The 121,896-nt window shown below is 40.6% G+C and overlaps 9 protein-coding genes across 16 annotated transcripts in view; 5 read left to right on the forward strand and 4 right to left on the reverse strand.

Annotated features, from left to right (window-relative positions):
• nexmifb (neurite extension and migration factor b) overlaps window positions 1-49,321 on the forward strand; it is a 58,422-nt gene extending 9,101 nt beyond the window's left edge. For 2 of the 4 annotated variants that reach the window (XM_037779705.1, XM_037779706.1), the window contains exons 2-3: window positions 36,076-36,206; window positions 41,839-49,321. In XM_037779705.1, the coding sequence (XP_037635633.1) occupies window positions 36,125-36,206; window positions 41,839-46,061 (4,305 nt within the window). In that variant the 5' untranslated portion in view covers window positions 36,076-36,124 and the 3' untranslated portion in view covers window positions 46,062-49,321. Of the gene's footprint in view, window positions 1-29,633; window positions 29,743-36,075; window positions 36,207-41,838 lie in introns of those variants that run through there. The other 2 variants (XR_005208114.1, XM_037779707.1) reach the window with 2 other exon arrangements.
• A 6,391-nt stretch (window positions 49,322-55,712) lies between these two features.
• Window positions 55,713-65,897, forward strand: rlim (ring finger protein, LIM domain interacting). Its single transcript, XM_037779708.1, has 4 exons — window positions 55,713-55,911; window positions 59,052-59,278; window positions 61,741-61,854; window positions 61,945-65,897. The coding sequence occupies exons 2-4, from the start codon at window positions 59,110-59,112 to the stop codon at window positions 63,933-63,935; spliced, it is 2,274 nt and encodes a 757-aa protein (XP_037635636.1). The 5' UTR covers window positions 55,713-55,911; window positions 59,052-59,109; the 3' UTR covers window positions 63,936-65,897.
• glod5 (glyoxalase domain containing 5) lies at window positions 63,661-69,580 on the forward strand. Of its 3 annotated transcripts, none has more exons than XM_037779710.1 (5): window positions 63,661-63,798; window positions 66,930-67,086; window positions 67,854-68,009; window positions 68,899-69,054; window positions 69,169-69,580. In XM_037779710.1, the coding sequence occupies exons 2-5, from the start codon at window positions 67,030-67,032 to the stop codon at window positions 69,310-69,312; spliced, it is 513 nt and encodes a 170-aa protein (XP_037635638.1). In that variant the 5' UTR covers window positions 63,661-63,798; window positions 66,930-67,029; the 3' UTR covers window positions 69,313-69,580. The 3 variants fall into 3 exon arrangements, with proteins under 3 accessions (XP_037635638.1, XP_037635639.1, XP_037635637.1); XM_037779711.1 differs by lacking the exon at window positions 63,661-63,798 and adding an exon at window positions 66,571-66,664; XM_037779709.1 differs by lacking the exon at window positions 63,661-63,798 and adding an exon at window positions 66,640-66,789.
• Window positions 69,581-71,837: 2,257 nt separating this feature from the next.
• On the reverse strand, window positions 71,838-76,237 carry irg1l (immunoresponsive gene 1, like). Its single transcript, XM_037781209.1, has 6 exons — window positions 76,050-76,237; window positions 75,578-75,632; window positions 75,244-75,431; window positions 74,788-74,880; window positions 73,824-74,029; window positions 71,838-73,231 (listed from the first exon to the last, which is right to left on the reverse strand). Exons 1-6 carry the CDS (start codon window positions 76,065-76,067, stop codon window positions 72,304-72,306), a joined length of 1,488 nt encoding a protein of 495 aa, XP_037637137.1. The 5' UTR covers window positions 76,068-76,237; the 3' UTR covers window positions 71,838-72,303.
• On the forward strand, window positions 75,342-82,328 carry si:ch211-153b23.3. Of its 2 annotated transcripts, XM_037781208.1 has the most exons (13): window positions 75,346-75,482; window positions 76,109-76,370; window positions 76,490-76,528; window positions 77,487-77,672; window positions 77,758-79,272; window positions 79,357-79,449; window positions 79,548-79,652; window positions 80,482-80,591; window positions 80,696-80,893; window positions 81,017-81,179; window positions 81,276-81,441; window positions 81,607-81,701; window positions 81,797-82,328. In XM_037781208.1, exons 4-13 carry the CDS (start codon window positions 77,516-77,518, stop codon window positions 81,880-81,882), a joined length of 2,688 nt encoding a protein of 895 aa, XP_037637136.1. In that variant the 5' UTR covers window positions 75,346-75,482; window positions 76,109-76,370; window positions 76,490-76,528; window positions 77,487-77,515; the 3' UTR covers window positions 81,883-82,328. The 2 variants fall into 2 exon arrangements, with proteins under 2 accessions (XP_037637135.1, XP_037637136.1); XM_037781207.1 differs by having other exon boundaries at window positions 75,342-75,475; window positions 76,109-76,528.
• Window positions 82,329-91,412: 9,084 nt separating this feature from the next.
• si:ch211-153b23.4 (uncharacterized protein LOC335392 homolog) lies at window positions 91,413-97,808 on the reverse strand. The gene is made up of 10 exons (XM_037781071.1): window positions 97,667-97,808; window positions 96,668-96,805; window positions 94,828-94,941; window positions 93,061-94,722; window positions 92,876-92,975; window positions 92,638-92,786; window positions 92,405-92,517; window positions 92,217-92,306; window positions 92,013-92,135; window positions 91,413-91,909 (listed from the first exon to the last, which is right to left on the reverse strand). The coding sequence occupies exons 2-10, from the start codon at window positions 96,720-96,722 to the stop codon at window positions 91,703-91,705; spliced, it is 2,613 nt and encodes an 870-aa protein (XP_037636999.1). The 5' UTR covers window positions 96,723-96,805; window positions 97,667-97,808; the 3' UTR covers window positions 91,413-91,702.
• Window positions 97,693-99,491, forward strand: si:ch211-153b23.5 (uncharacterized protein LOC321177 homolog). Of its 2 annotated transcripts, XM_037781073.1 has the most exons (5): window positions 97,693-97,833; window positions 98,219-98,331; window positions 98,539-98,710; window positions 98,806-99,007; window positions 99,107-99,491. In XM_037781073.1, exons 2-5 carry the CDS (start codon window positions 98,224-98,226, stop codon window positions 99,297-99,299), a joined length of 675 nt encoding a protein of 224 aa, XP_037637001.1. In that variant the 5' UTR covers window positions 97,693-97,833; window positions 98,219-98,223; the 3' UTR covers window positions 99,300-99,491. The 2 variants fall into 2 exon arrangements, with proteins under 2 accessions (XP_037637001.1, XP_037637000.1); XM_037781072.1 differs by lacking the exon at window positions 97,693-97,833 and having other exon boundaries at window positions 98,174-98,331.
• A 1,462-nt stretch (window positions 99,492-100,953) lies between these two features.
• zgc:174917 (uncharacterized protein LOC565650 homolog) lies at window positions 100,954-103,537 on the reverse strand. Its single transcript, XM_037781135.1, has 6 exons — window positions 103,382-103,537; window positions 102,852-103,089; window positions 102,681-102,772; window positions 101,878-102,017; window positions 101,214-101,318; window positions 100,954-101,110 (listed from the first exon to the last, which is right to left on the reverse strand). Exons 1-6 carry the CDS (start codon window positions 103,509-103,511, stop codon window positions 101,024-101,026), a joined length of 792 nt encoding a protein of 263 aa, XP_037637063.1. The 5' UTR covers window positions 103,512-103,537; the 3' UTR covers window positions 100,954-101,023.
• Window positions 103,538-106,448: 2,911 nt separating this feature from the next.
• Window positions 106,449-113,511, reverse strand: si:ch211-153b23.7 (TNFAIP3-interacting protein 3). The gene is made up of 7 exons (XM_037781259.1): window positions 113,244-113,511; window positions 108,803-108,956; window positions 108,249-108,392; window positions 107,992-108,120; window positions 107,675-107,911; window positions 107,296-107,421; window positions 106,449-107,168 (listed from the first exon to the last, which is right to left on the reverse strand). Exons 1-7 carry the CDS (start codon window positions 113,393-113,395, stop codon window positions 106,941-106,943), a joined length of 1,170 nt encoding a protein of 389 aa, XP_037637187.1. The 5' UTR covers window positions 113,396-113,511; the 3' UTR covers window positions 106,449-106,940.
• Window positions 113,512-121,896: the final 8,385 nt, after the last annotated feature.

The raw sequence follows: 121,896 nt of genomic DNA on the forward strand, positions 1-121,896 counted from the left end.
ATGTTTGGTTTTGTTGTGTATGGTTTGTGTTGTCTTATATGCCAGGGCCAAAGACACATTTCCATTTATGCCAATCTGATGGACAATAAAGTAATCTGAATTAATTGTTTAGTGAATCAACAGAAAAAATATATTTTTTTCAAGCGAAATTCCCAAATATTATCAAATTTCAACACATAAATTGCGAGGATCTGACGTTTTTTCTTGTCTTATTTGATAAACAGAATATCTGAAGGTTTTAGACCGTTAGTCGGACAAAACAAGCAATCTGAAGACGTTATCTCGGGTTCTATGAAATTTGAATGGATCCCTGTTCTCTGACATTTTATAGACCAAATGATTAATTGATTAATTGGGGAAATAGTCATCAGATTAATGAAAATAATCATTAATTTTAGTCCTAGTCAAGACAAACCTGTTGAATTTGAGAAGATTTATAAGAATTTGACCTTTTTTGCAATAGATAAAACAGTTTTGAAGGGCTGCAACTAACGATTATTTTCATTGTCGATTAATCTGTTGATTATTTTCTCGATTAATCGATTAGTTGTTTGGTCTATAAAATGTCAGAAAATGGTGAAAAATGATCGATCGGTGTTTCCCAAAGCCCAAGATGACGTCCTCATATGTCTTGTTTTGTTCACAACTCAAAGATATTCAGTTTACTGTCATAGAGGAGTAAAGAAACCAGAAAATATTCACATTTAAGAAGGAATCAGAGAATTTCACCTTTTTTTTCTTAAAAAAGTACTCAAACCATTAAATTGAATATGAAAATAGTTGCCGATTAATTTAATAGTTGACAGCTAATTGATTAATCGTTGCAGCTCTACTGTTTTGTATAAAGACCTTTTTATATTCCTCAAAGTAAAGTAGTGCAAAAATCATAAATACACTTTTTTTATGGTAGCAAACCTCAGGTTAAAAAACACAGTTTAACATGGGAAGCGTACAGTATGAATATGCAGCAGAAAGTACATCTTTGTCCCTCATCCATAGTGTCCAGTAATCTCGCTCTCATTTCTTTTGCTGTTTCTATTATACTGTTGTGATACAACGACGTTTCTGTCACTATGGGCTAAATACTTTGGGAGCATCACAGCAGCAGGTATTTTCCTTTTATATTCAAATGACGCTGTGTATAACCTGCTCCTTTGATATCTGTCTCTGAGGTGTGTATATATGCTTGCACGCCTTTTTGCCTTTTGTGTGCACTATTTGGGATTTGCTTATGGTTTATTTATGTGGGTAATTCCATTGAGAGAAAGTCTTTGTCAGGGGAGAGCCAGTGTACAGTCTGCATGCATACTTTATAGCCATATGATCTAATAGGTTTTAAACTCGCTATCAAAGATGTATGCTGCTGCAGTGTTTTGGCTCCAGTGATGAGGCCTCTGGAGAGGTGGGTAAGGTATCTATGTGTAGCAGTGTGTGCGTGTGAATTATCTGTTTAAGGGGCGGCCGGTGCTTACAGAAGCCCTCTGTGCTGACTGTTAATCCCGCGGTGCAGCGAGTCTACCTGGACTTAGTGAACCGACTGAAAATTTGCAATAACAAACACTCGTCTGTCTCTCTCCCTCTTATACTCGTACAAATCTGCCTCCAACTACCGAGACTCCACAATGAATGCAGCCTGCCAAGCAGTTGGAAATATGAATGTGTACGTACGCATGTGCACATGTTTATTTGGCCGTCTGAGCTTTAATGTGGGCATGGAAGTTGTTTTTTGTGTATGCACGAGTCAGTCTGCATTCATATAATGATAGGATGTTTTTCTAATCTTACACTGTACAAAAATGATAGCGAGCACAGTTATTTGGATAACACAGAGTGTGCGTATAGTACACACATTCAGAGGACAAAGGCTCCATTGTCGAGAGAAAAGTAAAAAAAAAAAACTGTAACAATTTACACTTTGACTCCATCTCTAGGGGCTTTAGGAGATGTTAATTTAAGTTCCCATTATAAAATGTATTTAAATCACACTAAGAATTAATTCCATTATTCTTGGAGGCAGCTGGGGGTTTCTGTATCCGTCGAGACGGTTTGCTGCTCCCTCCTGAGACCTGTGGGTTTTTCCATCACTTTTAAAATCAATTACCTTTCTGCCTCCCTCGCCTCTCCAACTCTCTCTAAGTACTCTCCTCATATTCTTCATTAGAAAACCCACCACTTCACCTATAGCTTCACTACGAACACCTCAACCGGAACTCTGTATTTTTTTAAGCGTTCATCAGATGTGAGTGCCTCTCTCTGATTTATTAATATGTCTTACATATAGCTGTTGGCCGGCGTGGATTGTTCTCAGCCGGCTTTTTTCGCAGCATTTAGACAACGTCGCTGCCTCAGATAAAAATAGGAGGACAATCTGCGGCTGGGTAAGACCTGTTAGCCCGATGTGACACTAAAGCCACAACAAAGACACTGCTGTGCCGCTGCCGAGGAGCGGCTGCAGCCCTTCGGGAGGGATCATGTTATTCTCCCCTGCGCGCCATCTCACAAACATCTCACCGCACTAACTGAGGGGAATGAGCATGGATGGGCTTGACGGCTGCTTCCTATTTTAGTCATCGGCAGGTAGGCGGATGAGTTGAACTGCGGAGGATCTCTGTGCAGCGAAGTCTTCGTCTAATTAGTTTGTCTAATTATGTCTTTGTGCTGGAAATTTCTCAAATTAGTGGTATCGTGCAGAATGTGAGCATGCTCATTATGGTTGTCATGAGAATTGTTGCGGTGGTTAGAGAAGAGAAGAGAAAGGGAGAGGGAGAGAAGGAGTGTCATTGGAACCAAACGCTCTCCACGGTCCAAATCCCCTTTATCAAATACAAATATCTTGTAATGGGGAAACGTGGCGCCCAGCTTCGGCCCAGGAATTCACCGGGAAAATGGTACATTTGCCTGTGAAACACTCCCCCCCTCCTTCTCTTCGCTCTTGTGCAGGAGGTGCACCTATTAATGGCAGACCACAAAAAGGTCCCCTTTGATTTTCCCACCCTGTGCGTCAGCTGCAAGAGTGTCACAGCATCAGGGATGTGAGTGTCTCACATGGAGACACTTTTTGATTTTCCCTCCTTGTGAGGTGCCACAGCGTCAGGGATGAAGACCCCCCCCCCTCTCCCCTCCTCGTCGTCACCCACGACTCTGAGCTTCTTCTCTCGGCCACCAAGTGAGGACAAGCCTCCTGGATGGCTTCCCCTCTTTCTTCCCCCTTCCTCCCTCTTTCCTTCCTTGTCCTCATTGCTTCCCCACCATCCCTCTCTTTCTCTCATTCTCCCTTTCCTTCTATCTCTCCCTCTCCTTCCCCCACTCCTGGGCCTACAGTAATTGGTATTCCGAGTGGCAGCTGGGATCCATACAAACATAGCAGACAGAGGGAGAGAGCGAGCGAGCGAGGCAGAGAGTGTGTGTGTGTGTGTGTGTGAGAGGAGAGAGAGAGAGACATGGAGGCAGAGAGAAAGAGAAAGCCAGCAAGTCAATACGCTGGTTCATTAGAGCACTGAGTCACAGTGGCCGCTGCCTCGTTTGTTTGTGTTTGTCCAATACTCTGTCTTAAGCAGAGCCCACCGCCTCTGTCCGCTCACTCTGGCAAACCTGACAGCAACACACCCCAGGCCGCCTGGCCGTCTGTGATATGGCGCTTTTCTGTGCCTGTGAGTATTTGGACATACCGGCTTATGAAATAATTACCAAATCAATAGCTGTGAATTAAGCGAAGCGAGGCCTTTTCTGCATGATTCTCACCAACACAAGTCCAAGTTCACGCCTAGAACGGGGGCCGGTATGGAAATTGCCGTGATCTATATATACTTGCCCTGTTATTCCATAATCATGCTGTGATTGAGTTATATTTTCCATGACTGATTATATGTCAGCAATACGTGATCATTTTATCTACCGAGGTGTTGATGAGACATGCGGCGGCAAAAAATAGCAGGTTGTTATTATGGTGGTGGATGTAAAGAAGACGGGCCAGTTCTCTGAAATGGAATTTAGAGACGAGAAAAAAACAGAGCGGCTCCATTAGAAAACGAAAATAGGATTCTGCAGTTATTGAAAATATGAAAGTGGATGTTCCAAAAAAACAAGAGGGAGGAGTGTTCTCCGGTCACGGCGAGCTGAGAGCAGACCACTTGTCAGGATATTGAAAGAGAGAGAGAGAGAGCGAGGCAGGTTAAGAGAAAGGGCTGAAACGACCTGTTCCTCTCTTCAAGGCCTGTTTATTTTGGAGGAAATAGTAATATGACGGTGGCGGTGCTGTCGTCTGGCCGGGGCCCTCGTGGTGCACGGTGACCTCTCATTACCACTGCTTGAGGGAGCGTGAAACGGAGGAGATCACTCCAAAGGGCAGCTGTGTAGATGCGCCTAACCTTTTAAACCATCCGAATACGTCAACCATACAAATAACTCATTAACCTTATCCATTTAAATGAAAAGCTCCTACTTTTATCCCACACCGCCTTCTTCTCTCCGGTATTAGATTTTGTTTAATTGGCCATTGAGCGTGATGAAAATGGCAAGTCCCTTTTGCAGCGCGGTGTGGTCAAGGCGAGCCATGCAGCAGGGCAACGGGGATTTGGCCCCCTTTGGCCCCGACACTTAACGAAGTTGGTTTAAGATTTGAGGGGGGAGGGAGAGGAGAAAGTGATAGTATGTTAGCGTGTGTGTGTTTCGGAAGTGGCCTCCGGCTCTGTCCAGCAGCACAGGAGGGCATTGATTGGAGGAGCTCAATAGCTCGGGCCTTTTAATCACCTCGCTCAGAGGCTGCATTGTCCCACCGGCCCGGAGAATAAGCGCCGTTAATACCCCTGTGCATATGCACACAGCCACCGGCTCCCAGGCTTCTGCGGCCCCTCGCAGACCCACACAGCCACTAATCAATAGGCCTGATTACCAACAGGGAGGCTGAGCGGCCCTTTGTTCTCAGAGAAGCTCGCCCCCCCTTCCAAACATCTCGCCAACTTCTTCTCCTTCGATTAGACACAATACGCTGTCGTTCAAAAGACCACGCCTGTGATGTGTCTGTTACTCTGCTGAGAAATGTGACCCGCTGCACCGAGAGTTGGATTCGTCAGTGTCAAATGACTTAAACGCTCGCTTGTTCTCCGAGTCTGAAATAATGTGACCCAGTTGTAAAGAAAACATTTAGACTAACACATCAGGGCTTCTAAAAATGGCACTTCTCTCACTCTCTGCTTTGCATTCTGTGTCTCCGTGTCTTCTCTCTCTCTCTCCCTCGCTCAATCTGTCTCTCTGCCTCCTTGGCTGTCATATCTCTTTATACCGTTTAGAAATGCTGTACATTGTGTTACAGGGTTGTGACTGATAGCCTGCCAATTTCAGCTGTGGCACATCAGAGAGGCTAACCCCCCCCTCCTGAACACAGAGAGACACACATTAAAACCGTGACAGTGTGCTCCTTTTACTGCTCTCACTGATTCCATACCGCCTGATTAAGTGTTTCACAGGAAAAGCTGGGTTCTTGTTTATTATCGGTGAAGTCCACTGGAAACACGGTGGCCTAAAACTGCAACGTGCAAGAGTGTCTCTCGACGCGAGAAACTCCCTCCCGGCATGTAGTGTTGTAGATGTGCTGCAGCTTCACACGAGCGATAGACACGAATTATTGTTCTCTCTCATCACAGATTCTGAGGCCATTTATATTTCCATCTGCGCAGCCTATCAATAAGCCTCTAAGCCGGGTTTCAAAAACTAATAACATCAATGACTTTAAAAGGGAAAACAAATATCAAAGGAAGACGGCGTATTAGCAACCAGAGATGGCGGCTGAATATTGAGAGTTTGTAGACGGTCCAAAGGGCAGAGCGGGGCTGCTGTTGTGTCCCGTGCCCTCCCTGTTATTACCCCCCCAAACACATACAAACACATTGTGCACACTCTTTCTCTTTTCACCCCCTTTCTCATCCCCCTCTCTTTCTCCGTTTATCTCCTTTCTTCTCCTTCTGTCCTCTACCACCACCACCACACCCTCTCCCCTCCGCCCCACCTGCCCCCCGTCCTTTGGTTTTTGAAGCCAAGCAAAAGGAGTCGCCTTCTGAAGCAACAGGGAAATAATTTGTGGCTCAGAGAACAAAGGGAAAGCTCCACTGTGAGAGTAATGGAATGGATTTTTGTGATGTGGATGAAAACTGTCTTCATTTTCGACTCTCTCATTTTTTGAAAAACAAAATACTGATGAAAGATCGTGATTTAAAGAGGGGGAAAATAATAAGAATTTGTAATATGTGATGGCTCAGATGTATCCCTCTCTCAGGATCATCATTATTACATTTAAAGAAATATATTTTACAGAAAAACCCTTAGTGTGCATTAACTATTCATCAGCTGCTTATTATTTATAACTCTATTTTGTCTTCGTCATTGTTATTGTATTGTGGTGGGGTTGTAGAAGTTGGCAAATTGCACCTACTGCAATTTCAGGACTAAAATACTGTTTTTTAAAAGGCCATGTACAATCCATTATGGTCACATATTGACTGGAAATTCCTCAAAGCCCTCGACAGACCTCCATGCTCACTTATTGAGCCGTTATCAATGAGCTGCTTTTGTCTTGGCTCAAGAGACTGTGGACGTATTAGCGGGACATTTATTGTGCTAGAAAAGAGGGAATTGGGAAGCCAAAGACGTCGCGGATCTTTCCACTGAACACTTATCCGTTAGTCTCTGCGACAAATTATGTTTTATTACTTGATGTCTCAAACTGTGTAGATTTCTTGTGGCTCCTTATCTCCTGAAGTTATTTTTTCTCCGTAGTATGGCCGATGTTGTCTTTTTCTGCACTTTCTTTGAGATAAAATGAAGAAACTCGAGAAACCGAGCTCCATCTCTCGCCGAAAAGAAAGAAACGTTACAATAGAGATGCCTCCACTTTTTAAAAATGTGCCTCCATTACTTGAAAAATCAGTCATCACTCTTCTGTACTCCGGATTCTTAAAGTGAACCTGAAAGTGTGTCATTATCATCATCAAAAATATTTGAAAAATAACATTTGCAATTATTTCCCAAGAAAGCGAAGCAGTGCACTCATGATGCATTTAATGACCCCTTTCACTGTATTGCTTGTTGGCTTTCTGTTGGCTGCTGCACATCTACTGATCTTTCTAGTGATAATGGCTGACTAGCTTTTCAACAGACAGAAAAGAAGTACACTCAGGAACAACTGGACACAGTGACTGATGAATGTGAAAGTGATTTAACCAGCCGTCGGTCTGTTCTTCGCCTCACAGCCTTACACAGTATAGAGGAATAGCTGAAATGGTTGTTACTAACATGTTAGCAGACAAATACCTGTTCTCACATCAAGACATTGGAGCAACATTGGCATTGATTTGGAGTTTCTGTTCGCCTGACATGTACGTCTGATGTTCAGTCTTGTTTTAGGTCCTTTTGTCTCCATCAACTCCTGAGAATAAATCTGGTGCCGAGCAGGTGCTAAAGCATACCGTTTTATCAGAGCTCTTTAGCCTAAAGGGACAGTGTGCAGGATTTGGCGGCATCAAGTGGCGTGGTTGCAGATTGCAACCAAATGAGTACATCTCCGCTCACTCCTCACTCATCCGCTGAGTGCAAAACCGTGGTAACGCCGCTCTCCTCGCTCAGAGGCGGCTGGTGGTACCACAGCCACAGGCACAAGCGTGTCCCAGAATTATTACTGTATATACTGTATTTTATTCCATTTCTGCTAATAGATCCCCTGAAATGTTACACGCTGTTCCTTTAAATGATGTTGGTTGGCACATATTTGAACTTTGGAGAGTACCAGGCTAGCTGTTTCTCTCTACCTGCAGTTTTTATGCTAAGCTAAGCTAACTGCCTCCTGGCAGACGTGAGAGTGGCATCAATCTTTTCAACTCTCAGAGAGACGATGATTAAGAACATTTCCCCAGAAATGACAAACTATTCTTTTAAAGCATGTTTTAATTCCTTCCATGAACTAAAAACATGATATCCAAAATAATTGTACAATGAAAAGTTTTATTAAAATATGAAAAAATACTTAAAAAAATGATGATAATTCATCTGTGACATTATCTTAATTAGAAAAACAAAATATCACTTATGCTAAACACTGATCCTCAATGTTGAGATGTTGAGAAGCAGAAAATGAAATCAAAGAAAAACAAAATTTGCAGTCCATTAATGGCATTAACCAAACCAATATGACCCCCCACAGAGAAGCTATAGTATTGAGCGTTATTTTATGTAAGGAAAGAAAAAATCCCACTTATTGAACCTCTAAATGAAACAAACTTGGGCTGATTTGTGCAGCTAACAAAGCGGAGGGAGACTGTAATCCTTGTAGCAGCAGCAGCCTGTCCTGCGTCTCCTCTCCTGCAGCCTCCTTCCCCCTTGACACTGGCTTTCACAGAGCTGATAGAGGCGGTGTGGGGGGATGACCTCAGCTTCCTCTCCGTTAGCTGCTCCGGTCACAGTGTTAGTCATCTTTATTTCTCATCCATCAACACAGTTGTCAGGGGAAACAGACCGTACAGTATAACAACTTTACTGTCCTTTTGTCACCAATGATTACACCGGATTCTGCAGTGAAACATTTTACTGCATTGTTTACAACTAAACAAAAGTTACACAGCCTTAAAATACAAGCTTGTAATTATTGCATTTAGTAAGACAATTACATTAAGCCTGAAAAATATCTTCAGTACAATTAATACATGATATTAAATTGAGACAGCTGCAATGCACGTTTACGTCTTCAGTTTGGTTTAAATATTGTAGTGTGTAAAAGGTGAGGCTTTCGTTTGCCATCAATGATAAACAGTAGACACTGACCCATGCATCATGCTGCAGTAGTAAAGAAAGTCAACGTAGATTACAGCGGTTTATTTTTTCTACTTACCTGTTCCACACCGAACTCTGTAAATCAAGTTTTAAAGCATGACCACAATCATTCCCTGACCTTAACCATGTGTTATTATTGTAACCATGACGACAAAGGTCCCCTTACCTTAACGAAGTCTTTTAACCCAAAGCATGATATTTCCCTAACCCTAACCAAGTTGTGTTAAAGTTGTGCCTAAACTTAACAAAACCTCACTCATATCGTTGTCACATCATAGAAACATCCTGATTTGTAACAGCTGGCCTGCCGATAGCGATGTAAGATCAAAAAACACTTATTACAACATATATTGTTGTTTAATTCAGAGGACTAGTTTGACATAACAGAGATACTTAATTTGTCACAAAGAAGCAGCATTTTAGAGCATCATGTCCCCTTAATTTCATATATTTCCTGTCCAGTTATGATGATAGAAAGCAGTTTTATTTGATGGAAGGGGCGAGATTATTCACAAATCTGCTTTTCGTTGTTGTCCTGTGAAGATCGTGCATCTCCAAATTTGATTAAAGGACCAGTGTGTAACAATTATTGGCAGAAATGGAATATAATATTAATAAGTAAATTTTCTTTAGCGTATAATCACCTGATAAAAAAAGAAGCGTTGTGTTTTTGTTACCTTAGATTGAGCCGTTTATATCTACAAAGGGAGCAGGTCCCCTCTCCACGGAGTACACCATGTTGCACCGCCATGTTTCTACAGTAGCCCAGAACAGACAAACCAAACTCTGTTAACTTTTCCTGCTTTGGCCAGAGTCGATAACATTACTCGCTCCCGTCGCCGCCGCTCTCTCTCTTTTGCTTCACCACTCACTTCCCACGTACACACACACTCTACACACTGGCTCTGCTCCAAATGGTCTATGCTACTTTTACAACAAATGGCTCTAGAGAGGGTCATGTGCGTCTTTGCGTCGGCCACTGTAGCTCTCCAACACGCTTGGCACACGGGCGAGGCTTCAGTTGGTTGCAATCTCCTCACCTCACCGCTAGACACCACCAGATCCTACACGCTGTTCCTTTAAATGTCCTTTTATGGGACGAGAAAATGTTCTTACCTCTTATGTTTTATAAGCCATTTAAAAACCCAGCGGACCATCTGAAAAAATGCACTGTCATGGAAAACGGGGCTGTTTTTTTTAGAAGTTGACGTGGAGATACATGGTTTTCACACCTACTAGAGCAGCTTCTTGGACCAGTAAAGATAATGGGGATGAAAGTTATGATATTTTGAAAAAAATGTATATCATTTTGTGAAATATTTGGCATTTATTGTTTTATTTGTGTATATTGTGGCATGGAAAATTAACTATAATAGTGAAAATAATCAATAATTAGTTTCATTGAAGCTATTATGTAAAAGAATCCTGGAGTGTTTTAGATCATTGCTGCATCGTCATCCAGTTGTTAAAGCTGCGAAAGCAATGTGACGTTCTTATCGTAATATGACCTTTTTATGTGTTTTGATATTAGACACTAATTTGTCATAGAAGGGGTCAGGAGGTCAAGCTGCTCATGTCCTAAAAGATCCTACCGGAGCATTTAGAGTCCCAGCTGTCATTTTCCACCACATCTCTTTCACCATCTCTGAGCACGAGCAGAGGGGATGTGAGGTAGGAGGCTGCCCGTGCATACAGCCATTAATCACAGGCCCAGAGCTAGTAAACACTCTTTGATGGTCATTAGAAAACAGTTCTATTACAGAGGTTACGGTGTCTAGCGGTTAACCTTCTCCTCTTTGATGTATAGCAGTGTGGGTTTTTAGAGCAGGAGGAGGAGGACGAGGAGGAGGAGGAGGGGGAAGCATCCTCACCTAGGCTGGAATGTCCCCCTTCAGCAGCTTTTGAATCGTTGTGCAATCATAGTGCAACCTTTTGTTTCCTTCCCCCAATGCTCCTCCTGTTACCCCCCCACACCACCCATCATTCCCTCCCTCCCCCCTTTTCCTCCCTCCCTCCTGTCATCTGAAATGTGCCCTGCATAAGTGGAGGCAGCTGCTTAAGTGCTGAGAGAGGGAGGAGAAGGGGAGAGTGGAAGTGGAAGGAGGGAGGTAAGGGCCGAAAGAGAGAGAAAGAGAGAGTCTGACTCACAGTTAGCTTTGCTTTCCCTCCCTGAATGCTGCAGCATCTACTCCTCCCATTGCACTCAAGGTCTCTCTCCCTTTCTCTCTCTTACATGCACTCATATGCACACACACACACAGACACACACACACATGCACACACTCTTTTGCAAGCATAAATAAGCTGGGTTCAGTATTTTACTTGAGGTTTCTGGGTTGTTTAAAATATATTTTTTTGTATTGTGCCGCCTTGGTGCATTATTGACTTGAGCGGCTTTATTGTCATCTTGTTTTTTTGTTATGAAATTTTAATGCGGACCCTCATAATTAGGGTGGCTGTATTTGATGCAGCTACCAGCCTTATCTCTTGCTGTTGTGCTTCATTGTTGGCGGTGGTATGCGCAGGGCTACTGATGCAATACAATAAATAGCACACACGGTTAGAATAGTAACAATTGTCTCTGTCAATAACATGTCAGATGAAATGTCTCTGGAGCTTAAGGGCAATTTGGCGAGGGTTTGTGCCTGTATGTCTTTAGTGCTCTTGTGGCAGTGGGCTTCATAGCTAAAAGCACACTCCCCTGCAGTGGAATTACACAGTGGCGGTGACGCCAGCAAAAGCCCAGAGCTTTTATCAGCTGTCGTTCACACAGGAGAAGCTGTATACAGGCAGCAAGGCCATCAGGCATGGCACAGGACAAAAGCCTAATACTGGGCTGTAATTGTTGGGGAAAAGGGCATCTAACAAGGTCAGAGAGGCGCTGTGAAGTTGATGCACTGTTGCAGTGACAAAACCGCAATGTGGCCTTGAATTTGATCAGCAAATGCACTTTCAATGAAAACTGGGATAATATTCTCACATCTCTCACATCAGTTGGTTGATAATGTGTTGATAATACGTGGGATCGAGACAGGTGAATAGAATATTAGCCTATGTATCCTGATTAAAATGGCAATGTGATTTTTAATATTGAAACTGACAGCTTTTTAAATTCCCCAAAATGTCGCAAATACAATGTCGCTATAAGCACCATGCATGTGGGTCATTAGGGGCCTACTACGCCTACTACGTTGTTAAAGTGAAAGTGAAACTTAAAAGCAACACATTCCAACACGTTGTAAAACTAAATGAAACGTTTTGAACACAAAAAAAAAGGCTTCTTTATGTTTAGGCAACAAAACCACTTAGTTATGTTTAGGGGAAAAACATGTTTTTTATGTTTTTTCTTATAATAACTATGTTTAAAAAATGAGAGGGAATCTTGACGCTTGTGAACACAAAGACAACTACACGTTGGTTTCACATGGGATGTGAACCCCGACCCATCCATCACACCAACCTCCAACCCATATGGAGTTTCACGCTGTCTATACTACAGCACCTGACTTCCGGTTCTGCTCCTGTCATAATTACTACGGTCGCTAGAGGTCGCTGTCGTGTTCTTTTACACCTTCTTTCGGTGATCTACCATGTGAATAGATGATAAAACCTACTAGTAGGTGTAGTAGGCCCCCATTGACCCAAATCCATGGTGCTTATAGCGACCGATAACGCCTATTGAATGGCCTGATAACAGTCTTATTGGCTGAAATATCGGAATACCTCAATACGACACGGTAAGTATTCACAGTTGTAACTAACGCTCAGATTGACAGGTACTTCAACACGTCAAATTCAAATACTTTTTAGTCAGTTAATCTATTATTTGAACAACAGGAAATTAATCAGCAACAATTTTGTTGATTGATTTTTTCTAATGTTTTAAGCAAAAATGCCAAAATGTCCCTGGTTTCTTTATGGTTGATGGTCAGCACCCAAATGTCTTCCATCATGGCACCGTGGGTTTTGCAGTTTTCTATGATAATGAACTGATTACCTTTTGGCTTTGGGCTGTTTGAATGTTTAACTATTTTCTGACAATTTATAAAACAGCTCATTAATCAATTAACCAATAAAATAATAGTCTGATTTATTGATAATAGAAACAATTGTTAGTTGTAGCACGATAAATCCTTTTTTTCTTTCATTCCTCCACATCATCTTTGTTTTGAATGATAGCATTACTATCTGTGCGTTATCATCTGTAATATTAATATCAGCTACTTTGTGGATGAGAAGAATTTCAATCAATGTGCTGTAGGAGAAACACACAGGTTGTGTGCTACTATATACAGTAGCTGCAAAATCCTATAGTGAATGTGTTTTGTACATCAGAGACACCAGTGAGTTTGACTCAAACAGGTTTTCTGTCAAGTTGGAGGAGTTTCATTGAGTTTTTAGTTTTGTAATGCTCATCTGTGAACTTGTTTAAGAACCAAGAGGCAAAGAGGTGTTATACACAGAAACTCAATGTTTCTCAAATGTCCTCAAATGTTTGTCACAAGATAATGAACTCACACTCCACCTGCATTTGACCTCTTCAGCTTGCTGATATTCCTGGTCGTCACTATTCATAGGTCAGCAGTTCCATAACAGGCCATTCTCATACACCGTTTGTAGTTATACCTATCCCCTGTAATTCATTCATTCATATATCCCATGAAATCAATTTGTAAGTAATTCATGTAATTGTGAACCAGGAAGTATAAAGAGTGACAAACACTGCTTAGTGAGGAGGTCGGGGTGGATGGGTGGGACAAAAATCACCAAACTTCCGCCTAGGACATTGATGTTTGTTCCCCTTGTGAAACCAGAGGTCAACGTTGATTTATCTTGCCACGTAACTTCCGTAGCTAAATTACGCCACTTCCGAAGTTATTTTAACCCAGACCACCATCTTTTCCTAAACCTAAGTAGTTTTGTTACGAAGTTGTTTCCTGTGAAGATGGAAGTTTATTTTGAAAAGACTGTATGCATGTAATTAGCGGAAGTCGACACCTGTGTCACATAATGCTGGACATTTGTAGAAAAACGCACGGAAAATTTTAATAATTTTTCGTAAGATATCATATAAACCATTGTATGAGGATCCTTTCCCCATAAATACCACCAGCTAATCTGATAATCATGCCACCTTACATTGTACTACTTGTAACTGCAGCTTAACTTTGTATAAATTCTTTATTTGATCACCAAATGAAAAGTTAATATAACAAACTAAATGAATATGCAACAATATAAAATTGCATTGCTATAGATTGAGGAGAACACCATTTATTATTAAGACCATCAATTTCTTTAGAATTAATTCTGTAATAATGATATAATCCTGTATTATTATCATTATGTTATCCATGTTAATCCTTTCACACCAAAGCCAAGCAGTATCAAGTGCTAAACACAGTTTGGGAGCTACATCATGGATGTTTGGACTGAAGGTTAATGTGGGTTTATACCATGAGGTCAATGGGAATGCACTGTGGAGGTATTGCACTGCTGCAACAACAGAAAACTGTGGTTATACACCCAATGAATGTTGTGCATGTATGTTGAATACGTGCTAAAAACAACTCTATATATAGTAATGAATAATTTAACTGCTGTTTTATTAAGCTCATGTTGTTTTTAGACCAGAGGTGAATTTAAATCGACATGCTAACATTAACATCTGTGTTTCGACCAGAGATGATTAGGGTCAAGGTTTCTGGCTTTGCAACATCAGATTGAGACACACTCAAGGTCTGTGGGATATTATTATGGATGTTTTCTCTCTCTTTGTTTCCTCATAAATATTCTTGATCATCTCTTGAAAATAATTGTACATGCCAAGCACTGTGACATGCAGGCATACTACTCTAAAGTACAAACTGATTTTTCTTGGGCTGTTTCATTTCATTCATAGGTTAATTGCAGGTACAGAAATTCAGTTTTAAAAGGCTATACAGGAAGCTCAAGCAAGAATGAATCACTGAAACCAGTTTTTCCCTCCAAACAATCCTGTTTTCTTGAAACATACAAGTGCAAACTCCAGGTACCCATGGGTGTGCCTCAAAGCAAATTACACTCCCATACAACTAAACTGCATTCTCAATTACGTTCGAAGGGAAACATACTTTGTCGCGGATTATGTTTGTCTTTGACGTATCACAAAAAGTCAGCGGAAGGCAGCAACAAGTGACGTAGTATATCGAGCGACCGCCAATGAAAGTTACCTGATAGTGGGAATTACTGGAGAGGAAGTGCATGGGCTGTCGAGAGAGGCTTTCAGGCCCTCTCAGAGTCTAGATTGATAGGGATAGTTTATTAGGGAATGGGATGAGGGATGGGGGAAAAATCTTTATTTAAATTTTTTTTTTTTTTAAAGTTAGATTAGATATGAGAATTGAGTCTTATTTTTAATCCAGTAGTAGGCAATAATGCATTTTTTTGGATGCAAACCACCTCTAAAAGCAACGAAGAAGAAGAAGAAGAAGAAGAAAGTTACGTGATTTAAGCTGTGTTCCAAAATGCATACCTTTACTTTTTACTTTTAGTACATACTGCAGCTGCCCTAACAAAGTATGTACTGTTGCATGCAGTATGCATACAATTGGGATATACTACTTCGTCATAACATTGTGCCAAAATAGCCAAAAGAGCATGCTGGCTTGTGTACTGCAAAATGCAACCGGATATAGTAGTAGGACATCCTGGTATTTTGGGCATACTGTATTTGACATACTATGTATTGGGACATACTAAATCCTTTTCTGGCATACTAAATAGTATGGTAGTATGGGGTATTGGAACACACAAATAATAACAAGAATAACAAGCGAAAAAGTCCACTATTGGCGGGCGGGTTGGTGGATGGGTCCAACAAACACCGACCTTCCCCTCAGGAGACCGCTGTTTGTGTCCCATGTGAAACTAAGTGTTGCTTTTTTGTTTTGTTTCAATGTCACAGTCATTTTAAGCCAAACCATGATATCTTTTACTAAACTAAACCAAGTAGTTTTTCTAATTTTTTTTGTTTTGTTTTGTTTCAACTTACAACATGAACCACATGTTTAAAACTGTTTCAAACGGCGACCCTAGAGAAAATATGTTTCCCTCAAAACGTAACTGAGAATGCAGTTTGGTTGTATAGGAATGTAATGTTGTAGGAGACAGGGTTGCCCAAGGGCCCAAGTATATTATCAGTATCGGTGATCAGTGCTGCACAGTCTGGATGCAACAGGACGATCAAAAGCAGGCGATAGTTTCCTGATGAAGACAGTCCAGGTTGGCTTCTCCTATGAGAAAACTGAGGAATATAGAGCACCCTAAATATACATCAAAGGACAGATGATGTTTCTTTCCATGTAATGATGTACACTAAGCTATTTCAAAGAGAGGGATGTCTGCACAATTGTCTCTCTGCAATTTTTGATTACTAAAATGATTAATAAGTAGTCTGCATTCAGTGAGTCAGATCATTATATTCTGCTTGTTTGTTGGCGAATTTGGATCCCCGTTAGATGCTGTATCACACCAGCTATTCTTTCTGGGATTTATATAAAATATAGGCTATAGTGACACAACAAATAACATAATCACAGTACATATCCTGTGTGAAAGCAATTGCCTTGTTTTTACTGTAGCAGTTTACATGATTGCATTTCTGCTGTTGGTACAACAAATCTATGTTGATGTTGGAAAATCTTAAAGCTGATACATAAGAAAATTATGTTTGTAGTTTTGGGATTTGAGAAAAACTGTCCAATCGGTTGCTCGTGATTTGCACAGTATGGCCTTGTGGAACAACTTCTTCTTCTGCTCTTGTGTGCAGAAAGGTGCATAGATTTGTGTTTTCACTTTCCTGGATGTGTTGTGTAGTTGCACAATGAGATATGGTGTAATGCACACACCAGTTCTACTGCCACCTGATTGCTGCCATCAAGTAAAAGAAAAGGCTCTCATATATCCTGCCAGCTCTTTGAAGGACCTGACCTCACCAGACTCTGCCAGAAATGCATTAAAATAGTGCTAAGTGATACTGATAAGCATGTACTAAATTAAAGGGGACCTATTTTTTGTTTCTTCCCTTGAAGAGTGTAGTTTTTTTTGCATGTAAAAGGTCTGCAAAGTTACAAAGCCCAAAGTCCACAAAAACACTGCTCCTGAACTGCCTGAAACGCCTTGCCTTTTCTTCCGTAATGTGGTGATGTCACCAAGTAACACATTTGTATAATACCTGCCTAGCAGCAAACAGAGCGTTTCAGACAGAGGGTGATGGGCGGTGCTGAAGCACAGCTGGTATGAGAAAAATAAAGCGTTTTTTTAACATTAAAGCAGGTAAACATATTCTAGTAGAAACCAAAAATATAAGTATGCACCTGAAAATTAGCATAATAGGTCCTCTTTAAAGATTTACTGTGAAGGCTTAACATACACTTACAAAGGATTCTGAAGAGGTTTGCATGTATGTGTCTACCAATGAATGCCATGATAATAGACTTGTGTTAACATTAGTAAAATAATAGAGTAATGGAGCAGAAAGTGGAACTGGCTTGTGATGTCATCAGTCAGGAAATAGTGAGCAGCTTGGGTGCTGCTGGATAATACTCTTTTTTTCTGAGCAGCTAGTGATCATGCTTGTATTGGACTCTGCTTTGTTTTGTGTCAGATTATTTATGGCACTTACTCAACACGAGCCTACTCACTGACATGCCCCTTCTAAACACAACTTCATCCACGTTTCACAGACTCATGCCCAGTTTACACTCAAAATGTAATGGGACATTTTTTTTATAATAATGTGTTTCGGAATCAGGACGCTGTAGATGAAATTATAAAGCCACACTTTCATTACTCTGTTGTGATTATTTATTTCAATTAATAGAGATTTCTGTAAACTGCCTTCATCAGGATGAAATACAATGTCCACATATCAAGAAGCGAAAAACACAAACTCGGAAAGAAGACATTACATTTAAATTAGGGAAGGGAATTTACAAAATACAAATATATATATATCTATACATATAGTGCTTCAATTCAACATTTAAGACCATTTTGGTAGATTCCTTCCCTAATTTGAACGTGAGATGTTTTTCTTTTGACTTTTATCTTTGTGCTGCTGATATTGACATTTTGGTATCAGGCTTTCCTTGGACTGGCCTCTCAAGTGGATTGCTCTGATTTGAAACCGTATAAATTTAGTCAGTACAAATTCCAGTCAGGTAACTGTTTGCAGAAGAGTTGATCTCTGATTTAACTGTGAGCCAGCACCTCACAATAATATGTGTTTCCCTCAATCTTTTGTTAGATAAATTGTAAACAAAATGGAGATTAACAAAGTCAAACATGTTTGACATAAGAAGAACTCGCCGACAGCAGTGTTTCTACCGGTGCTGTATGCATAAGACACATTTTGATATCACTACTTCTGCTGTTACTACCACCCTGAGAAAACAGTGTGTGGAATTTGTACCTTTTGACACTTTGCAGCACATTACTGTCAGATTGACGGCCCCCCTGTGACAAAAGTTTTTGTACCTTGTTTTCTGACACTGTACCACCCCCAGTACTTGCTGAATATATTCAAAAAGCAAATAATAGTAAGACCGTCTGTATTCACAAGCACAATATAACCCTGTTAAAGAGGAAAACAAGATAAACGTAATTGTTCAATTAAAGGGGACCTTTTATGCTTTTGTGCGTTTTCCCTTTCCTGTGGTTATAAAGTGTTTTGTGCATGTAAAAGGTCTGCAAAGTTACAAAGCCCAAACTCCAAGCCAAAGGGAGTTACTCTCCCCCACAGAAACACTGCTCCCGAACTGCCTGAAACGCCTTGCTTGAAGTCCCGCCTTTTCTTCCGTAACATGCTGATGTCACCAAGTAACACATTTGCATAATATCTGCATAGCAGCTAGTTTGGCACACCCTAAAAGAAAGCTAGTAGAGCGGAGCTGGAGCGGAGTCTGAGGAGTTTGGTTCGGTTGACCAATCACAACAGAGCGGGCCAGCTGACCAATCAGAGCAGACCGGGCTTTTTGGCGGGTGCAGGAGCTCAAACAGAGCGTTTCAGACGGAGGGTGAAAACAGGTCCTGCTGCACAGCCTGTATGAGAAAAATAAAGTGTTTTTTGAACATTAAAGTAAACATGCTGTAGTAGAAACCCAGAATACAAGGATGCACCTGAAAATGAACATAAGTCCTCTTTAAAGCTTACAAACAGTATTGTTCCCCAGTAACCTGAGTTTACATGATTTTTATTTTTTGATGACCAGGTTTGGTGTTTTTGGAAGGGTTTGTTGCAGCCTCAGATTAAGAGCAGAAAAAAGGAGGGTCAGTGTTGTTGTAAATGTTTTTTGATGTGTGTAAGAAAGACTCTTCTCTATGATCAGAATCAGAATATAGACCGAAGCTAGACTAAGCTCTATACGTGCTGCAGTAATTCACAAGACTGACACGTAATCCAGGTTAATCGGGTTATTTCTACCTTAATTTGACTAACAGGAGCCTGGATGTTTACATGACATTTGAGATAATTGTAGTATCGCCTTAATCTGGTTATAATGATAATGGAAGGAGGCAAAGGAGGAACAATTATCTACTGCCCTACATTTGAACATTAGAATAAACCAAACCTAACAAAAAACTATGCTGGAAATGTACTCAGAAGGGCTAATGACAAATAAGGTCGCAGTGAAGAAAAATGTGAGCCTTCTCCTTGAAATTCTCTACCTTGGGTGGGTTTTTATTTTTTTCTAAGGGCTCATCAACAACAGTGCCATTTTGTTGGAGGAACTATTTGGGATATGAGAGTCTGTCTGTGCTGTTACTGGGGGAGAGTCTCTGAATGGCTGCCCTGGGCATTGAGCAGAACAAGGCACAGAGTGAGCTGAAGCAAGCAGCTCTGGAGAAACAGCAACACTCTGTTATTCAGCCCTTGGCCTGTGCTCCAGAACATTGTGTGTACATCTGTAATCTTACCTACCCCCTGGGCTCACAGAGACCCCCCTCCTCCTCTCTCTCTCTCTCTCTCTCTCTCTCTTTCTACCACCATGTTCTCTCATTCGCTCTCAGCCCTCGTGTCTATACTCTTTCTCGCTCTCATCACCACGTCATTCCCCTTTTCTTCTCTTATGCAAAGATATAGTCAAGCAAATACACCCACACACTTTCTCACATTGACACCCATACACAAACACACCAAGGGCCTTGAAGATACACCCATGTGTGAAGATCACACAGTCTTAATGTGTCAGAGCCACTACAGCCTGCTCAATTTTTCTATTAATTAAAACGAAAGTATGACGTAAAGAAAAAAACATTCCGTTTTGGGGTCACCTGCGGCTTCGTTTTCTCAGCTCACTGCTATGTGAGACTCGCCCTGGTATTTCATATATATATATATAAATATGCGTGTGTGTGTGTGTGCTGTAAAAGCAAATGTTTTTAGCTGAAATTGAACTAGAGCTGCGAGTGTTTAAATATACATGAAGCAGAGGGCTACATGAATGCGATCCTGTCCTGGATGGTGAGCAGTTATGAGCTGTGTCATGTGTTGGCGCTTTGGACCGCTCTGTGCAGGGCTTTCATCAGCCTCCTCTGCCTCTCTCACTGAGACGTTCCCTTCTCCCTCCCTGCTCCCAGCTCCTCTTCACACACACTGTAATAAGGCATTCATGCTCCCTCTCTCTGTTGCCCCGGCTGTTCTGCCGCACCACTACATGTACATGTCTAAAAGCCTGCTGTTGTTGTGTCAGTGGACGTGTGCAGCTCTTTCATATTTTGCCCCGTAGATATATTTATAACCAGTTACATTTTAAAGCATTTTTTTTTTTTACATATCTTTTAATCCTTTGTCTTTTCTCTGACACTTCAGACGTACAAGGTGATCGGCTTGTCGCAACAAGAATATCTTGTGCATTGACATGTTGTGATAATCCATGTGATGTATTGTCATCATCCTGCTGGTTAATATGTTTCTTTGGGGATTTGATGTGCTATCATGAGATCACACCTCTGCCTGCGCAAATCCTTATTGTTTTCATTGCATTACCAATCAATCATCATTTGACACAATTTGCATTTCTCTTTTACAGCGTTAACTATTTTTCTGCTTTTAGGGTTTGTGTGTAATGGGAGGCATTATAAAACACATCTTTTAAAGCTCCCACAAAAGTTCAAAACAACGATGTGTTTTTCCCCTATTCCTTTTTCTTTTCTCAGACGGTAGCAGCTCTCACAATTGAATTTGAATGCCATGCTTTTAGCGCCAGGGATGTTTGATTATCCACAGACAGGGAGCTGTGCTGGATTCCATTCCTTTCATCACGCTTTAACCAGTGTGAGCTGGCTCCCCCCCTGTCGTATTTTATGAGAGGTGATTTTTAGTGCCTCTCCTTTATGCAGATGATTTTGGCTGCCTCTCCCCCCAGTCTAGTCTTCAAGAGGTGGATATTGGTTTTGACAAGAGAGCTAACCCCGCTACCTCCGCTCTCACCGGGCTGTCTTCCTGACTGCTTCGCCGGGCTGGATATTCTGGGCCATATGCTAATGCGAATTACTCTTAGTGAAAGGGAAGATGCATCTACAGGTGTTTTCAGAATGAGGCTCAGTGACAGGAATATTACACCGGGCTGGAAACCTCATTGACCCATCGCACTCCCACATGGATGAAAGTGGCTTTATATACTGCCACTGAGCCATATATGCTCTTTATATGCAGTAATACTCCCAGTTAATACCCACATCAAATGACAGGGATCCACATGGGTGAAGAATTCATTCAAATATATGGATTACATTACACCATTTACAGGATTTTTTCCTTCCACTGAAAAGTGTTCATGCTTACTTTGCCCACTGCCACTGCATGTGTGCTCATAGACTATGCAGAACTTTCTCCTGTTAGATAAAGCCTCTGGTGAGCAGCACACCTCCTTCATGTCCCCACACAGGAGGCATTGATGGCGGTTCGTAATCTTAATGAATAGGGATAATGAGCAATGTTAATGGTGGTATTTCTGGTTCTGGTTCGGCTCTGCCAAAGCCTCAGCATAAAGCCACATATACAAACTCTTACAACAGTGAATGGAAATCTCCTGCAGAGCTCTGCACTACAATGACTGAACTTAAAGAGCAGCTTGCAGGTTAGAGCCCCCAGTGAATCAATGTGTAGGGAAATGATGTAGACACTAGATTTAAAAAAAATAAAAAAATACATAAATATGCACTACAGTGACATCTGGAGGCGTTTTTGCAGGATATTTCTTACTTTCTCATAAAAAAACAAACCGATCCAGAAGTGATGTGGGCTGAGGGAGGGCGGCCGGTTTAATTTAAATAAATATGGATCACATGCTAATTGTGATACTGAAGAGGTATATTCATACATCTATGATGGACAACAGTCTTATAATTATGAGCCTGCTAGGTGTCCAGAAGACCAGCAACAGACAAGGATTAGGAGAAATAATGGATCGGCGAAAAAATTGAGTTGTGTAAGAGCCAGTTGAGCAGCTGTCTCGGCGAGTGTCCGGCATTAGCTAACGATAGCTATCGCTGTTCACATCACAACATTGTAAAGTTTGCTATCATATATCAGGGCGTCAAATACTGAGACTTTGTCACGGCCTTCTGCGTTCGGTACCGACGCACAAAGCACCCTTTAGCGCCGGTGTGAAATGCATTGGGCGTTCCATTAACTATAATGTAAACCCATCCACGGCAATAGTAAATAATCCGAGAAAGTGCGCCGGGGGTGTGGTAACATAGTTTTAAGAGCGAAAAGACACACACCTGGCGGGCGGGAGGGGAGGTGGATGGGTCCCAAAAACACAATGCTTCATGTTACAATCAGCTGTTTGTTCGTGTCCCATGTTCACAACGTTCAGTGTCATATTCACTGTAAAAACGTAGTAGTTTTAAGCCCAACCATGTAGTTCTTTCGTAAATATAATCATAGTGGATTTGATGCCTAATCCTAAAGTGACCCAAGGGTAACTATAGTTGCTTTGATGCCAAAAATAAAGTGACGCCATGGGCGTGATAAAGCAGTGGTATACGACAAGTTGGGATGAGAATGTGTTGTAGAGTGGTGCAGGAATGAGTCCTAAAACCAAGATATGAGTTAGCATTTTAGCACTTCCGGTTCCCTCGCCTGGAAGTTAATGGGGTGTTTTTAATGGGTTTTTAGTTAGATGCCTGAAATAAGGTTTGTCGTTAACACAAGCTTAAGAGATTTTAACGTTTTGTTCTACGATATAAATTACATCCGTGAATATCCCACTTGTGAATTTTGAAGCTTTTACGTGTCTTAAAAAAGGCGGTTGCTAACAAGTTGATAAATGAGCCTACAAAATGTCATCACGTCGACTCATCCGCCTTTACAGCCTTGTTGTGTATACTCGCGTTCATGCGACCGCAGTGTAGTTCGTTTATAGCCTAATGTTATCTTTTTACTTCTGGCGGTTATATTCACACTTCAAAAATCATAAAAGTGGTGTTCATTCGTGAAGATTATCTTGCTGAACAAAATGTGTAAATATCATAAACGTTTGTTTGCCACAGAGCTCATTTTCTGCAATAATCCAAAACCCAATGGAAAAATCCCATTGGCATTTTGTGGAGGGAACCCAGGGCCTTCACCGATCTACAACTAAACTAGTAATATAGGTAATATAGTGCTGGCAGGAGGTAAAGAAGTCACAGCATTCACACAGGAGGGTGATCATGTTTCTGTGTTGATGCCGAAGCCTGAACTATGAAGTCACTATGGTAATCACGTCTGTCCTTTCACTCTCCCTCTATCCTGTTTTACTAACTAAGTAGAGGGCTTTGCATGATTGCCTGGATGAGTGTTTCCCCTCAACGCTGCATTGCTATTGTCCACTTGTCCCTCCTTCATCTGTGTAATTGTATGCATGAAGTTTCAACTGTAAATCCCAGCTGTTGGCAGGTTGTCTGCTCCTGCAGTGCTGGGTATTCTGGTAAGCCATTGGCTGAGGGCTATTGGTTTTTCTTAAGCTGGCAAACATCATGAAAGATAACACAAAGAGGAGCTAGGTAGGTTATTTTTCCTCCAGTCGAATAGATTGGAGGAAAAAAAAAGCAGGCGGCATTTGTCTCTCCTCTGTACCCGCTGAAACAGATAGAGTAGCTGTGTGGAATAAAGGAGATGCTTCTCTCTCTATCACACTCCATCAGCATTATTTACCAGACCTGCCAGTTGCTTTGTACAGCACCTCTCCCTGCCAAGTAGGCGACTGGCGTACGACCAGGGGCTAGTGACAACAGGCTACAGTGGAAAGCAAGGAGAGCTGTGTGGACGAGCCAAGTCTATTCATTCCCCTAGGCCGCTGAGTGAAGCACAGAACTCTATCTGCTCTCGCTAAGGAGAACATAGCACTTTATGGATTTATTTTTTTTGTATCATACGCTATGCTAGAAATGATCATAAACCTATCTTTTTGAATCAGTGTAGAAGTGCCACAGAGTGCAGTGTTGTAACATTGATAGGTTTGTAATGGCTTTGAATAACCGTATTTGTTAACCCTGAGCTGAAGTTAAAAGGCTTTGAATACCCGTGAGCGTGTTACTGTATGCAGCCTACTGAACTGGAGGTGAATCACACGTGTCAGAGAGGCTGTAATAAATGCATGTTTCATTTGTCATCCCCCAGCCACACTCCCATCAGCCCCCCTCACAGAACCTATGGAAACATCAGCACTCGGGGCTTGGAAACAGAAAAGTGATTTTTTTTTTTCCACTGCGTGTCACAGATGGTGGGAAAGCCTTTGTAATGCTAATATAATATCACACTGTGTCGGCCTAGCTCTGCAGTTCGCTCTGTGTGCCAAGCAGCCTGGCTGTGGAGTGATTTACCAGTAAGGAGAGAAAAAGACCTCCCTCGGTTTACACTGAAAGGCTGCGTGGTTGGCGGGTCCTGTCGCTCGGCCTGCTGCGAACTGGGCCCGCCTTTACTTTATTGATTCCGCGATCCGTCCAGCGCTGTGCACTGTTAATTAACTCCGTCTCCGAGTATTTGTCACATTGTGTGTGTGCTTATTAAAAAGGATATTACTAAAAGGGTCTTGGCATTAAAAACAGCAGGGAGGATATAGTAGATGATTTTCAGAAACCAAGAATTTAGGCCAGTTATTTTTGACAAAATGAAAAAAAACCTGCACACCATATCGTAGCATAAATACACAAAATGTTCTAACATTAAATAGGATTTCTTTGTCCTATAAAAAAAGCAGGTGTTTAGAGTAAAAGGCGCCTCACTCTAAAATTGTGCCTCTTACTACCAATGTTATGCCACCTCCCAACAAATGAGCCAATGGCAGGCCACTTCCTCCAGCGTTAACCAATGACTTTGTGCCTCCGTCGGTGGCAGCGAGTCAGCTGCCGGAGGGGAGGAGACGGGGCCATTGATGTCTCTCTCTAGCTGCGCCACGTCACATTGTTGTCTATTCGATTTCCAGCCCTCATCCCTGGTATTTGAATCACAAGGGGGAGCGTTTCATATCCTTGCTGGGAGAAGAAGGGTGATCTTGTCTATCTGAAAGAGCATGCTGGATTAAGGGGGTTATTTCCCCAGAGGGGGGGATATGAGAGTGAGTGTCACTCAGACAGCACTCACTCTCACACTGCCTCTGCCTCTGCATGTTGCCAGGGAGCCCCGGCTTTGACTTCTCCCCCTGTATCCCCCCTCCACCCCCCCGCCCCCTCTCCTCTCCTGCATCATGTAATCCTTGGCTTTTTGCTTCCTCTCCCTCTCCCTCTTCCACCTTCTTGTACGCATTCTCTACCTCGTCGTCGCTACCATCTCGTCTACCCCTGCTGGTTCAGTGCCGCCCTACAGGGAATGGAGAATTGCGTGGCTCGGAGGATGGTTGTTATTCCAATCACACCTCCGATGCAGCGAGGGTCCAGTAAAGTACAGAATAATTGCCAGGTTCCAGCAGCTACAGACTGGCATTCTACTCCAGTATGTGTGTGTGTAGCTGTGATGAGAAAGGGCTGCTGTAGGTGCAGCATTCAGAGGTCATTTCGTTAATTACTAGCGCTTGTGTTGGGTGCATGTTCTCACATTCTGTTTGTCAGCCTGTGTAGTGATGACATATACGTGCTAACAAAAGAGCTTGATGCTGACAAAAAAGAAATATCAACCAAAGGACAAACTATGTAAAAAAAAACCGATACCCACATTTTCACAATTTAGTTAAATCAGCCAATAACATATTGGGTAGTTGAAATTTGGCTGCAGTTTTCTGTCTGTTAGTAATCTCGCTCAATATTTAGCCCACTTCTGCATCATAACTCACTAATAGTATTTGTGTCTGTGTTATAAATGTGACTCTATTTTTCAGACAGTAAAGTAATGGTGCAAGCGGAGCAGATGTTTGGTAAACACACACACCTAATTATCTGAGGGTCATCCCGGGTCAGAGGTCAGATGTCGTATGTGCTCACCCTCTGTCTTCTGAGAGTCACTGACTGATAGGACTCCGGGGGTGACCACTGATACGTATCAATGGAGCCAAGCAGGGCAGCTAATAAAGCATGCGGGGTATTGGACTGGGGGACAAGCGTCAGGGAAAATAAACCAGTGCTATCTGCTGGCAAACACATTGACCCGCAGACTTAATGGAACATGTCTCCCATAGGTGCACCGCTCTATTGATTAGCCATTGATGGCAGTTGTAGCCAACGCTTGATATCGAGTGTGATTTTGCTTCTTTCCACCATCTCCGCTGTAGGCACAGATCTGTTCTTGCAGAGGCTGAATTAAAATAGGTACAGCATAGCTCTGTGTCACTACATGTGCTGTGCTTTTTTTTTTTTCTCAGCTGTGATTGGTTACCGCGGAGGCCAACACCATAGCGACCATCATCACTTCTTGTTCTGATGCCCTTTCCCTGTGATCCAGTCTCACCTTTATGGGCTTCTCATTATGAGGGACTCTAACTTTAAGTTCTTACATGAACAGACGTGCACGCACACACGCACGCGGTATACACACAATATCCAACACTAGCGCACACAGATCAGTACACAAACACAAATCATATCTCTTTAATACATAACCACATGCTGCCACATGTTCATTTATAGAAAGGAACACACACACAGACACATGCACAGACACATGCACACTTGTGTAGAAAAGAAAGGCGCTGGCCCCGATAATTGCATAAATGTCAATTATTCTAGAGCTTATGTGCGAGAGGTAGAACAAAGTGGTGGTAATAAAAAATATTGATCACTTCAACCCATAATGCGTCTGACAGGCATTGTTGTGGGAGAAACAGGCATTGACAGAGTGCCGTTGTAAACCTGCAGGACATTATGTCGCTGTATTAGCACTGATCACTGCGCTGTAATGGCCCCCATTCCCCCCCCCCAAAGCCTGATTTAGATTCAGTAAAGCAAACGAAGCGTAGCTCTAATAAATGCACCTGTTGGAAATATGATAATTGCATCTCTGATGGCTGACCTTTTTTTTCAGCGTTGCAGTAAAGATCAGTTGATGCATGCAATGCAAGTATGTGTGTGTGTGTGTGTGTGTTTGTATATGTCAGTGAGGCGTTCGAAGGGTTGGCCATGATTGGTAGTTTTGGCTCTGTGTTTCTGGGGGGTGGATGCATCTTCTGTCTTTATCAGCAGTTACTCATACATCAGCATGTTTTTAACTGTACTGAGTGGGAGCACCGTGTACGTAATGAGTGTGTATGGGAGTGCGTGTGTACGTGTGTGTGTGTGTGTGTGTGAACTTGTGTGTGTGAGCTGCTTGTATGCGGAGCCTCATTAAATACGCAATCGTTTCATAAGACTGACCCTTCAAGAGCAGTGGGTGGACCAAACATAGATTTGCTCAAATGAGCAAATGAATCTGTAATGTGAAAGTTTATGGTGTGTAAACCTTTGTGTGTGTGTGCGTGAGCTGTGTAGTACATATGCATGTTAAAAACCTACATTGCATTCCCAATTTCTGTGATTTAATAATTTCACTTTACATGCCTCAGCCAGTCTTCTTCTGCACAGTGTGTTCTTGTGCAGGGCTTGTTACATTAACCTCAGGCTAGTCGAGATGTTTTTTTTGTTATCGTCATCACATTAACTTCGTACTGGCGTGCACGCTCATGTACCATCAGAAGATCGCTGTACATGGGAGCAAGATATATCCATATGTTAGTACGGATGCCATTGCTTCTGTCTCATTAGCAGCAGTGCTGAGGCCCTGAGCTGCTTCCTGTGCTCCATTGGGACAGCTGATGAGGCCTGACTATGTGACCTTTAACAACCTAATCAACTTTTAACACCTCGCCTACTACCTGCCTCATTGCCATTCTTCTCTCTGCCATTCACCGGCAGGGCCTCATCCCCATTTAGACTCCCATCACTTTTTTTTTTTTTTTCGTTTTAGGCAGCAGCAGCAGCAGCAGCCTTGTTTTGACTGATCATGTGTGTGAATGAAGCAGCACTGTAAACACATGCAGCAGCAGCAGCAGCAGCAGTCTCTAGTGGCATGCAATGATGTATTGTAATCGCTTGTTTCTCTCCTCACTCTTGACCTTCCCTCTGCTTATTTCTCGCCTCTCCTTATCTCTCTCTGTCCTCTTCTCCTCGCCGTCGAAGAGCTCAGGTTGTGTAAAAGATAAACAGAGAAACAGACAGTTATCAGCTAATATATAAAGTTATATATCATGTACAGCGTGTGTTTGTTTCTGCACTGTACACAGGAACTAAATTAAATATTGTTCATTAAATCTTATTAACTAACTTACAATACATGTATCCGCCATCTCCTTCAGTCGTCTATATTTTCACGATAATAAATACTTAATAACAAATTTAACTGCGCAAACGCCTTCGTAAAACATCTTCATCATCAGGAGCAGCATTTCACTGTGCATTGATTAAATATATAAATGTGCTGTTTTAAAATAGCTTCAATAATTTTAAATGAATTTTCTCATGTTTAAAGCACACAGTGTCTCAATTTTAAAAAAAGAGAATGTAAAAGACATTGCAGTATCTTTAATTTGTTAAAAGTTAAATAGCCGACATGCACAGAATTGGATGATGTAGCTGTAATGGCTTTTCTCCATTAAATTTCAATGGCTGACACAATAACACAAACATGTTTAAAATACACTTGGAAAATATAATAAAATCTAATGCAATCGTTGTGAAGACAAAGTAATAATCAGCCTGCAATTTAATACAATACAAAACAATACAATACAATTTTAATTTAACAATAAGGTGTTAATGTTACTGTATTTTCTCCAGGGATCAGTAATGCATGGAATCATATTTTACAAGTGTTCATGTTTTTGTGTCCACCCCATTACTAGATTTGACCTTCTGGCTAATGTTGAGAAGAAACAATAAGTACTTTATTATTGGTAACATGTTGTAGCAAAACACCATGTCCTTAAAATATGCTATATGCATATAACTTTGCACAGCAGCTGGATTCTTGCGATATCACGATGTTACACAAAAATCCATTGTCAGGCTTCAAGTAATGGGTTTTAATTTTTTAATTTATTAATTAATTTGACAGGGACAATACATGTAGGCATTGCTACACTTAATTAAAGTGCAACCGATGCAATGTATATAGGACTTCTAGCCGTAGTTAATTTGCAGACCATGTCCCTGGTTTTTAAGAAAAAACATAAAAATAGATAATATCACATTACACATAAAATCACATTTTACATTACAATCAATTTGCATAATGTATGTTCCCAATCAGTAATCAGTGATCACAGGTTTGGTTTAGTTCCTGCCAGTGTTTTACCTTTCCATTAAACGGTTTCAGGTCAGGTTGTATTTTTATTTCCGTTGGTACGGCATTCCAAAAATGGATTTGTGCCAGAACACGGACCAATCGGCATCCTGTGAGGACCTACTGCAGCTACAGGCGTAGCTTAGGTGTGTGTGAGACGACAGGGAGAGGTGAATTGCTCTCAACAACAATGGGGGCTCCTGAAGAGGTTAGCGTCATGGATGTATAAAGAGAACTGGATACAGCGTTGGATACGGGCTCCCGTTCATTCCTTGAGAGTTGCTCAGTGATGCATGAAGCCAAAATGGCTCGACTGCAGTGTGATAAAGTAACCGCATCATCCGGCGATCTTCCGCATTCATTGGGCCCAAAGTAGCATTTCCTCTCATTCACATGAACTGAGGAAGGGAAAACTCTGGATTTGGCTATTAGTGCATTTTTACAACTTTTAGGACCTAATGATTTAAATAACGGCTATTCAAGTGTTCGTACTGGGTAGTTGGTTTAACTAAAAAAAAATTATCCGTCGATTTACAGACGTTTATTTCCATCCTTCCTTTCTTATGTATCATAGTTCTACCTACTAGCCCAAGGAATAAATAATCCAAATTGTGCATAAAACCCTTACCATATATATTGTACATACATACAGTATCAAGCGGCTCACGGTCTAAAAGAGCCTCATAAACAATGGATGCTATGCTTGGAGCTCTTAGTGCCCCACAGAGGCTGAAGGTTCATTGTTGACCTTGGAAATAGCAGCTTGACAAAAAAAAAAGAAATCTCAACACAAGGTCCAACTTTCTTGTTTCCACATCTCGCGCCCTTCCTCTGAGGATAGAGCTGCTCAGTTGTCATGGAGATGGCTTGATTGTTATCACGTGACTTAAATATGGGATTTCAAAAGACGTCTATAAAACGAATGACTCAAGAGAATTATGGGAAACAGATTTTATTGCTGTTATCACATGACTGAAATTACAACAACACATTTATGAACAGTATTTTTATTGTGCATGATTCACAGTGCAAATATTATTCAGTCAGTTAATGACAGTAACCAAAAACTTGACTCCCTTAAAACGCTCGTGAAATGTTTCCATTAAATTGAGAAAATTTCAACAGATGTTAACTAAAAGATAAATGAATGCAGATGAGAGAGCTGAAATCCAGTCATCTCCGAAGCCACATACCAAGCTAGGATTAAACTGTCAGTCATATACTGTATCTGAGCAAAACCGTGATCTCATTAAGAAGAAAATACTAAATGACAGTACATTCTCCTGACAAAAAGCCGGATCCTGACATACGAGCAGAGGCCTGCACCTCTGGGCTTTAGAGGTAACAGTGGTTACAATTGTCCAGATGTGGCTCTGCAGGTTTTGCTGTGCAGATAAAGATCCAGTTCTATAATCCTGATTCACAGTGAATCTCTACCTATCAGATGCTTCCCGGGCTCTTCAGCAGCCTGTGATTGACGATGGTTATCTCAAGCGGATACCATATCTCTGCCATCGCAGTGGCCGTGTCGGGGATTTTAGGTGAGGATGTTTGATCAAATACAGCACCGAACAGCTGACAGGGAAGACGCACAGTGGCAGAAGCACATATAGAAGGCACCATTGAATTAAGATATACAGATAAAGACTTTTTTCTCTCTCTCTTCATGTGTCAAAATTATTGAGATATATCTTTTGCTGCAGCGCAAATATTACCTGACAAGCAATCTTCAAGCTTTGTGTGGAGAGGTGGTAGAAACAAAAATATAGGCATGATTCAGGAAACACCTACATACTGTAGATCTGTTATGGCCCTGACACACTAGCCACCTGTCGGGTCAGGAGCTACTGTGTTGCTGAGCATGTGTGGCCATTTTTTCCTTAAATCCCCAAATTGGAATATTAAAATACGATTTTTTTGTTATTTAAAGCAGCTATAATCAATATTTTAATATTAAAAATTAAAGGACCATTTTGTAACATTTTGGGGTATCTATTAGCAGTGATGGAATATAAATGTTCATAACTATGTTTTCATTGGTGTATAATCACCTGAAACTAAGAATCGTTGTGTTTTCGTTAGCTTAGAATGAACCCTTCATATCTACATAGGGAGCGGGTCCTCTTCATGGAGTCCGCCGTGTTTCTACAGTAGCCCAGAACGGACAAACCAAACACTGGCTCTAGAGAGAGCGTTCCACGTTTTCCACCGTAGTTAGTTAAGTAGTGTTATTATGGTAAGAATAGCCTCTGAGCAAGGCGCAAAGTGTTACCATGGTTGTGCACCTGGCGGCTCACATTACCGCAGTCTTGGAGTGAGCGGAGGGGTACTAAGTTGATTGCAATTTGCAACCACACCACTAGAAGCAGCCAAATCCTACACACTGTACCTTTAATAAAAATGACTGCATGTATTCTGAAAGGAGTCACTTGCAGTGATGAACCAACGGAGCATCATTAACCGACTCTAAAGCTTTATAGCACTTTTAACTCATTGTGTTGGATTTCATGGCCCCCGACTTTACTGCTTTGGTTCACTCTTACAGCAGAAGAAGCTCTGCTAAACGCACTGTACACTACCTGCTCAGTACCAAGCAAAATAGTGATAAAAGGAGAGTGAATATCAGACAATGAATGCTGTTCCTCCGTGTCTGCTGGATGTGTAATTTGGCAACTGTTTGCTAACACGTTCACCATATTAATTTTACAAGGTGTTAATATGTCAGTCTTGTGTTTACAGCTTGTTAAAGTGTCCCTAAGTGGCTAAAAACAGTTAATACAGGTTTGAGTTCTGGTTTACCATCTGGCTGATTATTTAATGTAATTCTGATGTGATGTACAGTATATCAATACTGAACAAAACTCTTATTAATATTATGCTATTGATTTCATCCATCGTCAACCGGCTCTAATTACAAACACTGACAACTCATTTGTTATTGCAGGCACAGAACATATGCTGGCGGTCAGTCGGCGGTGGCCTGTGCGATATGTTCGAGTGAACAAGTAATAACAGACGTGAGGTGATGCAAAGTGTTTGATCTGTCGGTCATTGACAGCTCCGCTGCGTCTTTGAGGTTGGCTCGACGATGTGTCAGCGCCTTCAGAAGAGGAGAGCTCTGACATATCGGTGGTGAGGAGGCCTGTTGACCTTCGACGGAGCAGCGCTCGTGTTTTTGAGAGAGAAGAGAACCGTAGAGTTACTGCTTCTTCTGCAGCATGGAAGGAACATACAGAGACATAATGTACCCGACACAGACAATAGCAGGAGGATGAGGAGAGCTATACAGTCCACCTATCAGTTAATAAGAGAATGACTGGGATGGAGAGACCAATGAGGTGGCATGATGGCTTAGTGGATAGCACAGCTTGTCTCTGGGTGTTGGAGAAAGAAACCAGGTGAACTATGTACTGGACATGAAAGAGTCTCTGCTTCTATTGAAAGGAGAGACTACCATTCATAGTGAATTTCTGAGTGAAGGTTTTCTTCCCAAATTTAGAAACTCTGGCCTTCCAACTGAAAGACAAGTTCATACCAGCTAATTCTGTGATCTAGTCTATGTATTTCTGTCTAACTGTGTCTGTACTGGATTTATATGTTCTCTGTACTCCTACCACGTATTGCTGCAAGCTCACAAGCTCAAGAGTATTACCGTGAGTTGCGTGTGAGGCAGGTTACTCAGCGAGCCGGTGAACCTGCTCTGAAACTGTATACCTGTGCTGAAAAGAGGAGTCGCCATTTCAGCGCTGTCTGTATTTCCCGTGGCGCTATGCCCTCTTTGAGAGCTCCTCTGTTGGGGATCTATTCCTCGGCCCCTGACTCTTTCCCTCTGTTGACACAATGGGCCCTTTGTACCTACGTATGCTACTGCTGTGGGACCTTGCTTCAGATTTTTGGCAATTATACATGATCCCAGTCCAGCCATGCCTCTTGTTGTCGCTTCACTGGAGAGAAATGCAATCGAATCGAGGAGAAATGCGGTGAAACGGGGATCCGGGAAGAAGCTTGCAGGAATTAGATTGTGGTGCAGATAAGTTCCATATAGAGCGAGTAAACATGTTCTTATCTTGTTATCCAGCTTGCACATTAACACATGGTGTGTGGAGGAGGTGGAGGAGGGCTTTAAAAGGATGAATCAAATCCTAATCATTCTGTTTGGCTTTTCCCACTCTCTCTCTCTTGCTCTTTGTCTCTATTTCTGTTTGTCATCGTGCAAAGAACCCCGGCGCACACGCAAGAACAATGGCGGGGTCATAAGTGCTAGCCATTTTCCTACACCTGCTGAACGCTCCAGAAATGAGTGCATGGTGATTACGTGCCCTAATGTGTGGCGTTTAAAGAGCGGTTTCCTGCCGCAGAGTTAAATGCTGGTGCCCTCTGTGAAGTATTAATGATGTGGATGGATGAATCAGGTCGGCGCAAACCTGTTGACGGCAGCCGCGGCGCTCTCTTAAAGCTGCACCCGGACATCAGGCTTAACCGCTCGGCAAATTGGACATGCTTGTTGGCCGTAGCTCCAATTTATGTGCACTCTCTATTGCAGTTAGTCCATCTTCATTATTGAAATGGCCTCTCGTCAGGTCATGACAGAGTGGTGGAGACAGTGAAGGGAGGGTGGGGGGGTGCTGGGGGCGTACAGGAGAATCATGAATAATGTGGAGAATAAACACATTTGGAGCTGGCTGGCAGTGTTGGGAGTGTTGTGAAATGCTTTCGTTTTCTCTCTCCCTCTCTCACTCTTTATGTGATTGTATATGCAGCCTCCGCCAGTGGATGCTGATGCTGTGGATCCTCAGCCTTGGGGCTTTGTCTAACACACATGCAATTGGGCATAAACACACACACACACACACACACACACACACACATGCAATGAAGCCGCTACACATCCACAAGCAGCTGTAGGCGCTGAGCTCTGGCAGGACCTCTGTAGCCTGACCAGCATCCCCAGCTGTGTGTTGTGTCACTGTCGCTCCGGAGACACGCTGCTCGCTGGCTATTTCTAATAGGGTGCTGCTGCTGTGACTTCACTTTTTCCGAGTCTTGTCGGAGTCTCTGGATTGTTGCATTGATAAATCCGGGCTTAGCTCATCTGGGTCAGCCAGTTCAGGAGGGGATATCCAATTCCAATTCATGCTTTGTCGAAGAGGATGTATCTATCGGCCGATGTAGAATTTCAATTTCTCAGCGTGATACAAGATGACCTCAAAAACATCTCTCAGCTCTGTAAATGCCATGTGCACTTAAGCCTCGGCTTTAGGAGTAATAGTGCCTCACTGTGAAGAGGAGAACGGGTTCTGGCTGGGTCTACCTGCAGGGTCCTTGTACCTGCTGCACACATGAGCAGCTGTGATGGCTCATGAGGTAATTACCCACTGAGCCGGTGTGTATCTATGCAACTGTAAGCTGAAGCAGGGGTTCCCTTCAGGTAGCTCTCTCCCCGCTCAGGTCAGTGAACAGCTAATGACATTTAGAAGCAATAGGATGAAAGAGATGGCAGTTGTTTGTAGTCGGCCACAACACTACCTTTGTCTTATTGTCTGCCGTCTGTCTTAATCTCCCAGCCAGCGTTTTCACACCACAAGGAGATCGTGTTATTAGATCCCCTCCCCTGGCTCATTTGTCATCCTGCAGCACCACTCCTCCAGAGAAGGACTGCAGGAGCTGAAAAAAAAAAGAAAACAATATAAACAGGCAGGAGGCCACAACATCAAATGTTCATCATTTACTGGCCCACAGTCTCTTGTATCATCATTATTCTTTAAGGAATCACACAAGGTTAATATGCTTTTTTCTTCTCTGTGTGCCACCCCAAACTTCCACCTCTCTCTTCTCTCTCTACCTTAACGCATTGTGTTGTATTACATTGTACCCAGTGCACTGCATCCTGCTACACTCAATCATCCCCACCCCCACTTTCTCTCCACTTGCTACAGTAAAAAGTATTGCCACACAGTCACATCTCTTTAATCTGTCCTCTCAGAGCCGGGTTGGTTTCCGTGATGCCGCGGCACACAGAAGGGAGAGAGTCAGCTAATTACAATAAACAAATATGCTCAGAGCCGCCTATGTAAGGTTCGCATAGGTTAACGACGCTGCTATAAATGTTAAATGAAGCTTAAAATAGGATGGTATGGCATACAGTTGCCATAGCGATCTCAGCTGTGACTCTTGGTGTACGTTCTTGGTTGGCAAAGTTTAGATTAATCTTTGGCACGAATCTGTGATACAGAGAAGAAATGAGTGATTGTTTGGTGCCCCCGGGGTGTCTTTGATGTCTCAATCATGTTTTGAAGCTTTTTCTTCAATTACCGCAACTTGGTGTTTGTCTGCCTTTGTTGTAATGAAATCTAATGTACTGCTGTTAATGTTATTCTGCATGAGACACACGGCAGTCACCCTGTAACGATCCCGTTGGTACTCACATCTCTTTCTATTTCTCTCCTCTGTGTGTCTCTCTGGCTCTCTCTTTTCAACAGGTGGGACAGTCAAAATGATGCGTAGGAGGTGAAGCGTTGAGCCGTATTGATGGATGTGTTAACAGACAGCAGTCTCACATTGATCGTGAAGACTTCAGAACCGGAGAATGCAAATGCAGTGGAGAACACAGGTGAAAACTATACATTTTTTTCTTTGATTTATAGCTCGTTAACATAACATCCAACTCTTTTAAAATGACAAATGTGCATGAAAATGTTAATTTTGACTTTCGAAATTGTCGACCTAAGAGAAGAATTTCTCATTTTTCCGAGAATAATCAAGCATTCGTTAGAATAAACGAAAGCTTAATGACAACAGTTTCTCTCAGCTTAAGAACTTTGAAAAGACAATTAGTGTTACCACACGTACAGTTGAAGTAGCTTTTTCAAATTAGCTTTTCACCCTCCGTTTTAATCTCTTTGACAATAGGGGGAAGGTGAAACACATCCTGTCTTTTTAAAATGAATTTGAAAAGAAACATTAAATGAAGCTTTTTAAGCTATTGATAATCCTCTCTCCCGATGCCTCCACAATTCTGACAAATATGACATCTACCTTTTCTCATAAAAAGGTGCAAATGTGAAAGAGGGTGCAACCGTCTTTCACACTCATTTACAGTCATTAGCATAGCCAAAAGAGGGTGTTTGTGTAAGTCAGTCAGTTTATTCTGATTTATTCCGTTTTTGGTTTAGGTCGTACCTAGAGCTGCAGCGATTAATCGATTAGTTGTCGACTATTGAATGAATCGCTAACTATTTTGATTATCAATTAATCATTTTTTAAGAAAAAAAAAGTCAAAATTCTCTGATTCTAGCTGCTTAAATTTGACTATTTTCTGGTTTCTTTACTCCTCTATGACAGTAAACTGGATATCTTTGAGTTGTGGACAGAACAAGACATTTATGAAACACTAATCAACATTTTTCACCATTTTCAGAATTTTTTAGACAAAACAACTAATCAATTAATTAATCAACAATGAAAATAATTGTTAGTTGCAGCCCTAGTTACTGCCTTTTTACTAACATGTTTTTGCACTATGGAACTGTGATGCTGTAAACTTGAATTTCCCTCGGGATTATTAAAGTTACTATCTATCTATCTATCTATCTATCTATCTAGTTGTACCTGCTGCCTCTGTGAATTCTCAATAACATAAACCATGCATAATAACGATACTTCCATGATGTAAGCTCTTGATTTAAAGTTAATCCAGGTACATCTGCAGTGTAGTCTCTTTCTGTTACTGAACTATAAGCCCCGCTGATGCAATGTGCTCATTCAGCCACTACCTACTGCCCCCTAAAGTTTACCTCTACCAAGCAGCACTGATCCTTAGATGAGGTTTATCTCAGTGTTTCAGCTCTGGTCAGGCTCAGTGGGGACTGACCGGTCCCCACTGTGAGAATCACACAGATTATCCCCAGCGCTAGTCTGTTCCTTCAGAGGCTCAGAGAGGAAAAGAGGATGGGGAATGAGAGTAGGAATAAGAGCGGTAGAAGAGAGGGTGAGAGCGGCTCCATTGAGCAGGAATAGGGCAGCTCTCAGAGGAGGATGGCCATGAATCATGCTGCAGTTACTCACCACTTATTATGAACATCCTGTACCGGCTGGATTGATTTCCCCCCAACCATTCACAGAATGTCATATAGTGAAGATGGAGCAATAGGTAGCAAGCAGCTTCTGTGGCTGGCCTACCAGCTGGATGAGTGAACGCCCCGGGTGGCTGAGCTGCAGAACGGCTAGCTCGGCATTTTGCGAATGTAAAAGCCTCCATATAGCGGGGATAAGGAGCGGGGAAGTTGGGAGGGAAGGAGATAGCGAGGAGCGAAAAAGGGAGGAGGAAGGGGACGGAAAGGGGGATGTGAGTGAGGAATGATTTCAAAAAGCCATTAAAAGGAAGAAAAGGCCATGTCAGCTGTTTTTCATTTGCATTGTACTTCATATTGTGATATCTGAGCTATTTAATTCATTTGTCCACATGGGATGGAGGTTTGATTCATGTTAATATCAGACGGTCGTCATATATTCTTGTGTTTTTATCCTGTTTATAAAGTGACTTTAGGTAGATTGAAAAAGCATAGATGTGTGTGCACGTGTGGCATCTGACACACTAATAGACAAGGCCACAGACGCCAACTTTTCTCTCTCCTCGTGTCCATAACCGTGTCCATCGGCATGGGCTCGCCTCCCCGCGGAGCCACCTGGCACAGAGCAGCCTGGGCTTACCTCAGGTGCACGAAGCCCTGAATATCATGGCTAGAATAGAAAGACAGGCCAGACTCCGAGAACTCCGTGTGCTAACTGGTCCGGTCTGGTCTGGTCTAGTTTGGCGGTGGTCGGGCTGTCTAGCATGGCTGGGCTTGGCAGGGCCGAGGATCAGAAGATCACCACCTCCTGCCAGCAGACGCGGTCCTCCCATATGCTCAGCGGTGAACATCCGTGCCAGCTTGCGTGAGCTGTATCGCATCCAGTTACTATTCAAGGAGCACTTCTGCTGATAACACAATTACAAAACTGCAACTGTGTTAGGATGATCTCAGAGTGTATAAAGCTTGTTTTTTATTAGTATATGAGCTGCTCTCTCTGTAAGCTAGATATTGAATTCTGGCAGCAGTGAGTATTTTGGATGTTTATCTTGTTTACATTTGCCAGCTCAGATGCAGTTGTAACATTATGCTGTATAACGTATCAGCGACTATGAGCCTGCCGATCCCCCTTTGACCTCTAATGTCAAACTTGATTTGTCATCTACAGTCATCGCTGTAAGACCCTGTGTGTGTGTGTGTGTGTGTGTGTGTGTGTGTGTACCTGTCTGACTGACTGATCTGTGGCACATTCTGAACAGCTGAAGAGCTAATGGTCCAGCTGGAGACAGATGGCCTCTCGATAACACTATACCCCCAAGCCAATACTCACACTCTCTCACTCTCCCTCTCATACACACACACACACACATACACATGCATATACACACGCATGCATCCACGCATGCACACACTCTCTCACATACACACCAGAAAATCACATGCACGCACGCATTGGATTGGATAGATTGTTAATCCATTATAAACCCTGAGGAAACACATTTTTCAATATGAGTTTAATGTTTCACAGCAATTTTGAACAATCTTTTGGCAATATTAGGTGGCGGCTTAGGTTTCACACGAGCACGGGGGGGAGGGGGAGGGGATAAAGGAAGTTAATTTCTCCCACTTTTTTGTAATTTCCCTCTTTTGGTGGCTTTGCTGCTTTGTAGGGCTAATGAAAGAGATAAGACAAATATAAAGAAATGATTACTTATCTATGAGTGCTGAGAAATGACTTGGTAGATTTCAAACACTGGCACTGTTTACTTCTAATTCTAAATAAATCCAAATTAATTGTGTCCACGTCTGGACAAAAATATCATTACTTGTCCTCCTATGCACCTCTCCTTATAATAAGTGCCATACAATAGAACGTGGCTCAAAATGTGAGAGTGAAATAGTTGTTAAATGTAGGAAAGGATGTCTGTCCTCCACAGAGAACATATGTCAGTAGCATGTTTTTGCTCTGAGGTCCTTTCTGCTCACAGATTGAAGGGAACTGATGGCGAACGCCTTGCTGCGATGCTTCTGCAGCCTCTCACAAGTTGCTACCGTAACAGTTTTTTGACTCCGAGAGGAAGAGAGGAGATGCATATTTCTCCTGAGGTTTTCTTCATTAAGGACAACAGTTAGCGCCGTTGTGTGCTTTTAGTAGGCGTTCTGGTTGCTCCAATGTGTCTGCAGGCCGCAGACCCGGAGAGACCTGCTCTCAGAAATTTCATTACCTCGTTAAATCACTCTCAAATCATATCCATATTCAAAGATTTACTCACTGCCAATACGGCCATGTTGAATACTGTTTGTTAAGCAGTCTTCCCCCTCAAGCATTTATCACTACCTCAATAATGAGGCGCATCCACTCTAAAATGGGGGACGTTGCTAGTTAACCTCTGTGAACACATTAATTGCTGCGGTATGTTTTTCAATTTAAATATTTCTGGCATGATTTTAAAGAATATGTGTGAGGCAGCAGCTTGGGATTGCAGAGGGAGGCAGGTGTAGAGATGATATTGGTTATACAGTCTCCAACATATGGGCCTGTCGTGTCCCATGTGTACGTACCTGCCTCCGCTGCTGTCATCTAATTATGCAGAGCAAACAAAGCTATCTGCCTGCTGCTACAAGCTCGCTTCTGTGGGTTTTGATTGTTGCTCATCAGATGGATGTCTTCAACTGATTAAGACATTGTCACAATCGACCTGGAGAAAATCACCAAAACCTACTTTCAATTTAGTCATTACTGCTATTGTTGCAGTCAACCTGTGTAATTTGGTGGTATCTTGTTACCTTAAGCTAAGTTGGATCTGCGTATATAGAGATGAAATGCTAAAAGGAGGGGGAGGTAATGCAAGATGACTGCAATAATTTGATCTCATATATTGCTCTTGGGTTGGTAAAGGAAGGCGAATAATACCATAGCATTATTGTTGTATATTATTTTCATAAAGCAGCTGACATTATTTTCAATAAACTAGGGCTAAAATAATTACTTAATTTAATATTTAATAATTAAAATATTTAATCTCAATGAAACGCATGATTGTCCATGATTAATCGCAAATTAATCACTAATTTGTATCCGTTCAAAATGTACCTTAAAAGAAGATTTGTCAAGGCAGTGTGTCAGTGTGCTGACTTGACTATAACTTGCCTAAAACTGCATGTTATTATCATAAGGTGGGCATGTCTATAAAGCGGAGACTCGTCAGTACCCATAGAACCCATTTTCATTCACATATCAGAGGTCAAGGGACCCCTTGGAAAATGGCCATGCAAGTTTTTCCTCGCCAAAATAGCGCATTTTGGGAGCGTTATTTAACCTCCTTTGTGACAAGCTAGTATGACAGGGTTGGTACCAATGGATTCCTTAGGTTTTCTAGTTCCATGATAATACCAGTATCTTCACTCTAACTTTAAAACTGAGCCTGCAACAACCTCTGAAAGATTGATTAATGCGTTAAAGAAATTAGTGGCGTTAATTATCGCGTTAACGCAACCCTACACGGCCTACAATGAACAAACTAGTCACATTTTGAGGTGGCTTTTTCTACCTTCTGTCTATGAATGAAAGTTTAATTTAACACAAAATTCGAACCTTTTAGTAACTATTTTCTCATGAAATACATGATGCATAATTGTAGAAGTCATTCCATTGATTACTAACACTCACTGTCAGGACACTCAGAGAGAGTGTTTTTTTTCCTGAGAACTTGCTTCCTGGAAGCGTATGATAAAATTGCTCATTTTGTTCTGTTAAACTGTATTTCTAGCAGCTCAACCATGTTGACTTAACATGAGGCGGGTGTCTCCATTTGTGAGTTACCTGCTTTGGGTTTTATGTGCTCTGAGAATTTGGTAGGATTTTTTTACGTCTGTGTTTCCTCACGCCTTTTACATTTGAACATCAATCAGTAATGGGTAAGAAGTTGTCCCAACTTGACACTGCTAATACCTCTTATTGAATCTAGTACCAAAACTGAAATATTAATGTTTAAGGCTGGCATCACAAAATGACATTTGGAGCTCTAGGGGGTTAATTGACACTAATTGCATTTCAGCAGCCCAGAACAAATGTCAGTGTAACTACAGAGCAAAAACAATGTAATTTAACTTCAGACTTACAGTTCAAAGAGTTGATAGATCTGAAATCTTTTCTTTTTTTCCTCCCTGCAGGGGTATGTGAGCAGAGTGGTGATCTGAGTCTGTGCGGCATCGTCGATGCTGCTCTCCCTCCGTCCTCGCCTCCTCCCGCCGCAGAGACTTCACAGCGGGCCTGCCCAACACACCAGAGGACCACACCTGCATCACCGACCCTCTCCCTGCCCCTCGGTGCCGACTCCTCTCTGGGCCTGACAGCGGCCCCCAGCCCTCCCTCTGATGACGCTCCAACTGTAGTCCCCCACCTTCACCACACTCCCTCTCCCACACCACTTCCCACCCCAGCTGTGAGCTCCTGGAGCCCAACAGGAGACACTCAGAAGACGTCCCTTCTGCTGCCTGTTGCCCTCCCTCTGTCAGCTACAATGATGGAGCCTGGCACTGTGTCTGCCCTGACGGACGAGTGTCTTCTCCAGCCTACCCGCACCTGCCTCGGCTGCTTCATCGAGACCCGTGATGCCACTGACCCTAATTCCATCCAGAGCCCGCCCCATGACCCTATCACCAACCCTGACACAGAGACTGGGCTTAGTGTCAGGATAGGGGACGTGAGCCGAGAGGACTTCTCTGACATCAACAACATCAGCATCCAGTGCCTGAGCCATGCGGGGGAAGCGGTGAGTCACTATGGAGAACAGCTCCTCTCTGACCAGCTACTTAGCTTTCCGCTGCCGAAAGTCCCCGACGAGGGCAAACGAGTTGATGGAAACAAAACAACAGAGGACTGTGATGACCCAGAGGATGATGCAACAGCTAAGAACTTGTATGAGGGACTGTTACTGGACAAAGTGAGTGGAGAGGAGGTTCTGCTGGCTAATGCTGGCCAGGACTGGGGCTACTTTGAATCCTTCATCAGTGAGAGTAAGATGGAGCTGCTGGACCTTTGTTCTAAGAATGAACTGTCGGTCAACCTCTTCTCCGAGGAAGATGTTGACAATCTATTTGACGATGAAGACGACGATTCGACTTTAAGCAGTGATGTCTGTTCGCTGAAGATTCGCTACGAGTCTTTCCAGGACAACATGAGGGAAAAGACAAACGTGCTCCAGGAGGAGACGCAGTTCAACTTTTTCCCCAGCGTCCTGGCCAACTGTGCCAAGAAAGAGGAAGGAGCGGGAGTCTTGAGGAGGAGTGCTGAGGAGCTTCAGCCCAAAAGTGACGAGCTCATCCTGGAGACAGGACAGGAAGGAAAGGCTGGGGACTGCAGTGGTAGGAGCCCCCTTGATGGTTCCCAAGGCTCGCCCATGTCCACTCCCAAAGTCAACTACCTAATGGACTTCAATTCCACAGAGGAGTCGGGCGAGTTCAGCGACGACAGCTCCTGCACCGGCTCCTCCTCAGACACCCTGCAGGAGGGCAAGTTTAAGAAGGGACACTCGAAGAGATTGCTCAGCCCCTCTAACCCTCTCAACTACGGTTTGCGCTCCAAGAGAAAGGTTCGATACAGTGACGATTACTTATATGACGTTGACTCGCTCGAGAGTGAGAAGAATGCAGAGAAAAAAGAGAAAGCTCCCTCTGGTCAAAAAGAGGAGGAGGACGTGGACTGGTGCCCCAAAAAACGCCGGAAATCCTGTCGTAAAGAGCCGCCGGTGGTCATCAAGTACATCATCATCAACAGGTTTAAAGGAGAGAGACTCATGTCAGTGAAACTGGGCAAGTTGGACCCTGTGGATGCGACTGTGAGCTTAAACACCGACACAGTAAGCAAATACGAGACACTGGCTCCTCTGAAGGATTTCTGGCAGGAGAAGCAAAGAGAGAGACAGGAGCAGCTTAAGCTGGCTGCCAGAGATAAACAACAACGCGGTTTTCATCTAAACGGACGCCATCATCGCCCTTTTAATTCTAGTCATCCCAAAAGGAAATACAAGATTGCAAACAGGCTTAAGGTTCAGAGGATTCACGCTGTGGAGCAATCAGCGACAGTACAGTGCTCCCCTCTCTCTGATCGGGTCCAGGGAGGTGTCACTAAAGAAGAGGCCACCCCCACGGCGGGGGGAATAACAGCAGCCCCAGGACTCCCAGTCACATTAGACACAAACTCCATCACGCACACAGTCACAGCCAAGAGCCGCTCCCAGGAGAGGGAGGAGAGGGAGGGGAGGAGATTGGGAGGAAATAAAACAGTCAGGATAAGGAAATTCAAAAGCGAAGCCCGGCTGAGGAGCAAGAAAATGAAAGAGGCAGAAGGAGAGGAGGGGAGGAGCGTGACAAATGAAACGGATGCCTGTGTCGCTGCGGCACAGATTGAGGACCCTACTGCTGGGTTAGAAGAGGCAGGCGTCAGCTCAACTACAGTCAAACCCCATTTCTCTGACAATGCCACCACTGCTCACACATCCGAGGAGAAATTCCCCTTTGTTTCGTCCACCTGCTCTCCTGACAAAGCTCCCCCCTCAGAGGCGGTGGAGGCGGGTGTCCCTGTTATCCCGGGGGGATACCTGCAGACCCTGTTAGATGCCACAGACTCCTCCGGTGGAGCAGCTATCTCTTATTTCCCCCAGCAGCCCTCTAGGCAGCAGTATCCTCTGGGGCTGTCCCTAGAGGAGAAACAGTTTTCTTCTCTGCAGCTAGCTCAGAGCTGCGTCCTCTCCCCTCCCTCCGAGTCGGAGCTCCAGCAGTCTCCCCAGAACTGCCCTAGCTTTCCCCAGATGTGGCACCCGCAGCTCTGCGCAACTCACAGTCAGAGCTTTGGGCCCGAGACCCCTGAGACGCCCATCTTACCCAACAACTTCCCAGCTGCTGTGCCCCTGAATGACAGCCTGCCAGTGTCTAACTACAGCCAGCTGAGCCCTGAGGCTGACAGGCTACTTTATGAGAAGAGCTACCTGACTGAGGCTGGGCTGCAGCCCGGGGCAGATCTGCAAGTGTGTCAGTCTGCCTGTGTGGAGGGCCAGGTGCAATACCAGAGAGGGTCCCTGTGCACAGACAATGGCAGGCTCATCAGCTATGACTCAGTGGGCTCTCTGTCAGCCTCCTCCAGCAATTACAGCTCCCTCAGCCTCAAGTCTTGTGAGCGAGAGGGTGAGGAGGAGGGCCGAGACAGCTTCTTAGCTCATTGCAGTCCTAAAGTGGTGATTCAGCAGAGTGTGGACGCCCTCACCCCTCTCAGGGAGTCCTCAGACCTGCTGGACATCTCCAACTTCACCCCTGACAAGTTTAGACACTCATCACTGTCAGAGCTCTCCCCTCCCGAAACCCCCAACCTGTCCCCCCAGGTGGTGGGGCGTGAGATGAAGATGGGAGGGAATGTTGGAGAATACCAGGATGTGAGTGATATGACTATGGACTGCAACAGGGAGGTAAAGTGGAACTGTGACGTTATGCAGCAACAAGAGCACACAGCAAATGCATACACGGTGGAGGACAGCCAGTTCCCGCTGCACAACTTCAACAGTCAGGATGTGTTGCGTTTGGATAAAAAGGAGCTGGGAGTTTCCGAATTTGACGAACAGACTGGTGAGATGTTGTCCGGCGCCAAAAGCATAAAGTCAAAGAGGAAAGGCGGTTGCAAACAGACAGCTGCAGGACAGAGCCCAAAGAAAGTCCGGGCTCCCAGAGCTCCCAAGTCAGAAAAGGTCAAGACCCCCAAACAGAACTCGCGCTCCACCAAAAAGATAAAGGCCATGTTGGAGGGTAAGGCAGCAAAGAACCAGGCAGGTAGTTGCGGCACAGGCCTGACTGACAGTAGCAGCACTGGGGACTGGTCTGGCACTGGCTGGTCAGAGAGCAACAGCCTGGTCGGAGACGACCAGAGAGAATTCGAGGAGCCCTCCAATATTCTGTCCAACATTGTCTCTGGCATGGCCGAGGTCCAAAGGTTCATGATGGCCTCCATTGAGCCACTGTGGAATCCCATGTCGGAGGCCTGCATGCCCTCTGAGGCTAATAGCCTCAACTTAAAGACCCTCAAAATCTTGGCAGGCACAGAGGCCGACCTGAAGAAAAAGGGAGCCGCGCTAACAGGGGCCGGGAGAGGTAGAAAGGCAGGGGGAAAGGGAGGAAAGAACCAGGCCAAATTCAACCCCTCTCATCCCTTATTCCCTCAACTAGCTCTGGGCTGTAACATGTTTGATAAACCCAACTTTATTAACCCTGGGCCTGCGCACAAAAAGCTGTACCGCCACAAGACCAGTGCAAAGTTCCCGCGGATTGAGACACTGAAGGGGAAGCGAGCTGAGAGAGACCCAAATAAGGACATAGCACTGATGACCTCTTTTGAGAAACTGAGGTAATATTTTGTTATCAGCTGCTGTTGCACCCCCTTCTCACTTTCCCCCCCCACTACCTGCTCAGCCCTCCCCTCCTCCCCCCCTTCCAAGCATACCTACACTGACGCTATGCCAGAGCTGCATGAGTACTACGTTCCCCCTGACTACTCCCACTTCCTTTTAACCCCCGCCCGAAGAGGAAATTAATATCTGCATGAAAAACTTCTTGTACTTTGCAAACTACCTATTGAGTGATTGTGTCAAGCTTGATTGAGATTTGAAACGACCATGGCTGCATTTTTCTTGCTTTTGTTGTTTCTGCTTCGTTTGTTCTTCTTCTAGTCGTTTTTTGTTTTATTTTTGTCTGAAAAAAAAAAAAGAATAAGCCTTGAAAACAGTTCTGTCGCCTTTTTTGAGGAACTTTGTTTTTGTATTTTTCTCAGCAGAACTAGCTCCCCTGAATTATGTATTTATTCCCCTTTTTCCCTAAAGATGTAGCTATATACACAAATGCATTGAGTGACATCTACGCACCCCTCCTCCTCATCTGTTTTTGTATGCAGAATATGGATGTCCTGTTGTTGCTGTCCTTCATACACTGCCTGGCTCATTTCAAGAAGGGAACCTACAATTAATGAGCCCTGTTTAAGCCCGAGACATCTTGAAAACACAAGATGGGACCATTTTGTATTGATGACATATCAGACGTTGTCTTTTTTTCCCCCCCTCAAAGTTGGAATGACTCCCCCCATTTCCTTTTATCAAGCATTTCTTTGTTTTCCTCTGGAGTTTAGAGGAACTGGTTATCTAAATTTACATTTTTACGCCTTGCAAATTCATAAAAGCTCCACCCTCAGAGTATTTTTGTCAATGTTGTTGTACAGGGACATGCAATATTTGCAAAAAAAAGATGATTATAATCTTAAAATCAATGTGCCAAAAGTAACAATGCTGTGTAAATGACCTCTTATATATGTGTGAATATTGGCTGTTCCTCTTTTCTATTCCATTGGAGTATTGGCTGCTCGGGTTGGAGACTCCTTACAGAGACTTGCCACTACAGGAATTCTTTATTTGGGACTTTTCTCTCTTCTCTGATGAAAGGCACCTACAGCTGGCAGTGGTACACCACCACTCACTAAACCAAATCAGAAAGACTCTGAATTCTCCTCGTTTCCCCCCACTTTGTTTGCCAAATTCAATTTACCTCAACATCGCCTGGCACTGAGAAGCAACAAAAGAGAGGCAAAGGGGAGATCTGCTCTGAAGGCTACTGTAGAGGAAGACGATGAAGAAAAAAAAAAAGAACTGTTCAAACGAGCTTTCTCTGGACCACGGAGAGTGTAGTGCAGATGTTTGAGGGTAAGCAAGGAAATTATTTGTCAGTTGGGGCTGTGCCTCGCTGAATAGCTGTTTTGTACTGAAAATTCAAGGCAGTTTATTACTCATAGAGATTCTGATGCACGCATCAGCCGTGAATGGACATAACATTTTTGCAGTTAGATTCAATGTGAATGTGAAAGCAGTCAGTAATCTTGTAAATGAAGGAAAAGCATGTCTTTGCATTAGCTCCACGTGGGAATCTTACTTCTATCTTACCTGAAACGGTAATTTAAACAGTAATTTTTCTTGACATTCTCATGTAATTTTTTTCTTAACACTGCCATACTTTAAACGTTGCACCACTGGTGTATTCGGTCTCTGATTATTTTTGGTTCATTTATCACATAATGTCTTAATTTAACTTTCTTTTATATGGTGTCTCCTTTCAGTTTTGATGGGTCAATATTTTGGCAGAAAATAATGTCACCAGGCCAAATAAAGGCACAAATTGAAAAAGAAAATGTATTGGTACTATCTGATCCAGTGTATTCCCAGGCCATTTATATTAATTACATTGGGCTCATTCACTGCCTCGCTGCACTGAAATAATTCCACCTTAAATCGAACCATACAATCATGTTTATAAAACCTTTTGTTTTATATACTAAATATATTTCAGGAGAAATGCAGAGCCCCTTCAACTGGTATCTTTTATAAATATATACTCAAACAATAGGCCTATATTTTATCTTTCTTTTGAATGTTGAATATCATTTTTAAACATAGCAGTAATTACATGAGACTGCATGGAGATGTGCGGACAAATTGAAGCTTGATTCAAAAAAACAGGCCTTGTCACACTGGATATGGTAATTCTGAGGTGATAGTAATTGATTGCTTGCATATGGCAAGAATCATAATCAATCTTTCTCTGTCTCTTTTCTCTCTCTCCTCTCTGCCATGATCCTTTGTTTCTTTTCTCCAGTGTATCAGGGTTAGGACCAAGACAAGCTGCTGATGGGAAGCTCCACATGGGCCGCAAGCCCATTTAGTCTGCCTTCTCTCATTTCTGCCTATTGTCAAATTGAATGTACTTCTCTGAGTTCATAGTTTCTTCTTTTTTTGTTTTTAAAATGTGCCACTGTTGAGCTGCCTCATGTTAATGGTGCTAAGAAAGCTGACAATTGTTTTTTTTTTTCTTTTCTTTCGTTTTCATTTTTTTGTTTTCCCAGAGTTAACAAAAAATAAATGCAAAATAGATTAGGTACCTAACCCTCTTTATGAATGTATATTATAATGTTATGTTTGATGTATTCACTTCATGATTCTTTGACATTGATTGGAATTACTTTTGCTCTTTTCATTAAAAGATTACCGAGCTTTATATATACTGTCTAGAGTTGTTACCAGAAGGAATCTTAATGAACTCTTGACACTACAAAATCTTGTATATTTTTTGTGTGCCAATTTGTAACATATTTTGTAAGTGTATATTTTTCTTAGAAAGTGCTGTGAAGTATTTGTGTGTGTGAGTAACCTTTTATGCGCCTCTATGGGCAGTGGAAAGGATATACAATGACAAGTTTCTGGTTTTAAAAACCAAAATATGAATATCAACAGAAAACTAGAACTATTTACATTTTGTTGGGAGTTTTGTAATAAGACCATGATCTTGTTGTGAGAGTGTTGTGTTACTGTGCAAAACACAAATAAGCAAAGAAAAAAAAACATGAAAACCTGGAAAAAAAAATATAATTTGTGAACAATTTGCTGTTTTATAGATTTTCATGTAAATTATTTGAGTATTATTTAGTTTTTTTGTTTTGTTGTAACTGTTGCAAAGGTTTTAAATATTTGTGATCAAGCCTGTATGGTGATAATGTAATATTGGTAACTTGCTGAGTTTTGTAATAATGTTTATGGAGTAAATATACAAATTAAAATAAGATTTTGAATGCTGCTTTCTGAAGAGCGTTGGGTTGTGTTTTTTACCGCCCACCCATTACTGTAGCCGGTAACTAAACGGTAAACAGAATCTCCACACAATTTACTTTTCTGCCCATTCAAAAAAATAATTACAAAAGGTTAACACTTAATATTAGAAACAGCTTATTGAGATGTCAGGAGTGAAGTGTAAGTGACACATCTGTTTAGGAAATATCCGCCATATCTTTATGGTACCAATACAATAATAGTAATAGGGAAGAATATAATCTGTTGTACTGAAAATTTGCTTTTTACACAAAATGTGTGTTAATATAACCTTAATAAGTCCCATTAGTCTGTCCTTATTTGTTACTCTGGAAGATTCTTAGACGTAAGGCATTTTCATTTCTGCACAAGCCTGTCTTTGGCTCATGTTATTTTAATGTCATATCTAATTAGCACTCAGGGTCAGGCATTGCTAGAGTGACTGCTCATCCATAACTCTGAGCCGGGCTGCTGTGGCCCACACTGCAACTCATTCTGGCATGCTTAATTGGAGCTGGAGATACTGTCTCAGACCATAAACAGATCCTGTGATGTATGCCTCCAAAATTGTCAGGTGGTATTAGCATTGTTTTTGTTCTTTAGTCACCCATAGCCGATAAGGGAGCAGGCAAATTATAAGACGGAACGTCTGATGCAGTGGATCAGGTACACCTGTGGTTATTAAATGAGACCCTAGTTGTTCTGTCAGTGCGTGCTCACACTGCATGGACAGCCATAGGCTCGCTCATTAGGACAATTGTTTGTTTGTTTTTTCATCATTACCCAGAAGACTATAGAGTAACATTATGAAAGAATCAGCATGTTTAGGCGTGTACTTATTGAGTCAAATCACAAGAAGATACAAACAACACAATTACTCACATTTTTTTTGTTTGGCTGGCAGTTTATTGTTAGTATAAGAAATGATTTGTGTGTGTGCTAGAATAATAGTTTTAAGTCACTGCAGAGGCTTTCAACAACTGCCCAATAGCCTCCTATAGTTTTACTATTGCATTAAGGTATTAGATAAAAATTAGGAATAACACAATTTTCCCAAATATGTGTCCATGATAGCTGCAATTGTGCTTGCTAGCTAGTTTTTTGCACATTGGTTTACAAATGGCCTGTAACCAGCTGCCACCACCTGCCAAAGGGTCACCCCAGGGTCTCCTCTGGCATGCTGCTGTATCAATACCGTCCCACCTCCACCCACACACAGACTAGGCCCTGCTGTAAGTCTGATGTCTTTCTTCCCCTAAAAAAATATAGTTCTTTTACGTTTTTAAATTATAGTTTCAAGGATAAAGAGAACGTTTTACAACTGCCCTTGACTTTGACTCTTCTATTGGACCATTTTTATGTTTTCACTTGTATTATAAGGCCAGTTGTAATGTAAGTCCAGTTAAAATGCATGCATATGCATCATGTATCACTCTTTCAGATACAGTCATTTACTGCCACATATTTCAGAGTTGCTATTCTTACACACTCAAATGAATTTAATTGGATTACTAATAATTCATAATATTTTAAATATAAATAATTATTATTGATACAAGTTACTGACAAAATATGAAGCAACAACAGACAGGAGGTATGAAATCGATTTAGTAACATAGTAAGTAATTGGCTTAGCAAAAGTACAATTTTCTGGCAATATTTTTAGTATTGAAACCAGAGAAGAAGATAAACCTCAATGGCAAAATATTTTAGAAAAAACACTCATTTGCAAAGAAACTAAACAAGTCATTTAAAGTGAATCAACGTTATTGTCTTCTTGATTTTATAACAGCTAGATATGGATATGTAACCTTTTCTTTTAGAATTGTTTTTAAGATAATCTCCCTGACTTTTGTCAAAAATATTTGGTTGGTGGTTACACATACTGTGTTTTTCAACCTTTGTTTTCTTTTTTGTGTGCTTTGACAAATTGCTCATCCTCTGACAATGTGTTGTAAGCAGTATGGCTGTAGACATACAGTACCTACAGTACATGATGGACATAGCAGGAATAGCCAATATGCAACAGAACTTGGGAAGTTCAGTACTCACTCGCTAAAAAAAGTGGCATTGAGTGAAGATGTGAGTGAGTGAGTTTATGGGACAGAAATATAAGTGGGCTACATACACAATAATATATGTATATATATATATATGATATACTGTGTACTTTTGTACATAGTGCACATCACCATTGGTTGTGCAACACTAAAGACTATAAGCGTAATACAACTACATAAGGCATTAATGATGCAAAACAGTCACACAGGATTTTAGTTATTGCACTTTTTCATTGCCCTTTGAAAATCACTTTCAGGCATTTGGTCTATAACATTGACCGTTTGTAGGCTGTATTGCCTTTGTTCAATGAGACAATGGAAACCATTTTAAAACACACTGGACTACAAATGGTCCAAATGGGATTAAATAGTACTATCTAATGACATTTAGTAACTATAAAATACATTAGTTGCCTCAATTTATGATGTCACATAGGCTATTGGATGCTATTGGTAAATGCCATGCATGATTATCAACATAGAAATATAGATAGATAGATAGATGGATAGATAGATAGCAAAGTGTGCAATAACATACTACATACATTAGCAAAATGTGCAAGATATTATATATATTAGCAAAATGTGCAAGATATTATATAAATTAGCAAAGTGTGCAAGATATATACATTAGCAAAGTGTTCAAGATATTATATACATTAGCAAAATGTGCAAGATATTATATACATTAGCAAAATGTGCAATAACATACTATATACATTAGCAAAGTGTGCAAGATGTTATATACATTAATAAAGTCTGCAAGATATTATATACATTAGCAAAATGTGCCATAACATACTATATACATTAGCAAAGTGTGCAAGATGTTATATACATTAGCAAAGTGTGCAATAACATACCATATACATTACCAAAGTGTGCAAGATATCATATACATTAGCAAAGTGTACAAGATATTATATACGTACATCAGCAAAGTGGAGATAAGATACTATATACATTAGCAAAGTGTGCAAGATATTATATATATTAGCAAAATGTGCAAGATATTATATATATTAGCAAAGTGTGCAAGATATTATATACATTAGCAAAATGTGCCATAACATACTATATACATTAGCAAAGTGTGCAAGATGTTATATACATTAGCAAAGTGTGCAATAACATACCATATACATTACCAAAGTGTGCAAGATATCATATACATTAGCAAAGTGTACAAGATATTATATACGTACATCAGCAAAGTGGAGATAAGATACTATATACATTAGCAAAGTGTGCAAGATATTATATATATTAGCAAAATGTGCAAGATATTATATACATTAGCAAAATGTGCAATAACATACTATATACATTAGCAAAGTGTGCAAGATGTTATATACATTAATAAAGTCTGCAAGATATTATATACATTAGCAAAGTGTGCAAGATATTATATACATTAGCAAAGTGTGCAAGATGTTATATACATTAGCAAAATGTGCAAGATGTTATATACATTAGCAAAGTGTGCAATAACATACCATATACATTACCAAAGTGTGCAAGATATCATATACATTAGCAAAGTGTACAAGATATTATATACGTACATCAGCAAAGTGGAGATAAGATACTATATATATTAGCAAAGTGTGCAAGATATTATATACATTAGCAAAGTGTTCAAGATATTATATACATTAGCAAAATGTGCAAGATATTATATACATTAGCAAAGTGTTCAAGATATTATATACATTAGCAAAATGTGCAAGATATTATATACATTAGCAAAATGTGCAATAACATATTATATACATTAGCAAAGTGTGCAAGATGTTATATACATTAATAAAGTCTGCAAGATATTATATACATTAGCAAAATGTGCCATAACATACTATATACATTAGCAAAATGTGCAAGATGTTATATACATTAGCAAAATGTGCAATAACATACCATATACATTACCAAAGTGTGCAAGATATCATATACATTAGCAAAGTGTACAAGATATTATATACGTACATCAGCAAAGTGGAGATAAGATACTATATACATTAGCAAAGTGTGCAAGATATTATATATATTAGCAAAATGTGCAAGATATTATATACATTAGCAAAATGTGCAATAACATACTATATACATTAGCAAAGTGTGCAAGATGTTATATACATTAATAAAGTCTGCAAGATATTATATACATTAGCAAAATGTGCCATAACATACTATATACATTAGCAAAGTGTGCAAGATGTTATATACATTAGCAAAATGTGCCATAACATACTATATACATTAGCAAAGTGTGCAAGATATTATATACATTAGCAAAATGTGCAAGATGTTATATACATTAGCAAAGTGTGCAAGATGTTATATACATTAGCAAAATGTGCAAGATGTTATATACATTAGCAAAGTGTGCAATAACATACCATATACATTAGCAAAGTGTACAAGATATTATATACGTACATCAGCAAAGTGGAGATAAGATATTATATACATTAACAAAGTGTGCAAGTTACAATGTTTGTTTTTAAATAATTGAGGTAGTAAATGTGCAAATGTAGATGTGCAAAATTCAACATGTGCAATATTATTGCAGGAACAAGAACAGAATGAAAGGTTTAGACAAAAACTATAAAGCTGTGAGTTCTCTGTTAGACAGAGGCGAGGTGTTGTAGAGTTATTGCTTTAGGCAGGAAAGATTTCCTTTTAAAAAATGTTATATATATGCTGGCCATTTAAGCACACTGGTGTGCACACAGATCTTTGTCTTCCAGTCTGAATTCTGCGGAAGATAAAGAGTATTTGCATTTACAACCGCATCGCGACGCTACAGCTGAACAGAGTCACACTGTCCAACACAAACATCCTCTTTCTAAGGCTCCTCTCAGGAGGAAACGAGAGTTATGCTGCTCTGAGTTCAGTCTTGCAGGCAGCCAACACGTACAACTCACTCCCCTCATCCTCTCCTCTGATTGGCTGACGTCAACTCAACCTATTTAGCCTGTGTTTTTTTTTTTTTTTATTGAACAAATTCAAATTTACAAAGAACATGGCTCATAGATTATTGTATTAGAGTAAAAGGACAAGGTGCATACAGAACAAGAACAGATAAAATATGTAAAATTATACATGAAAATAATAATAAATTAAATTAAGGGCTATAGGGCTGTGCCTGTAATTCATATTCTTCTATTATACTAAGACGTTTCAAAGCATTTTTGTTTTCCATGACTTTATTATTTTTTTTATATTTTATTTTTTCCTTTTTTCAAGGCTGTTTTCATATATGCAATCCACTGTTCGCAATTACAACAGCCTATAAACCAACTTTTGAGTAGATGAGCTTACAGACAAACCCATCAAGTACCCTAGAGAAAACAACCGCAACATTCAAAACCGAAACAAAACCAAGGAAAGAAATAAAAATAATAATAATTACAAAAAGAAAGAATTGAGTTAAAAAAAACAAAAAAACCCCGAAAAAACACACATAACAAAAACAAACAGTAATAATACAAAAATACGGGCTTTTATGTAAGAAAGAAACTCAGAATGAAACACATTAAACGTGTAGGTTACACTTTCATATACTTGGATTTGTGCAAATAAAATTTTCCAAGAATGAAAATGTTATTCAAATGTGTATATGTTTTTTTTTTATTGAACAAATTCAAATTTACAAACAACATGTCTCATAGATCATTAGAGTAAAATGACAAGGTGCCTACAGAACAAGAACAGATAAAATATGTAAAATTATATTATGACTTTAAGGGCTTTTTATGTAAGAAACAAACTTAGAATGAAACACATTATATCTAAATTACAAACATAGAATAGCCTAGATATTAGGCTATATACATTAGTAAAGTGTGCAATAACATACTATATACATTAGCAAAGTGTAGGTTTCACTTTCATATACTTGGATTTGTGCAAATACAATTTTCCAAGAATGAGAATGTTATTCACCAGAAAGTCATCTTAGTTGTTGTCCATTTAGCCTGTGTTTTTTTAATTTTTATTGAACAAATTCAAATTTACAAACAACATAGATCATTGCATTAGAGTAAAATGACAAGGTGCATACAGAACAAGAACAGATAAAATATGTAAAATTATATTATGACTTTAAGGGCTTTTTATGTAAGAAAGAAACTCAGAATGAAACACATTATATCTAAATTACAAACATAGAATAGCCTAGATATTAGGCTATATACATTAGCAAAGTGTAGGTTTCACTTTCATATACTTGGATTTGTGCAAATAGAATGACAATGTAATTCAGCAGAAAGTCATCTGTGTTATTGTCCATTTAAACCCGTGTTGTTGTTGCAGTGCTCGTGTCTACCTTGGAGGTTAAGCTCGGGGTAGGAATCACCCACGTGTGTTCAGTTTCCGGAAGATCATTGTAGCTCCTAAAAGAAAGAAAATGGAAACCTGAAATCGCACTTTAGCTTTAAACACCCGAGCGTCTCTGAGAGAAGATTAAAAGAACACTTTGGAAGTACGATTACACTGCTACTCACATCATTGAACAGGTAAATACAACACTGAGTTAATGACAGACTGTTTATATTACCTTTTACTTTCATCAGCTAGCTCATGTTAGCTCGTTAGCTGTGAACGTCACTGGGTTGACGTCGAGTTAATGCTAACGTGTTTGTACACTTAAACATTAAACTACATAGTCCACATCACGCTTCATAACACGTGTTCTTCACAAGTAAGTCAAGGTGGTTAACTGAGTTATCATGAAGTAGTCTAAGCTAAGTTAGCATTAGCTAAGCTAACTAGCATTAGCTCAGTGGAAGCTCAACCGGGTTTGTTTGGTCATCGAGGAAACTTGACTACACACATTATACATCACAAACCCTACAGCACCAGTTGTTTGCTTCACGTACAACACAAAGATAGTCTTTCTTTGTATCTAACTGTGGTTGAAGCCGTGTTTAATGCCAGCTAAGCTAACGTGAGCTAAGTTAAGCTAGATGATGCCATTTTGTTTTTATCTTCGACTTTGACCACTGCTTTCTGCTCATGACTTACAAACACACTATACACGTTTCACACTTCATCTGCAGCTACTTAAACAGACACGTTTTCTGTTTTGTTCCTGAACAGTGCGTTGATGTTAGGATGAACTCATTTGCTCAGTCAGCTAGTGCTGTGTTTATGTGGTAACTTAGCATGTCATGTTTGCTTTGTATGTAAACCAATGCTAACATGAGCTACTTCTCATATGACTTAGAAATACACAAAGCTACTGGAGTGGATGTTTACAAATATGTTGCATTGTGTGTTTTGACCCGAGTTTTTTTCCTTGATTTACAATTTCCCAGGTTGATAGTAACACCAGAGACAGGTTTAGGTAATAATACACTGATTCATCATAGCTTCATAGCTAACAAGAGTGGAAATAAGACATTTCATGAGTCTTTTGGTGGTAAATCCCTGTTGCATATGACTTAGAAATACACATTTTTCCACGTTATTTGTAGCTACTTAAACAGCCACATGTTCTATATTGTTCGGCAACAGTACGTTGACATTTGTGTTTGTGTTTATATAGTAACTTAGCATGTCATGTTTGCTTTGTATGTCAGTGGATGTAAACCATCCTAGCATTAGCTATTGGGGTCGATGTTTCCAAATATGTTGCATTGTGTGTTTTGACTCCAGTTTTTTTTTCCTTGATTACAATTCCCCAGGTTGATAGTAATACCAGAGACAGTGTTAAGTAATAATACACTGATTCATCATAGCTTCACCATCTTATGAAGAAATTAATCACACATAGGAATGATAAATGTTCAGATTTGTAGTCACATTTTGTAGTCACTGAGTTAAGATGTGCATAATATAATATGCAATATAATATAATACCTTTTAATATATCTATACTTTATTGTAGTTCTAGTCTTTTGTAGATTTTCACTGTTTTAAAGGGACAGTGTGAACTGTCACCATAGCTAACAAGAGTGGAAATAAGACATTTCATGAGCCTTTTGGTGGTAAATCCCTGTTGCATATGACTTAGAAATACACATTTTTCCACGTTATTTGTAGCTACTTAAACAGCCACATGTTCTATATTGTTCGGCAACAGTACGTTGACATTTGCTCAGTTAGCTGAGTGTTTGTGTTTATATAGTAACTTAGCATGTCATGTTTGCTTTGTATGTCAATGGATGTAAACCATCCTAGCATTAGCTACTGGGGTCGATGTTTCCAAATATGTTGCATTGTGTGTTTTGACTCCAGTTTTTTTTCCTTGATTACAATTTCCCAGGTTGATAGTAATACCAGAGACAGTGTTAAGTAATAATACACTGATTCATCATAGCTTCACCATCTTATGAAGAAATTAATCACACATAGGAATGATAAATGTCCAGATTTGTAGTCACTGAGTTAAGATGTGCATAATATGATATGCAATATAATACCTTTTAATATATCTATACTTTATTGTAGTCCTTTGTAGATTTTCACTGTTTTAAAGGGACAGTGTGAACTGTCACCATAGCTAACAAGAGTGGAAATAAGACATTTCATGAGCCTTTTGGTGATAAATCCCTGTTGCATATGACTTAGAAATACACATTTTCCACATTATTTGTAGCTACTTAAACAGCCACATTTTCTATTTTGTTCGGGAACAGTACGTTGATGTTAGGATCAACTCATTTGCTCAGTTAGCTGAGTGTTGTGTTCATATAGTAACTTAGCATGTCAGTTAACCATGCTAACATTAGCTACTGGGGTCGATGTTTCCAAATATGTTGCATTGTGTTTTGACCCAAGTTTTTTCCTTGATTACAATTTCCCAGGTTGATAGTAACACCAGAGACAGTTTTAGGTAATAATACACTGATTCATCATAGCTTCACCATAGCTAACAAGAGTGGAAATAAGACATTTCATGAGCCTTTGGTGGTAAATCCCTGTTGCTTAATCCTATTCTAAATATCATTTTGAATTTATTGAAAGGATAGGATAGCCCCTTGAGATGTAGCATCTAATTTTCGAGGGGGTCCTATAGACACAAATACAAAAAAACATACAGACAAAACAGCATTACATAACAAACATACACTGTGCAAATACACATACAGACAGCTCGCTCACCATCTCCCACCCAGACCCCCATCAGCCCTCTGCAGTTATACAAGACCATATTTAAATCAGTTACATCAGCATAAAGAACAATTACAACAGTTTGTCTTCAGTTTATATGTAGCACAAATAAACTGAGGATCATAAGTACATGCAAATTAAAAACATGAACAGGTTGTTTTAAGATGAGAAAATAAAGATGTCCTGAAGCAACGGAAAGAGGTAATAGATCTCAGAAAAAGAGGAAGATTATTCCAGTCTGATGGAGCTTTGTATTGGAATGACCTGCGTCCAACTTCTTTGAAAATTCTTGGGACAAAGAAAAAGGGATGTTGCATATATGTCTGAGTGAATATGAAGATCTACATGGAACCAAAAACTGTTTCAAATAGGAAGGACAATTAAAATAAACACATTGAAAATAAACTGAATCCAGTGAAATTGCCTTCTAGATTTCAGCTGCAACCAATTTGTTTGATTCATTAATGGAAAATTCATACATGGAAAATATGAGTATTCTTATTAGAGTCAATAAACTATAGTTGTTTTTTTGTTGCTGCAGCAGCTGGATCTTGCTGAAGATTGGAGAGCATCCCTCAACCTCCCTCCCTTCTGAATCAATGGAAGGGTCTGACAGTTTAGAGCAGAGTGGCAGTGACCAGCCAGAGTCCCAGCGCAGAAGACAGCTGGACCGCCTGGACAGGGAGGAGGCCTTCTACCAGTTTGTCAACAATCTCAGTGATGAGGACTATCGTCTCATGAGAGACAACAATCTTTTGGGAACCCCAGGTAATAAACCTCTAGTCTAATTACACTAGTCTGTAGTCTTGTGAACGTAATATCTCTTACTGTGGAAATGTTGATATTTGTATAATACTAAGCAACAGAAAGATAGGGCTGGGTATCAGTACTCCTTAAATTCCAGGTATTCAGAGTGAATTAAAAGGATACCAGGTCAAGACACATCATACATTTTGCCTTTCAAAAACTTCCAGCAATGGATCTTACCAAGTATGTGTGTAATATAGGTAATTTTGAGTTAAGTTTTACTTTTTTGTTTTCGTCTTTATTTGTTACTTTTCATCCAACAATTAAATCCCCATTGTCCTTTTATGTGCTCTCCTGTTAATACCCTGTTGCTTACTCAAAATGGCAGCTGTGGCCAGAGGCATTATGTTTTCAGGTTGTCCGTCCGTCCCATTCTCGTGAACGTGCTATCTCAGGAACGTGTTGTGGGAATTTCTTCAAATTTTGCAAAAAAAACGTTCACCTGGACTCACGGATAAACTTTTGATGGTTAAAGGTCACGTCCGTCCAATTCTCATGAACGTGATATCTCAGGAACGCCTGGAGAGAATTGCATTAGATCTGGCACAAACATCCACTTGGACTTAAAGATAAAACTGATTTCAATTTGGTGTTCAAAGGCAGGTCAGGAATTTCACCAGCGACTGTCTAGCCTTGATGCCCTGCCTGCATTGTCTCAGCTGATTTTGCCATTTTTTTCCTCTACTTCTTTCCTGTCAATACGGATTTTAGACAACGGTGTTTTTTGTTGAGATTCTGAATTCTTATTGGGCAACGTCAAGTGAAAGACTGCGAACATAACCATTGGTGGGTTCGATTTTGAGCCTGGTACGAACCGTGCTATTTATGACTATACTTTGACACCGGTCGCAGCTGCGCTGTGTTCCGACTGCGACGCGTACGCTCGAGCTGATCGCGGCCAATCGAGACAATGCTTGTGATTCCACCAGACGTGCCGCAGCACGTTTCAGAAGTGGCTCTCCGCTCCACTAAAAATACGCACCTAATCTATTTATGACAGAGCCGTGGCGCGTTGCACAGAGTGCCTCCATTGCTGGTTGAGGGGAGGCCCCCCAAAACCTTCTCCTTCTACCCCCGCTTTTAAAATTTGTAGCTTCTTTGCACCAACTTCCATATTTGAAACATTGTCTACTGCCACGGCTACAACTTTGTGTTCTATCAGAATCTGCTTTATTGGCCAAGCAAGTGAGCACATACAAGGAACTTGATTTTTTTTTTTGTTTCATTCAATGAACTTACAAACTAATAGACGTACAGCAGAACAAGAACAATAAAGCTTAACAAAGTCAAATCAATTTTATTACTATATCACAAATCGAAAATATGCCTCGAGGGGCTTCACATTCTGTACAGCAAACAACATCCTCTATCCGTAGACACTCGACTCGCATGAGGAACAGCTCCCAGGCTTTGATTTTTGTCCTGCATCCTTCTCTCTGCAACGAGCTGCCAATCTGCCACAGCTCTTTGTAGAGAGGGTGAAGGGTTATCCAAGATAGCTTTGATTTTGTCTCTCGTCCTCCTCTCTGCCACTGCCTCCACACTGTCCAGTTCAAGCCTGATCACCTAGCTGGCCTTCCTTTAACAGCTTGTTGAGACTACTGACCTCCAAGCCTTGATGCCACCTCTCCAGCATACCACCATGAAGAACAGAGCACTGGCTGCTACAGACTGATAGAAGATCTGCAGGAGCACACACTGAAGAATCTGAGTCTCCTCAGGAAGAACAGTCTGCTCTGTCTCTTCCTGAAGGGAGCTTTAGTGTTGTGAGTCCAGTCCAATTTTTTTATTGATTTGGACCCCAAAGTACTTATATGAGTCCACCCTCTTCACTTCCTCTCCCTGGATCCACAACAAGCTCCTTGGTTTTACAGATATTGAGCTTCAGGTGATTGTCGTTTCACCAAGTGACGAAGTTCTCAACCGGTCCTCTGTGAAAATTAGTGTAAATATTCTTTTTACGGCTATGCATGCGAACAGACTGACACACAGAGCTGACCTTAAACAAGAAGGGTCTGTGTGTCGCAAACTGCGGTAAAAACCCCAATTAAGACGCATATTCCGAATGCACTACATACTTGTCCAAATAATGCTCCTAAAACCTGAATATTATCAGCATAACCCACATGTCTTAATCAGAAATGAAGCCTAATTCTGAATATCCAAATGGATCTGTTTACCCAGATCAAATGAATTATATATGAATTAAACTACTATCATACTATGAATTAAATCCGAAATTGTTTGTTCTTTGTTGTAGCGAGTTAATCTTTTAATTCCTCCCAGCAACTGCAATGTCTTTCTCCCAATTTACATTGGTGGCTAGACTAGAGAAGAGGAATTTTAATAACCTTCGTGAACTGAAAACAATTTTTTTTTCTTTTTTAATAACAGACTGTTTTGTTTTGTAATGTATCTTTCAGGAGAGGTGACAGAGGATGAGCTGTTTAGTAGACTTCAGCAAATCAAGGATGGTCCAGAACAGCAGAATAACAGCACTAGTGCTCCCAGTACAGAAGGTGGAGAAGATCCAGTTGGTATGTTTGCCTTTTTTGTTGTTGTTTTTGTTGACTCTGGGATTTACTGTCAAATTCAATATATGATTTGTCACTTGTTTTGATTTTCAGAACCACCAGAAAACTCTGAGGATCCTGCCAATGGTGATAGTCTCTTAGACTGGCTGAACACAGTGAGGCGCACAGGCAACACAACCAGAACTGGTCATCGTGGAAACCAGTCATGGCGAGCTGTAAGCCAAACCAACCCAAACAGTGGCGATTTTCGCTTCAGTCTGGAAATCAGTGTGAATCGCAACCTGGCTGAACAGCAGGCAGCTGCTGAAGGGGAGCAGGAATCTCCAGAGGAGTCTCCAGAGGAGTCCCCAGAGGAGACTCTAGAGGGTCAAGAAGTGGTTGCAAATGCAGAACCACTGGTGGCAAATGCAGAACCACTGGTGGCAACCGCAGAACCACTGGTGGCAACCGCAGAACCACTGGTGGCAAATGCAGAACCACTGGTGGCAACCGCAGAACCACTGGTGGCAAATTCCGAACCACTGGTGGCAAATGCCGAACCACCGGTTGCAGATCCTGAACCACAGGTGACAAATGCCGAACCACCGGTGGCAAATGCCGAACCACCGGTGTCAAATGCCGAACCACCGGTGTCAAATGCCGAACCACAGGTGCCCAATGCCGAACCACAGGTGCCCAATGTTGAACCACAGGTGCCCATGGAGACGGAAGTGGTGGAAGAACCAGTTGTAGAGGAATTGGCTGTCATAGTGGAGCCAGAACCAGAGCCTGAACTAGAAGAAGTTGTTTCACAAGATATTTTAGGAGAACCTCCCAGCTCACCTGCTGCCCTGCTGGTACAACCCCCACTTTCTCCATCTCCACGCAGAGGACAAAGAAGAGCTCGGAGCCGCAGTCCAGAACTACGCAGGACTAGGGCCCGCACTGCCAGGAGCCGCTCCCCTCTCAACCTGGATCAGCTGGATGGTCTCCCTAATCCCCGTCATGCTCACAGCTCTCAAGGCCTCAACTCTGCCACCAATGCTCCCCCTGTGCCTCAAGTGGAGGGCAGTTCTCGGACACGACAACATGTTCTTTCTAGGCAAAGCACTGCTGACAGTGATGTTCAGCCATCTAGGGCTGGTGCAGAAACGGCCCCAGAGGCCCAAAATGTGGGATCTCAGGAAGGAGAAGCTGCTGGGGGAGAAGGTGGCGCAGCAGGGCGCCGTCCCCCTACTATTATGCTTGATCTCCAGGTGCGTCGTGTGCGTCCAGGCGAATATCGCCAAAGAGACAGCATTGCTAGCCGTACCCGCTCACGCTCCCAGAACTCAAACAACACATTTCTTTATGAGAGTGAGCGTGGTGGATTTCGTAGGACTTTCTCACGCTCTGAGCGTGCTGGTGTGAGGACCTATGTCAGCACTATTCGCATCCCTATCCGAAGAATCTCTGATGCAGGTTTGGGAGAAGCAACCTCAATGGCTCTCCAATCTATGATTAGGCAGATTATGACTGGTTTTGGTGAACTCGGCTACCTCATGGATTCAGACTCTGATTCTTCAGATTCAAATCGTGGAGCCAGCACACCTGCGGATCTGGCTGAAGCCCTCAACAACCCAGATGCTGCTCCTCCTGCTGCTGCTGCTGCTCCTGTCGCTGATGTTGATGAACCACCGGTGGCTACAGGAGTCAGAGCAAGGACTGCTGAGACTGATATTGATGAGGGCCTTGCCGCTGCTCCACCCGCCTCTGGGGGCAGGGCTCGACCTAGACCACCTATCAGCCTAGAGGAGCCCAGCTCGCTGCCCTTCCTGCGGCTTGCCCACTTCTTCCTCCTAAATGATGATGACGAGGACCAGCCCCAAGGGCTGACCAAAGAGCAGATTGACAACCTCTCAATGCGCAACTTTGGTGAGAGTGATGCCTTGAAGACTTGCAGTGTCTGCATAACAGAATATGCAGAAGGTAATAAGCTACGTAAGCTGCCCTGCTCTCATGAGTACCATGTGCACTGCATTGATCGCTGGCTATCCGAAAACTCCACTTGCCCAATCTGCCGCAGGGCTGTCTTGGTATCGGCCAACCGAGAGAGTGTGGTGTAGCTTATAAAAGACTGCAGGCCCTTAGTCTCAACCTAAGTAATCTAATACCCCAAGTCCATAAGAGGCTTTGAGGAAATGTGTCTCCACTGTTGAAATGTATTTCCTTCATACCATTTGTGAGTTTGATCATAATGCAGTCACAGGTTTGATTTGGGGTGCTCCATACAGTGACATTGGGACATATTCCGTCTCTAGTAAGACACTTATTATTGCAGTCCAAAGTTAGGCACAAGCAATGCATGCTGTTTGAATCAACCTGTAGTGACCAAGCAGTTTGTTGCATTGCGTCTAGCCATGCAAACAAGCAGACCGGCATCTCTTAAAGAATCCCCTGGTTATAAATGCTGCACACCTGCAGGTAGTTCAGGCCCATCTGCTCTTTTGTATTAACTCCTAAATGGCGCCTTACACACCGGAAGTTGGGTATTGGTACAGTTCTTAGTTACACCAGTTCAAAGTATTAGCTGTAAATAAGCTTGTAAAAATAATTTTGAATCATACTTTGTATTAGTGAATTGGTTTTGAATTGTAAATTATCTCATGAAGATTAGGGTCGTGTTGGCCGCTATTACTCTATATCAGAGCATCCCTAAATTTAAACAAATAAGTGGCATCAGTGTACACAGCAGAATTATTTAGAGTTTATGTCCAAAGGATGTAGGACATTAATTGGCTTGCCATTGACAGTGACTTTTACTCTCCCTTTTTGTTCACCTGAAAGAAACAAACTACTGTTTTGGAGTGGCATATACCATGAAAACTCTGTGTGATGAATTGTTTAAAAAATAGAATGTTGTACAGACATAAGGGAAAGATGAATCCAACTAGGCTACTTAAGCAAAGTATAAGTTTATTTTGGAATCATATAGCATCTTTATTTTCTTGATCATTATAAATGATTGAGTAGTATTCATACCGGAAATTAGGGATGTCTCAATATTGGTAGTAGATATTGGGTTGATTTCAAGTTGTTGGCATGTGAATTTTCCCACCTCAAAAATACTCTAACAGGCATGACATGTCAAAAAATTTAATATACTTGCTTTTTTCCCCCCAAATGTAAAAGGATGTTCACTTTTTAATGTACAACAATGATTTCACACTCATTTGCCCTGTCATCCATTAGCTACTGGTCTGATTCTTAATTTTTCCACTAACATACTGGATTGTCTTTAATTATGACCGATGAATTAAGTTATCAAAGACTATATTGGCATAGATTGGAATGACCAGAAATTGACAAACAGTGAAATGTCAAGTCAAGCCAGATCTCTTTACCTGGAGGTCCACCTCAGTGTACAAGTGACAATTTAAGTTATTAATCCAAAGGTTCGAGTGTCAGACAGTTACCAGTTCACATCATTGTCCTTCTGACTTAGCGAGGCTCCAGTAGGAAGTCAAGAGGCTCACCCACTGTGCCCTCCTTCTGCCCCATGAGCAGATGCTCCATATCAGTGTGCAATACATGCTAAAGTGAAAGTAGGGAAATACAAACCATGATATAAATGTATGCTATTGTTAAAAACTGTTGTTAATGGCAAAAATCTTAAATGAAGACTTATTACCTTTTTTAAAATGTGTTGAAGTTATTTTATTTTATTTAGAAGTTATGTAGGTTTTAATAGCACTGTTGATGAACAGGAACACTGACTAAAGTAAGAAAAGGGCATCACTATTAATGCCATCCTGTCATGTTTCTTGTTCCACTGTTTGATGTCTTTGCCACAATTATTACTTCCCCTTTGTGGGACATAAAAGTTTGAACGCAAGACGTTGTCATTGTTGAATACCATAAACATGTAAATGAAATGTATGTTCCCTCTTTGGCCATTCTTTAGTTTTGGCCTTGTTCTGTGTCACCCAGTGCAGTATGTTAACTGGGTGTTAAAATGAAACTAACCGCTGAATTAAACAAGTTGTTATGCTACAAAATGCATTGCAGGTATGCATTCTGTACACTCACTGTGCTGTTGGGTAATTTTATTCTGCAGTCAGGTGCACACATTATTAGATATTATTACTATTACCATATACACTCACCGGCCACTTTATTAGGTACACCTTGCTAGTACCGGGTGGTCTTCTGCTGCTGTAGCCCATCTGCTTTAAGGTTCTACATGTTGTGCGTTCAGAGATGGTATTCTGCATACCTTGGTTGTAACGAGTGGTTATTTGAGTTACTGTTGCCTTTCTATCATCTCGAACCACTCTGCCCATTCTCCTCTGACCTCTGACATCAACAAGGCATTTCCGTCCACACAACTGCCGCTCACTGGATATTTTCTCTTTTCGGACCATTCTCTGTAAACCCTAGAGATGGTTGTGCGTGAAAATTAGAGTTGATCAGCAGTTTTTGAAATACTCAGACCAGCCCGTCTGGCACCAACAACCATGCCACGTTCAAAGTCACTTAAATCCCCTTTCTTCCCCATTCTGATGCTCGGTTTGAACTTCAGCAAGTCGTCTTCACCACGTCTAGATGCCTAAATGCATTGAGTTGCTGCCATGTGATTGGCTGATTAGCTATTTGTGTTAGCAAGCAATTGAACAGGTGTGCCTAATAAAGTGGCCGGTGAGTGTATATTAAACATTCTAGAAATACTTTTATTTCAATGTTTGTTTTGATCTGACATTTCCCCTTACCACTTGGGCTTTTTTAAAATGTAATTTATCACATGCTCCTTGAATATTGACCCTTATGACTTCGAATAATGGTGTGAAAGAGGATGGTTGGTGTTCCCATTGTGCTCCATATATATCACATTATACTAAATATGTGTAATAATTTATTATGATGCATTTGGCCACTTGTGCTTGGGAGAAGAAGTGTTACTACTACTACCACCCCCTGCTGGTAGGATTTGTGAAAAATCCCCATTTAATTCCCAACTTGCAGATAAAAAAGAGAATATGTTGCATGTTCATGAGTGATCTTTGCTAGAGACAGACAAAAGTAGACGACACTTTTAGTTTAGGAAAGGTGTCATTGTTTAGTCGTCCCTCGGTGCTGTGAACAGTGTTGTGTTGCAGCTAGTCCACAGTCCACTGAGGCGGAACAACAAGGAAGTACCTGTGTCATCAGACTACTGCGAGGATGGCGCTTCGGACAGTCGGGAGAAGTCTGTTGTACTTTCAGAGGAACAGTTTCAAGGTAAATGATTTGTATATCTGTTAGTTTAGCTAGCTAACCTCTAACGTTACTCTCCCTAAACACTTACTGCGTCTTATACTTTGTACGGACTGAAGTAATTGTAGCTAAATGTAGGCTAGTACATTTACAGTCGAGGACGTTTATGTTTATGGTGTTAGCCATAGCATCAGCTAAGTCGTTGCTAGGCTACATCATGCTTTTGCCGTTGCTAGGCTACATCATCTTTTTGCTAATCGGTATAACTACAGGAGAATTCCATCCACAGCTGTAATGATTCCACCTCTCAGATGCTCACAGGATGCTGTAGCTGCTTTTCACCACGCAGCGGCGCTGTTGATGCATTTAATTACATTACTTTATGTTCATGTCAACATTAAGTTGTTTTTTTTATCCCTAGACTTTATTCTAGGGCTCCAAAATGACCTAAAAATCAAGAGCTGGTATCATTAAATATTTTTAAATCTAAATTGAAGGCTTTAGAAGCAGACTCTATGGCATGCCAATGTTTTTAGCCCCCTTGTTGTACAGCTGACTCCCAGAAAAGTTCCTTTTTTGTCCCCCCATTTGTCTTTAGATAGTTATTTTAATGCAAATTTGAGTGCTTTTAGTGTTTGTGAATTGTATTTGATCTCTATTTGAGTCTGCAACTTTGTGTTCTTGCTGCTGACCGTCTTGGCCAGGTCTCCCTTGGAAAAGAGGTTCTTAATCTCAATGGGACTAACCTGGTTAAATAATAAAAATAAAAAAAGTTGTCTTATTTCTTGTAGGCTGTCTCCATCCAAACACCTGGATTCGTCAGATTCAAAAGAACCTGTCCAGTTGAAGTGAGCCGTCTGGATCATCTGGTTCTGACCGTGAAAAGTGTGCCAGACACCATCAACTTTTATACCTCAGTCCTTGGCATGGAGGTCATCACTTTCAAGGTATGCAAGGTGCTGCACAGTAAATGCATTTTTATGGGGCCTGGTAGGTACCTCTTGTTTTTGTCAATATTTTTATTCTTCCTATGAAATCTGCCTTCCCATGCATGAAAATAAACCAAAATTTGCACATTATGTCCAGTCCTAAAACTTGTTAAACCTATCTCTTCCCACATGTTTTGCTCAATTGACACCAAATTTGCTACGATGCATCTTCAGACTGGGTAACAGTAATGAACACAGCTACTGCAAAGTCACACTAAATAAAGCTTTAATGCTCATGAAAACAAATGACAACATTTTGGTAGATGTAGGATGGTAAATTTCTGAATTTTATCTCAAAAACTACTTTTTAAAAAAAAAATTCTATCATGTGAACCATTGAAGTTGATGGAAATCAAGCATTTTAAATCAGTTTGTCACATCAATATTTTTTAAAATAAATTACTTGTGTTGTCTAGATGAAGTATGCAAATTCTCAGAATATTTGTCCTGAAAACTGAATTTTTGACACTAGTTTGAAATCTGCCTGTACATGCAACCCTGGAGATTACCTCCGTCATATTATTAATTCATAGTGTGAAGTGGTAGTTCCCCCCCGGGCAGTAAGCTCACCAAGATAGTGACTTGCCCGTGGTGTCTGAGGTTGTGAGTTCGAGACCCAGAACGAACATACTAATGCCTTAAAGGTTTAATGATGATTTATACATATTTCAGGAAAAGTGAAATACTCTTAAATACTTTTGCTTTTGGTTTGAGAGCACATCCACTAGATGGCAGGCTTTGACTGTTTTTCAGCTGATAGCAGCCCTCTCCACTCAGTCATTTATGAGGGACCTTGAGCTTTCACACACTTCTCAACACCCACACATGCCATCTCTGCATTTTCAAGGGAAACCGTAAGGCCCTGGGTTTTGGGCAGCAGAAGTTTAACCTTCACCAGCTGGGACAGGAGTTTGAGCCCAAAGCCGAGCATCCAACCTCAGGCTCTGCAGATCTGTGCCTCATCACCAAAACCTCCCTGGCTACAGTAGCTGCACATCTGAAGGTCGTTCACCCGTTTCTTTTAAAACCACTTCATCTTTGCGTGTCACATTTCCTTACCATTTTGGGATTAAGATGCCACTGAAATGCTCAGTGTCAGTTTCTGTTGTCTCTGCAGGATTGTGGGGTTGAGATCGAGGAGGGTCCAGTGGAACGGAGCGGAGCTGTGGGGCCCATCACCTCTCTTTACTTCAGAGATCCAGACCACAATCTCATTGAAGTGTCAAACTATAATGAGTCAACATTAGAGGGATCTTCTTGAGACTTCTTTTGCCTTGTTTGTGAATGCACCCAACTCTGTCTGCTCGGCCCAATTTGTACAGTTGGAGTTTTTTCAGCTATGAAGTTTTGGACCAACATTACTGTAATTCAACAACACATGCACTATTTTCAGACTTGATAACATCAGTTGGCTGTGCAGAGGCTCTGTTCCTGTGTAGTTCTCCTGACCAGTGGTTGCTATTTTAAGTATGCACAGAAAAGGCTGTTTTGGCACTCTTAATTTGGAATAAAAAGTGAAAAATACAACACCTGATGTACTTACTTTGTGAAGAGAAACTGAACACTTATAAGGACAATTGCTTTTTCAGCAGAAACTAAAAGGTTCTTCCATGTACCCAATGCTCTGTTATTTCTGCTTTTCTTTAAATATCTCTTCATCATATCATATTAGACTTTGCCATTAACTTTTCATATTGTTTTTAATGTGGTTTCTTAAGCCATTTATTGTTGCAGACAGTATTTCATGAACAAAAAGGGTACAGAGGTAACGCTGCCATCCTCACATGAGAAGAGGGAGAAAGAGTGAGAAGCAGGACCTCAATCTCAACTGTCCATTATACAGAAATTACAGACCGCAGAACACCGTGATTGACCAATCAGAATCGAGTATTCAACACAGCCTCATACTACATCTCATATCCCATGCCATCAAAATGTATAGTATTATACTATATTATGTTAATATGTTCTAATTTCTGCATCATATTCTATAGTATATTTATATTGCATCTCAATATTAATACAGGCAAACACTAATTTCCATTATTTAGTCATATCATCAGTCTGGTGTACACTGTTAACCTAGACTAGCTGACTGCTGCTGATAATCACTACAGTCACTTTAACCAGACCATATGTTCTTCTATAGTTTTTTCCATTTTTTATTCTATTCTTATTTTAGTTTAGTTTTTTTATAGCTCTAATTATTAATTATTTCACTTTCTCCATTTGTCTGTACTATTGCTGTCTTTGTGCTACTGTAACTGAATTTCAATCTTATTTTATTCAAGCGGACTACAAAAATATCTCCCGTTGCCAAGTCGTATCTAAGGTTTGTCATATTTACTGGAGAAGTGAATGATGTTTCCATTGCATTAGAACCTTATGAGATGGTAATGATTGTTCTAGGTATTAGCAGACCCCCAGGTGTTACCAGGGAAAAAAAGAGTTATAGCTTGTGAAAAACTTTAGATTTTGATTGCAAAACGCATGAAGATATAAATTAATGGTCTTAAGGTTTTTTTCTTTGGCAAATGACCATGGTGTAAGTGGGATAATGCTCTGCGAGGTTACCACAATCAGATGTTAATGGACTTTGTAGAGGCAACCCCTCCCTGTCGTCCATTAATTCCTGATAATGGACACCTCGTCTGGCTTTATCCCTTAAATTACTCTAACCTCTTTTACCCTGCTGATCCTAATTGTGGGTCCATCATTTCAAAATGTTACAGAACTTTTAAGTTTTATAGCTCCCTGGCATTTCCCAAACATAATGAATATATCAGGTTGAATTACGAAGAAAATTGTGTTAAATAACACACAAAACGTTGGGTGGGCCTCTCTCTGTACGATGAGACCAAAGTTAATAAATTACAACTGTAAATGACTTAGTTTCTTTCCAAGATTGTCAAACAGTGCATGCTATTCTGCTGTATTCTGAACCTTTGTAGGGCTGCTTTAAGACTGTTCTTCTATTCACTTTGATAATAAACTTAATGTGGCCTTTTTCTTTAGTACTTGGTTGACCCTTATTAAGACTTTGCAAATCATTTCTTTGTGGATTCATCCAACACACACACAGGCCTGCCCAGACAGGGCTAAGAAATGTTGGTTTCCCTGTGTCCCATGCTGGACATGAGGTGGGCAGGTGCATGGAACAGAGCTTACATGTCTCCAAGACCATTTCCTCCTGTGTAGACTTATTACTGGAATGAGGAAAACAGCCCTCTTTTCCCAGCACTGCTCCACATTTGAAAAGACGCCTGCTCGTTTTTGTTTGCGCTCCAAATGTATCTTGAAAAAGAAAAGCACCTTTATGGGAGTTTTGTATGCATAGCAGTTACTTGTTGACCTTTCTTACTCTGAAAATGTCCTGCTTGTTTCAATTGAAGGACAAAGGAAGGTTTATCGTGAAAAGACGACTGCGGACGTCCACTTGGTTTTAAATGATTTACTGGAAGAGATTAAGCTTTGACATAGTAATGTGCTCTACTTTGTGACCTCATCTGTCATTAATGTTCTCTATAGAATCTTTTCTTTTAGGGAAATACAGTTTGTTGAATTTTCTCTGACAACTTACTATCTTGCTTTCATTTTCAATGTGTGTTTAAATAAGATAAGATAAGATGAACCTTTATTAATCCCCGGGGGGGAATTCAGGACATACTGTAACTGTGGTGTGTTAATAACAGGAAGAAATATGAATATTTTTTTTAGGCAAAGGGAACACATTCAAATTTTCTCACACAGTTTTCTTCTGTTAAAAATGTAATTTCTCAGACAGTGTTTTTTTTTGTAATTTTATTAAACACACAAACAGAAATGCAACATTTGTGTAATGAAATGTTGGAATGTCAAAGAAGAAATTCTGTTGTATTGACATGTTTCCAAGCTTTTGCATATTATTCTAAATTAACATTTAACAATCCATTTTTTTTGGGCACAAAACAGTTTAAAGTACAGAAATATGCAACACTTCATACATGTGTAATGTTGATATCTGATAGTATAAATACATAATAAACCTAATAAATACATACATAAATCTTCCTTCATTTTCCTTTTGCAATGTAACTAGATCACATTTTACAACTTAAGTGTAATAGGTATATAAACAAGTAATATTCTTAAGCATTGATTTGTACAAATGTGTCATTTTAAATACATTTTATTGTAAATATTTAGTAAAAATGTCTTTTAATGCATTTATGTACAATCATTTCTGTTCTGCTATCATTGTGTCTGTGAGTGTTCATTGCAGCTGCGAGAGAAGGGCCGTGCAGTCCCCAAGTCTGTCCAGCTCCTCCACCACATCAATCAGCCTCTCTACCTTCTCAAAGGGAAGCACCACCCCTGCGTTGTTCCTGAACTTCTTCCTCAGGCTCTCATTGGTCAGCGGGTTGCGCCAGTGACCATAGAAGGTGTCACAGCGTCCCTTCAGAATGTCACCCCCGACGAGTGTCACCTGCACTTCGCCATACATGCTGTTGAAATTAGCTGGGTTGTCTTGGGGATGCTCTACGTGAACACGGCTCAGCAGAGCGAGCAGGTCTGGGCGCCTCAAGGCAGCGGGTGTGAAGGACTGCACAGTCACCTCCCCATCCAAGAGAGCGCTGCAAGCATTGAATTGGAAGGAGTGGCGTGCCTCGTGCTCAGAGTCAGCGAAAGGCCTGTCGATGTACTTTGATTTGGGGACTCTGAGAAGGATGTCTTGGACTTGAGATGGGGAGACGGTGCCAGGGCCAAACCCCACAAGAAGCTTATGGACTGAGGCTGCAGCATCTGCCACCCAGTGCATCCCCAGATGGGCGGGGAAGCGCTTGAAGCCCATGTCCTGCTCCTCTAGCAGGAACATATGGCCGTCGTCATCGGGTGATTCTAAAGGCTGCGGCACGTAGTCTTCATAAAAAGCATTGAAGCCAGCCACACCGGCGACAGCATCCAGGACCAGGGGACTTGCCTCTAGGCCTCTGGAGGCCAGCAGAGCAGCCTCCAGCCCCAAACGTGACGCATTACCGATGTGGAGGGGCTTAGACTGAGTGGCAGCATTAGCCATTGGGGCTCCAGATAGAGAAGAAGCTATAGCCAAGGCATGACTGCACCGGGAGGGGTCCAAAGACAACAGGCGAGCACAGGCGGCTGCACTTCCCATGGTCCCCACCACACTGGGAGGGTGAAACCTGGTGAAGAGAAAGACAGAAAGAGACTTTGGTCTGGTGTTTTGGAACTATTTACTCGTCGGAAGCATTTTAAATGGGTGCTCTCCATCATTATGGTTAGAGCTTCTGTGTGCAGAGACAGCTTATTTCAGGGGTGTTAAAGGAAATAGGTTTTTAGTCATTTTAGTATTTGATAAACAAGCAAATAATGTGGTGAGTCATTTGACTTGGTGTAAACACTTGCCAAATGGAGTCCTGTGTGATATTCTCCTCCACATGGCTAATTGTGCTAACACTACCCACAGAGCCTCTGCTGTCCTTGAGATGAACATAATAACACGCCTTTCACAGCTCATTGACACCAGTAAGAGGCTGCACATGACACTGCACAGGCCTCCTTGTAAACCACACAGCAGAGTCAAATATGGATCTCTTTAGACTCCTGTGAATACGTTGTGGTACAAATCAAAACTCCTCAACACAAATCTGGCTTTATATCTATTAAATCATCACTGTAATGACCCAGTAAAGAATAAAACCTACTTCAATGATGCTATTAGATCATAAATTACAGTATCTATGTCCAATTTGACTCACGCTCTGAGGCGCTCACCTCTTGGGGATGTTGCAGGCCTCATTAGAGAACCTCATCAATCTGCCCTGGATCTCAATGCCGACGTTGAACGCCAGCAGGAAATCCAGGCCACTAGGTTTGCTGTTAGCAGGCATCATGTCAGTGAGTGCTAACACAGCAGGAAGGACCGCTCCGGAGGGATGAGTGGCAGGGTGCCACGTATCATCAAAGTCCATGGAGTGAGTCTGCAGCAAACAACCAAATCATTATGAATAATAGTACATAGATTTACTGAAATGAAATAATGCAGTAGCTCTTTGTGAACACTGTGTTTAAATGATGCAATTCATCTCCTTTCTCGGTTAACGCTCACTGTGGCCAAAAAAATAATCCCTTTGCCACTTTAGGCAAATGCATATTGCGGAAATGAGCTTAACATCCCGAAGGCTTTTTATGAATGGAGGCCAAGCAATATTTGCAGACAGTGCGTTCCAATACCCAAACTACCATACTATTTAGTATGCCAGAAAAATATTTAGTATGTCTCAATACATAGTATGCCAAATGCAGTACGCCAAAAATACCATTAATACCATCGCATTTTGCAGTATGCAAGCCAGCATGCTTTTCTGGCTATTCTGACCTACAATCCTCTGCACAGCAGATATATGAGCAAGAAGGTCAGAGTTCAAGGCGCAATGTTATGACCAAGTAGTATGTCCCAATTGCATACATACTGCATGCAACAGTACGTACTTTTTAGGGGCAGCTGCACTATGTACTAAAAGTAATGTGATTTGGTAGCTATAATGTTGGAAATTTCCAGAGAATGGTAATGTGGGGTAAATTCAACATTTTCATCAACCCCTCTTACGGTTGGCTGCCCACACGGTACCATAGCTGAGAATAAAATAGCTGTAGTTTGGTTGTGGTTATGGGTTAAGTGCATCTGAGGTGCACTGGGGACAATGGTGACCCATCTGTTCCAACTATTTATACTCACAGCCACTCCATTGACGAAAGCTGCCAGTGTCGGGGACAGCCTGGTGCCCCTGCGTCCGTACACAGAGCTGATGTCATCGGGAGCATACATGAGCTGAAGGGGAAAAGACGGAGACAGGTAAACACAGGGAGTTGTCTCAAGGACATTTTTAATACACCAGTTTACAGTCACAAATTGTGTCATCACATGTATAAAGTGAACTTTAAAAGTCTCTGGCATATCACTCTTCAGTTGAAAAGGTCACCAGACATTAAAAAAACCCTGCCTGTTCCAAGATGAAATTCAGTATAATAATAACCTGGGATTTTTTTTTAACTCATCTTGTCTGTCCACACACAGCTGTTGCACTGACTTACGACTACTGTTTGCATAAGGTCAAGCAATTGCTTTCATCTGCCTTATTGCCTCATATCAGATAGGACCTTATGGTATTTTTTTCTTTCCTCTCCGCCTCACCTGGCAGTGCTGCAGGGCCAGCTCAAACACGTCTGTTGTGCTGCCAATCAGACCGACTCCAATGCTGTCCAGCACCATCCTTTTGCTGCGGTGGAGCACCACGGAGGACAAGTGCCGGGGCTTTACTTCATTGATGAACTTCCCATAGCTGGCTGTGACTGTGTCTTCAGGGGCTGGGAGCTTCGAGACTACAAGAAGGGAAAGACCAAGGAATGTAGCGAGCACAAATAAGGTCAGGAGTAAGTAAAGGAGAACTGTTTAGTTTGTTTGTCTACAAGTAAAACTGTTTGTAATGACTGAACCAGAGAAACAAAGAGGATGTAGTTAAGTTTACCTTCCACCACAGACGTATGCAGTCCTCTGGCAGCCCACACTGGTCTAATGGTTTTCTGCAGGACAAAGAGTATCTTAACTTACACCTGTAAATCACTTTATTGTATTACTATAAAATGTTTTTTTCAGATCTCCTTTTAGTGGATATTGACAATTTGGCATCACTATAATGAATATTACTGAGTCTGTGTGCCTCTTTTGAAAGAGCTATTGTGCTGGTGTAACAGGTGTGGTACAGTATGTGTAATTTGCTCAACATTTAACAAAAGCTCTGTTAAATTCCCCCCAGCAAAAAAACACCTGCACAGTTCACGCTATATTGTGATTTTTGTACTAAATCCTACACTGGACTGGATGAAGTTAAACAGTTTTAAGCATACCCAGCAATCTATTTGTCTTACTCAAGCCTGAACAAAATTATATAGATCCCTATTAATCAGAAATAGGCCTGTAAAATATCTTTAAATCTTTACCTTTAATGTGGAGATCATGGCTTCAGTCAGTTGTTGTTCTTCTTTTTTCTTTCTCTTAGATGCAGTAAGTTTGCAGCCAACAGGTTGTTGCAAGGATGCTGATGCTTTTCAGATTGACAGGGTGCCTGCCTTATATAGTCCAGGACTCACAATGGCTACTGATACTGAGCTGGAAGGAACAGGGAAGGACCGGCATATCCATACCAAAGATTAAACGGAGAAAGTTCCATGATGATCGTCACATCATCATCATCATCATCATCATCATCTTCATTTCTCAGAAGAAGAGGAGGAGGAAGGGCTGGTGCTTTATTGTTCAAGGTGAAAAACAGTGATGTCACCTCTCAGGTGGCTGATGACTGATTGTGTGGGGGAATTTTCATGAACTCCACCTACATGCAGGGAGGCCTTATTTATGACAGACTTTCATCCCTGCCTAGAACAACTCAGCAGTTCATCTCTCTGAGCGTCTTCAACAGGTAAGACTTTATTTTCTAGTACAAACACTTTATTACATGTAACCTTTAAAATGCTACATAATAAACTGATGGTGATGATTGATTTTCACATGAGCTAAATATCTGCAGTTAGTTGAAATGTGCTCAATGGCAGAACAAAGTTCTTATTGAGATATTTAAAAAATTAACAAAGAATACCAAAATTACAACTCTGAAAATATATAACAGTACCTGTCTTTTGGGTAAATATCAGTAAATATCAGTCTGTTAGTTTAGCATAAAATGCTTACTTATGCTGATACCGGTTGCTTTCCAGTCATTAGAGTAGGAAAGTTGAATACAGCTACTCTTCTGTGTCTCTTGTTACATTGGATCAGCACCGTAATGACAGACAGGGCAGGGCCAGAGACTCTCAGGTTTCTGTAAGTGTTTAGGGAGACAAGACAGAAAAGAGTGTAGAACTTCAATTTGACTTAACTGAGTTTCTAGGACTTAACAGTTTATCCTCTGGGCTTTACAGTATATTTATGCTACTTAAAGATACATATTATGCATATTTTCAGGAGCATACTTGTATTTTGGGTTTCTACTAGAACATGTTCAAATGCTTTAATATTCAAAAAACGCTTTATTTTCCTCAATCCGGCTGTGCTTCAGCACCTCTTTTCACCCTCTGTCTGAAACACTCTGTTTGAGCTCCTGCCACCCCGAAAAGCCCAGTCTGCTCTTCTTGGTCAAGCCGGCCCACTCAGTGATTGGTCAACAGAACCAAACTCTTTGGACTCCTTGGATGCTGCATTGCATCTATATTTTAGCAACATAGTGATACTATTCCACTTTGGCGAATAAATAGTTTCAGTCAATCAACCAAGAATAAGACAGTATTCTCAATTTGTATTTCTGCATTTGGTATTGCACAACATACTTACTTAATGGAAAAAATGTACATACATTCATGTCATTTGTTTCATTATTTCAGTGGAACTGCAGCTTAACAACAAAGATACGATGGCAACATCAGATGGATTTCCAGCCAGTTTCTATGGTGAACCAGGAGTGTTAGGCATGTTATCCAATGGGATCAGTGCATTCCTCGTACTTCTACAGAACTTCAATACAGCACACACTGGCAATGCACCAGTCGGGGTGGAGAACATACTTGCAGGTAAAACTTTAAAAATGATATAATAAAAAGTAATATACAGTAAAATTGTCTTGTCGTAGTTTAAATTCCATGTTTTTTTTAACAGGTGTTCATCTCATCCTGATTGGTGGTATATGCCAACTGGTGGCCGGACTGCTTTCTTTCAGAAAATATGATCACCTGAGTGGCACTGCCTTCATTGGGTATGCTGCTCTTTGGGGCAGTTATGGTGCCACCCGAATCTACTTTGGTGCCTTGGCTGAAACTCCTACAACAGCATTTATGCCACATCAGGTGATGAACAATTTGTCCCTGTCCTCTAACATGATAAGCAACATGTCTCTGAATGCCAGCACAGAGATCCCAGTTTCCCATTTGTTCCTGTCCATAAAAGAGTCAGCCATCGCTGGTCTGGTCCCCTATATCCTTCTGTCCTTTGTCTTAGCCTTCTGCTCTGCCACGGTCAACTACATCATGCCGTTTGTTTTTGGGGCCATTACAGCCACCTTAGTTTTTGAAGCAGTGGGTCTGGTAGCGAGCTCCTGGGCCCTTGTGGTCTCTGGGGTTCTCGAGTTGCTCATTCTGATTTTTGCCATCTACGGTTCAGCTGCTCTGCTTGTCAAAGGTCTGACTCAACGTCTAGTCCTCAAAGGCTTCGGCACCCCCCTCTTTAATGTTCTCCTGCTAGGGACCACTAACTCAGCAAGCGCCCAGAGCATTGGCCAAGAGAAGAAGAAAAACACAAAATACGCAGAGCCCATGGCCTTGGGTTTCTTCTGTGACACTGTTGCCCCCTTCATCTTTGCTTTCTACAGCTTTGGGTACATGAAGTCCTTTAGCGTAGGAGCTGCATGGGTCTCAATCATCACAGCTGCCCAGCTGTTCTCCAGCTACTACGCCCATCTACGCCAAGACTGCTACCACACCACTAAGTTTGGTCTTCATGCCACATATTGGCTGATCAAGGCTTGGGAGGAGTTTGTGGTATCTGCTCTGGTTGTGGAGGACAGTAAAGTGGTCTCAGGGAGGGACACAATGGTGGGAGATTGGTTCTTTGTGGTGGCAGGCTTGGTGCTCTGCGTGGGAAGCCTGAACACTGATGTCCTGGAGCTGATCCACAACATGCTGTTTGTCCTGCTCACACTCTCAACAATCCCCCAGATTCCTCTCCAGGGATACTACATCTTCTTTGGTATAGCTTGCTCCCTGTTCACCGCAGCCTCCCTGTATGGTACTTTCTCACGTCTTATCAACACCATAGCAGAGAAGTCTCTAATCCCTGTAGGACCACAGCCCATCTCCTCTGACCAATTGAAGAAGGTGTTAAGGTGCTGCAGGGCTGAGCAGGGAGACCAGGAGGCGCTGGCCCAAACTGACCAGGCTTCAGACGCCCTGTTCTACCTTTCAAATGGGGTTGCAGCTCTCTCTGCTCTCCATGCAAGGTCATCCAGTACGAATCCTGCCTTCCTTCATCTGACTGTCCCTTGGGTCCTCATCTCTGGAGCCATCATCCAGACCTATGTCAGCCGGCTGCAAGTCACAGGAGGTGGCCGTTTTGGGTCAGTCATCCCATCCATCTATGTAGCAGTATGGGCAACCTGGACCTGGTTTAGATTTGCAGGTATATCAGTACAAACACATGTTTAAATAGAGACTTTTGTGACTGAATTACACAAAATTCTGATCCCTTGTTTTTCTTTTCTAGGTAACCTGCTTCAGTTTTCCACAGAGGCAGCCTACGGTTTTACAGCAGGAGCCATCGCTCTCCTGGTTATTAATGCTTTCCTTATGCTGATTGGTAAGGCCTACAAGATTATTTGCTTTATAGAATTGAAATAAATGTAATTAATTTGTTTGTTTTTAAGCTTGTTTTCATTCTTCCATTGTCTATGTCAGCTGCCTATAGGAACCTGGTTTTGCTGTTTCTAACAGCAGTCATGGAGGTTGTTCTGGTCTGTTTCTTGCTTTCGACTCTGCAGCGACTGCCATATGAACTAGAAAGTAAGTATGCCCAAAGCCTATTTCTGGATATTTGTTTGAGGTTTTTAAATTTAGAAATCAAAACCATATCTGTATAAAAGAATTAGGGCTGTCAATTGATTAAAATATTTAAGCGCAAATTAATCACACATTTTCAATCTGCTCAAAATGTACCTTAAAGGGAGATCTGTCAAGTATTTAATACTCTTATCAACATGGGAGTGGGCAAATATGCTTGCTTTATGCAAATGTATGTATATATTTATTATTGGAAATCAAATAACAACACAAAACAATGACAAATATTGTCCAGAAACCCTCACAGGTACTGCATTTAGCATAAAAATATGCTCAAATCCTAACATGGTCACAACAACAGCTGTCAGTTGTGTCAGTGTGCTGACTTGATTATGACTTGCCCAAAACTGCATGTGATTATCATAAAGTGGGCATGTCTGTAAAGGGGAGACTCGTGGGTATCCATAGAACCCATTTTCATTCACATATCTTGAGGTCAGAGATCAAGGGACCCCTTTGAAAATTGCCATTCCAGTTTTTCCTCGCCAAAATTGTGTGCAGGTTTGGAGTGTTATTTAGCCTCCTTCCCAATAAGCTAGTATGACATGGTTGGTACCACTGAATCTTTTAGTTTCATATGATACAAGTATCTTTACTTTAGCCTTAAAACTGAACCCGCTACAACCTGAAAAATTGCAAGTTGAGTTAATGCGTTAAAGAAATTAGTGGAGTTAAAACGAATTTGCATGAACACATTATTAACGTGTTAACTTTGACAGCCCTAGTAAAAAAATATTGTTATTGAAACATTGTGACACCATTTTCTTTACAGTTGCCATGCTTGCACTACTTTCAACAATTTGTATATATGGAGCTCTGGCGTCACTGGTGAACTGCATCTTCTCACAAAGACTGCTGCCTATGGGCCCTCCCTTAATAAAGGTAACCAATTAATCACTCCTTTTGCATTACTCTGCTAACTCTACAATGGTCTGTCATATTCTTTCCTTTTCGTTTTATGAAAATGTCCCTTCCTCTGTGACCAGTCTCAGGAGGAAGTGAAGCAGGAGTCTGCTCCAGAGTTCCCCTGTCTTGTGACTTATTCACGACTCACCAGTGGTCTCCTGAAGATCGCTGGCCTTCTCGAGGAAGGAGTGGTGTGTGGGATTCCCACAGACACTGTGTATGCCCTGGCTGCCTCCTGTAAAAATCCTCAAGCTATAGAGAACATCTACAATATTAAAGTAAGAATGAAAAACATGCTGGTATCATTTTGAAGTGTAATATGACACAGATAATTAAATCCAATATCAACATTTTGCCTTTGATGTGAAACTCCTCAACCTGTCATCTGTGACCTCGTCCAGGACAGACCAGCAGAGAAGCCCATCTGCATTTGCATCTCTAATGTGGAGCAGCTGGTAGCAGCCAAGCCTCCCTTCAGCCCTCTGCTCTGGGAGTTTATGAGGAATGTGTATCCAGGAGGCATCAGCTGCATCGTCAGCAAAGGAGACTGGCTGTTCAAACTAGGTAAACTGCTCCGTTACTGGATTCAGTTAACATCTGTTTCATCTTATTAATATCAATCATCAGTATTCACCTCACCTTTTAATTCATCTTGTGTAGGAGTGGGACCAGCTTATGACCGTGTTGGCACAAAGGACAGCATCATGATCCGCGTCCCGGACCACACGGTGACTGGCCACCTATGTGACATCACCGGACCCCTTGCTATTACGTCAGCCAATCCCAGCGGAGAGCCAGACAGCACCCACCACACCATGGTCATCAAGTAAGTGTCTCTTCACAGAACTTGAATGTCCTTTTACAGCAGATTAATCTCAGTGTGTCTTGTGTAGCAGAGTGATAAATGTGTCATTATAGTATATTGCTAATGGATAGGAACTACATGCGCATTCACTCACACACACTCTCCTACCATCTTTTTTTGCCACAGTCGACTGGGACACAAGATCCAAGGGGTTCTGTGCGATGGGGACTCAAATGAAGTTGTTGCTTCCACCGTGGTCAACTGCCTAAAGATTGACGAAGGTAAAATGCAGAAATATTCCCTTTACGTTCTCCCTTTTTTTGTGTGTGTTTTCACAGGCACTTTCTAACTCAAGCCTATCTCACTCTTTCCACAGGAACCATCACCATTGTGAGGGAGGGCTGTGTCCCTGCAGTAAAAGTCCGACAGATCTTTGACAGAGTGAAAAGCTCTATGGTGTGATTGTCTCGTACCTAATTTCTCTCCTTCAGAGAGCCACAAGATTGACTTCTTCAGCTCCCCATTTCCATTCAACAAGCTCAGTTACACTTTATGAGCAATGTGTGAAAGACTTGGTGAAAGTGTGTGTATTGCCGGTTGTGTATGTGTTTTTAACTGTGGATGTCTTGGCAATGAAAATAACCATTTGTAGCTCACAATGTCTTGATGTACACTTAAGATTCTCAGCAAAGAATGTTTGAAGATAAATGTTTAATATTTCTATAAAATATATATTTATACATTTAAATTATACTGTATGTGGATATTCATTTTGCACTTCTGTTAATAATAAGGCTGGAGTAGAACATTTTCCTATATTTAAGCTCACTGTGCGAAAATGAATTTGACTGATGTTGTGTAATGTCTGTGTCCCAATATAATAATAAAAATAATAATGTCACCAATAATATAACTGTCAACTGATTCATTTTTTAAAACGTTTTTTTTAAAATAGCATGTCTGCCTGTATTTAATAGCTGACAATTGAGAGGTGACATGAAACAAGTGGAGGAAGAAAGGGGGAAATGAGATGCAACACAGGTCCCCAGCTGGAACTGAACAAGGGACGTAGTGAGCAGTGAAAACATACTCGGGAGAATTCACAAAGAATGAAATGCAGCCGCTGATGGCTCCATACATTGTGCATCACTTACAACCACTATCTGCCCCGTCTCAAGGTCCAATTCACAAAACAATACCTGACTCAGGATGAAGATATGTTAAGAAAAATGGGAGGATGGTTTTATTCTGAAAGAATAAATGAAAACAAACAGTGATTTGGCTTCAGCTTTACTCTTGGTCTAACTGTCAACTCATCTGGTTTATATTAACTTACATTACATTAGATTAGCCTTTATTGTCTCCCTTACGAGAAATTTGGTCATGTCTATAATGCATCATAAGCACATTCATAAGACATTATGATGCATTTATAAGGCTTTATAAAATTATTTGTGTTTATAATCATGTATGACAATTTATAACAAGATTTATAAAGTGTTATAAGTAATGGACATAATGGACAATGCATTTTAACTTCAGCGTTTATAATGCTTTATACTTCCATGTCAAAGTGACAACAGTGTTTGCCAGAGGAATCTGATTCCTTGGTTACACAGCACGTTAGAACTATCATAACTTTCGCCAGTTATAAAGATGCAAAGAGAACTGCTCTGATAACGTATCATAACAAATGAAAATTTCTAAAATGTCTAAGTTTCTGTAATGGAATAACGTTGTATAAACAACAATAACACACTATAGTGTGGTGTTGTGAGCTTTAAGGAAAAACTTTTTTCGACATACTATTTTAAAACTGTGGGCAGCACAGTGTTGCAGTGGTTACCACTGCCACCTCACAACAAGAGGGCTGCAGGTTCAAACCCGGCTTTGGTGCCCTTCTCTGTGGAGTTTGCATGTTCTCCCCGTGTTAGCATGTTTTTTTTCTGTGGGTTCTTTTCACGACTTTTTTTAACATACTATACTGTGACTTTTTTTAACATGCTATACTATGACCTTTTTTTTTTTTTTTTTTAACTTTTTTGACATATTATGTGTTGAAAAAGTCATAAAAAAGTAATAGTATAGAATGTCAGAAAAAAAAAGAATGTCATAGTATATTATGTCAAAAAAGGTGAAAAAAGTCATACTATACTGTAGTATGTCAAAAAACAAATTGAAAACAAATTTTACTGAATTGTTACAAAGCAAATATAGTCTGTGATGGAATTTTCCATCAATTCCTCTCTTATTGGTAGAAAGGTCAGAGTGTTTGTCTGAGTGTCCCTCTGTTGACATTATTGGGTTGGATTCCTGTCTAGAGGCGCCACCGTTATCTGTACAGCTGGGTCTGTAGTGGAGACCGTAGAGCCAGTCGCTAGGGCAACCAGGGTCAGAGATGCCAGAGGAACGAAGTAAGTCATAACATGATAAGGGGTAAGACACTGAGCACCGGGGAGGAAGGACAGAGTTGTGAGGCCTTCACGCAGAGAGCATCTATTGTGGAGACCTGTCAATTCTCCTTGATCAAGCTTCAATAAACCTTCTTTTGTAAGACATCATCAGCTCCGGACCTCTTCCTTCCAAAGATAACTTGTGTATCAATTATTCCATCACATAGTCTATGTCTATAACGTATGTCTTTATTTATTTTTCTGGTACTTGCTGGTAGAACCCAGACCTAACCCTAACTTAACCTATATAATGTTTGCTTACCCTAAATAATATATAACCCTAACCCTTTATTTATTTTTCTAATATATTCAACTCTATGTGCTGGTAGAGGATCCCTTCAACATTTCCTTCAACATCTCCTCACCAACCTTGGCTGATGGACGTTACCGCTGGCGCCACGACCAGGGCAAGGCAAGGCAGTTGCTGAAACAGCCATTCAGTCCAGCAAACACCACCCCAGGAAGAAAACCATCCCGTTTCTCAAGGCTGGAGAGAACCCTAACCTAACCCTAATGCGATAACATAATGTTAGAGAAATTATTTAATAAACAGTCTCTGGTCATTCAGTTAAGAAGCAAATACCATTTATTAAGCAAATGCATTTGGGTCCATACAGCAGACAAGTCAGTGTACAAAGACAGAGAGCTTCCTCACTACAACATTCTTTATAATCTTGGTTTCAGCCTTCCCTCCCCTTTGTGACCCACACCTTATCTTGATTTAGCCTTCACTCCCCTTTGTGACCCACACATTCTGCCCTTCCTCTGAGTGGAAGATTCATTAAAAGAGATACTGGTGATTATAATGTTTTGAAAGAGTGATAACAAATGTATCTAAGCTAGGACAGTCTCTACTTTCCCAAAACATTCGGATAAATCTGAGTACACAAATGCTAATACAAAGGGACATGGTATTTTCTCTCACAATAACTACCACAGTAAAGTAAAATTTACTGCAATTTCTTTTGCAACTTCTTGCATAACCCCCCAGGAGACACTCGTCTCACTCCACTGTCGGGAACCGGGCATCGATCTGAGGGTGGGGATTGAACCCTGCTCTGCCGCACTCAGAACCCGGGAACTTAACAACCAAGCAACCAATGCCACACGCACTTATGACTATTCTCTTGGTATATTTGATTTCGTCATAGTCATACTAATCATAGTATGTCGAAAAAAAAAATCATAGTATAGTATGTCGAAAAAAATCATATTATAGTATTTTAATAGTGTCATTAAAATAAAAACGATCAGAGTATAGTATGTCGTAAAAAGACGTAGTATGGCATGTTGAACAATAAAAGTCATATTATAGTATGTCGAAAAAATTAAAAAAGTAATAGTATAGTACGTTGAAAAAATACATAGTATAATAGGTTGAAAAAAAGTCATAGTATTATATGTCGAAGAAAAGTCATAGCATAGTATGTCGAAAAAATGAAAAAGTCATAGTATTATGTCAAAAAAAGTCACAGTATAGCATGTCGAAAAATTAAAAAGTCATAGTATAGTATGTTGAAAAAACAAAAAACGTAATAGTATAATATGGCGAAAAAAAGGCATAGTATAGTATGTCGAAAAATACAATAAAGTCTTAGTATAGTATGTCAAAAAAATTAAAAAAGTCATAGTATAGTATGTTGAAAAAATCCAAATTCATGGTTTAGCATGTGGAATTAAAGTCATAGTATAGTATGTCGAAAATATAAAAAAGTAAATGGCCATGCCAGTTTTTCCTCACTAAAATTTAGCCCAACTTTGGAGCATTATTAAGCCTCCTTCACGACAAGCTATAACATGACATGATAGAACTTCCTTAGGTTTTCTAGTTTCATATGATACCAGCACCTTTCTTTTAGCTACAGCTACTGAAAGACGATAAAGTCAGCTGAGGACGCCGGTGTCCGCAAGGAGTAAAATAGGTCCTCTCATATTAACACCCTGAAGAGAGCTGTCATAATTTTTAAATCAATTTTCATTCATGGTGCTGCAATCCTCAAAGAGAGGTGTGTCTCCTATTCATAGTAATTATGTTATACAACAGGCTACATTTTCAGGCTTTTCCCAGAAGATTTGTGGTTTCAGGTACGTACATCTTTTGTTCTTTTTTGTTTGTCTAATTGTGTAAATTTCCATGACGGCTGGTTTGCAAACAAAGCTCAGCAACTTCACCCCCTGGAGTTGACTTACATACTGTTTTAAGAAGATAAAGCAACAATCATGAGACGTCACACGGAAAAAACAAAGTTTGCTCCAAGGAAGAATTGACTTTGGACTTTAGATTAATTCTCAACATGTTTCTCAGCAAAATGTATTATTTTGAAAGATTGGAGCAAATATGGTAAAAAAAAGTTGTTTTATAAAACGGTCGCTATATCGTGACAGTAGTACATGAAACAGGTAACCTGAAAAAAAGCATGTACCTCTGTGTCCTCCGGTGTCCTCCGGTGTCCTCCGGTGCTCCTAACGGCACCTGCAAGATTTCACATTCCGGAGGAAAACAAGCAGTCAGAGCTGATTTGGGATCTGCTGTCCAGCTGCTGTCTATGAGAGCCGGCTGTCAATCACTCGCGAACTCCAACCAAACGGTCAAACTAGGCCGCGCTGATCAAATATGTATCAATATTATGTTACGTTAATGCCCATTTCTCGCCTCAAATGTTTTCAGAAACATTGTGTACTATTTAGCTGTAAAATGAGAAAGTTTGAAAGTCTCCCGTCACGGGCTAGATAGTTTAAAGCCTGAAAACAGAGAGATGAGGAGGTGTAGAAGTCTAGTTTTCTGTCAGAACACTTAACCCTCATATTATCTTTGGGGTCAATTTGACCCCATTCAATGTTTAACGTCTCTAAATAAATGATTGACATCATTTTTTTTGCTTCATATTTAATGACTTTTCCTAATTTAATGGGAACAACTGGGTAAACATAAAATTAAAATGATGATATGTTTTCAATGTCCTCTACACATGCTGTACGCATCGGTGTTCTTTGGGGTCAATTTGACCCCAGGCTGTTTTAGCTGGATAAAACATATAAGAAATATCAACATTTTACACACATTTGTTTTGGATGATATTGAGGTCACTATAACATGCAACTTTATAATCTTCAAAAAGCTTTAGGGCCCTAACCTAACATAACCATAACTGTAGTAGTGCAAGAACCACTGATAGTTCAAACGACATGGGGGAGGGGAAACATCAATCGAGAACTTTGATATTTCCCCACGCTTTGGGGGCGGCAAAATATGGTTCCCGTGAAGATACTGATTTTATTTAAAGGGCTATTTAGGTAGTCAACAAACAAACAAGTACCTGACACATAAACTTGGGTAACAATTTTAATTATAATCATTTTCTGGAGGTTTAAATTGCTGGGGTCAAATTGACCCCAAGGATAAAAGATGTTAGTAAATTTGAAGGTAACAGGAGGGTTAAATTACAATATACTGAAAAGTTATTATGGAATTTTTTACAAAAATAATTCTTTTAGGAATAAATATTATTTTTCTTTACATCACTGTAATGTAACTTGAAGGATATGTGTTATGAAATGGAAATTTTCTTGAAGTTTTCTTCTTTAAAATATAATACATATTAATGAATAAACCCTTGTTTATTACAGGGTCGACGTTAGACCTACAGTGGTCGAAATATGTTGACTTTTTTAATGATTTATCCACTACAATAAAGGCTTTTTAATATATTGCCTTCCTCGTTCACACTTGTTTTAGTATTTTGGTGTGCCTGGATTGCCTTCCTGTCTATCCTGATTTTTTCTGTGTTCCAAGAGCACCCGGCATATTTTGCCTTACGGTTGAATACACAGAGCAACCAGTTATCTCTCTTTCCATACCCTTGTTTTCATTGAAATTATTTTCATGACACATCCTCTTAAAATGTCCCTCAATTATATCTGTAACAGTAAGGAAATATCTTTGGATTTTCCATTGTATTGTTTTCCCCCACATATGTCACCATAAAAGTATCTCAAACCTGCCCTGAAAGAACATATCTTAGGATTTCCCTGTGTAAAGATTAATTATAGGCTCATGATGAATTGCTGCTATTAATTTGTAACTTATTACCAGGAAACATTGGTAAAAAAACTATTGATACAGTGAATCATTAACATCTTCCATGGGCCAATTTGAAAGATAAAAATAACTCTTAGAATGAATAATGCATTCATGCACTTCCTTAAGGAGGGGCCGTACAGGCACGTAAGCGTAATGTAGTCATGCACAGAACAAGATGCTCTGCTTGCAGTGAAACACATCAGCACACAGTCTGAAAAAGTAAGAGCTGCTTGTACAGACAACACACACACACACATATTTACACATGCATTATGAGCGCTGACAAATGTCCACATAAATACACAAACTCTGTCTAACAGAATCACTGTTGTGAGAGGTTATAGTCTGAAGCCCTGTGTACAGATGTCCTCTCACTCGGCACCACAGGTTGTTAATCACTGTGGTTAATCTCCAGTCAAATTGTTCAAGTCAAACACTACAGACTGTTTACTCAGTGAAGGAAGGAAATAACAAGTTTCTGGAACCCTCTAAGGGTCTTAGTTCCTCACTAAGGTTCCTGGCAATAGTGTATTCATTGTAAGAGGTGAAAGAGTGTATACTTTAGATGATTCATCTAGTAAGAGTCAGGAAGTATTTCAGAAAAACAGATATATACAGAGCGTTTACTGACATCAGGAAACAGCAGTGTTTGCTTATTGATTTCTGCATCAGAAGATGAAAAGTTTTGGGTGTTTCTGCAGGCGTTTCTCCTGATAACACACAATCAGATTAATGTTGATTATCACTCTTTATGTGACAAAACCCACGCCCTTTGTTTTCCTGCACGTCTGCAGACTGACTCCATTTTTAACCGTAATAACTACACAAATGAATTTCCACTCAAATCTCCACTTGTCTTTCCTACCACCTTAAAGACATTTTTTGAACATTACAGAGAGGGTTCAACGAGTTTACTTTCAATCGCACTTGAACACAGTTTAGAAAATGAAATCAACGGCCACAAAATGGATTACATAAATTTAGATTCCCAAGCTTAAAGGATCGGTTCACAAGTTCAGGACTGTCTTAAAACAATAGTTAGGTGCCCGTATCAACACTGAAACAGATTGTGATTAATTAAACTAATGTGATTTCAATGTAAGTGATATGGGACAAAATACACAGTCCTTGATTTGAGAAAAAAATGTACTCAAAAGTTTATCTGCAGCTCATATGATGCTTCAGATATCCAAATTAGACAAACACAGTGGTTATCATCCAAAGTGTTTTTAGTACAAAATTCCCTCTATCCCTCCACTGCAGCTCAACAGGAAAACACAAAGAGGGAATTTTGCATTAAAAAGGCTGTAACTTTGGAAGATACCTACTTAAATTATCTAACTCCACCTGCAGAAGACTCATATTAGGTTCATTTTTGCATAGAAAGACGACTGTGGATTCTCTCCTCATCACAACATAGAAGGCCCATCGGGATCTCTTAATGGTCAGTATGAACATGAGGAATGATTACAGCAAGAAAACCCTGTTTCAGTGTCAATATGGGTACCTGACTGTTGTTTTAAGACAGACTTGAAAAATTGCAAACCTATCCTTTAAATTCAGGAAATCTCCAGTTGTACTAAGGCCTGCTTTGTGGCCATTATGAAACAGGGTGCTACAAAATCTTGGTTTGACCAATCATCAACCTTAATCCTAATCCACATGATAAATATAAATCTACAATCCACATTATTGTGAGGACAACTGAAACTCAATGGTCATTATCCTGCGACCGTCACAGAATAGTGTGAGTGATCTTAATTGTGTTTACTTTGTAAAGATGATAAAAAAAAATCATATTTTACCATGTCCAACAAGAGAATGACTTGCCAGCATGTGTTGAAATAATAAGTGTAAACTGAATTGAGGCCCTTTTCACAGCAGCCATGTCATAACAGGGTAAACACAGGTGTGATTGATAAAATGAATTATGGTCTATTGTTCTATTTAGTGTGCCACAGCCTTTCCAGTGAACCAGCATGCACAGAACCAAGGCCCTGGCCCAGCTAAATAGAACAGGGCCATCAATAATGTTATTAATCACACCTGTGTTTATCCTGCAATGACATGTGAAAAACGGCTGCTGTGAAAAGGGCCTATTCTCGTAAGAATTGACGTTCGCTTTCACAAAGATGCTCAAGATTTCTCCTTATATTTCCTTGTCCTTATTCCTTTCCATGTGACGTTTCATCATTGTTGCTGTATCTTCACAAAACAGCATGTAAGGAAATACCAGCAGGTCAAATTGCTGAGCTTTGTTTGCAAACCACCCACTATGAAAATGTACACATTTACACAAACAAAAGAGGACTAGCGAAGTACGTAATTTAACCCGAAAAACACCAATCTTCCGGGAAAAGAAAAGTGAGCATTATGCCTTTACTGGCAGAAAAACTGTTGCATAATAGGATATTTATGTTTTTCTCAAGTCCTGCCCATCATGACCTCAAGTGATGGGTCAGCTGAGATTTTACCTTTAGAGTGATCTAATTTTTATTTATCAATATATTTAGATATCATTTTTTTAACTGAAATCTTGCCCCAAACTGGTTGATACCCTTTTTGGTTTCATGAAATTAAAATGTGATTTCAGGGTTTTTATATAAAAGCCCTGCACACCCACACAGGTGTTTTCAGATACTCTGGCTATTTAGACCTGTCAGGTTGGAGTTGGGTGGAGATATGCTGGAAACTATTGTACGTGATGTCACCAAACTCTATAAACTAAAATCAATAATAGTGTAATTGCCCTGCCCTAAAACGTGCAACAAAGCTAACAGAAGAGTGACTGAGCTTTCAATAAAGCATAGTCTGTACAAGAGAAGAAGTCTAATGAGAGGTCTAACTGTGTGCGTGGACTTGTATGTTGGTGCTTTAAAATATATATGATCTTTTTTTTTTATGTTGTTGAGAAAGATGCTTTGCATATGGGTATTATTCCAAAATGTTATTTATCCACAATGAGACATTTTCCACTTGAATCAGCCATCATGAAACATTTGATAAACATATGTGATTCTTTCATGCAACACTGATTTTTGTTTTCATATTTATTAATAATTTTATCACATTTATTTTGTCTTTGGATGTCTCTTGACTATGATACACTGCTAACACATGTACTTAAAATTGAAGAGAGCAGCCAGTATGAAAAAAGTTTGTCTTTTTTGAATGGGTTTTATTTCCTTTTGAAATGAAGCTCATTGTAATTGACTGATTAAGTAATATATACTTGTATACTTATGTGGCTATGTTTCCCTATGCATATACTGCTTTACATTTTAGAATAATAAGGCCTGTAATGCACAATTATCGTGCATCAGGTAACTTTCATTGGGCAGTGATCTGTAAATGTTATTATGAGTATGTTTCATAGAATAGAGTAAAACACAGTCAATAATATATTAAAACAGTATTGTATAAATAGCTGCTTTTGGAAATAATTTAATGCATATTTTATCATGAAAAAGTATATACAGTACATTCATGTATTCAAAATACAATTTTCAGAAAAAAAAACAATTAAAAAAATTGTAATATAATACAAACAGTACAAAACACAAATTAAATGTATCCAGCTCATCATATTACATTAGAGTCTGTGTGCATACGATATATGCATTATAGAAATGGGTGTGGCAACTATTACATTTCCATCTGTGCGTGGATTTTTCATTTAACAATAGGTATGTGTGTACATCTGAAATTACATTACATTTTAGCAGCATTTGTAAGCAGTGCATTGATACTATGGCCCATTTCTGAGGACTGGACTTTGTTCAGGTGAAACTGTGGACGGTGTTGAGTTTCCACTTCCTCTCCCTGACTCTGCTGCCTCGTCCTCTCCTGAACTTTTGTCCCTTTGTGTATCTGACAGATGCAAATCATGTTCAAAAGCAGGATTCGTCTGCCCATGTCTGCGCTTCTTCTGAACCTCCTCGAAGATTTGAAGAACCTTCAAAGCACAAAAACAAAAGCAATAGGCATCAGTGTAAGCATACACTAAACTGAAATTGTGAATTTAGAATGAATCGAACAAAAAGGGATGTTTATTTTACCTTGGATTTAGGAATGAGACCCACTCTGAAGAAACCAATATGCCCTGTTTCAATCTTAGTGCAGTCCACCACAGTAGATGCAATGTTCTCTGGGGAGGGTCCGTCACACAACACTCCATCCACCTAACGGAGCAAAATGCACGTGTACTGCAAAAAATAATCCACTGCCTCTGGTATTCATTAACACTGAATTATTGTCCTCACCTTTTTGCCCAGCTTGGCGTAAACTTGGTTGTGGTGAGTTGTGTCGGCCTCGCCTGTAGGGTTGGCTGAGGTCACGGCGACGGGCCCCACCTGCAAGAAAAAAGGTTATTAAAAGTATTTACTAAAGGGTCTGCTGACTAGTTTCAGTCACGTTACAATCTGTAGAGATTACTTCCTACAGCCCTTACCAGATTAATGAGGTGTGTGGCCACAGAACAGTCTGGGATTCTCATTGCAATGCTTTGTGGCGTCCCTATGTGTTTGGCAGCATCTCCTAAACCAAAGGTGTCCATCCACGGGCCTGTGTGAGCCAAGAGACCAATATGATGCTCATAAAACCCCCATCATGCAACGTGAGCACACACACACACACACACACAATGTTACTCATACAAATATGCATCCATAAACGCACACCTACCCCTGGATATAACCATGCTAATGGAGGAGGGCCACGCAGCCTCCATGAAGTCCAGGAGCAGAGGGCTCAGCAGGTGTCGCACCGGCTCCAACTGCTTGATGGAGGAGATCCACAGGGACATGGGTCGGTCCTGTGCCTGCTTCTTCACCCTGAAGTGAAACACAGCAATTAGAGAGTAATGAGACGGAATCAATAAATGAATGCAGATAAGCGCACGCTCATGAAAATAGAAACTCACTTGTAAGCTTTGACGACTGCGTCGGGCCTATTGCAAGCTGCCACCAGCACATACACCGTGTCAGTGGGCATTCCACATATGCCACCATTTTTCATGATTTCTGCAAAAGCAAGAAAAATAACATCAAATATGTAAACAACTGTGTATTTTTAAAAATCAACATTGATTTCTTAACAGATTCTCACCTGCAATCTGTTGGACAGACGAGGCCTTGCGGGCTGGTACATGCGGACAAATATCTGCGCCTCCCCCGACCCCACTCAGCTTGACTAAAGGTTTTCCCAAGGGGATCTGGGGGGACTGGAAGGTGCTGTTGAAAATGTGCGCCAGGAAACAATAAAAACTGACCAGACCGAAGATGATGGTGACCCCTATGTCATAACCATAAGGCAGTGCACCTAGTGCATCCAGCAGGAAGCTAATAAGGATGAGCTGGAAGGTGAGGGCGTAAGCAAACCAGGCAACATTTACAAACAGGGCAGCAGCTGTCACTAGACAGTTAAACAGCATGAAACTAATGATACCAACAGCCACGTTAAAGCCTCTGGTTTCACCGTACAGGCCACCGTATCGTGTCAACCCCCACACCGCCCACATCATGCCGTACAGAATAAAAACTGTGCTCTCAAAGGTTTTACCTCGAGCAAAAGCTACTGAACCGCAGAGCAGATGGAGCACCCCTCCGGCCACCACCACCCAGGGCAGAACCAGCACAGACAGAGGATCTCTGTCGCCAACTGTGGCTGTGATGGCGAAAGCAGCCAGCACACTGCAAGCAAGGCCTAACACCTCTGCATCAGCATACTTGGAGTAGCCCAGGTGAGGTGCATGGAGCTCTTTATCATGGGCTCTGAGAGTGAGACCCTGTATCCTGCTTACTAAAGCCTTGAAATAGCCCTGCCCTGTAGGGATCATTGTAGTGGAGACCATATTGAATGTGGTAATTAAAAGCATGCCAGCAGAGAATACAAATATAGCTCCCTGTACACCCTGCGTGCCTCCTTGGAAGAAGCCTTGAGGCTGGGCTGCAATGGCAATACAATAAGCTGTAAAGCACAAGTGATAGAGCCCCTCCAGCAAGCTCTTCTGACAGCTGAACAGAGCCAGGATGGAGAAGAGCACAGAGAAGACAACGGGGAAGGGAACAGGGGAGACAGGCTGGATTGAGGAGGATAGGAGAGCGCTGTAGCCTTCTGCAAATCTCAGCAGAGCGGTGAAGCCGTAAAAAGTGGCAGCTAGTGTGTCCATGGCTCGGTAGAAGAGGACACACATGCCAAGCTGGAAGACTCCAGCTGTCCACAGCCAGGGGACGTGACCGATGGAGAGCTGGGGGACCACGCCTAACAGAGGACAGACTAACACAGAGGCGGACAGCAAGTTCATCACCAGACCTACTGACACTGCATCACTACACCTCTGGTTCTGCTCTGCTTTCCTCTTCAGGCCCAATCCTGGAGGCTCCACTTTACCACGAGTGATGGTGGACAGCAGACGTCCAAACCCAAAGTAAACACCCACCAGACAGACCAGGAGGTAGTTAGCAGCTGTGGCAGACTGACCAAAACCAGCAGCTGATAAACCGGCAATTTGATGAGCACATGCTAAGCCAATGCCGACAGCTATGAGAAACAGAACTGCTTTCTTTACGACGACTGCTACAAGGCCTATGATGAGCAGGGCTAAGGTAAACGCCGCCAGGCCCGGGACCAGAGAGGATCTCAGCTCTGTGGGCTGCAGCACCCCTTGACCCACCAGGATGTACACCAGACCTGAACCACACCACAGGGCCGAGACGGTCAGACACAGAGAGGAAAACAGCTGGGCGTGGGACAGACTTCGACAGATACCTGAGATATAAACAGAGGAGAGGAATACAGGTTTTACACATATAAATCAACCAATACTACAAATGAATGAATCAAAACTTGTGATAAACATTCATCAAAGCCAACCTGCATAAGCTAAGAGGGCTGCAATAATAAGGAGCAGAATCCCCAGTGCAGTATGGGGGATGAAGTCTTCTTCAGGTGAGCTGGCATAGTTGTTCACCAAAAGCAGGAGAGAACCTATAAGTCAGAAAAAATAACATTAAACATTATTATAATATTATATTATTTTTTTAAATAAGCATCTGCCTAGAAGTCTGGCTAACTGAGAACCTGTTTTAATTTCCTCACATGATAACATATTCTATGTAGCTAATAGTCAATTTAATAAAAAATATCTGCATGATTGGTTTTAAGAAGTGAGATGTTTTCTGATATTAGCAGTAGGCTCTTCTTTAAGTTTCTACAGCTTGAAACGTAAAAAACATGCGTTATAAAAACTGATCCTGAACTAATATGTCACTTTATTTTTTTATTACATTTAATTATTAATAAAATTGGTTTCTGTCAGACTCCACAACCAGCACTGCTCCCAGTAGACCACACACACACACACACACACACACATACCACAAAACTGACAAGAACTGCACTTTACTGTACACCCACTGTCTATCAGTACTACTCAGGTGTAATTCTCACTGTGCAATATCATTTTCCACTTGTGCAATTTTGTTAATAGTCTGTTTATTATCAATACTGTATATACTGCTCCTATTTTTATACTTCCTTCTATTTAAATGGTTCATATTTTGTTACACTTTGTTAAGCTCTTTTTTTTACTTTGTTAGCTGATTCGTCTTGTTTTTTGCACTATCCCCTTTGCTGCTTTACATTGCACATTTCCCCCTCTGCGGGACTAATAAAGGAATATCTTATCTTATCTTATATTATATTATCTTGATATTAGTGGTTGGCTACTTTTTTTTTAGGTTTCAAAACTTACACAACATTACTTTGGAATTTTGATATCAGAATATAACAATATAAATAAATAAATAAATAAATAAATAAATAAGTAAATAAATAAATAAATAAATAAATAAGTAAATAAATAAATAAATAAATATAACAGCAGAAAGTAAACTGTAAACAATTGCTGTTAATTTACAGCAGGATTTCAACAGTATTAACCTGTTATTGCTAAAAAACAGTGCTTTACTGTTAATACAAAAGAAAACCTGTTAAATTACGCTCATAGGCCGTTTTTTAACTGAACTATAATGCATTCTTAAAAAACAGCACTTTACTGCTGATTAACTGTCTAAAGTATCATCAGTAACAGTTTCATGCAGTATTTTTTTTATTCTGGGACCTGATCTGCACATGTGAGGCTTGTACATTGTACATGATTGTAAAATCAGTGAATTAGCTTTATTGTTCTTCACTCACATGTTGTTATGGTTTGCATTCTGTGCATGTAGCCAGATATAGAGAGACATTTTGGGAAAAGTGTCAACAAGTGTATTATAGCCTTTTTCCTACCGAGTGCCTTTAATTGTATTTAGTGTGACTATTCCTATGTCTGTAACCTGCTGAGTCTATTCATCTAGGCAACAAATAATGTTTATTAAAATGTATGTAAAAAATAAATAGAGCATTAAAACAAATCAGTAAGATAATGTAAAAGAAAGGTGAAAACAGCTATATAATGTATCTTTAAACAGTAAATTAACTGTAAAAAACTGTGAAATTAATAAAAACAGTTCAAACAGTATTTTTCATTAACAGTACAAAGCTGTAAATTTCAGCGACAGTATAATAATGTTAATTTTACAGTAACATAAAGGCAACCCTGCTACCAGTTCTTTACTGTTATTTTACTGGGAAGTTCTTAACAGTGTAGTCTTATGACTGCAAATGCAAAAAATAACAAAAAAACTGTCGTATGTAAATAAAAGCTCACCGCCAGAGATGCCCAGTATGCCGACGGACACATGCAGTGAGTGTTGAGCCATCATAGGAGTAGATGCTGAAGACTTGAGGCGCAACTTTATAGCCAACAGCTGCGTGTGACGTCAGCAGCACGCAGGAAAAACATGAGCTGCACCTCAACGGGGAAAAAACGTCAGGTGCGTCACAGGAGAGGAAAAATAGGCTCTTCCAGAAATTACAGTAAATATAAAAAGTGATTTCCTCATTATGATTCATTATATATACGCAGAGATATCATGTAGGCTGATTGCGAGTAAATACACCTGCACATTAATGGTATTTAATCGCAACTTAGTCTAAATATCAACTCTTTTTTTCCTTGTTGAGTATTAGGCAAATGCGATAACTTCATATATAATTTTTAACCAGTAAAATTACAGATCTGGTGATTTATGTATTATGATTCTAGACCTCCAATTGTGCTTCATAAAATGCAAGAATGACATTCATATTCTATTTAAAGCACCTGTTATTTTTTTTAGTATCCTATTCATATCTGCATATCATTGGTTTGAGAGATGTTTTCTGATATTAGCAGTAGGCTCTTCTTTAAGTTTCTACAGCTTGAAACGTAAATAAAATGCGTTATAAAACGTTTTTTTATTTTATTTTATTTTTATTACATTTAATTATTAATAAAATTGGTTTCTGATATTAGTGGTTGGCTACTCTTTTTTAGGTTTCAAAAAACTTACACAACGTACCTTTGAATTTTGATATCAAAATATAACAATATAATAATAGCCTAGTCCTGAATTAATTAATGTATTGTTATCTATCAAAATATTCTATAAAGACAATTATCAAATAATTCTTAAAACACATAGGATTGAACAGCAAAATAAATAAATCATGTAATTTAAATGTTTCCTCATTATGTCACTTTTATTGTTCATTGAAAACTGAGTTGAGTGACTCAGCAGTTTACCTCCAAAGCTGACCATGACATTGCAACAGTGTGTCTGGTTACCTTTGCTGGTGTATGATGTCAGCCTTTAGGAAAGAGAGCAGGTTGTGGGAGGAGACAGAGAGGCAGGACTATAAAGAGTCTGCTTCAGAGGTAAGACCGCACACTTCTGCTGCTCAACAGCTCCATCACACACAGCCAGGCCACCTGTCCTACTGTACCTATACAAGGTGAGATCTATCTACACTGTCTTAACATCTATCTAAACTTAACCAATGCTTTCTCCTAATATGTTAAGAATAAAGGTTGATTTCAGACGATAATGTTATGATTCAATGCAAAGTGTCTGACACATATTCCTTTTACAGTACTGCATTTTTATTCATATCAGTGGAGTTTGGCGTAGCAGACTCCAACCTCTTCCTGTAACTTCTCCTTGGTGTCAACAATGTTACCTGGCAACAGCATCTCCTGTGACTCCTCTGTCACCATGACTCTGTAAATTTTGTATGTAAACAAGTGCAACAGGTAGCTCAGGAGCGGTACTCTTCATGTCTGATGATAAGGTATGTAAACTCTAGATAAATGTGTTTGCTTTATATGTGTGTTTTATAGGAACCATGGCAAAGCGTGTTGCAGTTATTCTCTCAGGCTGTGGAGTCTATGACGGCACAGAGATCCACGAGGCCTCCGCTGTCCTCGTCCATCTGAGTCGTGCTGGAGCAAAAGTAAGGGCAATTAAAGATGTTAACTTATGATACTTATTACAGTTATTTTATGTCAAACTTCTTAGAGGGACTTTGTAGCTTTCACGTCTACATTTCGGTCTATCATTTAGCAATACAAGAGCAAGATATAGTTGGTCTTAATGACAACTCTTAAAAGGCCCCACAGTCCTTAGCTACAGAGGCTAAGCTTTACATGCTTCATTTCAGGTGCAGATGTTTGCGCCGAATGCAGATCAGATGCATGTTGTCAATCACTGTGAGGGGAAACCTACAGAGGAGAAAAGAAACATCCTGCAGGAAAGTGCTCGCATCGCCAGGGGTGAAGTCACTGATCTGGCCAAATTAGATGTTTCAGCATTTGATGCCCTCATCCTCCCAGGTTCGACCGTGGAGTCAAATATTTTCCGTATTATTTCTGTTTTTTCACTTCCATTTTTGCAATATTATAAACAAATCCTGTGTTTTCTCATTCAGGGGGCTTTGGTGTGGCGAAGAACCTGAGCGACTGGGGAGTGAAGAATAAGGACTGTACCATCCAACCTGATGTAGAGAAGGTCATCAAGGCTTTCCACAAAGCCAAAAAGCCGCTAGGCATGTGTTGCATCGCCCCCATCCTCGCTGCCAAAGTCCTGCCCGGCTGCGAGATCACTGTGGGACAGGACAAAGAGAGTGAAAAGTGTGTGAAATAGTGTGTCATCATCAATCATCTATGTATATATATTTATAAAAAAGAAATCACTCAACAGTTCTAACTTTCCTTCTTTTTCATCTTTAGGTGGCCGTATGCTCAGACAGCAGCCGCTTTGAAGGAAATGGGCTGCAAACACATCAACACGGAAGTGGACAAAGCACACGTTGATGTCAAAAATAAGCTGGTCACCACATCTGCATTCATGTGCAAAGCTCCCATTCATAACGTCTTTGATGGAATAGGAGTCCTTGTTAAAGAGACACTGAAACTGGCTTAAAAAGTCTCTAATTAAATACTGGATGTTTGTATCTATTTAAAAACATTTGTGATTGATTGAATTGTGAAATGTGTCTATACAAGCACTGTGTCTAATATCAAGTTATCTCTGAGCATTCGTCTGATGTATCGTCAATGAGTTGTTTTGAGATGTTTTGAGATGTTCAATAAAAGTGACTCTACTAATTACAAATTTGCATTTTTTTTATTTATTAAAATAAAACAATGAAAATCATAAATACTTTAGGATAATAATCTCATAAACTCATATATACTGTATATTGTATTAGAAAAAGGATGCGCTTCAACAATGAGATTAACAGTGGAGTGCTAAACCCAAAATACGAGCATATACCAAAAAAAATGAGGCAGCAGATCAAAGATTTTGAATTCAAGGAGGACAAAGTGGGCTACATTTCCTTTACTGTATATTGTGTTTGTACTTAACATGGATGTGACTCAGTGGTTTATTACACAGTGCAGATGATTTTTAAGCCCACCAAGACCTTGTCTAGGCAGAGATCAACGTCGCTATACCAACAACCCACAAACTTTTAAATGGTAGGTTCAAGTACATGCAGTAATACAGTTGTTCCAGTTGTTGGACTCATTTTGCCGTGGTTTCATCTAAAGGGGGTTGGAAAAACAATAGACGCGATCGTGCTCTGATCATGGATGATCTTATAATACATCCATGGCTCCGATGCCAAAAGTAGGTTTGATTGCATTCAGAATCAATTGCCTATCCTGGCTATCCTGGATGATGAATTTTTTTCGAATTGAATTTTTGGATCTGAATTTGTGAACATTGAAAAAAACCCATTAAAATTCAGCTTCTGATTTTAAATTTCAAAGAATTGAATTCGGAACAAATGCATTCAGATGAATGTTTTTCTGCTATGCTATGAATTCAGTGGTGTTTAAATTTCAATATTACGTATTCGTTGGCTGTTGAAATTCAAATACCTATGTCTCTTATTTGCGTCCATATTTTATTCCATATTTCAGACATCTTCTTGTATAAAGTAGAATCCACAATAATCAATAAATTACTGTTGCCCAGAAGAGGAAAACTTAGTCTTTTAAGTTGTTAAAAGTAACATATTCTGAGTGTCATTGTGCAACATTTTGACAACTTTTGTTCAGCAAATATGCAAAAAGACAAACTTGAGGTGGAACAGTGCTTTGGATGAGAAATAACACATTTATTGAGCTCAAGTCTGAATTTATAACAATCTCTTACAGATTTCACACTAAAACAAGCTGTGACTAAATGAAGTGTTTTGTGGAGGATTTTTAAAAACATACCTTCCCTTTTTGATCATATTTCAATACTCAATAATATTACAATAATATTTACCTTTAGCAAAGATGTCCTCAATATTTTGCAGAACCTAAGTGAACTGGGTTGAACTGAGATTCATTGACTGACCAGTGTTTGGGTGTTTTGAGGTTTATTTCAAAGCAATTTAAAAAAAGTCCAGTTAAATGTATAAATGGAACAAGACAATGTCCACACATTCTTTACATTAAAACATGATTTTATATAATTAATAATCTATTCACAGTTGAGACATTTCAATACAATTTAGTACAAACTACTATTATATTGTTACTATTATTTTCATAAATTATATTACTCACAAACATTTGTTCTAAGTAGGAAATATTACAGTAAAGCGTACAAGTAACTGTTCTTGCCAGTAGGAAGAATCAAGGAAGTATTCATGTGGTTTTGTTGGAGAAATGATTGAACCGATCCGCTCCACATAACAACACTGTCGCAGCAAACTTCCTGGGACGATCTGGATCCTATCGGCAACAAAAACAATCAGGATCAATACACAGTCCATGTCAGTCTGTGAAATTATAATCTGCATGGAATATAGTAAATCTATATTCGTGTTTGTCTCACCTCTGTGGGATATGCACTGGTGGGAACATAACGGATCACAAACCCACAGCGCCTCTTCTGGGATGTGTTGGGATCACTGGCATGGACGAGGAGTCCATCATGAATCTATTAAAACAAATCCTAATTAAAGATAGGGTTGGTAATCTTGAGAAACCACCAAGAGTACACTAGATTTTAAAAATGATCCAACAAAAACACAGCCCAGTGTTGCCAACTCAGTGTTGCCCCCACTAGCTCCAAAAGTCCCTAAAGCTGGCGAGAAAGTTGCCAAGTTGGCAACACTGACAGTCACCGTTTGTTCAGGCCTCCATCCAAAGCTACTCCCCAAAAATTGTCATTATGAACGTAAACAACAAACATGGCTATTATTAGTACTCATATCTGTCAAGCTACAGCTTGTGGAAGACTACGGTGACGCGCAATGAGTGCACGGGCCGAATGAAATGATTGGACGGGCTGATTACAGTCCTGCGACAGACAGATACTGGATTACTTTCTTTTTTTCGTCAGAACATTTGATTTATTGATTGCTGTTGGGATGTAAAGAGAATTTCAACAAATAAAACAAAACATTTTTTTTGAAAAAAGATTACCAACCCTAGCTTTAATTCACCTTATCTTGTACTCAACCCTGTCATCTTTAATAAACAAGAAATAAACTCACAGACATCTGCCCAGCTAACAGAGGACAAAACACAGCCTCATCAGCCTGAACCAGCTCCTCTGGGATCTCCTGATTGACTGATAGCATGTTTCCAGGCTGGATGGCTTGGCGATGGGTCAACATGCCAGCGCAGTGGCTACCTGCAGGGCACAAAGACAAAATGTTACACTCTGTGACGCAGGTAGTTAATTTTATTCAACACTGATATAAATCAAAAAACTTTTTTTATAGTGTTTGGTGGGAGTCAAGAAAAGCTTTTATGCTGCCTTTGTTTAGTTAAGGTGCAACCAAGGCAACACATTTATTTATATAGCACATTTCCAATATAGCCAATGCAGTGATCTTAGAACTGGAGTTACTGTACATGCTGAGACTTTTTGGTCCTTGTTACAACCCTGGCAGTAGATATTCTTTTTTTATTTAATCTTTGTTATTGATTTAATGTGACTACTGAAATTTAGGGAGGCTTCTAGCTTGGTTTGTCCTCTCCAAGGACAGACTATTAAGGTAAGAACAGACTTTTAAGTCTTTCATCATTGGCCTCGAAAACAATGACTTCAGTTATGTCCTCATTTAACTGGAAATATTTGTGGAACATCCAGCTACTAATTTGTTTAATGCACTGAACCAGACAGTCTGTTGGACTATTGAACTCTGACAGTGCTATATATATTATTTGTGTGAAATATGTATATCTTTGAATTTTGACAAATTCCAGCTAACGGGAGTGTGTAAAGATTAAACCAGGTCGATGGCTAAAGGCATAAACTTGCACGAGAAGCAGAAACGAGTAGCTGATATACCTGGGATGACCTGAAGGGCGCCGTTCTCTTGCAGTGAGTCATCTAAAGCGAGCCACACAGAGAGAACAGGGCCACCGGCAATACCCCAATACCTATGAACAACACAATTACAGTTAGACAAAACAACACAAAAACAAACTCTCGTGTTTGTTTTTCAGTGTGTGAATCTACCTCATATCCTGATGCCAGGCCACATATGGGAGTCCAGGTTTGTTCACTGCGTCTTCATTCTCCTGGATGTCAGGTTTGAGTGTTGGGTATTTACAGATGAAGCGGGAGTCCAGCAGGATGACGTCAGGGCCCAGGATGGCTTTGACCACTTGTATGATCTCAGGGTGTTTGGTCAGGCTCCCCACCCATGGATACTGAAGGTGAACATTGTGGAGGCTGTACTGGGTGTACTCTTCACCTGGAAACACACAGAATACACCCATTCACTGACAAATAGTGCAACACTGTATATTAACCTACTTTATTTAGTTTTGTGTGGAACAAAAAACAAGATACACATTGAACAAGAAATGGCAAGCATGTCAATTTTGAGGATTACAAAAAAAATGCAGACAAATTAGACTCACAGTCTTTGCCCAAAACTACATTCCTGATATCTAAAGTTTGTCTTATTACTTATTTCTGCACCGTCTCTTTTAACCTGTGTCCTTTTTCATCCCTTCCCTCCTTCATCTTCCAGTGCTACTCACCAAATTTCTTCTCCAGCTCAGCAAAGGCCTGCTTGGCCTCCCTCAGCTCAGTCTCCTTCAACACAGGCAGTGCGGAGAGGAAACCCTGCCGGTTGTAGAGCTCCTGCAGTTTAGTCGTGGATGTAGACATCTCTGTTGGACAGTTTCACTGTTGACGCCTTCGGGGTTTCTGCTTCCAATATTTATAAGGTACAGGCTGTTGTGGTGGAGGTGGAGGTGAGGGGGAAGAACAGATAGAAAAAGTTCACTTTAAATATAGTCAGTATTCTGTCTAACATTGTGTTTTCCATCTAGTTTTAGAGACAAGTTCAATTTGCAGACACAAAAAAAAAGCATGCCCTGCCTAGCTGGACTGATGGGAAAAAACATTTAACCACATTTAGTTGGGTCACACTGAGCACCACCTTGTTCTTCCTGCACTGTAAGACCAATATACACATTCGACAGGTGGCGTTACATCTTATTACTAACTTAAGTATTATATTGTCTCCATACCTGTCTGCTGTTCAGTCTCCTCTTCTTCTCTCTGTGAGTCTGGGCTATGGATACCTCCAAGCTCCTCTGTGGCAACTATTTATACCACACAGAGCACCTTCTGGAAACTCCTCTTCCTTTAACAGCATCTTACAATTCATCCATCTCCTAAAATGAAGGGGGAAATCCATGACTCCATATGGGTGTGACGTACACGACCTTAGTCTAGGTGTGGTGGGCAATTCAAAGACTAAAGTAACATGAAACCTTATCTTTCTGGAAGTTACGTGCCGGCCTTTGTTATCTCCACCTAAACGACCCTCACGCTATACCATCAGGAAATAGATACTCAGGGATTTATGGCCATGATGGCTATTTTTGGAGTGGATTTTCACTTGAAAATGGTCCAGACTGATATGAACAACACAGCTTCACTTCACAATAACTCATTACATGAGTCAGACTAACCTTACCAATCATCAACATCTTATATTACACTTTTCTCTTCCTTGTCGGGAACTGAAGAAAGGATGGCTGACCACAGTATAAAGACATATTTCATATCATTTGTGATGGATGTTATGAGTTTGCTTTGTGAGTGTTTGGACAAGGTTGGGTAAAGAATGAATGACAAAACATTTTAACCAGCTTCCTCTTTGTTTAGTTGTTCCAGATATTATAACATCATTGTTATTATTATTTCAATTCAGTTTTTCATCAAATTTTCCATTTATATTTGAGAATATATAAGAATATCAGTAGACACATTTGTGTCGTTCTTCGTGAATGTTGTAAAAAGCTGAGAAAATGTTGGTCACAAAAAAATGGGCTGAATCTTACATTCAGTCCTCCACAGCATTATTGTTGTTGTTTTTTGGACCCTCTCCCTGAAAGAATCAAATACCCTCAACCCAATATCTGAGAATTATATATCAATATCTAAGTATAACAAAATAGTGAAAATACAGCCACTCTCTAGGTTTTAATAAAGAGCTGCTAAACGGTTAAATTGCTGCTGAATGAGTGAGCCGGGCCCAGGCATCAACGCTATTGCCGAGTAGTGAAGGAAAATAAATTATTTAAAAAATACATACTTATAAAAAAAGGATAAATAGAGACGATTAGTAAGCTCTGCGTCCAAAGCCGAGAGCAATGAAGAACTGCTACAAAACATACATAACAAATAGAATAAATATCTTGGTATAGTAGATGAAAAAAAATGGAAGGAATGTTTTACATCTCACATAATATCCACAAATAAAAAATTATGTTTAATTCTGTATAAATTATGACAAGGATATACTATAGTAGAGACAAAATTCATAAGTTTGACATCAGCTCCTCAGATAAATGTTTCAGAGTGACTTCCTCATACATGCCTTTGGTATTGTGATGAAGGTAGAAAAGAACATTGAAAGATGGATTTCAAGAACTTGCAACTGTAAAGTAGGATTTTCATTAACAATTTGTCTCTTTCAAAATGTTGGGGCAATAAGACACCCAACTGGATGGGAAACTCTTTTCTTTTTTCGTTAGTTCATAAGAAGCTCATATTGCAAAACTGGAAAAATAAGGAAGCACCTTCAAAGAAAGACCACCTCGAAAGAGTTAATTTCACCGAATATGGAGCTCAATTTACAAAGCTCTGTAGATTGAGTAGAGCTGCAAAATCACCCAACATCCAGACATTTTATCTTGTCCTATTTGTTGTGTTTGTATGTGTGTGATAAGTATGTATATGTTTGAGTACTTTTCATACAGTCCCTTACTTACTTATTACTAGGCGCTTCTATTTTGATCTATAAACAGGGATGGAGGAAGATACTTACCAACATACAGACAAGTTGTCAACTTCCTTTTCTGATAAATGAGTGTGAGCAACATGTTTGAGGACGCAGATGTCTGTCTGAGTGTGGTCAAGAAACTGCAGCGTCCACATTATAACTTCCTTCCCTGTGACTAGAAACGTGTGATGCTGCTTCCTGGTGTCCTCATGTGAATGATGATATGAATATGTGTGTGTGCATTCAATCAATAAATAAATTACTAAATTATCAAGAAATTAAAACAAATTATTAGATTACTTGTTATAGACTTTCACAAAATGCACTTCATGTTGTGTGGTTTAATACAAAAGGCAGCTTAAGGAATATTTTACAGTCTCTTGAAGGAACTTTAGGAGCATGCTGAGAAAATAATTAACAGAGGACAAAACCCCTGATTATCCTGATGATGATGATATGTGTCAATAGTTTCAGTTCAGATGTGGATCAGTGAGCAGGAAAGCGTTCTACTTCCTTCAGTGTCGGAGCCAGCATTAACTCAGCAGCACACTCCAGAGTCAAGCGTCCGCTCCTCAGCAGCTGTTCTGGGGGAAACCCACCCACATGCTGCTTCCTTGTCTGACATTCTGATGTCATTGACTTTTATTGTGGTTGTGACTGTTTTTTAATGAGCCAACATATTTGAGAGGAAATTGTTTCACAGACTTCATAGTAATGCACCACAGAGAGAAGAAATAATGAAACAATTAGAATTAGAAATAAGCTGGGTAGCCTCTTCTGACGCTGAGACGCTGAAGCAGGTATCAAACTGACAGTTCTTATTATTTATTTTTTATTATTTTGACTTTATTTATAGCTTTCTTAAATGGCTTTGATAGCAATCAAAGTCAGAGTAAAAAAAAACAAAAAATAACTATAGATAAAGAGGTACCGTATGTTGAAAAGACATATATTAGGAAGGACATATATGATATATTAATTATATATAGGCATCAAACTTGGCAACTGTTTCTGTTATGGTAATTATTAAACAGAAACACACTATAGATTATAATCTACAATTTAACTGTAACCTTTTATTATTAATAATGGTAGCAAGCAGAACCCTAAAAGAGCAAACAATTCATTTGACCCCACATTTGCTCATGTTGCACTATTTCCATAAACATTAACATTAATTTGTCTTGTCAGTGAGTGTGAAGGACAACTACAAATGGAGTACAAAAAATTGTATCCAGTTGAAACTGGTACATTTTAAACTTAATTTACTGTGCATGATGATGTTTGTTTTTCTCAGACCCTCAGCTTGACTCTTTGTCTCTGTTTGCATGCTTGGGGCAGAGTGGGTGGTGCTGCTTTCTCTTCTCTCCACTTTGTGTTCTCTTGTCTCCCCCTGGAGGCTGCTGCTCATTATTGCAGCGATGGATAAGCACGGGGTCCTTGTTTGGAGACGTTTTCTTCAACAACAGCCGCTGCAGCATCTGTTTGTCAGACCGCTCCCGTCGGAAGTCATCCTCATAAACCTTGAGCTGTAGTGATGTCAGAACCACAGACAGTAAAATCAGAAAAAAAAGGGATTCCAGTGACAAACACATCTTAAAGAAATTCAGGAATCATCTCAAAGTGGATGTACTGTACTGACAATCCAAACACTACCTGCTCTTGCAGTAATGCCACCTGTTGGTGCGTCTCCTCCCTCTTCTTCCTCAGCCTCCGGTTCTCCTGCTGCGTGTGTTTGTGGTCGTTGTGCTCCGTCTGATATTCTGCTTCATAAATCTGGGTCTGCTGACACAAGACATCAATATGGCAGAGAGCCAATACCAAAGCCATATCTTTAGATCTGCAGATACTTCTAACTACGCTGTGCGAAACAGCACAGAGAGCCACCACTTGGTGGTGCAGTTCACCGTCTAATTCAAGTGTATAAGCATCAAGCAAATCTTTCCCTGGCAACAGTGAGTTGACATCAGTTCTGCTCTCATCACATCAGAAATGGGAACATTTTTTTGATGCTGTGTTGAAGAGAGCGTCCCACCTGACATTGCAGTGCCTCCAGCTGCGTTTTTAGATCCTGCACTTCTTGATGGGAGTCTCCCAGTGCTCCCAGTGGGGCACTACTTCTCTGGCTTTTCCCCTGCCGCTCGGAAGAAGCTGGGAAGAAGGAGGATGAGGGGTTGTATCCAGAGACGTGACTGGGTGACAGGTCGGGACCAACTGGAGGATTAGTGGCGGGGCCTGACGCAGGGCCGCGTATCAAAGCACTGAAGCTGCCCTTTAGTAAAGACATAAAACAAATTAAGTAACTATACTCAAATCATAGATCAGAGAACATCCCACTGACAGGTGTAATACCTGTTTAGCAAGTGTGCAATCTCTGTCTGGGTGGTGCATCCTGCTTTCCACCAGTCTGATGTATTCATGCAGGTCCTGGTTCTTCTTCAGCTCTTGCATCAACGCATGCTCATAATACTCCTTTGCACTCTGCAGACACAAACACAGCAGTGAACCTCACATATATAAACCACATCTATACCTCCTACACCTTAACCCACCGTTTAGGAATTCCCCCCCGTATGCTGTACATACTTGAAGCGTTGTTGTGTGTTTACCTGCTGATGCTCTACTTTGAGCAGCAGTCTGCCGTTGAGCTGTTTGATGGCTGTGTTCTCCAGCTCCAACGCCTCCAGTCGGTGCTGGAGACCCAGCGTGGCACTGCGGTACACCTGGTCCCAGTCCTCGTTCAGCTTCATCAGCTGTAACACACCATCATCATCACATAATCATCATCATAGCCTCCACTGCAGCATCATTCATTCCATCATTGCTGTTGCCATTCTCAGTCTGTCCTCACAACAACATCCGGAAGTAGATTTGGGTCAGTGAGGTGAGACACGACGCTACGCTCTCTAAATACATTATAGTTTAGTTGAGACAATCATTTTCCCTCCTCTCTTTCCATTTTTTACTAAGCAGCATCTAATTAAAATCAAGAAGCAAAGGTTGTATAACTTTAACGATGATTCTTCACAGCTTAGTAGCAGTTTTTCACACAACGCCCACAGTCCTACTCTGGTTGTCAGAGAGAAGTAAATGTAATTGCCAACATCAGCGATACAAACATGGATCTGTGGAGAGACTGCGCCGGTTTAAGGTGATGTTGTACCTCTTTGTTGACTCTGCGGAGCTCTGTGTTCTTGTTGAGCAGCAGCAGTTTCTCCTGGTCAGTGGAGGTGACAGTCATACTCTCAGTGATCAGAGTGACCTGCTCCTCGGTGGACAGCAGCCTGCTGCCACCCACGGGACTCACATCCTCGGTCCTGCACATACACAGATACAGTCAGAGAGAATATGGGCCATAAATAAAGTCATGATGAAGAACATTAGCAGAGGATTTCCATTAATAAGCAAACACATGTGCGCACAAAAGAACGTCAGAGTACTTTTGAACACCCACTCGCATAGAGTGCACTTACAGAGAATCGAATCGGAGCTATTATGCACACCCACGTACACACATGCATGCACAGTAACATTATGCACTCAAGACACTCAGACTCACACACACACACACAGAGTGGTGCATTTCTCTGCATCCTAGCCAATCAGAAGCTCTGTTTACTATCAGATGTGTTTGCATGTCGATAGCCTCTGGAAACAATATGGGTGATGATCCCTGGAAAATGTTGATTCAAATTGAACCACTTGAAGAGAATATTTGCAAAGATGAATTAGTCAAACTGGTTTCCTTTCCACCATGCAGCCCTGTTTGTGAGGTCTCGTCTAAACGGTATAGCTGACGGGGAGGCGGAGGAGATTTAAAGCCCGGGGGGAATCTGCATGCTCATTGAAGAACATACAACTGTGCATGTAGCCCCCAGGGCTTCTTCACACAAACATACTGCTGGACTGATGTAACCTCATAAAGCGAAGTATTACAAAGAATCACAATCTGCGATCACCTCTCATCCCCCTTAAGGCTAAACTCCCTCGCAAACACACACTCATCCACTTACGCACAGTGTCCTGCTTTGTGAAAACCTGTTACACAATTTTAGAGAGTTGTATTCAAGGCAGTATAAATGGGAAGATGCAGGTCTATTAACAAAATGACTTATAAGGTGTTCATTTTTTTCAAGATATATTTTTTTCTGACAAGATGTTCTATGAAAACTTTGTATCTCAAGGTTTAACAGTTTTCAATACACATAGGCCATAGAGGAATGTATTGGGATCCCGCAAATCACACAGAAGTGGTTGGTTTTAACTTTGCCGCGGGTGGGAGTAGACAGTCGACAAATAAACTGCGGGTCGCAGGATTTAGCTAGTGCTAACCAGATAGATGGAGTCAACAAATGAAGTTGAAAAGAAGATTAAAGCAGGTAATTACAACACAAAAGCAAAGCAAGGCATGTCTGACATTTGAAGTAATTTCTGTGAGTGGGACTTTGTCAGTGGCGACAAATGTGAAAAAATATTGACATACAATGGGCACAAATCTGGCACCTCTGGGTTGAGGCGACATAGGCCTACCTGCTCCGTTCTCCCCAGTCAAATTAAGATCTCCTTTAAAGATAAATCACTTGTTCTTGCACATATTAAACAAGATACTGTCGAGAAATGTGTGTGTCGGCTGTATGACTTTCTTCGCCGGGAAAGACTTTGTTGACGTAGTTCAACGCTTTAATGTAGCCGCTAAATATGGCAAATTTGAAGTACAAGATGTTCTGCCTCACCCAACCACTGTATATCTTTATGTTCAGTTTATATACTGTTTATTGCACGGCTTTGTTGAATACTCAATTCTGATCGGTCAATTACAGTGTTCTACGGTCTGTTATTTCTTTATAGCAGACCGTTGCTATGGATGCAGTTCTGATGTCGGACTCTTGCGGACCATCTTTGTGTCAATTTTGGATTTCTTAAGTAAGTAGCGGGATAATGTACAGCCAGCGGATCATTGTTGTGAAATAAACCCCTTCAGGATGATGCAACACTCCTCCGCACACATCGCTCTGTCGGGGTTTATTTTACAACAATGATTGTCTCGCTGTACATTATCCCTTACATATACAATTTCAGATAAAAAAGTCCTTTACAACAAAGTTTAAGTGCTGGCAAACCGAGCTGTATCCATTTTTAGCAAATTGTACTGTAAATTAAGGTGTATTGGTGTATGTGTATTGGTACATTGGCATATGCACTGTGTGTTGTATTTCTATATTTGTAGTGTATTGTGGTCTTATGATATAGAAAGCTGTATATTTTAATCACACATGTAAAAGCTCAACTAGGGACAAGAGTTGAAAATTAGCAATAGCTATAAACTCTTTGTGCAGCACATAAGTTTGATGCCATGTATTGGAACTACAGTATGTTAAATTGCATCGTTCCTACCAAATAAAACAAAAATCAATCAATAATACTACACAGTAACACAATGTGTTTTCTCTGGGAGAAGACACAAAATCAATCGTCAATCTACTGACTATTGTGCGGGTGTGTATGTATGGTCAGAATGTTTGCAGGTGCGGGCGGTAACGGTCAGAAATACAGCGGGAGCGAGATTAAGAAAACAGTCCCACGTAGGGCTCTACTGTGGGATGATGGAAATATGAGATTAGACATTCTTTGTCCTCTCGAATTTAAAGGAGCAGTTAAAAATGTTGGTGAGGGTTCAGTGAGAAGATTGATACCAGTTTAGCTTAGCAAAAAAAAAAGAAGGAAAAGGGGAAACAGCTGAACTGGCTCTTTCCAAAGATAACATAAAATAAATAAAATAACAACAAAATAACCCAACAAGTTGTGGTTTCACAGGGGGTTTATGTGTGGGATTATTTCTTGGCTGGGAGTTGGGATTTTTCTGGAGTTTTCGCTGCCTGGAAACTTTACAGTGACGACCTGAGAAATTGCAACTTTGATTAAAACAAACATGATATGTGTTTATTAGTGAGCTTTAGAGGTGCTGAGGTTGGCTGTTTCCCCCAGATTCCAGTCTTAATGCTAAGCCAAGCTAACGGGCTGCTGGCTGTCGTTTCATTAGCATATTTCCCAAAGTGTTGAACTATTTCTTTAAGAAAACTTCTAACCTTAACATTTGAATCGGTAACGTTGAAATAGTGTTGTTGTAAAGCTCAGAACGAGGGGATTTTCCTTACTTACTTTCCTTACTTCAGAAAAGATATTATCCTACAGCAAGGTTATGTTCTAAACAAATTAAGTTGCTATTTTCAAAGGCTTCATTGCAGTTTGTGTGAAACCTACATATTCTCATCAGATAATCAAAAAGGTTTATTACATACAGCAAAAGGAAAGTTTACCCAGATTCAAAATATTTGTCCAAATCTGCACTCTGTACCATCTGTCATCAAGTTCAACAAAGCCGGAAAGAGCTTTAGTGAAGGCTGTTTATGGTCACTAATGATTGAATTACCCACACACAGTTTGGGAAGAGTAAGTCAGAAGCTGAAATGAAACAAATGAAATGGAGCCTAATTTTAGTGGCCAGTATGAGACAAAATGCTAACATACCCATGCCCAATACCCTGCCTTGGCAAGTCAGCACTGTGTATTCAGCCATCCTATTGGGACCACACCATGCTCCATGTCGCTCTGATCCAGAGCCCTTTTCTCTTTGGGCTTCTCTGACAGCCGATACACACTGTCTGACCCAGTTTCACAAAGTTTTCAATCGTATGCCGTCTTGGAAGGACACCAAAATGCCACAGCTTCCAGCAGCAATATGGTAATTCACTGTCATGGCATATGATAAAGAGAGAGATAATATCTCTCCTCCTTGCTGGTGGCAACCCAGAGAAATATCACCGTAGATCTGTCTCTGTGTGTAACCGGTCGACGGCCACAGTCTGATCCCCTTACAGAGGAGAGAAGTGTGCAGTTTCACTATTTCAACATAGCCATTTTAAGGCAGACTAATCATTTGTGTAGGTAGTGTGGTCACAACATTTACCACGTGTGCCCATGTTAAGAACCACATTAGTCATTAAATATATAATAAGTGATTATAACATACTGAGGTTGTTTCAGGTTGATGGCTTGACATTATATAATATATGGATATGACTTTAGTAACATTTCTTTACAACATGATGGAGTATGAGTGTTGTGAAATGATGAACTGAAGCCTACATCTTTATGACCTCACGGGAAACTCCGCAGTCACTCTTTATTCCTCCTCTCACTGTACTTTATATAACTATCGGAGCTTCCCTGAAAGCGTAATAAGAAATATAATTCATCCATAATGTGAGTTTCAGACAGTTTCTAGAATTTAATACATTACAGATGATACCCTGACTATCTACAATATATCCCAATCTATTATATAACCTTGATTAGTCTCAAACTGTATATTTAAGTAAGTAAAATATGGGGTGGATACAAATACAGGAATCCCTGAACAATATAATACAATATCCCTACAATAAATACTTCCTTATTACTTGTTTATCATTTGTTGACATAAATGTGTTGATTGAACTTTATTATTCAAGGCTAGTTGTTACATTAAATTGTTATATATTATACTATTATATGTTCCTGTTTTTGTGTCCACCCCTGTATGTACAAATGTGGAACATACATACCATAACTCTTCAGTTGATTTGTGTTCTTGTTGGCTCTGAGAGAGGCCGCTGTCGCTCTTTGGTGAAGTATCTTTCTGTGTTTCTGCCGCTGCTGCTGCTGAGGATGATGATAATGATGAGGTAGAAGACAAAGATAGCACATCTCCATCCATGACTGATCAAATCTTCATAAAGTCCGAAAGAAATTTAAAAAACGCTGCTCTACACACGGGGCGAGGTTTGTCTGCTGTGGATGTGGTGGAAAGTAAACAGTGTCGTTGGTATTGATACGTAGCAAAAGAGGAAGTAGCCGAGACCAAGAGCCACATGATGCAGAGTTATGAGAATAGGAAGTGACACTGACAACTGTCTGTGCTTCATGTTAAAGAGGGCCTGTCCCACTGTGGGGTTTAAAAGGTTTGGACTTATTGTACTGATCGTAAATTATTCAAAATGTTTACACAGTGTTGTTTTGTTTTTAATTTTTCCTGGAAACTCCACTCAGTGCAGTAAGTGTGTGTAGTGTATGTGTGTATGTGTTGTGAGACTGCTGCCTGTTAGCAGAGTTGCTGTCTTATGTTTTTAAATGAGCAATTTCAGGAAAGAACTAATAGCAGGGGAGCTGAATAGATATGCATAATTGCAGAACATGTAATTGATAATAATGGTAACACATACATTTATTCATGACAAATAATAATAGGGTCAGGCTGATTGCATTCACCAGTCTGCTCATTACTGGGATTGAGGGAAGTGGGCTGCAGCAGGTTAATTAGGAAATCACATGTTCATCCAAGGGGCAATCAAGTAAATTAAAGGATTTTTGTAATTATGTTCCTCTTAGTCAGGCTAAGCTGTCTTTTATTAACACTAAGGAAATTAATTTGCCAACCTCGTTTGCTACACATTCTCCTCCAACTACTGAGTCCAAGAGATTCAAGGCCCCTTGTGGTAAAGAATTTGCCTGATATGGAAGAGGAGATGCAGTTCAGTGGCTCAGATGTAAATAATCTATATTAAATAGCTCTACAGCTGATGAAGAGCTCTCCGTTTAGGATGAGAATTCAAAGGTTAATAGAAACAAATCTCCTGTTTCCTTTATCAATGACACTTGTCAGCATCACAACAGCGCAACCCTGTCTCCTACAACATGATGATCCCTACAACTAAACTGCATTCTCAGGTAGGTTTCGAGGGAAACATATTTTCTCCCGGGTTATGGAAGCAATTTTAAACATGTGATTAACGTTGTAAAACAAAACATAACAAAAACAAAACCACTTGGTTAGGTTTATTAAAAACATCATAGTTTGGCTTAAAAAGGGTGAGTACGTTTGCTTAATTGTTCATTTAGTAGGCAGTATGCAGTACATTCTGATCGAGAGTGTACAATATGCAGTATGTTAGGATGCGATTTCGAACACAATCATGGTCTGAGCAACAATGCTAACATCCTGATGTTTAGCGGGTATAATGTCTACCACGTTCACTATCTTAATTTAGCACGTTAGCACACTAACTAGGGCTGTTAGAGTGTTTTAGAATATTTAATCATGATTAATCACATGATTGTCCATAGTTAATCATGATTAATCGCAAATTAATCACACATTTTTTATCTGTTCAAAATGTACCTTAAAGGGAGATTTGTCAAGTATTTAATACTCTTATCAACATGGGAGTGGGTAAATATGCAGCTTTATGCAAATGTATGTATATATTTATTATTGGAAATCAATTAACAACACCATACAATAACAAATATTGTCCAGAAACCCTCAGAGGTACTGCATTTAACATAAGAAATATGCTCAAATCATAACATGGTCACAACAACAGCTGTCAGTGTGTCAGTGTGCTAACTTGACTATGACTTGCCCAAAACTGCATGTGATTATCATAAAGTGGGCATGTCTATAAAGGGGAGACTCGTGGCAACCCATACAACCATGCCACTTTTTCCTCGCCAAAAGTTAGCTCAAGTTTGGAGCGTTATTTAGCCTCTTTCGTGATGAGCTAGTATGAAATGGTGATAACTAACTAACTACATAATGGTACTTTGATTCACAGTGAAAAAGATAGTAGTCATAAACAAATTATTTCCATTAAATTACTGACCCTTGTACCTAAATTCAAACAACAATCGCCTTCACACTGGTGGAGAAGTAAAATAAACCAGGATTTATAGTGTTGTTATGAACTGTGGTATCCAGAGGCCAGAGTCAAAGTTGCTGTCATTTTACCATCTGATGCACCACCACGAGATAAAAATGGGGGAGGCAACAAAATGTGTCAGTGCTGCCCAGTAGCTCCGACTTGCTCCAGCGATTCCACTCACATGCCTGTGCCATCTATCATGGACGGCAGTCAGAGTATTGCTGTGCCAAGCAGAGGCTTTGCTGGGAGGCCCAACGAGGGAGTAGCGATGCAGTGCCTTTATTGACCCAAGCCTCTGTCAAAGCCAAGGACAAATAGGCTGCCGCTCCACTGGGGGATTGATTTTTAGTCTAACAGGAGATCGTGGAGAGGAATAGAGAGTGTCCCATGGAGTGAGGACGACTGAGAGGTGGATAGTTCTCCTGGGCTAGCTGAGCGAAGTTCCTCATCAGCAGCTAAAAGGAGAAAGTCTGGGTTTTTGAACTGGATTGGACCAAATTGGTCTCTTTAGCACTTGGGTCTCTCTGCAGAGCCGCTCTAACCGTAACGGTTGCTTCACCTGTTTAGTCTCCAGCTGCGATAGTTTGACAGACTCAACCAGGGTCAATGATTCAATTTCGCAGACTGTTCCAGGTTCAGTGACTGTCTGAGTGCATCTCTGTGTGTCTCAGCTAAGATCTATCAAAATAAATGAACACTGGTGTGTCTGAGTTGCATGACTGTGAGTGAGTGTGAGACTGGAAGTGGAGGCTCTGGAGAATTTCTGATAAAACGCAACAATGCATTAAGCTGTCCCCTCGTGATTTACCACAAAGGGACGTGAGTCACAGGGCAGCATACTGTACATGCAAGCATGCATTCGCTCACACCCACACGCATACACACAAACACACACACACTCCAAGTACTGAATTAGAGCGCTACAACTCTTGGGACCAGTGCAGCAGAATTGCTTATATTAAACTGACTAGCAAATCAAGACTGGGAGCGAATTCCATGTAGATGCACAAAGTTATTTCCTATGCATGGCACGCTGTCACATTAATAATATTTTGAACATATAAAATGTTGATTTGTGTGCATCACATAAGAATGCAAGAAGCAACGTGAGAGCGTGAGATGAAGCATAAAACATCTGCGTCCTCCAAAGAATATGAATGTGCTAGCATTCAGACGAAGCAACTGAAGGACATTTTAAATGCAGAAGCTGTCAATAATATAAAAGGCTCTTTAATTAAGCGTCTGATGGAACACGGCCTTCCCCTGCAGGTAATATTAGCATGAAAAGAAAAGCTTAGGAATGGAAAAGGAGCTGTTGTTTAAAAGCACAAAGCAAATTCACGCTGTTCACAGCTTTGAAACTGAGTAAGGTCAGGTTATCTCATCTGCTTGTAGCATCAGAAATGTTCTGCTCTGAAAAAACAAACAGGGAATCTATTAGTTTAAGTTGGTAGTGTCATTGGAAAAAAGAAGATAGTTGTACAGCGCTGCTAAATTGATATTGATCACATGTAATGATGCACTGTAACACATTTAAAGGTATTACCCCACATCAACATTTATCACACAGACCTTTGTAGATTTACAGATGTGAAAAGGATTGCTGCAAAGTCAGAGACAAAAGTGACTAAAATGCGTTGTTGTTGTTCGAGATAAAGCTTGAAGTGTTGAAAGGCAGGTTCGAGAGGGATCAGCTATTGTGTTCAACTATTCAGAACAAATACATCTGATAACTTCAGAGCTCTTTCACTGATGGAGCTCCTCTAGTTTTATGACAATAAACAACAGAAATGTTAGGAACATAAGAGCGTTAAAGGGGAACGCCGATCGATTTCACACATCAATGTCTGTTCACAGATAGCGGGGAGGACTTTTGCATATGTTAAAGGGACTATTTGTAACTTTCAGAAATGCTTCTTAACAGCGACACCTGTGGCCGTGAAATCAACGAAAGTCAGCATCGGGCTCGCGCTTGCTCGCTCTAAATATACCTGAACGAGCATCGCTCAAAACAGTGAGGTGACACACGTCAGCTAAAAGCACAATATCACTCTATATTTCAGCTGCTTGGCAGTAATGTTAGCTGGCCAGACGAAGGTCTCTCCATGAACATGATTTAGATCTGATCCTAGTGTTGGCTTTTCCTGCCTAAATGCAGGCTGATGCAGCGGAGCTCTGCAGCGAGTCTCCTCTGCTCTCTCCGCCCGCAGCCGGAGAGAGCAGAGGAGACACCGGCACCCGGTCGGTAACGAGAAGACAACGTAACTCTCTGCAGAGCTCTGTCACTTCACAAGATACGGAAAACCTCTGTTGGTCTGGAGGAGCTGCAGCATTTATTTCTGCACAAACGTCCCCTGTGCATTCACTAGATATTCTCAGAGCTAAACTAACTCTTCTGCAGTGTGGAGTGAGCGCGCGTTCACGTCTAGAGGTGGAGCGAGCTGAGCTGTCTGAGTGAAGGCAAGCAGGCAGAGGAGGAGGGTACAGCAGCTACACGCGAACGCGCATATGCGAGCGCGCATGTATGCCGACCCGCTACATTTATACGCTTACAAAGTTGCAAACAGTCCCTTTAAAAAAAAAAAAAACTGTTGGTGTGGAGTTAGAAAGAAGTGAAATTATTAGAGCTCTGTAGCCCGCTCCTCATCTCTGCTTGAGGCTAGGGTTAATTTTAATGCATTGTGGGTAATGCAGGCGACAGGTTTTGACCAGGGAGAGGAATACATGGAATAAAAAAGATGATATCTCTGGCTCTGCTGCATTGATTTTTTATCTTTTTGGTCCATCGTGACTCTGAAAGTGTTACAGGAGTGCAATGCTAAATTGGTGGAGTACTCTTTTAAAAGATAAAGATGGGGATATTTTATATACTGTATAATCCCATAAAAAGACCAAAATGATGCATCATATTCCTCTGATCCATATAGCTCCATTGTGGTTTAAAACAGATCGATGAGCCACACCGTTGCACTGGCTTATAGATTTTTTGACGATAACATAAACATTGAATAACGTCAGCCCCATTCGTTGACCTTTAAGTTGTGCTTTTGTTTTCTATGGAGGAATTTCCAACACTACCTCTGATTGCATCTGAAGAGCCCCGTGTTGCAGGAAGGAGGGCAGGCCGAGTTCAGTTTTAATGTGACACTTTCTATTAATTTGGCCAGTTAATCACAAATGCTCACTATTCTCCAATTCTCCTAAGCTTTTAATGCTCCCATTAAGAATTAATGTCACCCTACTTTGCACTTCAACATGGGTGAGCTCATTAGGGGGAAATCTCTCAACATGGCTCCTCTCTGCCCGGCCATGACACGATACATCAAAGTCCCGCTTCGCTGTCTGGATTATATTGTTGGGGAATAAATCTCATCTGCCCAGCTCAGGTCCATCATTATCTCCTTGTGTAATCTCGTCCTCCATTTTAAGTTCCATCTAGATGTCCTTCATTTCTTTTTCCTTGCTCTTGCTTTCCCTCGTGTCTTTCTGTGCTTCTTTACTTTCCTCCTTTCGTCCTTCCCTCTGTTTTTTCTCCTTTATTTCTCCGGCATGACAAAGGGACGAGAGCCAAACACTTTGCATAACTTGGCCTAAACCTCTGCCGGTTAGTTATGACCCCTATTTATCTGCTGTAGAAATGATAACGGGGGACAGAATGATGGAGCGGCACTGTGTTCGTCTGCTACTTAAACTGTGAATCACAGTCATAGTGCAATGGGAGAACTAAAGTAAAATGCTGCCTGGATCTTTTTCATTTAAGTCTAGCTGAGCTAGAATTTCTCCGCCTATCACACTGACTTACAGAGTAAGAGGAAGGGGGCCCCCAGTCACAAAAACATCCATCAACACACACATCTGTCGAGTGTGTGTGTGTGTGTGGAATAAATATTGTACAGGTAAAAGGGTGTGTGTAGGTATGAGGGCAGCAGCAGCTTGCAATATCACGGCATGCTGCATCCAAAAGATTTCATTTTCAACATCTCCCTGCACCCTAATCTCTGCTCCGGCTTAGAGCTGGAGAGAGGAAGAGAGGAACGGGTTGTATGGAAACATGCAAAAGCATCAGAGGACCTGGAAAGATGTCAAGAGCAAAGAATCAAACAAAAATAGACTTTTGGCGACGTAGATTTCAGCAAAACGGGGTACATTTGACCCCTTTCGCTCTTCAGCATTTTACTAGAAGGCTGCAAAATGTGGATCAATTACTATTCACAAAATCTGACATCCCCACACAATCATTCGTACATGACTCCATGTTAGCCTTTACATCCTCTGTGAAGTTCGTACTGGACAGAGAGAACCTAACACCAGCTGATAATAAGCCACGAGACAGTAAATCAGTGTCATTCACGTGCTGATCTCTGCTGTGACCTCATGAGCAACCGAGCCAAGTATTGATCCTCACCTGCATACTTCACACTGGCCATAACTCTGTTCTGCTGCTTCTCTGCAGAGAGCTAATAGGTCCAACAGTGGTGTGAGGTTATTATGTGACATGTCATATTTCCTCGCCAGCCCCTTATTGGATTATATTTGCTCAGCCATATGAATGAACGCATAGAGCAGCACATACTTGCTGAGACAACAGAAATTCCCATTACAATCATTTCCGAACAGTGTGTGGCCATTATGGGGCAGGAGTAAAATAAATAGGAATTCCATGGACTGTGAAATATGTATTTGTATGCCGCACATTGCTTTGCCGCACAAGGCTGTGTGTGCGCGTTGGCTAAAAGAATATGAGGTCTGCAGGGATTTGAGCTGAAGGAGGCGGGGTGGCTCAGTGAGCCTGCAGGCTCTAGATCAGCCTGACAGAATCAATGTGATCAATTAACATATAGGACTCGACTGAAAGCAAACACCATATCAAATCCATCTGTAATCCACTGTGTGTTTCTTCAGTGTGTCTGTACGGGCGCATGTAAATACTTTCAAAATCAGCATACAATATGCAGTGAAAGAGAAAGTGGAAACATATTTCCCCTCACTGGTTGAAGACCAGTCTGAGCTGATGAAATGTGAAACAGAAAAAGAAAGAAAAAAGGACTAAATAGTAAATTATTAAAAACATAGAGTTAAGATTATTCAGTTTAACGACAGACAAGAAAAGACATCCATCCTTTTTGTGTTCGGTTGAAATCCAGTTGGCAGAGGAAAAAACAAACAAGCCAACAATCACACTTCCTGTAAGACAACCATGATGAATGATCCAGAGGGCACTGAGGCAATCTAGTTTCACTGGGTTGGTGTTAAAGGACTTCTCCACCCATTTAGTGTTGTACTTCTATATGGTTGGGATTTATGATTGACAGATTTAAAGATTGGATTTATACTTGACACTAGAGGTTAACGTCAGTCCTGTCGGTGTAGGTTTTGATTATCAGTATTGGATATCACCTAGTTATAGTACCACCGCGACACCAGACAGGTTTATTATACATAATTATGCCGCATCATGCTTTAATCATATTCCTTACAGTAAATGTGTTGACATTTTTCCTTTACTACGTGATATAAAGCGATGATTGGAAAGGTCGCCTTGTCTTGTTACTTAAAAGGAGATTCAATTATATTTAAGGTGAGCAGAAGGTTTGCAGTGGTAATATATTATCAAGATGTGTTTTACTGAAAAGGAGAAGGTTAGTGAGCCTTTCCTCAGCTTGTAGGAGATAACAAGCAATCACAGTTTTTGCGGTCTCCGTCTATGTAGCTGCCATAGCACGGACATTTTTGAGGACATGCATGTTAGCTATGGCGTAGCTAAGGCGGCGGCTACGTATGAAGGCTCCTAACCCCTTAATGCGTAATTATAAATCCCCCTTTAGTCTAGAGTGAATCACTGAATCCTACACTTCCTTAACCCTCCTGTTGTGTTCCAGTCGAATTTGACCGATTTATATGTTTTTGTATTGAAAAATGTAGTTAATTTAATCTGATTGTCATAAGATTCCATGACTCTTTTGTACCACTATTTAAAAATGTTGAATAATTTCAAAACAGATGTTTTTGTTAAACTTTAACATAAAATAGTCTGTGATAAATAGTACAATATGTTTCATCTGAATATTTGTTGTAGACAGAATAATCCATACATTATGCTTTTTTTTTTACTCAAAAACTAGTTGTAAGAGCTCAGGTTGATGAGGTCTACAGGCCATAAATAGCAAATAGAAGTTAAAAACTTGTAATGTTCACAAGAACTTAAGTTCATAAAGAGATTTAACACAACATTAGGTGATAATATACTGTATGTATTATTATGGATTCATAATCAGCTATAATCAAGCCCCCTGGAAGAGCGCCGGGCTTTGAAGCAAATCTTTGTAGTGGCCAAACGGTGGTACTACAACCTCCGTGTCCGTCATGTGATGCCATTGGGCCCAAAAAGACTTTTTCCCAGAGACTTACATTGGGAAAGAGACGTCTGTAACTCAGCGGATATATATATATATATATATATATATATATATATATTAAGTAAATCAACATCCCCAATGAATAAACATGAAATGAAAAC

This window comes from Sebastes umbrosus, chromosome 9 (genome assembly GCF_015220745.1).
Source record: "Sebastes umbrosus isolate fSebUmb1 chromosome 9, fSebUmb1.pri, whole genome shotgun sequence".
Classification (NCBI taxonomy): Eukaryota; Metazoa; Chordata; class Actinopteri; order Perciformes; family Sebastidae; genus Sebastes; species Sebastes umbrosus.

Excerpts from the sequence above, each read along its gene's own strand:
- zgc:174917 (XM_037781135.1), bottom strand. The coding sequence starts at position 103,511 with ATGTCTACATCCACGACTAAACTGCAGGAGCTCTACAACCGGCAGGGT. Across the intron at positions 101,319-101,877 it reads TGTTAGCTGGGCAGATGTCT|ATTCATGATGGACTCCTCGT; the intron begins GTGAGTTTATTT and ends TTGTTTTAATAG. Across the intron at positions 101,111-101,213 it reads CCAGTGCATATCCCACAGAG|GATCCAGATCGTCCCAGGAA; the intron begins GTGAGACAAACA and ends TGTTGCCGATAG.
- si:ch211-153b23.3 (XM_037781207.1), top strand. The coding sequence starts at position 77,516 with ATGGCAACATCAGATGGATTTCCAGCCAGTTTCTATGGTGAACCAGGA. Across the intron at positions 77,673-77,757 it reads GGTGGAGAACATACTTGCAG|GTGTTCATCTCATCCTGATT; the intron begins GTAAAACTTTAA and ends TTTTTTTAACAG. Across the intron at positions 79,450-79,547 it reads TGCTTTCCTTATGCTGATTG|CTGCCTATAGGAACCTGGTT; the intron begins GTAAGGCCTACA and ends TGTCTATGTCAG.
- rlim (XM_037779708.1), top strand. The coding sequence starts at position 59,110 with ATGGAAGGGTCTGACAGTTTAGAGCAGAGTGGCAGTGACCAGCCAGAG. Across the intron at positions 59,279-61,740 it reads CAATCTTTTGGGAACCCCAG|GAGAGGTGACAGAGGATGAG; the intron begins GTAATAAACCTC and ends TGTATCTTTCAG. Across the intron at positions 61,855-61,944 it reads AGGTGGAGAAGATCCAGTTG|AACCACCAGAAAACTCTGAG; the intron begins GTATGTTTGCCT and ends TTTGATTTTCAG.
- si:ch211-153b23.5 (XM_037781073.1), top strand. The coding sequence starts at position 98,224 with ATGGCAAAGCGTGTTGCAGTTATTCTCTCAGGCTGTGGAGTCTATGAC. Across the intron at positions 98,332-98,538 it reads TGAGTCGTGCTGGAGCAAAA|GTGCAGATGTTTGCGCCGAA; the intron begins GTAAGGGCAATT and ends GCTTCATTTCAG. Across the intron at positions 98,711-98,805 it reads TGATGCCCTCATCCTCCCAG|GGGGCTTTGGTGTGGCGAAG; the intron begins GTTCGACCGTGG and ends TTTCTCATTCAG.
- si:ch211-153b23.4 (XM_037781071.1), bottom strand. The coding sequence starts at position 96,722 with ATGATGGCTCAACACTCACTGCATGTGTCCGTCGGCATACTGGGCATC. Across the intron at positions 94,942-96,667 it reads CATACTGGGCATCTCTGGCG|GTTCTCTCCTGCTTTTGGTG; the intron begins GTGAGCTTTTAT and ends TCTGACTTATAG. Across the intron at positions 92,136-92,216 it reads ACGCCAAGCTGGGCAAAAAG|GTGGATGGAGTGTTGTGTGA; the intron begins GTGAGGACAATA and ends TTGCTCCGTTAG.
- irg1l (XM_037781209.1), bottom strand. Across the intron at positions 74,030-74,787 it reads CTTTCGTCAATGGAGTGGCT|ACTCACTCCATGGACTTTGA; the intron begins GTGAGTATAAAT and ends TGTTTGCTGCAG. Across the intron at positions 73,232-73,823 it reads GCCTGCAACATCCCCAAGAG|GTTTCACCCTCCCAGTGTGG; the intron begins GTGAGCGCCTCA and ends TCTCTTCACCAG.
- si:ch211-153b23.7 (XM_037781259.1), bottom strand. The coding sequence starts at position 113,395 with ATGGATGGAGATGTGCTATCTTTGTCTTCTACCTCATCATTATCATCA. Across the intron at positions 108,121-108,248 it reads TCAAAGTAGAGCATCAGCAG|AGTGCAAAGGAGTATTATGA; the intron begins GTAAACACACAA and ends TTGTGTCTGCAG. Across the intron at positions 107,169-107,295 it reads TGGCATTACTGCAAGAGCAG|CTCAAGGTTTATGAGGATGA; the intron begins GTAGTGTTTGGA and ends ACATCACTACAG.
- glod5 (XM_037779710.1), top strand. The coding sequence starts at position 67,030 with ATGGCGCTTCGGACAGTCGGGAGAAGTCTGTTGTACTTTCAGAGGAAC. Across the intron at positions 67,087-67,853 it reads TTCAGAGGAACAGTTTCAAG|GCTGTCTCCATCCAAACACC; the intron begins GTAAATGATTTG and ends TATTTCTTGTAG. Across the intron at positions 68,010-68,898 it reads TGGAGGTCATCACTTTCAAG|GGAAACCGTAAGGCCCTGGG; the intron begins GTATGCAAGGTG and ends TGCATTTTCAAG.